The sequence below is a fragment of the Cetorhinus maximus genome, chromosome 15 (genome assembly GCF_964194155.1).
Source record: "Cetorhinus maximus chromosome 15, sCetMax3.hap1.1, whole genome shotgun sequence".
NCBI classification, from domain to species: Eukaryota; Metazoa; Chordata; class Chondrichthyes; order Lamniformes; family Cetorhinidae; genus Cetorhinus; species Cetorhinus maximus.
Genome location: NC_135893.1, coordinates 77,884,161 through 78,028,339, shown reverse-complemented (window position 1 = coordinate 78,028,339; position 144,179 = coordinate 77,884,161). Strand labels below are relative to the sequence as shown.

The following is a 144,179-nucleotide window of genomic DNA, read 5'->3' as shown; positions in this document are numbered from 1 at the left end:
CCTGCTCTTGTAACCACAGTATTTATTTGGCTAGTCGAGTTCAGTTTCTGGTCAATGGTAACACCCAGGATGTTGACAGTGTGGGATTCAGTGATGGTGATGCCATTGAATGTCAAGGGGCAATGGATAGAGACTCTCGTATTGGAGATGGTCACTGCCTGGCACTCGTGTGGCACAAATGTTACTTGTCACTTGCCAGCCCAAGCCTGAATATTGTCCAGGTCTTGCTGCATTTAGACAAGGACTGCTTCAGCATCTGAGGAGTTGTGAATGGTGCTGAACATTGTGCAATCATCAGCGAACATCCCCACGTCTGACCTTATGATGGAAGGAATGATGAAGGAATTGATGAAGCAGCTGAAGATGGTTGGGCTGAGGACACTATCCTGAGGAAGCCCTGCAGTGATGTCCTAGCACAAACATCTTCCTTTGTGCTAGGTATGACTCCAACCAGTAGAGAGTTTTCCCCCTGATTCCCATTGACTCCAGTTTTGCCATGGCTCCTTGATGCCACACTCAGTCAAATGCTAAAAGCAAAAAACTGCGGATGCTGGAAATCCAAAACAAAAACAAAAATAAAAATACCTGGAAAAACTCAGCAGGTCTGACAGCATCTGCGGAGAGGAACACAGTTAACTTTTTGAGTCTGAATGACTCTTCAACAGAACTAAGGAAAAATAGAAGAGAGGTGAAATATAAGCTGGTTTAAGGGGGTGTGGGACAGGTAGAGCTGGATAGAGGGCCAGTGATAGGTGGAGATAGCCAAAAGATGTCATAGACAAAAGGACAAAGAGGTGTTGACGGTGGTGATATTAGCTAAGAAATGTGCTAATAGGTGACATTAAGGGTAGAAAGCAGGACGAGCAAGGTATAGATAGCCTTAGTGGGGGTGGGGGGAAGGGATCGAGATAGGCTAAAAGGTAGAGATAAAACAATGGTTGGAAATACATTTAAAAATAATGGAAATAGGTGGGAAAAAAAAAATCTATATAAATTATTGGAAAAAAGGGGGATCGGAAAGGGGATGGGGATGGAGGAAAAAATTCATGATCTAAAGTTGTTGAACTCAATATTCAATCTGGAAGGTTGTGAAGTGCCTAGTCGGAAGATGAGGTGCTGTCCCTCCAGTTAGCGTTGAGCTTCACTGGAACATTGCAGCAGGCCAAGAGCGGACATGTGGGCATGAGAGCAGGGTGCTGTGCTGAAATGGCAAGCGACAGGGAGGTCTGGGTCATACTTGCAGACAGACTGAAGGTGTTCCGCAAAGCGGTCACTCAGTCTGCATTTGGTCTCTCCAATGTAGAGAAAACTGCATTGGGAGCAACGAATGCAGTAGACTAAACTGAGGGAAGTGCAAGTGAAATGCTGCTTCACTTGAAAGGAGTGTTTGGGCCCTTGGACGGTGAGGAGGGGGAAGTAAAGGGGCAGGTGTTGCACCTTCTGCGGTTGCATGGGAAGGTGCCGTGGAGGGTGTTGAGTTGTAGGGGGTGATTGAGGAGTGGACCAGGGTGTCCCGGAGGGAACAATCCCCGCGGAATGCCGCCGTGGGGGGTGAAGGGAAGATGTGTTTGGTGGTGGCATCATGCAGAAGTTGGCGGAAATGGCGGAGGATGATCCTTTGAATGCGGAGGCTGGTGGGGTGATAAGTGAGGACAAGGGGGGTCCTATCATGGTTCTGGGATGGAGAGGAAGGTGTGAGGGCAGATGCTGCCTTGATGTCAAGGGCAGCCAGTTTCACTTCACCTCTGATAAAAGCAAAATACTGTGGATGCTGGAAATCTGAAACAAAAACAAAAGTAGCTGGAAAAACTCAGCAGGTCCGACAGCATCTGCGGAGAGGAACACAGTTAACATTTCGAGTCATATGGACTTGAAACGTTAACTGTATTCTTCTCCGCAGATACTGTTGGACCTGCTGAGTTTTTCCAGCTATTTTTGTTTTTGTTTCACCTCACCTCTGGTGTTCAGCTCTTTTGTCCATGTTTGAACCGAGGCTGTAATGAGGTCAGGAGCTGAGTCGCCCTGGAGGTACCCAAATGGGCATCAGTGAGCAGGTTATTGCTAAGCAAGAGCCACTTGATAGCACTGTTGATAACCCCTTCCATCACTTTACTAATGATAGAGTCGACTGATGGGCGGTAATTGGCCGGGTTGGATTTGTCCTGCTTTTTGTGTACAGGACATACCTGGGCAATTTTCCACATAGCTGGGTAGATGCCAGTGTTGTAGCTGTACTGGAACAGCTTGGCTAGGGGCACGACAAGTTCTGGAGCACAAGTCTACTGTTGCTGGAATATTGTCAGGGCCCTTAGCCTTTGCGGTATCCAGTGCCTTCAGCGTTTCTTGGTTTCACATGGAGTGAATCGAATTGGCTGAAGACTAGCATCTGTGATGCTGGGGACCTCCAGAGGAGGCTGAGATGGATCATCTACTCAGCACTTCTGGCTGAAGATTGTAGCAAATTCTTGCACTGATGTGCTGGACTCCCCCATCATTGAGGATGGGGATATTTGTGGAGCCTCCACCTCCAGTGAGTTGTTTAATTGCTCACCACCATTCACAACTGGATGTGGCAGGACTGCAGAACTTAGATCTGATCCGTTGGTTGTGGGATCACCTAACTCTGTCAATCACTTGCTCCTTATGTGTTTGGCATGCAATAGCCCTGTGTTGTAGCTTCACCAGGCTGACACCTCATTTTTAAGTATGCCTGGTGCTGCTTCGTCTGGCTTGATGGTAATGGTAGAGTGGGGGATATGCCGGGCCATGAGGTTACAGATTGTGTTCGAGTACAATTCTGCTGTTACTGATGGCCCACAGCGCCTCATGGATGCCCAGTCTTGAGTTGCTAGACCTGTTCAAAACCTATCCCATTTAGCAGGGTGGTAGTGCTCCACAACATGATGGAGGATATCCTCAATGTGAAGGCGGGACTTCATCTCCACAACGACTGTGCAGTGGTCACCCCTACCGATACTGTCATGGACAGATGCATCTGCAGCAGGCAGGTTGGTGAGGGTGAGGTCAAGCATGTTTTTCCTTCTTGTTTGTTCCCTCACCACCTGCTGCAGGCCCAGTGTAGCAGCTATGTACTTTAGGACTCAGCCAGCTCGGTCAGTAGTGGTGCTATCGAGCCACTTTCGGTGATGGACATTGAAGTCCACCACCCAGAGTACATTCTGTGCCCTTGCCACCCTCAGTGCTTCCTCCAAGTGGTGTTCAACATGGAGGAGCACTGATTCATCAGCTGAGGGAGGGTGGCATGTGGTAATCAGCAGGACATTTCCTTGCCCATATTTGACCTAGTGACATGAGACCTCATGGGGTCTGGAGTCGATGTTGAGGACTCCCAGGGCAACTCCCTCCCGACTTATATCACTTAAGACATCAGGGGCGTGTGGGGGTGATGGCATCAGAGGGGTGTGGGGTGGGTCTTACATCGGGTTTGTGGTGGGGGGCTTTTAATTCTTCCAACTTTTCCAGGATAACCATTGGTGTAATACGTCTAGAACAATCTGAAGTTTGCGATTTAAACCGCGTTTCCAGATGGTTCTCAGTGCAGGGCAATTGCCCAGAAGAAGTTTATGCTTCTGGGCAATTGCTGTGCAAACCCTTACCTCTGAAGTTCTGAGAGGGGTTCCACAGCGCATCTTTAGGGCACCCCCCCAATCTGACACTGGGGAGCTCAGAGGTTCCAGCCCAGAAAGATGCTTCTTTTGTGAGAAAAATCGTTCACAATGGCTTTACTAATCTGTTACAAAACTGTAAAAGATTCTTGAGATTGGAGTGACTTCATAAACTTCTCTTTTTGTGACTTTCCATGTGCTGTAATAAAGGGCCTCCCAATTATAGTTTTGTGACAGCAGTGTTGGTCTTAAATAGTATTACATTGTATTGATAGATTGTGGGGCAAGTCTCAAAAAAATACTTCTCCATAGTCCCCTCCATGGAAGTGCTTCAAATTTGCACCATTATTAGTTTAGAGATTTATCACAAAAATCAATGTTCCCAGATGGGGACAACAGAACTGAAAATCTACACAAGAAAACAGGCTTCATCCCATGGCCTATTGTCACACAGAAACAGGCCACTCAGCCCAACAGTTCTATGATAGTGTCAATGCTCCACATGAGCTTCCTCTATTTCTTCTCATCTATCAACACACTCTTCCATTCCTGTCTCTTACATGCGCTTACAACAACAGCCAGCATTTAGATAGCACCTTTAACATAATAAAATGCCCAAGTGCTTTCGAGGAACATTATGGCCAGGATTTCCCGGTCGGCGAGTGGGGGGCGGGGCCCGCTCGCCGACGTGTAAAATGACGTGGGATGATGTCGGACGGAACTCCTGACGTCACCCCGCCTCATTTCAATTTTCAGGTCGGCGGGGGCTCAGCAGAATCAGCTGTGCGCCCGCCGACCTGTCAATGGCCAATTGAGGACATTGACGAAGTCGTTAAAGTAATTAACGGACCTGCCCGTCCAACCTTAAGGTTGGGGGGCAGGCCGGGAGCCCTGGCGGGCGAAAGAGAAAGCATGAAACCCCATACACGGGCGGGATGAGGGTTCATGTAGGTTTTAAAATTTTTAATAAAATTGTCAATGAAAATGATGAACATGTCCCAACTTATGTGACAGTGTCACATGAGGGGACATGTCAGGGAAATTTATTTCTTCTGTTTTTAAAATGTTTTCAGACAGGAGCCGATCGCCCTGAGGCAGCACCTTGCCTCAGGGAGATCAATGCGCTCTTCTGTATGCATGTGTGAAAGAGCGCACTCTCGGCTCAGGGAATCCCCCCCCCACCCGTACAGGAAGCGCCTATGGGACAAAAGTTGACTCTGAATCACATCAGGAGGTATTAGATCAGATGACCAAAAGCTTAGTCTGAGAAGTAGATTTTAAAGAATGTCTTAAAGGAGGAAAGATTGGCAGAGAGATTTGATGGAGGGTGGGAATTTCACAGCTTAGGGCCCAGGCAACTGACAGCACAGCTGTCAATGGGTAAAAGCGATTAAAATCAGGATGCACAAGAGGCCAACACTGGCAGAGTGCAGATATCGTGTGGGCTGTGTGGCTAGAGGAGATTACAGAGATGGGGGAGGGGGAGGGACAAAGCCATGGAGGTATTTAAAAACAAGGCTGAGAATTTTAAAATGGAAGCATTGCCTAACTGGGAGTCAGTATATCAGCGAACACGGCTGATGGTTGAACGGGAGTTACAAAGCTGGAAACAGGCAGTCTTAAGTGATATCTAATTTCTGCATTTATTTGTTTCAGATTTCCAGCATCCGCAGTATTTTGCTTTCATCTTTCTGTCTATTTAGTCCAGTCATTGTCCATAATGGAACTGTATGTTGTAGGATAATGTAATAATAACTTTAGTGCTATCCATAAACATTGTCATTAGTTGCTAGGTTATTTAGAATTTACAGCGATGGTTTGCCCATAACTTTTAAAACAGAAGACTGGAAAGGAAAAGTCATCATAAACATTCCAAAAGGCAAATTGGCTTTATATTTAGGCTGCTGATGCTAATCATTAAACCAGATAAATACATTGCAACTGAAATCATTCTACTCACAGGGTAGGGATGAGGGTTTGGTTACAGGGTTATGTACAACAGATTCCACAGAAAGTGTAAAGCTGGTAGGCGGCTTGTACAACTGCAGTTTTGCAACCAGCTAAAATCACTGCTTGTGTGGTTAGAATTCCGTGGTACTTGTGTACTCCAGTAGATGCTTGAGATTTGGCCTGCCAGAGGGAAACATTACTGATCCTTCTGTCAGTTCCAATTCTCACCCACTTGATTCCCTGTTAAAGATACCACACTCCTACTATTTCATTAGAAACAGGCATAGCTCTGCATTGCATTTGTCTTCCTATGTAGGAAAACTGAGCTGTGATCCCAGTGCTCCACTAAGTGCACTCGGGTGTGAGATTTATGAATTGTTACAGTTTATACATTACGTGAGAAAAATTGTCAGAAGTGCAGAGGAAGGCAATGCTCTCAGTCAGCGGGCTGGGACAGCGGGCAGATTGGAGAGGGGTGGGGCGGCAGCTTTCTCTGTTGACCACTCCTCGCACAATCCAAAACATGGTAAACGGGTTATTTCTTCCTCTGTGTTTAACCTGGCTGGGAATGGACGATTGGCACAGTGACATGGATATTGGAGCACTGACAGACTGTGTTGCAAGATCACAAGAGAATTGCAGATCATCTTGCTTCAGTCAGCCAATGAGATTCTAACAGCCCCTATGTCTGTATCCCATCGATCACTACAATGGTCAGGCTCAAAAAATAAGCAAAAAAGTTAATGGATTGTTAGCCTTTACAGCTAGAGGGTCAGAATATAGAGAGGATGAAGTTTTGCTACAGCAATAAAAAGCCCTGGTTAGATCACATCTGGAGGACTGTGTACAGCACTGGGCACCACACACTTAGAAAGACTATGAGTTTGGAAGGAGTGTAGCACAGATTCACTAGCATGTTTCCAAGGTTTAGAGGTTTAGATTATGAGGAGAGATTACATAAACTAAACTTTCATTCCTTGGAATATGGAAAGTTTACAGCAACAACTTATATTTATATAACCATTTAAAAATAATTAAACATCCCTAGGTGCCTCACAGGAGCATTATAAAATAAAGTATGACACCGAGGCATAGGGAGAAGTTAGGTTAGATGACCAAAAGCTTGGTCAAAGAGGAGTGACTTAAAGGAGAAAAGCAGGGCGGAGAAGCAGAGAGGTGTAAGGGGGGAATTCCAGAGCTCAGGGCCTAGGCAGCTAAAGGCACTGCCACCAAGACAATTAAAGCTGGGAATGCTCAAGAGGCCAGAATTAGATGGGTGCAGAGAGTTTGAAGAGTAATGAAGCTGGAGGAGATTAAATTGATAGGGAGGGGAGAGACCATGGAGGAATTTGAAAACAAAGTTGAGAGTTTCAAAATCGAGATGTCGCTTGACCAATGAAGGCCAATGAGCGCAGGGATGATAGGTGAACAGGACTTGGTGTGTTATGACACAGGAAACAGAGTGGATGAGTTGAGATACATGGTGGGTGGAATGATGGAGACCAGCCAGGAGTGTGTTGGAATAGAGAGCTAAGGAGAAATCTGATTAAAGATTTTAGGATATTGAAAGGAATTGATAGGGTAGATAGAGAGAAACATTTTCCACTGGTGGGAGAGACTGGACCAAGCGGACATAACCTTCAAATTACAGCCAGGCCATTCAGGAGAGAAACTCATAAACAATTTTTCACCCAAAGGATGGAGGAAGTATAGAACTTTTGCCAATAAAAAGCAGTAGATCCTAACTCAACTAACAGTTTTCATTCTGAGATGATTATTTTTTTGCTGGCCAAGGTTTTTGAGATATATGGAGCCAAGGCAGCTTAATGGAGTTAGGATACAGATCAGCCATGATCTCATTGAACAGGAGATAGCATTTAGAAGGCACAGTAGAATTGGCGGTAGAAAGGCAAGGGTAGGGACACAGGGGAAGCACAGAACTGTATCAGGAAACAGTAGCATAATTGTGTGAACATACAAACACATGAGGGGCCATTCAGCCCCTCGAGCCTGCTCCGCCATTCATGGCTGATCTGATTGTGGCCTCAACACCGCATGCTGCTTACCCCCATGTACCTGTGCCTTAAAAATACTCATTGACCCTGCCCCTACCGTTCTGGAGAAGCGAGTTCCAAAGATTCTCAATCCTCTGAGAGAAAAAAATTTATTTTCATCTCTATCTTAAATGGGAGATCCTTTATTTTTAAACTGTCCCTAGTTCTAGTCTCTCCAACAAGGGGAAACATCCTCTCAGCATCCACCCTGTCAAGTCCCCTCAAGATCTTATGTGTTTCAATAAGATCACCTCACAATCTTCTAAACTCCAATGGATACAGGTCCAGCCTGTCCAACCTTTCCTCATAAGATAACACCCCACCATCCCGCATTCCAGGTATCAGCCCACTGAACTTTCTCTGAACTGCTTCTAATGCTTTTATATCCTTTCTTAAATAAGGAGACCAAAACTGCACACAGTACTCTCGATATAGGCCTGGATTTTACAGTCCCTCCTGCCCAGTGGGATATTACGGTTCCGCCAAACTAAATGGAGATTTAAATGGCTTGCCGCATCTACTGGGGGGAGACACACCACAGGGGGGCCGTAAAACCCTGGTTATGGTCTTACCAACGCCCTGTAAAACTGTAGCAAAACATCCCTACTTTTATATTCTATTCCCCTTGCAATAAATATCAACATTGCATCTGCCTTCCTAATCACTTGCTGCACCTGCATACTAACTTTTTGTACAAGGACACCCAGATCCCTCTGTTCCTCAGAGTTCTGCAATCTCTCTCCATTTAAATAATATGCTGCTTTTTTATTCTTCCTGGCAAAGTGGACAAGTTCACATTTTCCCACATTATACTCCATCTGCCAAATTTTTGCCCACTCACTTAACCTAGCCACGTCCCTTTGCAGACTCCTTATGTCCTCTTCGCAACTTACTTTCTTACCTGTATTTGGGTCATCAGCAAATTCAGCAACCATACATTTGGCCCCTTCATCCAAGTCATTGATATAGATTGTAAATAGTTGAGGCCCCAACACTGAGCCCTGTGGCTCTCCACTTGTCACATCTTGGCAACCCGAAAATGATCCATTTATGTCTACTCTCTGCTTCATTTTAGCTAACCAATCCTCTACCCATGCTAATATGTACCCTCTGACTTGATGAGCTCTTATTTTGCATAGTAGCCTTTGATGTGGCACCTTGTCAAATGCCTTCTGAAAATCTAAGTACACCACATCTAAAAGTTCCCCTTTATCCATGTTGCTTGCTACTTCCTCAAAGAACTCTAATAAATTAGTCAAACATGATTTCCCTTTCTCGAAACCATATTGACTCTGCCTGATTGCACTGAGATTTTCTAAGTGCCCAGCTATAACCAGTTTTCCTTTGTTAGTCTGGCCTACATATGACCCTAGACCCACAGCAATGTGGTTGACTCTTAACTGCCCTCTGAATAAGGGCAATTAGGGATGGGCAATAAATGCCGGCCTAGCTAGCAATACCCACATCCCATGAACAATTTTTAAAAAAATTCCCTACGGCATGTGTTAAACTAACTGGCCTGTAGTTTACTGCCTTCTGTCTCCCTCCTTTCTTGCATAGAGGAGACATTCTTGCCACTTGCCAATCTGATGGGATCTTTCCAGAATCTAGGGAATTTTGGAACATTAAAACCAATGCATCTATTATCTCAGCAGCTGCTTCTTTTACAACTCTAGGATGAAGTGAATCAGGACCTGGGGACTTGTCAGCTTTTAGTTCTAATTTCGCCTTTCCCTGGTGATTGTAATTGTTTTAAGTTCCTCCCTCCCTTTCACCTCCTGATTCACAATTATTTCTGGGATGTTATTTGTATCCTCTACAGTGAAGACGGGCACAAAATATCTACCATTCATCATGTATTCCTGTGCCTTGTTTGTCCTGCCCAAGTGCATCACCTCACACTTATCCGGATTAAATTCAATTTGCCACTGATCAGCCCATGTGACCAGCCCATTTATATCCTCCTGTAATCTAAGGCTATCCTCCTCACTATTTACTAACCCACCAATTTTCGTGTCATCCGCAAAGTTACTGATCAACCCTCCTACATTCAAGTCTAAATCATTTATATATACCACAAATAGCAAGGAACCCAACACCAATCCCTGTGGGACCCCACTGGACACAGGCATCCAGTCACAAAAACACCCCTCGACCATCACCCTCTGCTTCCTGCCATTCAGCCAATTCTGGATCCAATTTGCCAAACTGTCTTGGATCCCATGGGCTCTTACCTTCATTATCAGTCTCCCATGTGGGACCTTATCAAAAGCCTTGCTGAAGTCCAAGTAGACTACGTCAAATGCATTGCCCTCATCTACACACCTGGTCACCTCTTGGAAAAATTCAATCAAATTGGTCAGATATGACCTCCCTTAACAAAACCATGCTGACTGTCCTTGATTAATCCCTGCCTCTCCAAGTATAGATAAATTCTGTCCCTCAGAATTGCTTCCAATTGTTTCCCCACCACTGAGTTTAGGCTGACTGGCCTGTAGTTCCCTGATTTATCCCTTCCTCCCTTCTTGGATAACGGTACCACATTGGCTGTCCTCCAATCTTCTGGCACCTCTCCTGTGGCCAGAGAGGGATTGAAAATTATTGCCAGTGCCCCTGCTATCTCCTCCCTTGCCTCACTCAACAGCCTGGGATACATTTCATCCGGGCCTGGAGAGTTATGTACTTTTAAGCCTGCCAGACCACTTAGAACCTCCTCCCTTTCTATACTAATTTCTTTAATTATATCACAGTCCTTCTGCCTGACTTCCATACCTATGTCATCCCTCACTTGTGAACACCAACACAAAGGGCAAAATTTTGCCCTTGATGGGCGGGTGGGCCCGACCGAGTCGGCGACGGGTGGGCAGCCAATCACCGCCGCCGAAACGGGCCCCGCCGCCATTTTAAGTGGGCGGGCCAATTAAGGCCCGCCCAGCGTGTCGCCCAATGGGAAGCGCTATTCTTTTATATGTTTTTCATTATCAGGGCTACCATCTCAGCAGCTCATGCCTGGTTAACTAGCACTACTCATATAAACATTGGTGCAATACAGATGTTAGTCTGTGATGCCAACACAACCAAAGCAGAAGCAGCAGAATCTTCCTCCCATCCCTCTTCATCAAATGACCATTTTAACCATAAGTTTATGCTTCAGCCCTTTTAAAAATAAAATGTGAGCACAATCCTTACTCATAACTCTTTTTCTAAAGCCTTTCTGTGTTTTAAAAAATACTGAAATGTGACAGTCAGTTTATATCTAATTGTACAACAATTGAAAAGACAAATTATTGTTGTGTAAATTTAATTCAAAATTTTCTTCTCATTTTGATATCGTTTGCTAGTAATCATTCAACACTCTCAGATCCACTAAACTACAAAAGGAACAATTGCATCGCTCTGTATAAGCAGTGATTATGGACACAGTAGGCAGTATGCTTAGAACCAAAACTGAAAATGCTGGAAAAACTCAGCAAAGAACAAAGAACAAAGAAAAGTACAGCACAGGAACAGGCCCTTTGGCCCTCCAAGCCTGCGCCGATCATATTGCCTGTCAAAACATTTTGCACTTCCGGGGTCCGTATCCCGCTATTCCAATCCTATTCATGTATTTGTCAAACTGCCTCTTAAACACCACAATCGTACCTGCTCCCACCATCTCCTCTGGCAGCGAATTCCAGGCACTCACTACCCGCTGCGTAAAAAACTTGCCCTGCACATCTCCTTTATAGTTTTCTCCTCTTACCTTAAATCTATGTCCCCTAGTGATTGACTCTTCCACCCTGGGAAAAAGCTTCTGACTATCTACTCTGTCCATGCTACTCATAATTTTGTAAACTTCTATCAAGTCGCCCCTCAATCTCCGTCGCTCTAGTGAGAACAATCCGAGTTTCTCCAACCTCTCCTCATAGCTAATAACCTCCAGACCAGGCAGCATCCTGGTAAATCTCCTCTGCACCCTCTCCAACACCTCCATATCCTTCTGGTAATGTGGCAACCAGAATTGCATGCAATATTCCAAGTGTGGCCTAACCAAGGTTCTATACAGCTGCAGCATGACTTCCCAGCTTTTATACTCAATACCCCTGCCAATGAAGGCAAGCATGCCATATGCCTTCCTGACTACCTTATCCACCTGCGTTGCCATTTTCAGTGACCTGTGGACCTGTACACCCAGATCCCTCTGCCCATTGATGCACTTAAGGGTTCTGCCACTTACTGTATAATTCCTATCTGTATTAGACCTTCCAAAATGCAATACCTCGCATTTGTCCGGATTAAACTCCATCTGCCATTTTTCCACCCAAGTCTCCAACCGATCTATATCCTGTTGTATCCTTTGACAATCCTCTTCACTATCTGCACTCCTCCAACCTTAGTGTCGTCTGCAAACTTACTAATTAGCCCAGTTACATTTTCCTCCAAATCATTTACGTATACTACAAACAGCAAAGGTCCCAGCACTGATCTCTGCGGAACACCACTAGTAACAGCTCTCCATTCAGAAAAGCACCATTCCACTGCTACCCTCTGTCTTCTATGACCAAGCCAATTCTGTATCCATCTTGCCAGCTCACCTCTGATCCCGTGCGACTTTACCTTCTGTACCAGTCTGCCATGAGGGACCTTGTCAAAGGCCTTACTGAAATCCATGTAACTAACATCTACTGCCCTTCCATCGTCGATCATCTTTGTCACTTCCTCAAAAAACTCAATCAAGTTAGTGAAACACGACCTCCCCTTCACAAAACCATGCCTCTCACTAATATGCCCATTTGCTCCCAAATGGTAGTAAATCCTGTCACCAAGAATCTTCTCCAATAATTTCCCTACCACTGACGTAAGGCTCACCGGCCTGCAATTTCCTGGGTTATCCCTGCTACCCTTCTTAAACAATGGAACAACATTGGCCATTCTTCAGTCCTCTGGGACCTCACCCGTAGCCAGTGAGGATACAAAGATTTCTATCAAGGCCCCAGCAATCTCCTCCCTTGCCTCCCTCAGTACTCTGGGATAGATCCCATCTGGCCCTGGGGACTTATCCACCTTAATATTCTTCAAGATGCCTAACACCTCTTTTTTGATCTCAACATAATCCAGGCTATCTACACACTCTCCCCTAGACAAATTGACCGTTAAGTCCTTCTCTTTGGTGAATACTGATGAGAAGTATTCATTTAGTATCTCTCCCATTTCTTCTGGCTCCACACACAGATTCCCACTTCTGTCCCTGAGTGGGCCTACCCTTTCCCTGGCTACCCTTTTGCTTTTTACATATGTATAAAAGGCCTTGGGATTTTCCTTAATCCTGGTTGCCAATGACATTTCATAACCCCTTTTAGCCCTCCTGACTCCTTGCTTAAGTTTCTACCTACTTTCTTTATATTCTCCACGAGCTTCATCTGTTCCCAGCCTTCTAGCCCTTATGAACAGGTTTGATAGTATCTGTGGAGAGAGAATCAGAGTTGACGTTTTGAGTCCTAATGATGGGCTCGAAACATCAACTCTGTTTCTCTCTCCACAGATGCTGTCAGGCCTGCTGAGTTTTTCCAGCATTTTCTGTTTTTGTTTCAGATTTCCAGCATCGGCAGTATTTAGCCTTTATCACAGTATATTTAGAGCCTCTTCATAGATGCAATTTGTTACCTCTTGATCCTTCAATGTCTTTAAATGATACCAGCCATACGCAAAATATTTAATTCAATGGATCAGCATATAACTGTCAACAATGTGACTTGCTCTTTACCTGCATCTAGTGCGATCAATGTTCAGCTTTCCTGTAACAAAAACAGTGAACACTGACCATGCCAATAATTTAAGGGCCATCTCCAATTCTACAATCACCCAGTCCATTTGCTGAATTCCTTCTGTTTGGGCTGAATTAAAAAGGATGAATGTTCACTTTGATAGTGTAATAAATTGAGAAACAGTTGGCAACAGGACTACAAATCATTTTCTGAGGCACTGGGGAATGCAGTGAGGTGTTTAATACTGTCAGTATTATAATTGTATAATCAAACCACTATTAAAGCGATTTAATGTGTTAATGTTCAGCACATTGCAGCAGGATGTTCATTCATAAGATGGCTGGTCAGTCTTCCGGATTGCCTGGAGAAGTCTCCCACGGTAAAGAAACTGCCCACTTTCTCACCTCTACAGCTGTCATTTTGTCTCCAAAATGATGTCTGTGGCATGTGCGTATGCTTCTGGTGTTGGCTGCCATGACAATGAATTTTTATGCATCAGGCTCCCAATTCCTGGCTGGAGCAGGTAATATTTGTAACATCTTTCAGCTCACTGTCCACTGTTGTCTTCTTTTAGGCTGTTGACTTGCTCCCACTCCGATTCGAGGAGTTCTGAGGTGGCTGATAAGTCCAATGTACGATCTGTAGATGCTGCCACCTGCAGTGAAGGTGGTGCTTGGAGGGTTGGGTAGATGAGTTGTTTTTGTGCTGTCTCTGAGCCCTTGACTTCACCTCTGCATTTTCCTGACAAAGTTTCTTGATGTGTCCGGTGCCTTCCAGAATGTATCTTCCCCATTTGGTCGGTCACAAGCCAGGGACTCCCATGAGTTGCTGGGAATGTTTGTCCTCTTTGGGTTTGCTTTGATGACATCCCTAAAGCGTTTCCACTGTTGCTTAAGGGAGGTCACTGAATTTCAAGAGAGCTGAACAGATTTCATTCCCTCTTGCCAGAGAAAAACAAGGGGAGCAAATACACAGCTTTGTGAGGGCAGGCTTCTCCATGGTGCAGGGTGCCCTCCGCTGCATGGAACTTGCTTTGAGGGTGCCACATGTAAATTCTGATCTGTTCTGCATCAGAAGGGCTTCCACTCGCTCAGCATCCAGCTAGTGTGCAACTATACACAATGTATCATGCACGTCAGTACCTGCTGGCCTGGCAGCAGTCATGCTGCCCTCTTTCCACAGCAGTCCACTGTACCATTTGCATTTGAGCCACCATGAGAAACCAGAGAGTGGCTACTGGGTGACATGGGCTGTTCGCTGACTACAGCATCCTCATCATCACAATGCTCCAAGCCAATAGCTGTCCAGCACCACACGTTACAAGAAGTTTCAGACATACTGGCCTCACTCCCAGAATTTAACGCAAGGAACAAAGCATGCTCTGTCTTAGCTGAACATCTGCATGTGACCTATTATTCACGCATGTACATTTGATGCAAATTGCCAGTTTCTTACAGCAAGTATTTGTCACTATGCAAGCATAAAAACCAATGAAACTGGTGGGGAGTCACTTGAATATTAATATAAGGATTGCATTGTCAGAGATCCACAGGAAAAATTTTGGAAACATAGTAAGCATGTTACAATTATCAAAATAATAGATGAGTTGTTGCCTTTCAATTTAAATAACATAATCTAGATACGATTGCTCCATAAGCTGTCGTGGTAGGGTCTGGTACATACAGGGTTAATGTGGGACTGAGTACAGTACCGCCCACACTGTGATGTAAGAAGGCACATGACCCAGAGCCAGGATCAGTCTAGAGATGGACAGAGATGTGTAAAGACCTAGGATGGACTCAGCTCCATACCTGTACCCTCCACTGTATATATGTATATAGTTAAGAATTGCTCATAAAGACTTGCTGTTAATATACTCAAGACTACAAAACCCATTTCCTGGTGTCCAAAGCAGGATTCTTCGCAAACCAGTTCCAGACCAACGTGAGAAAGGGGGAGACTGCAGGGGGTAAAAACCCTCTCCAAGTCTCCTTTACTCTGCAGTTGAACAGTGCAGACTTCACAGAAATAAAACGCATTTCATGCAGTAGATGTTTGCTGCTGATGTGTAAATTTGTATTCAAACAATAAAAATGTTAGAGAAAATATTTTAATCCTTATTCATCTGAAAATTAAAGTAAAGATACATATTTATCTAGTTTGAGTTGAGTCCCTAGGATTATATAATTGGATATGTGATGTTCAATGACCTTCATCAGCAAAGGGATTTCAGAATTGTCACAATCACAGTACGTGCAGTAGCTGTATTCTGGCAGATCTACACAGAGGTTTTCTCTTTTCATTTATTGGGAGGGGGCCTCTACAATAATAGGGTTAACTCTAAATCCATTCAACAAGCAACAGCACTATCAGGAAATACAAGAAATGATTACAGATGATGAGCTTAGTTTAGACATAAACCACGATCGCCTAGACTTTCCCTTTGTTTGCGTAACAACTTTGTGTAATGCATTGCAAAGGCTTCAAATTAAAAATGCTGTGACCATGAATCCCTCGGCAGAGGCATGTGATCCTGCATGCTAATTCCAAGCTTTAGCACGTGTTATGTAATCTTATTGGAACCACTGGAAGAAAACAAAGTCACATTTAAAAAAAAATTCTGTTCAGAACTGCAAATGTAGTCATTTTCCTTCGAAACTGTGTGGTAAGGGAGAAAAGTTTAAGAGGTATTTGATCCCTCATAAAACACCATGGAATGAACAGAACTATAATCCCATTTTAGCCACCCAGTTGCTCACATTAAGAATGATCAGCCGGGTCTGCAATCCTCTGATTTTGACTACTTCTTTTAGATCCTGATGATAGATTAAGTCATGGGATCTGGAGCAAAAATTGAAAACACAAAGTAAAAGCAGCTGTTACGTCAATCACCTTTTTCAACATAATTACGACCCCATTTTTTTTTTAGTAGTGAAATTCTAACCCCATTTTCTTTCCCCAGGATGAAAGCAGCAGGCACGGGACACTGACATGAAGAAAAGTCTCAAAGAATGCAGAAATGCGAAGGAATTTGTCGTAGAAGCAATAGACACAGCTTGCTGGCTCCTCTGGAGAGTTGTTAGGTCAGAATTTTTCTGACTATCTTGTAAGCTCATGTCAGGATTATGACATCCATGCTGTAGCTTTTTTGGGAGAGGTTTTTGCCTATGATGCCTGGGCAGCAATCCTGTGGAGCGGGCTCTCCACTTCTTCTTCTGAAGAAGAGTCATACAGACTCGAAATATTAACTCTGTCTTTCTCTCCATAGATACTGTTAGACCTGCTGAGTTTTTCCAGCATTTTTTGTTTTTGTTTCAGATTTCCAGCATCCGCAGTATTTTGCCTTTAGCCTGTGTATAAGTCTGATGTAGACTAAATGACGAACTGCTACCATACAACTACCAGGATGATGGAAACTCTTTCGAGTTATCAACAGTCACAGATTGCAACTCTTTCGAGTACAATCACAGTTCTTGGTTTCCAGGAGTGGGACATGAACCCATAACCCTCTGATTCAAAGGCGAGGGTGCTATGAACTGAGCCACAGCTGACACCTCTTACCAGGATGATGGAAACTCTTTCGAGTTATCAACAGTCACAGATTGCAACTTTTTCGAGTACAATCACAGTTTTTGGTTTCCAGGAGTGGGACATGAACCCACAACCCTCTGATTCAAAGGCGAGGGTGCTATGAACTGAGCCACAGCTGACACCTCTTACCAGGATGATGGAAACTCTTTCGAGTTATCAGCAGTCACAGATTGCAACTCTTTCGAGTACAATCACAGTTCTTGGTTTCCAGGAGTGGGACATGAACCCACAACCCTCTGATTCAAAGGTGAGGGTGCTATGAACTGAGCCACAGCTGACACCTCTTACCAGGAATGATGGAAGGTGAACTAGATGACCAGGGACCTTTTGTTAATGAAATGGTATGTTAATTGTATTATCAAGCTTAAGGATACACAGGTGAAGGGCATTGATTGATTAAGTACCTTGAGCACATATAAAGAAAAACTGCTGAGGCACTGGGTTAGTAGGTAGGAGGCAGGAACATATAATGCTACATTCTGTATATAAGCCAACTATCAAGACAAGGATTTATGTCTCGTTCCATACTTCACCATCTAGCTTAGGATCTAATTATCATCCTTGCTCCTCTATCAGTTTCTACACTCATATGAGTGGATCATCCAAATGAGAATGGGACAACTGCTACAGCCAACAAAGACTAACAGGTTAAGAGTGGTCACTTGTCTGAGATATTGGGACTTTACCCAAGATGAGGTCCGCATCTTCAGGAACAGAAGGAAGAAAAGAGACAGGAAAGTGCTGGCACAAACTTTTCCATCCCATAAACTAATTTCAAAACATGATTAACATTGAAATAACCTGTGTTGGTTATTCTAAATAACCCTTCCTGGATGAAACCAGATAAAAGAGCATGTCTCTGATTGTAACAAAGACAAAAATAGCTGGAAAAACTCAGCAGGTCTGACAGCATCTGTGGAAAGGAAGACAGAGTTAACGTTTCGAGTCCGTATGTCTCTTCATCAGAACTGAAGAGAAATAGAAATGAGGTGAAATATAAGCTGTTTAAGGGGGGTGGGACAGGTGGAGTGGATAGAGGGCCAGTGATAGGTGGAGGCAAAGGAGAGATTGCCAAAGATGTCATAGACAAAAGGTCAAAGGGGTGTTGACAGTGGTGATATTAGCTAAAGCAGGGTGAGCAAGTAACAGGTGGCCCTAGTGCAGGTGGGGTGGGGGGAAGGGATCGAAACAATGGATGGAAATAAATTTAAAAATAATAATAGAAATAGGTGGGAAAAGAAAAATATAATAATTACTAGAGAAAAGGGGATCGGAAAGGAGGTGGGGATGGAGGAGAGAGTTCATGATCTGAAGTTGTTGAACTCAATATTAAGTCTGGAAGGCTGTAAAGTGCCTAGTCGGAAGGTGAGGTGCTGTTCCTCCAGTTTGCGTTGAGCTGCACTGGAACATTGCAGCAGGCCAAGGACGGACATGTGGGCATGAGAGCAGGGTGGTGTATTGAAATGGCAACCCAGGAAGACCCGGGCAGACTTCGGACAGACCGAAGGCGTTCTGCAAAGCGGTCACCCAGTCTGCGTTTGGTCTCTCCAATGTAGAGGAAACCGCATTGGGAGCAGCGAATGCAGTAGACAAAATTGAGGGAAATGCAAGTGAAGTGCTGCTTCACTTGAAAGGAGTGTTTGGGCCCTTGGACGGTGAGGAGGGGGGGAAGTAAAGGGGCAGGTGTTGCACCTTCTGCGGTTGCATGGGAAGGTACCGTGGGAGGGGTTGAGGTATAGGCGGTGATGGAGGAGTGGACCAGGGTGTCCCGGAGGGAACGGTCCCTACGGAATGCCGCCTGGGTGGAGGTGGGAGGGGGAGGGGGGGTGAAGGGAAGATGTGTTTGGTGGCATCATGCTGGAGTTGGCGGAAATGGCGCAGGATGGTCCTATGAATGCGGAGGCTAGTGGGGTGATAAGTGAGGACAAGGGGGACCCTATCGTGGTTCTGGGAGGGAGAGGAAGGTGTGAGGGTGGATGCATGGGAGATGGGCCAGACACGGTTGAGGGCCCTGTCAACCACTGTGTGTGGAAAACCTCGGTTACAGAAGAAGGAAGACATTTCAGAAGAACTGTTTTGGAAAGTGGCATCATCGGAACAGATGCGACGGAGGCGAAGGAACTGAGAGAATGGGATGGAGTCCTTTCAGGAAGCGGGGTGTGAGGAGCTGTAGTCGAGGTAGCTGTGGGAGTCGGTGGGCTTGTAATGAATATTGATGGACGGTCTATCACCAGAAATTGAAACTGAGAGGTCAAGGAAGGGGAGGGAAGTGTCAGTGATGGACCATGTGAAAATGATGGAGAGGTGGAAATTGGAAGCAAAATTACTAAGTTTTTCCAGGTCCAGACGAGAGCATGAAGTGGCACCGAAGTAATCATCGATGTACCGGAGAAAGAATTGTGGAAGGGGCCCTGAGTAGGACTGGAACAAGGAATGTTCCACATACCCCATAAAGAGACAGGCATAACTGGGGCCCATGTGGGTACCCATGGCTTTACCTTTTATTTGGAGGAAGTGAGACAAGTTTAAGGAGAAATTGTCTCTGATTGTGTTGTACAGAGCACAACAAGTAGAATGTCCTTGCTGTTTTTCAAGAAATGACTATTCTGACAATGCAAACGATCTACTCGATAAAATTCACATTTAACAGATACTATAAGAATCTGCACTCCATTTGGTATTTCGTACTGATCTAAGCCATATTTTTCATTGCATTCTATGAAATTATTTATTCTGTATTTGAAATCTCACAGTGGATTCTAGTTGCTTTACAGAAGGCCAACAAAATATTTATTCTTTGGAATTCTTGTAACACACTTCAGTAAGTTTATACTTACACAGCTCAACAGAGCAGCTTTCACTGTTTTATTGCCGTCTCACCCACAGTGCTTGGGTTAATTCAAAACGCTAAAAAATAATATACGAGACAGAATTTCCCATAAAATGTTACTACAGACAGCCCCTTGTGTAGAAATATATAGTCTGCTAATAGTCCCCTAAGTTTGCCAGAAATTAATGAAAATTTGCTGATAAATGTTTAGATCTTTGATAGTGATCTCCACTTTAAACTTCCCGTGTACAGGAAAATGGTAGGCTGGAATAAGATAAAATACAGGGCCACCCAAAGGCTGGATTTTTACTGTGGGGCCAGGAAATGGAAGATGGGGCCATTTCGCAAGCTGGGATCGCCCCAGGGGGGAAACAGTCATCAACCCTGAGCATCATGGGGGCACCCCCTTAATCGACATGGAAATAGGTGTGGTGGACAATTTGAGGCCATGTGGGCAGGAACTGAGGTGGGACAACTCAAGCACTAGCCCGATTTAAACAGGGCACGACACTCTTACTGTGGCTGCCATTTTAGTGCTGTAACATCAGATTGGAGTGCACAGCAGTTTTGAATTCAGGAATGTCGCAGGCAGTTCAAGAGACCTGGGACCTGGGGCAGGTCAGCCCCTCGATTTCCTGATGTGAACCTGGAGGTTCTCCTCGAGGCCATAAGGGAAGGAGGCCGTGGTTCACTTTCACAAGGGTGGCAGGAGGAGATCACCCAACAAACTATTAAGCCGGCATGGATGGATATCACTCACACTGCCAGCAGAAGAAGAGTGGTCCACAGAAGTTAGATCCAGTGCCGGAAGAGGTTCAATAACCTGATACACTCTGGCAAGCTGAGTGCAACCTCCAACCCTCAGGATAGGCCACTGGGAATTCGCCCTCCAGCAGACTCAGCCGCTGAGGAGCCTCAGGGTGCACGGTGCTCCGGAATATGGGAGGGGTGTGTGCCCAGGGTACATACTGACCCCACAGAATGGCTCAGAGCCATAGTACTGCTGAGGATCAGCAGCACTGATACACAATCCCTCCAATGAGTTGGAGCAGCTGACATAGAGGACAGCAGTGCCTTGCCTTGCCCCTTTTTGGCCTTGCAGGAGAAATGGGTTTATCCTGCCCGGGAGAGGGCCCAGGGAGGAGGGGGGTTCTATAGTTTCAGTGATCATAGTCAAGCAGAAGGGAGCCATGGAAAAAATGAGGATTGTGAATCATGAGGAAGTTGGCCATGGTGAGATGGGTACTCATGGTGATTAGAGAGGGCAATGCACTCATTAAGGTGAACCCTTGCACTCTGCCTCATCCTACAGCATAAGGAAGACTGAGCTGCATTGGGAAGCCTCAGCACTGGAGCTCTTAAATATAAATGGAAAATTCTGGAAATACCTAACAGGTCAAGAAGCATCTGTGAATAGAGAAACAGAGTTAATGTTTCAGGTCAATGATCTTTCATCAGAACTAGGATAATTTGAAGGTGTAATAGGTTTTGAGCAAGGGGTGGGTGGGACAAGGACAAAAGAAGGTCTGTGATAAGATGGAAGACAGGAGAGATGGAATGACAGAAGAGTGAGTCTTCCAGGGCCAAAGAGAATGGTGAGGGGGCAAAAAATAGAAACAAAAAGATGTGCCTAGAGCAGGTGTGCCACTGGCTGAAAGCGAAAATAAGAGAAAAACCAAAATATGCAAAGAAAAGGAAACAAAATAGGGGACAGAGTTTACAGTTTGAAATTGTTGAGTTCAATGTTGAGTCCGGAAGGCTGTAAAGTGCTAATCAAAAGAAGAAGTGCTGTTCCTCAAGCTTATGTTGAGCTTCAGTGGAACAGTACAGCAGGCCAAGGATAGAGATGTCAGCGTGAGAGCAGGGTGAAGAATTAAAATGACAAGCCACTGGAAACTCAGGGCTATGCTTGCGGACTGAACAGAGAAAGCAGTCACCCGATCTCTGTTTTAGTCTCCTCAATATAGAGGAGACCACATTGCGAGCAGCAAATATAGTGGATGAGGTTGAAAGAAGTACATGCATCACCTGGAAGGAGCACTTGGGCTTTAGATGGTGAGGGGAGGGAAGGTAAAAAGGCAGGTGATACATCTTCTGTGTTTTCATGGAGAGGTGCATTCCTCAATAACCCCACCACATCAACAAATATTCATTCCCTCCGCCATCAACGCACAGTAGCAGCAGTGTGTACCATCTACAAGATTCACTGCAGGAACTCACCAAGGCTCCTTTGACAGCACCCTCCAAACCCACAGCCACTACCATCCGGAAGGCCAAGGGCAGCAGGTAGATGGGAACACCATCACCTGGAAGTTCCCCTTCAAGTCACTCACCATCCAGACTTGGAAATACATCGCCGTTCCTTCACTGTCACTGGGTCAAAATCCTGGAACTCCCTTCCTGACAGCACAGTGGGTGTACCTACACCACATGGACAGCAGCGGTTCAAGGAGACAGCTCACCACCACCTTCTCAAAGGCAACTAGGGATAGCAATAAATGCTGGCCCAGCCAGCGACACCTACATCCTGTGAATGAATTTAGAATAAAATTAGCTCCCAAAACGACATTGTGATTTAGTTTGTTAAGTTTCCTTTAAACCTTGATCCTTTTGTAACAGTGTGCCTTTAAGGGGCTGTTTTCCATGGTTATTAGTTTATTTTAGTTTCCATTTGCTTTAAAAGAGTGATACTGGTTTGGGAGGAAAGCTGTGAGACTGAACAAGTCAATACACTCTCTCTATAAAGAAAAGCTCTTCATCTTGGTTTCGACTTCACCAACTGGCGTGGGTCCTGTTAACATCTTGTATCTCCTCTTCCTCTGCTGTGTCCTTCCAGGGCCTCACCCTCTTCAGAGTCCAGATTCTCTGGAGGGCCATGTTATGAAGAGTGCAGGAGACCACCACAGTGAGTGAGACCCTTGCAGGAGGGTGTTACAGGATAGCACCTGGCCAGGCCAGGCACTGGGACCTGCATCTTCAGAAGCCCAATGGCCAGCTCAATGGTGTTCCTAGTGAATGGAAAACCCCTGGTGTATTGCTTCTGTGCCTCTGTCTCGAGTTCTTGTAGAGGAGTGAACAGCCATCTCGTCAAGAGATACCCCCTATCCCCTAGGATCACCGACTTCAGAGATTGGATTGGCAGAGGATGAAGGAGCAATGGCAGCTGCCATGAAAGTGAGTGTACACATGGTGTTGTGGTTGCTGACCTGAACATTGAGAGTGTGGGAGGTTGATAGATGCCACTGTCGGGTCACTGGGTGCCTTGATGGCCACATGAGTGCAGTCAATGATGCTCTACGCCTGGGGGAATCCCGCAGGAATCCAGCAATGGAGGTGAATCCCATTGTCTTTCGCCCCTGAGGCTGCGTCTATCTGCCCAATGCTGGCGAGGGCCTGAGTGACCGGCTGATCAGTGACCTGCGAGATGCAGTGACGCGCGGCCATTTGTGAGATGCCACCAAGATCTGCAGCTGATCTTTGAAGGGAGCCAAAAGTGAAGAAGTTTAAGACCTTAGGGATTTTGATGGCTAGGGGCTGAGCATGGTGACCAATGCTGCAAGGTGCGAAGTCTTGAGGGCATAGACGTCTGTGACCATCTGTTTGAAGAGTCACAGTCTCCAGTGGCACTGACTCCCCGTCATCTCCAGGTAGCTCCTCTGTTTGTTGAGTTCTTCTCTTTAGCGCAAATGTCCCAATCATTCAACAAGGATTGGTAAAACAATAAGGTGGGTTCTTTATTTGAAGGTAAGACTATATACAGACTATAGTAACTGGGAGGCCATGTAGACACATCTGGTCTGTAGGCCTGCTGCTCTGCTCTGTCTACAGAGTGCATGGGATTATACATCACATCCTGTCTCACAGTGGATAATAATAGGCAGCAGTTTAAGATACGTTCCTTAAAGATCACAACAATGCCAAGGGGCTCATCCATGTCCTAGTTGCCCCTCGTCCCTCTCCTCTGCCCTCCTGATGCCCCGGGCTCTGCACTTCCTGTCAAGGGTGTTGTTTCTCATTGGCTCTGTGCCTAAAATCTGAGAGTCCTGTCCCCATCGCCAGCTGCTCCCACCCTTGCACCCAGGTGACCCACCCCCCCACAATTGTGTCTGGCAGCTTTGCCCCCTCATTTTATGAATGCCTGTTGCCAGGACAATGACAACCCCCTTCACTCTCCAAGCACTCACTGCCCACTCTCCCCACAGCCTGGGCTGAGCTGATGGCACCTGTCTCCTGATGACTAAGTCCCCCTTTGCATCCTCCACGCTTTCATGGGGCCTGGGGTGCCCATGAGGCTCTCCCTACTCTTTGTCCTTCTTCATTGAGCTGGTCTGCCCCAGACAGCACTTGCAGACCGTGGAAACCTAGGATAAGCAGAACATCACTGAGTGATTACAGCACAAAAGTGGTCATTCGGCCCATCATGTTGGTGCTGGCTCTCCAAAGGAGCAATCTACCAATGCCCAATCCTCGGCCTTCTCCCCGTAACCCTGCACATTCTTCTTTTTCAGATAATAATCTCTTAAATGCCTCAAATGAAGTTGCCTCCATCACACTCTTAGGCAGTGCATTCTAGATCCTAACCACTCGCTGCTTGAAGATGTTTTTCCTCATGTTGCCATAGCTTCTTTTGCCAATTACCTTGAGTCTGTACCCTCTGATTCTCGATCCTGCTACCAATGGGAACAATTTTTCTCTATCGACTCTGTCCAGAGCCATCATGATTTTGAATACCTCTGTCAAATCTCCTCTCAATCTTCTCCAAGGAAAACAGTCCCAATTTCTCCAACCTATCTACGTAATTGAAGTTCCTCAAGCCTGGAACTATTTTGTGAATCTGTTCTGTGCTCTCTCTAACACCTTCACAACACTCAGGTTGGAGCTGAACCAGTGTTTCGTACAGGTTTATTATAACCTCCTTGCTCTTGCACTCTATACCCCTATTCCTAAAGCTTAGGATGCTGCATGCTTTCTGAACCATTTCATCAACCTGCCCTGCCACCTTCAATGACTTACGCACATATACACCCAGGTCCCTCTGCTCCTGCACCTGCTTTAAAGTTGTACCCTTTATTTGATATTGTCGCCCTGTATGCCCCTTAACAAGCTCTCTGTGAGCTCTTAGCGATCTTAGTTGTCCGATATAATGGATCGGACGGGATCTCGTGGCAATCCCCCTCCTGTCTTGGTGAAACCCAGTGCTGGAAACAGTGACAGGAAACCAGCACACCGGCTAGCGCTGGTATTTTTGACCCCCGCCCGCCTCTATTCCCCTCCCCAGCGTCAGAACCAAAAGTTCACCCCAAGTGTCCGCACACAGCCTGAGGACAGTGTGAATAATACTCTACATAACAGCAGATTCTACCATCTTACCCAACTTCAATTTACTCTTGATACTTTTGAACCAATTCAAGTCCCATTTGTTTTATAATTCCAAGTTTTGGTCCGATTGGATGGCACAGCAGATTGGGATACAATGATACTTGTTTGAACAGGTGTCTCCCCAGACTGGCTCAAACATTTGGGCTGGGCGTGACCGAGGGAGAGATTTCAACTCATTCCAAGCTCATTCACCTACGCAAGAGTTAAAATTGGACTCCTAATCTCTGAATTGATCCATGTCAACATTTGTCAATGGCAGTACACTGGAAGTCTCCAGCAGAGATCACCTAAGGATGGATTGTAAAAAAAATGAAGGAAAAGTTACAGGATGTTGTCCATTTCTGGTGATCATGGCCTATTATTGAGATAGTGTAAAACACTGAATTTAGCCTATACTATATTTGAGCAGGAAAGCTTAACTTTGTCACTGGATTATTCAGCACTGACGTCATGAAAAATAAATCTTTCATCCTTTCTCCCAAAGAATTAGTCCCCCAAGTTGTACCTTTAAAAAAACATCGTGCAGAATTCTCCATTTCTGAGTTTATGTGTGGTGGTGGGTGATTTCGGCAGTGCCCACCCTGCCACTCAGAATAGTGGGAACTTGCGCCTGATTCCGCTCTTGGAAGCTTATTAATTATGCACAGGTGAGTACTGGGCCGAATCGCCTGGCGGGTCGGGAGCTGATTCGTCTGCCCCGTCATCAGTTGGCAGGGTCAAAGGTGCAGGCCCCATATTTAAAAGCCAGTCGACCACACAATCACACTCTGTGCAGCCCACCTGTCTCCAGGAGACTGTTCCAGATGTCTTCCATGCACAAGAAGAAGGCTGCACCTGGCTTCAGACAGGACGCCCTCCAGGCCTTGATCAGAGGAGTGCGCGGGCACATACAGATGTGCTCTATCCCAGGGACAGTTCCAGGAAGTAAACCAGCCTCACCTCCCGGGCCTGGGAGCCCATCACCAATAAGGTCAGCACAGCTTCCAGCCATGCTCAGAACAAGATGCAGTGCAGGAAGAGGATGAATGATCTCATCCGCTCCACCAGGGTAAGTCATCCTTCAACTCCCTCCAATATCGAACTCTCATCTTGGCATCATGCACTCAAATGGTTAATCTCTTCAGCGATCTCACACAGCCATTACCAAGGGACACCTATCAGCACTGATAGACAAAAGAAACCTTTGACATCACCACCATCCCATCTATCATGCTGTGCACTCTCTATCCTCAGGCCTGCTAGGGACAGCTTACCACACACAGGGGGCATGAACCTTTGCTAACCTATGCTCTATCCCTTCTCATCATGTGCCTTTCCTGTGTCTTCATCCAGGCCAAGCTTGCCCACAACAGGTGGGAAAGTTCCAGACCGGGGTGGGGGGGGTGGTGGGGGCGCATGCATGACATCATTGACCCCACAGAGTTCGAGGAGGCTGCAGCCCAGATCACTGAGCAGGACAGGGATTGCTCCTGTGGAGAAGAGAAGATCAGATTGTCTCAGCAACCCAGTACGGATCACTCCTCCGTGAGTTTATCACATCCTGACAATCACAGGGAAAGACATGCAGTCTTATATTCCTCATGCTCATCCACTAAAACTCCGTCTCCACTTATAGGCACCTGTAGATCGAGGCCCACAAAGGACACCACCAGAACTTCTAGACCCCAGACCACAACACGAGGAGGAAGATGCTGAAGAACTGTGTTACGACTGGGATGGGAGGAGTGCGCATATGATCCAGCTCCACTACTCCGCAGGCCGTACCATTAATTTAAAAGTTCAATTTTCACATCAAAATAGCCAATAGTCTATTTCCCCCACTGCTGCCCAGAATAAAAGAATCTTCAGCCAGGCTTCTTTCAATAAACCCAGAACGATTGTTGATTATAAAACGGAACTTCTTTTAACAAGTTGCAAGTACTGGTTAACACGCAGTTGTAATTGGGAAGTATAACTATATATCTCTTCCTAAAGAATTTCCCCAGCACACACACACACACACACACACATAGACACACACACACACACATAGACACACACACGCACGCACACACATAGACACACACACACACACATAGACACACACACGCACGCACACACATAGACACACACACACACACACATATAGACACACACACGCACAGACACACACGCACACACACACATAGACACACACACACACATAGACACACACACGCACGCACACACATAGACACACACACACACACATATAGACACACACACGCACGCACACACATAGACACACACACACACAGACACACACGCACACACACACATAGACACACACACACATAGACACACACACGCACACACATAGACACACACACGCACACACACACACATAGACACACACACACATAGACACACACACGCACGCACATAGACCCACACACACACACAGACACAGACACACACACACACACACACAGACACACACACACATACACACACACACATAGGCAAAGGACAAACAGGTAGAGTCTCTCTGCAGAGATGGGCTTTGGAGGATGTGCATTATAAAATAAGGAATAAAGTTTGCAGGGTCTCAATGCTGTTGACCTGGAGTTCTCTCGTTTGAAGACTGGTCCTGGTGGACGTTCTCAGCAACTGGTCTCAGCTTTGCAGGTCCAAATGCAGACTAGTTACACTCAGATGTGGGTTCTCTGGCTACAGATTGATAGCCACACACAAGTTCAGGCAAGATGGAGGGAGAGAGAGAACCAGTTAGGGTAGCCTTCCTTCCCCAATTGTTCCCCAACAAGAGTGCCTTCAAAACCAGCTGGTTCACAGTTTAAGTTTTTTTCTCTCTCCCACGCGATTTCCAGTAAGTTACAAATCTTTGTCTTTTTCAGTTTTTTCCCGCATCAGTTAAAGTGGTTGCAGTTCAAAACAAACAGCCAGTTCTTCCTCAGGCACCATAAAGGTCAGATGATTTCTTGGAAGGGACCTGCTTGCTGACAGTTCCAAGGTGAACTTCTGACCTTTTTTAAAAATTCCCAGGTTAGCATCCAGATCATGCCAATTCCTTCCATTTCATAAAAGAAAAATTCAGTCTTGAGAGGTATGATTCTAACAACCATCACACTGCTCACCTTATCTCACTGGTCCCTAGCATATGCAATAATGCCAGCTGTGGTTCCCTTTCTGTTGTCCAGCTGAGATGACCTGCATCTCTGCGTCTCTGCCCATGCACTGACACAACTCCCATGCAGCACCTGTGCCCCTCCAACACGAGGCTTCACTCACTTTTGAATTGAGAGCTATGGTTGTAGTGACTTTCTTCATGATCTTCCCCACCATTGCCCTCTCCCCCCCATTCATCCATGTCCTCTCCCCTATCACCATTGACCACCACCACCCCCCAATGCCGCCCCAGGCATAGCCTTCGACCTCCCTACCCTCACCCTCCAGCCCAAACCCTTCTCCTTCCAGGATGTCCAGGTGAACAGGCTTCTTTCCAGGTTCACATTGACCTCCATGATGCCCTCCTTCCCACCACCCCCCCGTGTCCGTGTCTATCTCCTTGTCCCAACTAACAACCTTTGCCACCCTTTCATCCAACACCATCGAACCCTCAGCTTCCCACCCTACCGACTGCTCCCTGTAACCTTAACCATCCCCTCCTATGACACTCATCCTGAGTTCGCACCCTAGGAGACAGAAGCTGACTCCAACGACCCCTCCCCTGGACATGTTCGCCTAGACATCCAGCCCCCACCCCATGCTTCAGACCTAGATATTCCCCCCATCCCCCTCCTTTGCTGCCTATCAGTAGCTCCTGCTGCTTTCCGTCATGGAGCCCGAGGCTCCCATCCCCCACCCCCATGCCGAAGTCCCTGGAAGATGGTCCAAATCCTCAGCGAAATTGAAGCTGCAGAGTGGAGACCTCCCACCTTCCGAAAGCTGCTCTCTGGAGAAGCCATATAGATGAGGTCCCACCCACCATATGATGCACGTGTTCCTCCAGGGTCCCGTAGCTGTAGGCTTCCATCATCTTCCCCTCCGCAAGCTGAGCAAGGCCCTGAAGCTAAGTCCAGTCTTGTACACGTCACTCATTTCCAAACGGGTTTCCTGGCGGAACTTCCCGCTTTGGAAGGTATGAGGAGATTCTGGCGAGCAGCTGTTTTAATGATCATTCATGAGGTGTTAATGAACGCTCATAGCATAGACGCCACTGGTCAGCAGGATAACTGACCCGCCATTAACCCATCATCGGAAGAATCCCAAACTGTTTTTATGTCAGTGGGTTTCCGACTTTTTGGCTCCTGTTGGATTATCTGCTTGGCCAGCCTCGAAACCTGCTCCAGGAGGGATGGGAAAATTCTGCTCATTAAATGAACATATTCAAGGTGTGCATACAAATGTATAAATTAGGAGCAGGAGTAGGCCACTCGGCCCCTCAAACCTGCTCCGCTGTTCAATAAGATCATGGTTGATCTGGTTGTAGCCTGAACCCCACATTCCTGCCTACCCCCGATAACCTTTCACCTCCTTGTTACTCAAGATTCTATCTAGCTTTGCCCTAAAAATAATCAAAGGCTCAGCTTCCACCGCCTTTTCAGGAAGAGAGTTCCAAAGACTCACGACCCTCAGAGAAAACATTTCTCCTCTTCTCTGTTATAAATGAGCAACCCCTTATTTTTAAACAGTGACCCCTAGTTCTAGATTCTCCCACAAGAGGAAACATCCTCTCCACATCCACCCTGTCAAGACCCCTCAGGATCTTAAAGGTTTCAATTAGGTTGACTTTTGCTCTTCTAAAGTAGAGTGTAGAGGGGGGAAGAGTCATACGGACTCGAAACCTTAACTCTGTTTCTCACTCCATGGGCGCTGCAAGACCTGCTGAGTTTTTCTGTTTTTATTTCTAATTCCAAGTCTTGCTTGATGTTTCTTTACTTCACCCTGATCTTTTTGGTTTTTTTTAGTGGGAAGCTCCCCATGCAGCTGGTAACATGCCAAATGTAAATTTGTTGGAGTTGTAATAAGAGCAAATCTTTCCAGTCTCCAGCCCTAGAAAATCCATAAGTTTACTATCGAGTTGTCTTGCTGTGTGAATAACCCTGTGCTAGGAATTTGCAGCACCAACACCCTACTGAGTGCAAAACACGCACTCATCTGTTCTTTCAATAGATGTTGTTGTACCTGCAGTGTGCATCGCGATATTTAGCTGGGCGGGCGCGCGATGAAGTGCGATGCATGTTTACCATTAATTAAAGGGCTTGTTAAGGTCCTTAACTCGGCAATTGACGCTGATTTTGAGGTGCCTGTGCGATCTTTGGCTCGGCGCATGGGCGCAACGGGCAGGCGGGTAAGTGACTTTTTAAAAAAACTCATCCACGGGCGGGACATGTGGGCTCAGTGGGGTTGTCAATGTTTTATGTGAAGTATTTATTGCAGCAAGTATTTTAAACTTGCCTGTGTGATCTGTAGCAGTTCAGAACGAATTCCAGCAGCTTTCTCTGTACTTTAAAGTTTCAGCTCAGCAGTCTGCAGACAGTAATCTTTATCAGGCCTGCAGCTTTCCAGAGGCCTCCATTTAGCCTGGGTATGGGTTCTGACATCTCCACTGGAGGCAGCTCCTCTGAGGAGGAAGGGAAGGCTAGAATAAGGAGGAGGCCAGGATTGGACAATTAGCCTCCAGGGGAGCCACCTTTGGGAGGACAGGCGCAGGCACAAGGGGCACAGGGCCAAGAGGTTGTCCAAGGTGGAAGGGGCCGCAGAAGATGCCACTATCCTGCTGCCAGGGTTTACAGGCGGAGAAGCAGCTACCTCAATATGACTGAGGTGCAGTGCCGAAGGAGGCTCCGACTCTCAAGGGAAACAGTCAACTATATCTGTCAGATGATTGGCCCTAAGATCTCCCCTAACTCTGTGGGTGGACACCCCATGCCAGCGGTTCTGAAGCTCACAGCTGCCCTCCATTTCTATGCATCTGGCTCCTCCCAGGGCTCAGTGGGTGATCTCAGCGGTGTCTCCCAATCAGCTGTCCACACTTGTGTCAAGCAGGTTACAGACGCTCTGTTCAGGCATGCATTAACCTTCATCCACTTCCGCTGCGACCAGGCAAAGTCAGGCACAGTGAGCCAGAGGCTTCGCGGCCAATGCTGGCTTCCCCCGTGTCCAGGGTGCAATAGACTGTACACATGTGGCCATCAAGACGCCAGCAGGTGAGCCCGGTGCCTTCGTCAACAGGAAGGGCTTCCACTCCATGAACGTGCAGATAGTGTGTGATCACAGGATGCAGATTCTGCAAGTCTGTGCAAGGTACCCAGGCAGCTCCCACGATGCCTACATCCTCAGACACTCCCAGGTGCCGGGGCTCTTCAGTGCTCCGGCTCGGCTGGATGGTTGGCTGCTGGGTGACAAGGGCTATCCCCTCAGAAGGTGGGTCATGACGCCTCTCCGCCATCCAAGAACAGAAGCTGAGCAGTGGTACAATAGGAGCCACAGCACCACAAGGGCTGTGGCGGAGAGAACCATCGGTCTTCTCAAGATGCGCTTCCGATGCCTGAACCGCTCAGGGGGCGCACTCCAGTACCCCCAGATCGTGTCTCTGTGATAGTGGTAGCATGCTGCACTCTCCACAATCTTCCACTGAAAAGGGGGGACGCAGTGGACGATGAAGACCTTGACGCAGTGGATGCGGCTGCACACGATGACTCCAGCAGTGGCTCAGAGGATGAGGAAGCACAGGGCGATGATGAGGGGCAGCACGCTGACCCGCTACTACACCAAGGAGGCAGGGACGCCCGGGACAATTTAATCCAACGAACCTTCAGCTAGCTCCACACACATGGATCTGCAGGGCCAGCATTGCCTGGCACTTCCACACGTGGCATTTAGGTGCTACATCTTCTACCTCATCAGCTGCAACTAAGGGCTTAGTACATAAACATCAATGTCCACTCAAACACTCGTGAGATGTCTGTGAAACATACAAATGCAGCACAAAGGAAACACCCTCAGCCATGTTAACAAATGTGGACTTTATTCCCATCCATCAGATGGTGTCACAAAAAACAAACCAAAGCATTGCTCCAAAGTTGACAAATGTAAATTCCCTAATCTAGGGCCAACAGAAAATCACCAGTGACATACCCGTGGAGTGCCTAACGTACCTTATGCTTTCGTTTGCGGGTGCTACGTCTTGGTGCCGCCCCATCGCTCGGAGTGGCTTGTGAGACAGCCTGCTAACTCTGCTGTCCTGTTGGCATCGATGACCTTGGCGGGCGTCCTCTGGCCCGTGGAGCCTGTGATGGCCCCGCCTGGGAGGGAGTGGCCAGTTCCTGAACTGGCACCTCCCCAGTTGTCACAGCCTCAACGGATGCAACGGTCACTGGCAGAGGGGCGGAAGAGCTGCTGCCCTCATCCGGAACGCCCTGAGAGGAGCTCGTAAAGATGACAGGCAGCTGCTGCGCCGATGTGAGGTCACTTTGGACCTCCCTGATCACCGCAGATGGATGGGCACCTAGCGGTGACACTTGATGCCCAGAACATCCCCCACATTGCCAATGACCACCCGTGGCCATTACCGCTGTGAGGGCTTGCAGGTCAGAGCGTAACCCCATCAGAAGCTGATCAATCTGTTGGAAGCCCCTCTCCATGAGAGTCGCCAATCGCTCCATGGAGGAAGCCTGACGCTCTGACATGAGATTCATGCCTTTACTGACACTCTACCTGGGTTGCTCCACCACAGAGACCAAGTGAAGCACACCCTCATGCAACACTGCCAGATGCTCCCGCGCATCCTGCCTCTTGTCCTGCAGCTGCTGCATGGCTGACATCTCCAGAGGCACATCATCACTGCCTGACTCAGCATGTGCCTGGTCCCCTGCAGACCTTCAGCTGCTGGCGCCATCGGCACTCTCTGTCCATGCCATCTCCTCCAGCGATTGTGAAGTGCCCTCTCCACTGTGCCCTGGGACACTAGCCAACGTTACATTCCCCACCGATGTGGTAGTCGCTGCGCTGGTGCCTGGCTCACTGAAATGATGTGACGCTCGTGCCAATTGACACCCCTCAGGTGTGGAAGAGGGACTCTGGACATCCTCCTGGCGGCCATGCTATTGTGATGCTGAAATTAACAACAAGGACAGTGGATCAGTTAGCGTTCAGTCAGTAACACAATTCATCCCTTTCCCCCCAGGCTCATAATGCGCTCACCCTTCATGAACCTAAGGAGACGAACATTGGTGGGGTGGTAAACAGTCAAGAGGAGGCCCAAACATTACATGTGCATACAGACAGGCTGGTCAGATGGCCTAAGGAATGCCACATGGAATGTTATGTGGATAAGTGTGAGGTTATGCACTTGGGCAAGACAAGCAAGGTACGGGAATACAGGAGAAATGGTAGGACCATGGGAAGTAAGGACGATTTCAGGGACCTTGCTGGGCAGACCCGTTAAGGTAGCAGAACAGGAACATAAGGCGTTTAACAAGGTAAAAGCCAGACTTGCCTTTATTAGACAAGGAATAGAATGTAAGAAAAGGGAGGTCATGATGCAAATGCAGAAAATGCTGTCAAGGCCACAGCTACACTTCTGCGTTCAGTTGTGACCTGCGCTTCATGGGAGGGATGGCATTGGAGTGGGGAGAGTGCAGAGGTACCTGACCAGGATGCATGCTGGCCTGGAGAGTTGCAGTTATGAGGAAACATTTCATACACTTGCGACATTTACCGTGGAGCACAGGAGATTGACAGGTCACATTATTGACCTTCATACCGTTATGAAGAGCATAGAACGGGTGGACAGAAGGCAACATTTCCCCTTGGCGCAGGGATGACTAACGTGGTGGCATTTATTTAAGTTGAGTGCCATGAGGTTGACAGGTGAGGTGCTGAGCACCTTTTGGACAGAGTAATGTGGGACGCACTGGCTGAAAGGGTGGTGGAAACAAACAAACAAACCCTCCTAAGGTGCAATGAGTATTTGGATGTGCAGCAGCGATGCCATGGCATGTTAGGCCATGGGGATAGTGGTTAGAAATGGGATAAAGCGACTTTGGAAGGTGCTAGAGATACGCATCGTTAAGGGGATGAGGGAGCTTTGTGTATGACCCACACGTCTGACTGTATCAGTCTGTGAATGAGCAGTGTTGTTGCATTAATGATTGCAGCAACCATCAGTGCTTTGGATGGTGGGGAGACAGAGTGGATGCACCCCAGCCTCACCGACACCTCCCGACCTGGCCGCCTGCCTCCTCCCCAGCTCCATGGCCTGTTCTTCGAAGTGGGTCAGTGTGTACAGCATGGCCTGGCCACCACCAGTGCGCATATGCTCAGGGATGTTATGTGCAGTTTTCACCTGCAGAACAGAAAACACCTTTTATTGGGTCTGATCACTCATGTACTCTGCACGCGCACACCGCACCCCAACCACAGTGGCCCATCTGAGGCCTCCAGCAGCTCCTGTCCACACTACTGGTGATCAGTCCCCAGAACATAGTATGGCTGCTCCCAACCCCCTCCCCCAACGGCCACCTTGGACACATTCGGCGTCCATCACTTTGAATAACGCACGGGTCTTAGCGCCCATGGCAAGGGGGCACAACTAGGTGCGGCACCTAGGCCAGCAGATGGCTCTTGGCCACGAGACCTTGAGGCTCCCCTTCCACCATCTCATCACCGTCAATATGACATGTGTTGGAGTTCTGAGTATGTGTCTAGCTGCCTCTCCTGCAGGTTGCTCCCAGACTACTCAAATGTGACAAACACCAACATATGCTGCAGGGAGGACCCATCTTCTCCTCAACCACTAAGGCTGATGTAAGCATGGTCACTATCTGTTTGCCCACCCAGCATGCGCCAAATGCCCAATGCAGTAACAACACTAAGACGTGGGGGGGAGGAGGGCCTCAAAGGCTAAGGCTACCTGCTGGGTTAAATGGCTAAGACCAACATGGTACTCACCCTTCCAGAGCGCAACAAATCATTGAAGCGCTTTTGGCACAGCGTCCAGGATCGCCGCACAGCATCCATGGAGCTGACTACCTCCGCTACCTCCTGCCAGGCCCGCTTCGTAACGTGGGGGGCCCTCCTCCCCCCATCCTGGGGAAACACCTCCTCAACAGGGGCAGCAAGGCAGGCATTAGAGAAGTGAGGGGCACATAGGCCCCCCTCTGGCCTACCCTGCAGCCTGCCCTCCTCCTCTGGCCTTTCCTCTACCAGACCCTGCTGCGCAGGCCCCCTGCACCTGGAGCTGGCCATGGTGATCAGCCTAAAGGAGGCTTTCTTTACACAGACTGCTGGTTCCCCATTGGAACCGGTGGTCTGTACACGTCCGCCGCAATTTTAAAAGTCCCTCTCTCCACGGGAGTGTGAAATGCGCTCGGCGGGCCTTAATTGGCCCGCCTGCGCAAAATGCCCATGATTGGGTCAGCTCCGCCCGCCTGACGAATGGAAAATTCAGCCCTATGTTTCCATTTCCAATATTAAGGAGAAACTAGACAAACAAATGAGGGAGAAGGGTATAGAGTGTTAGAACGGTAGATTTAGATGAGGAATTGATGGGAGGAGGCATGAATGGAGCATAAATGCTGGCATGGGCCGGTTGGGCAGCTTATTTTGAATAACACTACCCACTTTGCTCAACATTTGAAAAACCCTACACCATGACTTTTATTCTAGCAGCTTGAAGGTACAGCAGTTGCACCTGTATTTAGAGCACGGCCACATTTATCGAGGCACTGAGACTCAGCAACTACATATGGCTTAGCCATTGGTATCATGACTCAATCTGCATCAGGATCTAGGTATACAATCCTAATACTGAGCAAAGGCAGACAGGATATCAGTACTGATTCTTACATGCTGCACAGTCTCAACATTGAACATACTGATTTGAAAGTCAGGCTGAGTGATCATTTCTCATCTCCATTGTAATAAAGGCTCCATCAAATTAACAATAGGAGTTGGGTGCAGACTTTCTCCTACCTCTGTCTGCATTCTCACCCAACCACAGCATTATTCAAGAGTACCCTGGGATCCTGCCGATTACTGACTTATCCTCTGCTTGTTATTTTTTGTTGCTGTTGCCTGATTTAATTTGCATCATTTAATTTGTGTTTCCTCCTTGATGAACACATTGAAAAGTCTGTAGCAGAGAAGTATTGTGATGTTTGAACCCTCCATTATTTCATTCCTTCATTTCGAGCTGTTTACATCTCCAGGAGTTGCTCATTGGTCTTCGAGGCATCCTGTAAGTTTTCAGTATTCAGCCTGGGTGATGTTATGAGCATTCTCTGGTCCTCAAAGAGCCAGGCATGAATTAAGATCGCACTCTTTTCTTGGCACACCACAATCAGGTTGTTTGGAAGGATTAATTTTTCTGATTTTAAGACCTTAATGTTGAAGGATACTGGGTGGAATATTATTTGGGAAGCCTGGATACCTGGGAAGGGACCTGATCTTGGTTGGGTTCAAACCCGGTGAGGGGAGAGAGTTGATACCCAATCCTGGGGAAGGGTTGGCCCCAGGGCTGGGGGTCTGATTCCCAATCCCAGGGGGGCAGAGCATCTGACCCCAATCAAAGGGAAGTCTAATACTGAGGAGGGGTCCAATTCCTGATCCCGCAGCCCATGTTGTGTGCCCGATTGTAGGGTGTGGGGTCTTGGGATATGAGTTGGTGGTGGGTCTGCTGGTCAGCGGTGGGGGGGTCTATAGGTGTCCAGGGAAGAAGGTAAGCTTAATGAGCTGGATAGAAGGACTCCTAATCCTCCTGGCCCACAAGCAGCGCTGTAAAGGCACTTACGTTTTTCCAGGTAGCAGTCCTCATCTCCCCTTAGCTGCTGGGCTTCCCAAGATCCAGGAAACTTAGTTGGCTAGGAAGACAGATTAAGGGTAGAATTTTTTGTCCTAATGTTGGGATGAGAACGGAAGAGGATGGGTGTAAAATTTTATGCCGACTGCCAACATGGCAGTTTGCCAGAATCATCCTGCCTGTGAACCCTTTGCTGGAGGCTGGTTCTGGAGTAAACAGGCTACCTGCACACACGAGGTGCGTAACTTTTGAGATAATTTGAAGACCAATTTAGACCAATGGCCAGAGGCTGGCTGGAATTTTTCAGTCAGTTCACAAGACCCCCATGGTGCAAGTGTATAGCAGATGCCAGGAGATGACCTCTCAGTGGCAGATCAGGGAGCTTGCACTCTACAATGCCTTTCAGGTACCCCCCAATTCTGCCTGCCCTGGCCGCAGCTGTGGCTGCAGACTCTCCTGTGAAGGGGAACAATGGTGGCCCAGCAGCTGAGGCCATTTTCCAAGCTGGGAAGGTTCCCCAAGGTGGAGGCGCCCTCTCTCGCCCTAACCTGCAACTGCAGGCTGCAGCTCCTTCCCTCCTATAGGCCCTCCAGCTTTAAGAGCCTGCCCACCATCCATAGCTTATTGTCACTATTTGGCCAATTCAGGCACAATTACTGCTGGGTAACCGTTCCTGACATAGTGCGGGATCAAGACCTGCATTTAATCCCAGTGTCAGGGTCCCAACCCAAGACGCAAAATCCTGTAGTGAATTAGAGGCTGCCTGTTCTATCCCCGTTGTCTCTCCTTTGTTAAAATCAGAAGTGGGCAGGTTGGATGTGGGTTGAGTTCAGGTTTGAGAAATTTTAATATCCCACCTGACCTCAATCCACCATTTTTGATTTGAATGGAATAACTTGCATTGCTGTTTAGCCAAGGTTCAGCATTAAAGCTAAGGATACCCTACATTTTAAATGATGGAAGTGGAACAATGGCTGAGTAAATTAAAGAGCTGATTGAAATAACCAGCAGGTTAACTTCACTTCTAATTAAATCATACAACAACAAATAGCAAGAAAATTAACATTTCCATCGATCTCATGGTTTCCTTTGGTAACATATGACTTTGGGTGGTGATGATGGGAGAGGGGGAAGAGAAGATGGAGAGGGGTTGGACTGCTCCACTACTCACAGTGTAGTTCAAATATGCAAGTTCAATTGATTTATGCCACAGTGCCATAAACTGTTGGCAAAGTAGGATTCCGAACACGCAGGCAGGGTTTTTGTGTTGTGCTGGGGAGTTGCGAGTCAAGTCACTTCACAAGTTCAGATCCCGCGCCCATCACCTCTGCCCATATTCGCCATATTTTTATCCCCAGTGGACATGGGCGGGCGGGGTTCGGGTTTTCCGGCTCCTGAGGTAGCATCGGAGGAGTGCAAGTGCCGGGATGGGCTGGTTTGAAGGCCTGTGTCGGTTCACAGGGACATCAGCCCACCTCTCCAACATCATTCTTATGCCCCCAACCCTCACCCCCTTCATCCCCCTACCCACCCCCATGCCACCTCATATATCTCCCATGCCGTTGGTCCACCACTACTTTCAGCAATCCAGTTTGATCTACTAGTTGAGACAACAGTTTGCCCTTCTCCTCCCCAATGAGCAACAACTCTGCGGTGACTGTTGATCTTATTGGAAGAGGAAAAGCAGCTCTGGCCAAATAGAAGACCTTGGCCAAATCTTTGATCCTGGGAAAAATCCATGCCCCCTCTATGTCCCCTCATATCATCCAAGTCATTTTATGCCCCTCATAACGCCCTCATAATACCCATGCCCCTTCCATGCCACTTCAAATCCTCCATGCCACCCTCTGCCTCCTCATACCCCAATGCCCCTCTATGATTTCCCTGTATCCTCCATAGCCAATCACCCAGTACCTACTATGAGCAGACCTCAGGATATCTTTGAAATAGACATTAAAAGATCTAACTTTCTAACAATTTAATAGAACTGCCAAATTTGAAGAAATTACATACTGAAGAAAACTTCTCCTCCATTGTCCATTCAAAAAATTTGTAAATCCACTCAAGTGGTCAATCTGTTGTAAAACAAATACTTATGAACTTACAACTTCAAAGACTGATAACCCTTTAGTACCCTCATAAAACTGTAAATCAAAATGGGAACACTACTACCCTGCTGAGATAAGAGATTCTAATCATTTGAAATTCAGCCAAGTATTCATAATATCCCCAGCTATCAAAACAAACTCTGGGAAATGTCAACAATGTAGCCCATTGAAAGTGAAACACCAGATGGCCTTTATTAAGCTGCAGATGTTGTTCATCTCCATTTCAAAGCAGATTTCATGTTAATCAATTGAGTGAAGCAGGTGCTTAAATTGTTTTTACGTACAGCAGCATAGCCAATTTCTTTTTCAAAGATAAAGATCATTGGATATCTAAGTCTCAGTCTAAAACACGACAGGAGAGTTTCTCAGCACATCAGTTTGCAGTTTGAATGCATTATGGCATTTCTTCCATTACGGAAAGTGCTGTAACGCATGTTGACACTTACACAATGTTGGTCAATGTCCAGTCTCTTCCCACCTACATCCGTGATTCTTCTAACAGCCTACATCATATCAACAATTTCCAGTTCCCTGGCCCCAACCACCTCTTCTTCACCATGGATGTCCAATCCCTCTACACCTCCATCCCCCACCGGGATGGTCTGATGGCTCTCTGCTTCTTCCTCAAACAGAGGCCCGAACATTCCCCATCCACCACCACTCTCCTCCGTCTGGCTGAACTTGTTCTCTCACTGAACAATTTCTCCTTAAACTCGTCTCCCTTCCTCCAAACAAAAGGTGTGGCTATGGGTACCCGCATAGGCCCAAGTTATGCCTGTTTCTTTATGCGGTATGTGGAACATTCCTTGTTCCAGTCCTACTCCGGCCCCCTCCCACAACTCTTTCTCCAGTACATCGATGATTACTTTGGTGCTGCTTCATGCTCTCGTCTGGACGTGGAAAAATTTAATAATTTTGCTTCCAATTTCCACCCCTCTATCATTTTATCATGGTCCATCTCTGACACTTCCCTTCCCTTCCTTGACCTCTCTGTCTCAATTTCTGGTGATAGACTGTCCACCAATACTCATTACAAGCCTACTGACTCCCACAGCTACCTCGACTACAGCTCCTCACATCCCGCTTCCTGTAAAGACTCCATCCCATTCTCTCAGTTCCTTCACCTCCGTTGCATCTGTTCTGATGATGCCACTTTCAAAAACAGTTCTTCTGACATGTCCTCCTTCTTCTTTAACTGAGGTTTTCCACCCACGGTGGTTGACAGGGCCCTCAACCGTGTCCGGCCCATCTCCCGCGCATCCGCCCTCACACGTTCCTCTCCCTCCCAGAACCATGAAAGAGTCCCCCTTGTCCTCATTTATCATCCCACCAGCCTCCGCATTCAAAGGATCATCCTCTGCCATTTCCGCCAACTCCAGCATGATGCCACCACAAAACACATCTTCCCTTCACCCCCCCCGCTGGCATTCCGCAGGGATCGTTCCCTCCGGGACACCCTGGTCCACTCCTCCATCCCTCCCACGGCACCTTCCCATGCAACCACAGAAGATGCATCACCTGCCCCTTTACTTCCCCTATCCTAACCATTCAAGGGCCCAAACACTCCTTTCAAGTGAAGCAGCATTTCACTTGCACTTCCCTCAATTTAGTCTACTGCATTCGTTGCTCCCAATGCGGTCTCCTCTACATTGGAGAGACCAAACGCCGACTGGGTGACCGCTTTGCGGAACACCTTCAGTCTGTCCGCAAGCATGACCCAGACCTCCCTGTCGCTTGCCATTTCAACACACCACCCTGCTCTCATGCCCACATGTCCGTCCTTGGCCTGCTGCAATGTTCCAGTGAAGCTCAATGCAAACTGGAGGAACAGCACCTCATCTTCCGACTATGCACTTTACAGCCTTCCGGACTTAATATTGAGTTCAACAACTTTAGATCATGAACTCTCTCCTCCATCCTCACCCCCTTTCCGATCCGCCTTTTTCCAATAATTTATAATTTTTAAAATATATATTTTTCTTTTCCCACCTATTTCCATTGTTTTTAAATGTATTTCCATCCATTGTTTTATCTCTACCTTTCAGCCTATTTCGATCCCATCCCCCAACCCACCCCCACTAGTGCTATCTTGCTCATCCTGCTTTCTACCCTTAATGTCATCATTAGCACATTCCTCAGCTAATATCACCACCGTCAACACCCCTTTGTCCTTTTGTCTATGATATCTTTGGCAGTCTCTTCTTGGCCTCCACCTATCACTGGCCCTCTATCGAGCTCTACCTGTCCCACCCAACCCCCTCTACCAGCTTATATTTCATCTCATTTCTATATGTCTTAGTTCTGATGAAGAGTCATTCGGACTCAAAACGTTAACTGTATTCCTGTCCGCAGATGCTGTCAGACCTGCTGAGTTTTTCCAAGTATTTTTGTTTTTGTTTAGGTCAATGTAATGGTCAATTTACCTTCGCAGGATAGAGTCCTATAATCAATCACTGCATTGAAAGTACGTTTATATTACAATACAGTATCTAACAGTGACATTTAATACTTGCCTGGCAGAATGATCCAGACACCTCAGCTGCTTCCCCCAGAGTTCTCAAACCTGGTAGAAATTTTTAAGACTTCCAAAACCCTCAGGAAAATAGCATGGTGAAGGAGCATCAAGTTTCCTATGGTCTTCACAACGGTGACCCCGACCTCAGTAGAGGTACATGAGTCGCCCTCAAGGTCTTCCCAACTCACAAAAAGACCAGACAAAAATAGCACAGTGTCAGGAAGGCACTGCAAAATGCAATTTGCAATCAAAAAACCTATTTCTTTCACTTTCCCGACTCAAACCCCACCTCCATGGGAGACAAAAATCTGATCTACAGACTACAGTCACACAGTTACTGGATCCCATTGTTAGTAAAAAAGAAAGATTTGTGTTTATACAGCATTTTTCACAATCTCAAGATTTTTCAAAGCATTTTATAACCAATGAAGTAATTTTTATGTGTAGAATTAGCTTTGAAGTGTAGTAACTGTGGCAATATAGAAAAGACAGCCGTGAATTTTATGCATGTATATAATGTCACTTGAGAAAGTTGATGACTTGAAATTAAAATACAGATGTGGCAGATGTCAGTTGTAGATGTACACATGTTCCAAATGACTGGTGGGATAATACAAGAACCTTTAAAACTGGTGGCTGGAGATGGGAGAAGTGTTTTGGACCCTAGATATGATCATCTCAGGCAGAAACTGTGATAATGTGAAATTCAGAATGAATCCAAGATTCACAGCTGCCCTGTAAGGGGCCCATTAGTCACGGCTGAGGAGTGGGTGGATAATTTGTGAACAAATTGGTATACTGTGCTATTAAATACACAACAGAGATGAAAGAAGGGTCAGGTTTACATAAAACAACAGAGTGCAGATGTTGGAAATCTGACACAGAAACCGAAAAGGCTGGAAACACTCAGTGGATCAGGCAGCAACTGTGCAGTGAACAGGTGTGTTCATGGCCCTGATTTTAACTGCCCCAGCCTGATAGAAACTGGCAAGGGGGAAGCAGTCAAAGTAAGGTCACTTACACCATCTGACCCTGCTACCTTCTCACCATGTCCTGAATAGGCAAGAGGGACACCCACAGGAAGGAAATGGCATCCTTCCTTAAATCCACCAATGTCACTGGGACTTGATCTGTAACTTAATCAGAGGGGATGGGGGGAAACCACTGACAGGATCTGAACTGGTGGCCAGAAGAGGTAGATTTATGGCCTGTATTCTTCTGCCACAATCATCACAGTCTCATGTGTTTTTTTTTTATAGGATGTGGGCATCACTGGCAAGGTCAGCACTTGTTTCCCATCCCTAATTGCCCATGGACAGAGTGGCTTGCTAGGCTATTTCAAAGGTCAGTTACAAGTCAATCACATTACTGTGGGCCTAGAGTCACATGTAGGCCAGCAGATTTCCTTCCTTAAAGGGCATTAGTGAACCAGATGGGTTTTTATGACAATCAGTTATAGTCACCATTACTGAGGCTAGCTTTGAATTCCAGGTTTTATTAATTGAATTTAAATTCCACCAGCTGCTATGGTGGGATTTGTACCCACATTCCCCAGGGGCCTCTGAATTACTAGCTGAGTAATACTACCACTACCCCACCACCTCCCCCTACCAGTTCAGAGACTGAAACCTAAAGAGTAGACATAAGAGTGACACCCAAGATAAGCATGATGTGAGGAGAGATTAGGATGGTGTATAATAATTTTTGAGTTGATGGTAATAAAGGAGTACATGCTCAGATCATTCGTGGAGATTATAGTGAAGCAGGAAAGAGTGCGATTATTTTGTACTGACTTACTAAATCAGGTTATTGTAACCTGCATGGGAGATGAGATGCTGAGTAAATTGGGTCTGTATTCTCTGGAGTTTAGAAAAATGCGAAGCAATCTCATTGAAACACATGAGGCTCTGAATGGGTTAGATAGGGGAGTCACTGAAAGGTTGTTTCCCCCTGGCTGGGGAATTTAGAACACAGTGGTACAGGCTTAGGATATGATGAGAAATACCTTCGCTCACAGGGTTGGGAACCTTTGGAATTCTCTACCCCAGAGGATGGTGGATGCTCCATTGTTGACTATATTTAAGGCTGAAACAGGCAGATTTTGGTCTTGGGGACAGGCAGGAAAGTGCAGTTAAGGTGGAAGATCAGCCATAATTGTATTGAATGGCAGAGCAAGAGGTGCTATGTGGTCTACTCCTTCTCCTATTTCTTATGTTCTTATGTAAGATCAGAAGAAGTTTGATGTGTCATTATGTTGTATTATGTGGTACTAAGTGGAATGATTCATTAATTATTTGAAAGTAGGGGAGAGGGAGTTATGGGAATAGTGACAAATGTACAGATGAGAAGACTTCATTACTATGTTATGTTCTGATGCTCCTTACCAAGTTTAACTGGGTGGGAGCGTGTGAGTTGGAGACTCCATCATCCCTCTGATCAAGTACTGGGTCAGAAGGCTGGAGGACGATCTTTCCACCTGGAAAGAAATTGAGGTCCTTAAGCACACTTAAGGACTGCATGCTACCACTGTTGGTGGTGGCAGAGGACACACCATGTGGGCCTAGTTGGGAGGAGAGGGGGAGGTCCCTCAAAATTAGGCAGCACATGCCCAATGGAGAGCTCCGCTGGAGGTTGGGCTGTCTGTGTGAAGACCCCTGCTGCCCTTAGAACCAATCCCACTACCCACACCCCCAACAAGCATGCTCCACCACCACCGCCCCCACCACCCCCAACCCCGGAACTTGCTGGGGCCTTCCCAACTGAACCTAGCCAGCCCACTTACCTTCATTCTAGGCTCCAGCGATGATCCTTCAGTTCGGGCCTCCTGCAGTACTGCCAATGGCCACTAATCCCAGTGGCACTGCCAGTTCTGGAGAGCTGCCAACCTCTGATTAGAAGTGTGAAATCTGCCCTGAACAAGATGAAGACTCTGTCACCAACCAGGTAACTACCTGATTGGCACAAAATCAGATTGAAAGCCGTGGTATGGTCACGGCTGATATTTCAACCAGCTCTCCAGCCAGTGGTTGGGCCCACTGCTGTGAGCATTAAATTCTGCCCCTTAGCACTGGGTGAATCAGCCTCAGCAGGGCCTGCAGTGATGTCAAGCTCTTCTGAAAACTGTCAGCCACTCAACTAAACCATGCCTGCATCGGAACCCTGACTGAGATCCCCCACAGCTACCTGAAATAAATTGGTAACTTGAAATTGAGCCTGAGTGTTTGTAGCCATGGGAAGAGCTGTCTGAATAGAGAACATTGGCTACAGGTCCTCATGTTACAGTTGGCTCAACTCTCCTGTTTCATCTTTGATAAAGCATACTGGTCTAGCACGGAGCTACTCACTAAAGGAAGAAGAAAGACTCATAGTTACATAGTACCATTCACAACCTCAAGATGACCCAAAGTGCTTTATGTCATGTTTCTATAATGATATAAAAGCACCAATCACTGATAAGGAATGTGATAAACATGTTGTGGGTTAATTTATTAAGACTAGGCACACGAGAACAGATATACATGGATATGCATGAAAGTTTGAAAACATCAGAGCTGCGCGTGAGCTCTGCTGAAAGTGGCTCTAAAACTGGATCACATGACACACTTCCTTTCCAGTGATGCCATGCTGTGATTTCTTAAAAGCATATTACAACACCCCCTTTCTTTTTAAAGATATTTCCCCCCTTCCAAAGAAGTTTGACTATTTACAATACATGTTCATGTTTAGTTATCATTACATAAGTGTATAGGACAGATGAACATATGTGCCTTTAAAACGTAGAGGTGATCTTCAAGTACGCCCAAATCTTGCGATGGTGACATTGTTTGGAGGTTTCTTTAATTGATCCCAGTGATCTGTGAGATTTCATTCTTGAATGTTGTTCCTGGTTGCATTTTAAACCTTGTCCTAGATGCAGTTGGACTGTACAATCGTTGAGGATCTGGAGTGGATCTGGTTTGTCCTCCGGTATGCTTCACTGTTGCGCCTTTGTGTGTAATGACTTCATAGGACCTTGGTTCTGAACAAATCCTTGTCACCTCGACTGGCTGCCATGTGACTTCTGTGGGATCCAGGATGTGAACTTGTTGTCCCAGCTGTAAACTTGGCAATTCTGTGCCTGCATTTTTATTGTGCACATTGGCCATCTTCTCTTGCACTTTTAAAAGTTGCTTTCTAGTTTCTGAGTGAGTAGAATGGGTAAAAGTAGGAAAATTGGTATGCGCTGGTCTGCCTAACATGAGCTCTGTCAGTGATGGAATATTGTATTAAAGGTGTTGCTCTCTGATGTAATGGGCAACATTTTCCCCTGGTCGGTGGGGGGGGAAGTGCGGGAGCAGGCGGGCAGGCTTCCAATCGGCACCCCCGGTCGGGGGTGCGCTGCCATTTTAAATGGGCGGGCCAATTAAGGCGTGACATCCACCAGGAAGTGTTATGCGCTCCCTGTGCAGGTGGGAGGGGATTCCCTCAGCCGGGAGTGCACTCTTTCACGCATACGCACGGAAGAGCGCACAGATCTCCCTGAGGCTAAGTGATGCCTCAGGGAGATCGGCTCACATTTTAAACTTTAAATAAAGTTGAGAAAAAAATTTCCCTGCCATGTTCCCCTCATGCGACACTGTCACATGAGTTGGGACATGCCCATAACTTTTATTTTAAAATGTTGAGATTTTTAAATCCTCATGAAACCTCACCCTGCCTGTGAATGAGGTTTCATGCTTTTTCAGAAGCCTGCCAGGACTCCCGGCCTGCCCGCCAACCTTAAGGTTGGATGGGCAGGTCCACTAATTACTTCAACTACTTTGTTAATGGCCTTAACAGGCTGTTGACAGGTCGGCGGGCGTGCAGCCAACTTGGGTGTGCGCCCGCTGAACTGAAAGTCTGAATGATGTGCCATGACGTCGGGACGCATACCCGATGTCACCCCGCGTCATTTCACGCCTCGGCTAGTGGGCCCCGCCCCCGCTCACCGACCGGAAGATACAGCCTAATATTGCAACGTGTAGATTTTGCTTGGTCTGTTTACATTTGAGAATTAGGGATTTAACTGTGTGAATCATTCATTCAGCTAGGCCTTTAGATTTAGGGGAATGAGGAGAAGTAGTGAGATCAATATTCCACTTCTCACACACATCTTGAAATGTCTTACCAATAAATTGCAGGCTGTTATCTGTAATGATCTCTCCAGGTGCACCAAATAAACTGAAAATTTGTCATGACAGTTGTGCTTGATGTATTATGCAATTGTCAAATAATAAGGTACTTGGTAAAGTAGTCAATGATGACAATGAAGTCAGTACCATGGACATGAAAGAGGCCGAATGCAATTTGGACCATGGATGGGTAGGAATTTCATGTGGAATCATTCATTCTTTGTGCTGACTTGACTTATGCTCTTGACATGCCTCGTACTTCTTGCTGATGACTTCAATGTCATTGTTCATACCCTGCCAATAGACTGTTTCTCTGGTGAGTCTTCGCATCTGATCTATGCCCATGTGTGAGTGATGAAGTTGTTGAAAAATATCAGGTCGAAAAGATTCTGGCATGATGACCTGCCTGCCTTTAAAAATGACACCCTGGGAGATGCCCAGCTCACCCCAAATAAGGCTAAGATAGTCTCACATGTTCATGGATGTGCTGAATTAATCAGGCCGTCCTTCAATGATAGTTTTCCACAGTTCCTGTAGTTTAGAATCTTTCGCTGTTTCTTCTTGTAGCTGCTAGCATTTGTGTTGCACAAGATGTACCAGATCAGTTGAAAGATGTGAATTTTCCTGCAAACATAACATTGCAGCTCCCTTGAAACCACCAATTTTGTCGAAACATTCTGGATATTTTGATGTTAGGTCATGAACTGAGGTCATGATCTTCTGCATGAGGTCTGAGTGATTCCATGGACTGTCACTAGTATGAGGCCACAGCATTCCAGTATACCTGCGATTGCTGGGCCTTTGGTCTCCATGATGTAGAACATCTGTGATACCCAGGAGGGTTGATTGTACTTGCGCTCCAGGACAATGGAACCTGCACATGGAGTTAGTGAACTGTTGTATGTCGAAGGTGGTACAGTAGTAGGTTTTGTCATGGCCTTCCATGTCTGTGGATACATGTCTTTTAGAATTCACAGGGGTAGTGTGTTGGCACTTGCCCCATGTCAATCTTGGACAATAACAAATAACTACCTTAGGACATGTAATTTGAACCTTGGCAAACATTTCAGGCAGTGTTACAACATCTATGTTTTCCATGAGATTGATGGTGTGAAACATGTGTTCAAGGGCTCTTCATCTCATCGTGCACATCATCGTCATTTCCAATAGTTTGTCAATTGCCTCATGTATATGTTTCTGACAGGATACCGGATGGTCATTGTTATTGCTTGAAGGTACCCGTGGTGTACGGTCTGTTTGGATCAGTGTAAGGCTCTTTGGAGCTCCATCAGCCTTTGCTCTACTGCACTGCTGCTGCCAATGGCCCTTTCTGCCAAATGCCTTGCAGAATTGGTGAAAAGCTGGGTGTTTCCTTGGTGCATACAGAAGGTGACACCTTCCACATGGCTTGCTAGGTTTAGGTGTTTTAATAAGTGCGTCAACAACTGATGTTGTACTTAGGACCTGTAAGCTTCGTCAACCTGTGAGGATCACTTCGTACTTACATCCATCCTAAAGTAGGTCTTCAGTGCTATACGTTTTGGGTTTGCCTAGCAGACCTTGCTGGAATTCTTCCATGGGAGTGGTCGCAATCACCAACTCAATAATTCTGTCTGTTAGCTCTGCATTTGAAAGATCACAGTACGTATCCTTCTCTCTGCATCTGCTGATGAAGTGGTCTATGGCTTCTACAGGCTGTTGTCGAAATGAGATGAACTCTAGTCGATAAAAAGTTTAACTTGATTCTGAACCAGTTTTTCGTACATACGCCATATCTGTTGGAGATCCTTTAGCTCTTCTTCTATTAACCCTGACATGTTCAGCATGTTTAGACCTTCGTTCCTAATTGCTGGGCAAATTTATATGGCTTGTTTTTCAGAATCAGACAGACCTGAACCAAGAAACCATATCTCTATACGCTCTTTAAGCATTTTGAATTCAGATGGTAGCTGCATCCCAGTTCAACCTGGGCAATTTTGTGAACATTCTGACAATATCCCTTTGAACTTCCTTCTCCCATATTACCTGGGATGAATGTGGTTGTAGCCGCTTTCACACACTTTTCCGAAGCTCTGCCCATTATAATCGTAGCCTTCTCTGGCCCGATTTTAATGATGGTTTTTTGTTTGACTCTCCCTCGCTTGTTATCAATCCGGCCCACACCCTGGTCACTTGTCTTTCCTGACTGAGCTAACCCAGTGCTGGTCCGCTTGACGCACTGTCCCACATACGGCACTGACAGGCCGTGCGCCGCAATCTCACCATGAGGGATCCATCTGCTTACCAGCTTTTTACTTGAGCTCTGTCCCAGCGCTGCAACTTCCAAGCTTTTCTGTGCAGTCTCCATGCTGCAGCTTCAACACTTTCCGATGCTGTGGCTGCGTTACAGTCTGACCAGTACGCCAAGGGTTGCCTCATGCCATGTGGCATGATCTGAGACTGCTCACCATGTTGTACCTGCCACTTTGCTACCAGGCTGAGCATCATGTCTCTTAGAAGGAACCATTGCTGCCTACCATATCATCCCTCTATACTGCTATAAAAACACCAGTTACTCATCAGGGATTGGGTAAATATGTTGAGGATTTATTTATTCATTCTAGGCACATGTGAATAGATATACTTGGACAGAAAACTTGAAGACATTAGAGCTGCAGAGCTGTGTGTGTGTGTGCTCTGCTGAAAGCAAAAGCGAAGCTAAAACTGGATCGCATGACACACTTTCTTTCCAGTGATGTCATGCTACAATCCCTTAAAGGCATATTACAACACTTGACAGCCAATGAAGCACAGTTGAGGTGTACTCACTGTTGTAATATAGGAAATGGGACAGACAATTGCAAATAGCAAACTCCCACAAACTGCAATGTGATAATCGTTTTTAGTGATATTGATTGAGGGATAAATACTGGGCAGTACAATGGGGAAAACACTTCTCTTCTTCTAAATAATGCCATAGTATTTTTAATGCCCACCTGGGAGGGACAGACAGACAGGTAATTTAATTTTTCTTTTGAGAGATGATACTTTCGACAATGTAGCACTCCCTCAGAACTGCACCGGAGGCTTAGCCAAGATTAAGTGATTAAGATTAAGTGAACCCACAACCTTCAGACTAAGGTCTACAAAGGAGCTGGACAGCCTGTAAATTCCATTGGGATGCATCCTGAAGTCCATATTCACCTCATTTACTACTTCATCCCTTATTCCATCTTCTATTCCTCCTCCTCCACTATAATGGCAGAGAAAGAAACTCCCTATGGGAATCTCATACCTGCCCCTCAATAACTCAAAAATACCCTGAGAGTCTCAATCTCACAGTCAGTCATAGGTGAGTCCTGCACTATCTATGTAAAGGGTACAAAAAGGCTCTCCAGACTGTATTCGAGTTCCAGTACTCTTCAGATTCAAACTCTTAAGACTCTTTCCATCTATGTCATTGGTACCAATATGGATCGCAACCATTGGCTGTTCATCCTCCCCTCTCAGCATGCTGTACAGTCACTCAGTGGCATCCTTGGCCCTGGCCCCAGAGAGACAACATTCCATTCTGGATTCAAGTCTGCAGCCACAGAAACGCCTGTTCCCTTAACCATTGAATCCCTTACCACTATTGGTTTTCCAATCTTTCTCCCACCCCTCTGTACAGACCCGTCAGTTTAAACTCAGTGGTGGGGCAGCTTATAGAAATGATAATTCAGGACAAAATTAGGAGTCGCTCGGGAACAATTGCAGATTAGTTAAGGAAGTTTGTTCAAGCAAAACATGTTTAACTAACTAATTTGAGTTTTTTGATGAGTAACAGAAAGGGTTGATGAGAGTAATGCAGTTGATGTGCTGTACATGAACTTCCAAAAGACATTTGATAAAATACCACATAACATCTAACGAACAAATTTAGAGCAATGGATAAAAGGACAGTAGCAACATGGATATGAAATTGGCTGGGTGACAGGAAACAGAGATTAGATGTGAACGATTGTTTTTCAGACTGTAAGAAGGTTTATAGTGGAGCTCCCCGTACAGGAGTCGGTGTTAAGACCGCTGTTCTCCCTGATATGTCTAAATCATCTAGACTTCCATGGGTGTGCAGGACACGATTTCAAAATTTGTGGATGACACAAAACTCGGGAGTATTATGGACTGAGAGGAGGATAGTGTTAAACTTCAAATGGACATAGACAGGTTGGTGGAATGAACGAATAATAGGCCGATAAAATTTAATGCTGAGATAAATGAAGGCCTGGATCTTCTGAGCAGTGGCGATTATCATTGGATTGCCACCTCGCTCGTGAATTCCCCTGACTCGACGCTGCAGTGTATTTCTCCCAAGGTCTTCTGACACCGGTTGTCAAAGAAATGCAAAGCGCAGTGTCCATCAGGGAACTCGGTCGGAGCAGACCAGAGCTGGGGGAAGACAGGACATGCCACCTTTTACTGGCACTAGCTGTCGTACGGTAAGTTTAAGTGTCCAGTGTGAATGTTAGTGAATTGATGAGTGAATAGGTGAGTGGATGAGTGAGTGAATGGGTAGGTGGGTGGGATGGGTAAGGGAGGTAAGCGTGGAGGAGTGGGTTGAGGTTTCCAACAGTAATTTAAAAAAAAATAAACACTTTCAAACATAATTTTCAATATGCCCCTGTTCATGTGACTGAGTCACATGTGGGGACATGTTTCCCTCATTTTTAAAATCAATATTTTTGATTGTCAAATTCTTCAGCTCCCTGAGGCAGCTCTGTGCCTTCAGGGAGCTTTCAGGGCACGCTCCCCCACGCATGCGCAGACTTTAGCGCTCACCCTCCTCCCACCCCCACCCAAGCAGCGCTGAGCTCCTCAGCACGCACTTTACGCTGGCTGGCTGTTAATTGGCCAGCCAGCATGACATCACGGTCGGGGCTTGACCGTGGGGGACAGACCGTTTTGCGGCCACTCCCGGGTCTGCCCGCTGCACCCGCCCGACGAAGGGAAAATCCTGCCCCAGGAAATGGAAGGGAGGGAGGAACTCAAGAAGATTAGAATCAGTGGGGAACTGGTAGTGAGCAAATTGTTGTCGCTGTGGGTTGACAAGTCCTCAAGTCCTGATAGGCTTCATCCTAGGGTCTTAAAAGAAGTGGTTAGGGAGATAGTCGATGAATTGGTTTTAATTTTCCAAAATTCCATAGATTCAAGGAAGGTTCCATTAGATTGGAAAGTAGCAAATGTAACTCCTTTATTCAAAAAGGAAGGGAGACAGAAAGCAGGAAACTGCAGGCCAGTTAGCCTAACATCTGTCATAGGGAAAATGTTAGAAGCTATTATTAAAGAAGTCATATTAGGGCACTTGGAAAAATTCAAGGCAATCATGCACAGCCAACATGACAGAGATGAGGAGGATTTTTTCTCTCAGAGGGCTGTGAGTCTTTGGAACTCTCTTCCCCAAAAGGCAATGGAAGCAGAGTTTTTGAATATTTTTAAGGCGGAGCTAGATAGATTCTTGATAAGCAAGGGGGTGAAAGGTTATTGGGGTAGCCAGGAATGTGAAGTTGAGGTGCCAATCAGATCAACCATGATTTTATTGAATGGCGGAACAGGCTCGAGGGACCCAGTACCCTATACCTGTTCCTAATTTGTATGTTCATATGTTCCTTGTGGAATCATCTCTGTTCTAGAGTGACAACTGCTAAATGTCAATTTGTCCAACCTTTTGGATAATGGCGTATTGTGATGTAATGTCCATTGGGAACCAGGCGGCCTGGTTGAGTATAAGCTCAAGCTATTGAGGTATCAAGGCGATTTCTGAAAATGCTACCCTGTTATTAAACAAACGTATTTGTATTCTAGCATTGAATGTTAATGCCATTAATAGCACATAATAATTTAAATCTCTACATCAAAGCAGTTACAATTTCACCCTTCAATTGCAAGCTGTTAGTCTCTTGCTGCAATCACTGGAAAATTACAATAAAAATGAAATAGTGAAATAATCAATTAAAAGTGTTTTGTGTTTTCAGATGGATGTTTTTCTGCAGACAATGATGTTTCCTTTTGTCAGTGTTTGACTTGTTCCCTGGCCAGTGTCAATGGTTAATGTGTTTTAATGCTTTCACTGGAACACTCTGAAAGAAAATAACTATTATTGTCTCCTTAAAATCCTCAAGGTGGGGAAAGAAATAAAATAGACACTACTGTCCAATATTTTTCATAAACAATGTTAAATTACTGGACTTTAATTTGATTTGATAGAGCTGATTTCGACCACTGTACTGGACTGAGATTATATAGGTCACAGAGTGTTTAATACAACTGAGCAGCCCTTATCAGTCCATTCCTGCCAACCTCTGGTATGCTTTTTTTTATTCATTCAGGGGATGTGGGCTTCACTGGCTGGGCCAGCATTTATTGCCCATCCCTAGTTGCCCTTAAGAAGGTGGTGCTGAGCTGCCTTCTTGAACCGCTGTAGTTCCTGTGGTTTAGGTACAGTGCTATTAGGGAGGGAGTTCCAGGATTTTGACCCAGCAACAGTGAAGGAACGGCGATATATTTCCAAGTCAGGATGGTGAGTAACTTGGAGGGGAAGTTCCAGATGGTGGTGTTCCCATCTATCTGCTGCCCATGTCCTTCTAGATGGCAGTGGTCGTGGGTTTGGAAGGTGCTGTCGAAGGAGCCTTGGTGCAGTGCATCTTGTAGCTGGTACACACTGCTACCACTGTGCGTCGATGGTGGAGGGAGTGAATATTTGTGGATGTGGTGACAATCAGGCGGGCTGCTTTGTCCTGGATGGTGTCAAGCTTCTTGAGTGTTGTGGAAGCTGCACTCATCCAGGCAAGTGGGGAGTATTCCAGCACACTCCCGACTTGTGCCTTGTAGATGGTGGACAGGATTTGGGGAGTCAGGAGGTGGCTTACTCATCGCACTCTACCTAGCCTCGGACCTGTTCTTGTAGCCACTGTATTTATATGGCTAGTCCAGTTCAGTTTCTGGTCAATGATAGCCTCCAGGATGTTGATAATGGGGGATTCAGTGATCGTAATTCCAATGACCATCAAAGGGCGATGGTTGGATTCTCTCTTGTTGGAGATGGTCATTGCCTGACACTTGTGTGGCACGAATGTTACTTGCCACTTGTCAGTCCAAGCTTGGATAATGTCCAGGTCTTGCTGCATTTGGGCATGGGCTGCTTCAGTACCTGAGGAGTTGGGAATAATGCTGAACATTGTGCAATCATCAGTCAACATCCCCACTTCATTGATGAAGCAGCTGAAGATGGTTGGGCCGAGGACACTTCCCTGAGGAACTCTTGCACTGATGTCCTGGAGCTGAGATGACTGACCTCCAACAATGACAACCATGTTCCTTTGTGCTAGGTATGACTCCAACCAGCAGAGAGTTCTCCCCCTGATTCCCACTCACTCCAATTTTGCTAGCCTCCTTGATGCCACACTCTGTCAAATGCTGCCTTGATGTCAAGGGCAGTCACTCTCACTTCACCTCGGGATTTCAGCTCTTTTGTCCATGTTTGAACCAAGGCTGTAATGAGGTCAGGAGCTGAGTGGCCCTGACGGAACTCAAACTGGGCATCAGTGAGCAGGTTATTGCTAAGCAAGTGCTGCTTGATAGCACTGTTGATGATCCCTTCCATTACCTTTCTGATGATCGAGAGTAGACTGATGGGGCGGTACCTGGCCGAGTTGGATTTGTCCCGCTTTTTGTGTACAGGACATACCTGGGCAATTTTCCACATAGCCGGGTAGATGCCAATGTTGTAGCTGTATTGGAACAGCTTGGCTAGGGTTGTGACAAGTTCTGGAGCACAAATCTTTAGTACTATTGCTGGAATATTGTCAGGGCCCACAGCCTTTGCACTATCCAGTGCCTTCAACTGTTTCTTGATATCACGTGGAGTGAATCGAATTGGCTGAAGACTGGCATCTATGCTGCTGGGGACCTCCGGGGAGGCCGAGATGGATCATCCACTCAGCACTTCTGGATGAAGATGGTAGCAAATGCTTCACCCTTATCTTTTGCACTGATGTGCTGGGCTCCTCCATCATCGAGGATGGGGATATTTGTGGAGACTCCTCCTCCAGTGAGTTGTTTAATTGTCCACCACCATTCACGACTGGATGTGGCAGGACTGAAGAGCTTTGATCTGATCCGTTGGTTGTGAGATTGCTTAGCTCTGTCTATCACTTGCTGCTTATGCTGTTTGGAACGCAAGTAATCCTGTGTTATAGCTTCACCAGGTTGACCCCTCATTTTTAGATATGCCTGGTGCTGCTCCTGGTATGCCCTCCTGCACTCTTCATTGAACCCGGGTTGATCCCCTGGCTTGATGGTAATGGTGGAGTGGTGGATATGCCGGGCCATGGGGCTACAGATTGTGTTTGAGTACAATTCTGCTGCTGCTTATGGTCCAGCGCCTCATGGTTGCCCAGTCTTGAGTTGCTTGATCTGTTCGAAATCTATCCCATTTAGCACGGTGGTAGTGCCACACAACGTGATGGAGGGTATCCTCAATGTGAAGGCGGGATTTCATCTCCACAACGGCTGTGCAGTGGTCACCCCTACCGATATTGTCATGGACAGATGCATCTGCGGCATGTAGATTGGTGAGGATGAGGTCAAGTATGTTTTTCCCTCTTATTGGTTCCCTCCACCTGCCGCAGACCCAGTGTAGCAACTATGTCCTTTAGGACTCGGCCAGCTCGGTCAGTGATCAGCCTTACTTAATGGTCCCCAAAGGGAATGCTACAGGCTGCACAGAAAATTGGAGGAAGCAAAGATTTGTAAATGATTTTTATGGGGTCAGGAGCAGCATTAACTCCATCGTCGCTGAAAATCAAATCCAAACTCAGCTCTATCCTGGGATTGCCTCATCCCCCAGCCTGGCTCCTCCTACCTGTAAATTACCCAGACTCCCCAGGCTCTGCTAATTTCCCAGCCCCCTACCTTCAAAGGGATGTAAAACAGACGACTGACTCACTGCCCCTGAAGGTGAATTTGATGTTTCACTGGTGCAGATGCTCAGTCAGATTTAATCAAGTGTACTGTGTTATTTTTCAGCACTAAACCCCAGGAAAGATATATTGGCCTGGGGGATGGGGGGTAGGGGGAGGGGTTGATGGGTGCAGAATGATATCAAGCTTAAAGGATTACTTTAGGGAGATTGGTTACAATTCCCTTGATTTGAGTAATTTGGCATGAAAATAAAGGCTTACATTGACATAGCACCTTTCACAGCCTTAGGACATCCCAAAGGACTTTGCTACCAATGAAGTTCTTTTAAAGTGTAATCACTGTTGCGATATAGTAGACATATGCACAGCAAGATCCCACAAATACAAATGAGATAATGAGAGGGTACCCTGTTTTCACATGTTTGTTAATTATTGGCCAGGACACTGCGGAGAATTCTTCTTCAAATGACTGCCATGGAATATTTTAAATTCAGCCAGAGAGAGCAGATGGGGCTTCCATTTAACACCTCATCCAAAAGGCACCCACCTCTGACAGTGCAGCACTCCTTCAGTACTGCACTGGAGTGCCATGCTAGGTTTTTGTGCCTAAATCCCTGGATTGGAACTTTAACCCTCAGCCTTCTGGCTAATCTCTAATCAAAGTCTTTAAAGTGTTAAAGGGATTCAATGGGCAGAAGCAGAGAAAGCACTTTCCCTGGTGGGGGAAACCCAGAATTTGGGGACGTAATCTTAAAATTTTAGTTCGGCCATTTAGAAATGAAAGTAGCAGGCACTTTTTCTCAAGAAGTGTAGTGGAAATCGGAAATTCACTTTCCAAAGGCTGTGGTTGCTGGGTCAAATCACATTTTAAAGACTGAGATTTATAGATTATTGTAAGTCAATGGTATCAAGCGATATGGAGCAAAGGTGAATAAATAGAGTTGAGATACAGATCCAATATGATCTAATTGTTAGAGGCCCTTGGGCTGAATGGCCCACTCCTGCTCCTGTGTTCCTATGTCCCAACATCAGTAAGCACTGATTCAAGCTGCTTCAGTGAATTAACTTGAGAGTCTACCAGTCTTACACTATAGCTACTGGGCCACCTATCAGGGTAGTTGTTATGTTCAGTATTTCCTCTTTATTTCAGCTACATACACAAGACACATTAAATGCAGAAAATAAAAGCCTCTTCTACCGAAACCACATTACTCTGTGTGACCTTGTAAATGATTATGATAAACTAGGTCAGCACAATGTCAATTCATTTTACCTCCACCACCAACTCCCCCCCATCCCCATTTTTAATCTAGAATGACGCACGAGTGCGATTGTGACAGTGAGTTATGTGGAAGTGATGAGTGACAGGAACTCCAAACATGCAACAATTGGCAATTATGGTTCTTCCTCTGCCAAAGCAAATCATTTCGAAGTTTGACATTTCAATTGAATGCTATAAAGTCCTGTAGCAAAATTATATTTGGTTTGCAATTCATCCGGAGCATGTTTTGAAACTTTATAGTAATTTGCAGATTTCTTGGTACAAGTTATTTCTTGGAGACACTTTAGCTCATAAGCTGATGAAAAAGGTATGTTAGTTCCAAATACAATGACGTATATGTAAGGTTGTGCTTTGTCATTGGACCTGCATGACATTGCACAAGTGAAATGAATAAAAAACAGATGCAGCTCTCCAAGTTTGAAACATTTATTTTAAAATGCATTGAATAATAAGAGCAGATTTCAAAAAGGACATGAGCATCAGAACTAGAACTTGATGCTGCAATGCAAACTCCGACTAAAACACATTCAACAGAAAATTAGTTATCCCTTGTCCATTTCTCAACCTCCATAAGGGAGACAGCTGTCACCCAGTATAGAAATAATTGGCACTGATCGCTTACTTACTCTATGTATGTTGCAAGATCTGATCATTCTGTTATATTACCCTCACTGCTGCCTACTCTTATGTGGGAGGTGTGAATAAAGTTAGTTCAATAATGGCTGCCTGCAGTTGAGCATGAGTTAGTCTTATACTCAACAGAAAGATGCTGACAAGGATGGGATGGAATTTTCTTTTAAGCTTCAATTGAGAAATTAAGGATTGAAGAATATTGCGTCACATTTCTGGAACTGCTAAAGTTGATTTTGAGGAAGTTTGAGCGGTTTGAAAGATTGTTTCATGTACACATCGTGTTCAGGTACACAGTGAGTCAGCATGTTGCATAATTGAAAAAATGGCGCTGAAGACATACCTGGGGACAATGGCGGAATTTAACTCTAACAAAGAGGTGTAATTATGAACAAAAGTTGCGCATTTGGCTCCAAGCGAATAAAGTAGGAGATGAGGATAAAGTGAACGTTTCCCTCACCATGATGGGGCTCGATGCGTTTGAGGTGTTGTCTAACAAATGTTGTTCCCGAGACCCCAGTAATATGGGCTGTTCTGAAATTCATGAGGCCCTGGACTCACATTCTGGCTTGTCTAAGAATGAGATCACACTGAGAATTGCATTCCATGAAAGGAAGCAGCTGGCAGGTGAGGTTGTTGCAGATTACATCCTCAAATTAAAGAAACACTCTTGTCACTGTGGTTATGGTACAAACTTAGAAATGGACCTTAGAGATAAGTTCGTAGCAGGCCTAAAGAAAATAAAATTCAGACCAAGCTTTTGAGTAATGGCACTAAGCTGATGTGGAAGGAAGCATGCGATGAGGTTACAGCCATGGAAATGGCAGAAAAATTTAGTTGTAAGTTGTAAGACAAGTCTTTCCCCTGAGCTGGTGGGGAGGTCCACTGAATTTCAGCAGGATCCAGGCCACAGTTACCAAGTTCACAGTTTCAGGGTCAGAAATTTAGATGCTACTGTTGCCATAGTAGCCATCAAGCATTTATATGCCCCCATTTCCAGCCAAAATGCCTTGGCTATGGGAAAGTTGGTTATATCCAGACGGCATGCAGGAGTGAAGGAAACAGTAATGTTCCAGGTTATGGTAAAGCTCCAGGTTACATCTATATGGTAGATCTAAACCCAACACAGGAAAATGTTGAGGGATTTTGAAAACAAAGAGACTGGAGAAAAAAGAACATAGAACATTCACAGGAGTTGTTGTGTATCATTCCAAGTCCATCTCTGATTTAGCTAACACATTCGCCCCGCTGTATCAACTTCTCCAAGATGAAATAGCTTGTGAGCGGGCTGTGGAGTGCCAGAAGGCATTTGAAGAAATGAAGGTGGTACCAACTAAAGATGCTGTTTTGACTCACTATGGTACCAAGAGGCAATTGGTTTTAGCCTATAATGCCTCACCAAAGGTGTTAAGTGTGATGTTATCTCACATAAAGGGAGACAGTGTAAAGAAGCCTGTAATGTATTCTTCAAGTATCTTAACGAAGTCAGGGCAAAATTATTCACAAGTTGAGAAAAAAGCATTAGCGATCTTGTATGGTGCTACCAAGTTCCACAAATTCTTGTACAGTAGGAAGTTTGCTTTGTTAACAGGCCACCAATCTCTTATCAAATTTAGGTCAAAGAAGGAAGTACTATCCCTAATGGAGCCCAGAGATGGGGATTGATTTTGTTGGCAAATCAGTATGAGATTAAATATCATATGTCAGCAGATCATGCAAATGCAGACATTTTTTGAGATTTTTCATGAAGACTGATCTACTTCTAGCCACTGTGTTACCTGTGAATTACTTTACATACACAAATGACATGCCAGTGTACACCAGAGAACTAGTGAAGAAACACAAAAGGATGTGGTATTCAGTAAAGTGCTCAATTATGTCATGAATGGCCTGCCTGAAGAGTGTGATGATGAGAAATTGCAGGAGTGTTTTACACATAGAAACAAATTGAGTGTGGCTCAAAGCTGTCTCCGATGGGGTTTAAGAGTCTTTAAGAGATTGTTAGAGATGCTTCACCAAGAGTACTTAGGAATAGCCCAAATGAACAGAGTAGCAAGAAGCAATTTTTGGTATCCAAAGGTTGATAGAGATATTGAAGAGTTGGTGAAAAGTTGTAAAATGTGTCTCAGATGAGAATTGATCCAAGGTTCCTTTCAATCCATGGGAAAACACAAGAAAACTGTAAGAATGAGTATATGTTGATTTCTTTCAAGTGGAAGGGAAAGACAGCCTTGTTTTGGTCGATATCTATAGCAAGTGGATAAATGTTGAGTCTACGCCCAACACCATAAGTGCCAAAACTATTAAGATCTTGAGAAGCTGGTTTGCAATTTATGGGTGTTATGGCACAGCCGGTGGTAAGTGCTCAGTTGTTCAAATCCCAAAGGGAAACTTGAAACAACTTTTTTAAAAAATCATTCATGGGATGTGGGCTTTGTGGGCTGGCACAGCCCATTCCTAATTGCCTTTAAGAAGGTGGTGGTGAGCTGCCTTCTTGAACTGCTGCAGTCCATGTGGTGTAGGTACACCTGCAGTGTTGTTAGGAAGAGGGTTCCAGGATTTTGACCCTGCGACAGTGAACAGCGATATATTTCCAAGTCAGGATGGTGATTGACCTGGAGGGGAACTTCCAGGTGGTGGTGTTCCCACCTATCTGCTACCCTTGCCCTTCTAGATGGTAGTGGTCATGGGTTTGGAAGGTGCTGTCTAAGGAGCCTTGGTGAATTCCTGCAGTGCATCTTGCAGATGGTACACACTGCTGCCACTGTGTGTCGATGGTGGAGGGAGTGAATGTTTGTGGAAGGCATGCCAATCAAGTGGGCGGCTTTGTCCTGGACAGTGTCAAGCTTCTTGAGTGTTGTGGGAGCGGCACTCATCCAGGCAAGAGGGAAATATTCCATCACTCCTGACTTGTGCCTTGTAGGTGGTGGACAAGCTTTGGGGAGTCAGGAGGTTGAGTTACTCGCCGCACGATTCCTAACCTTTGACCTGCTCTTGTAGCCACAGTATTTATGTGGTTAGTCCAGTTCAATTTCTGGCCAATGGTAACCCCCAGGATGTTGATAGTGGGGGATTCAGTGATGGTAATGCCATTGAACATCAAGGGATGATGGTTGGATTCTCTCTTGTTGGAGATGGTCATTGCCTGACACTTGCACAGCGTGAATGTTACTTGCCACTTGTCAGCCCAAGCCTGGATATTGTCCATGTATTGCTGCAGTTGGACATGGAGTGCTTCAGTATCTGAGGAGTTGCAAATGGTGCTAAAAATTGTGTAATCATCAACAAACATCCCCACTTCTGACCTTATGATGGAAGGAAGGTCATTGGTGAAGCAGCTGAAGATGGTTGGACCGAGGACACTACCCTGAGGATCTCCTACGGTGATGTCCTGGAGCTGAGGTGATTGACCTCCAACAACCACAAACATCTTCCTTTGTGCTAAGTATGACTCCAACCAGCAGAGAGTTTTCCTCCTAATTCCCATTGACTTCAGTTTTGCTAGGGCTCCTTGATGCCACACTCGGTCAAATGCGGCCTTGATGTCAAGGGCAGTCACTCTCACCTCACCTTGGGAGTTCAGCTCTTTTGTCCATCACAGAATCACAGAATCACAGAGTGCAGAAGAGGCCCTTCAGCCCATCGAGTCTGCACCGACACGTGAGAAACACCTGACCTACCTACCTAATCCCATTTACCAGCACTTGGCCCGTAGCCTTGAATGTTATGACGTGCCAAGTGCTCATCCAGGTACTTTTTAAAGGATGTGAGGCAACCCGCCTCCACCACCCTCCCAGGCAGTGCATTCCAGACCGTTACCACCCTCTGGGTAAAAAAGTTTTTCCTCACATTCCCCCCTAAACCTCCTGCCCCTCACCTTGAACTTATGTCCCCTTGTGACTGACCCTTCAACTAAGGGGAACAGCTGCTCCCTATCCACCCTGTCCATGCCCCTTATAATCTTGTACACCTCGATCAGGTCGCCCCTCAGTCTTCTCTGCTCCAATGAAAACTACCCGAGTCTATCCAACCTGTCTTCATGGCTTAAATGTTTCATCCCGAGCAACATCCTGGTGAATCTCCTCTGCACCCCCTCCAGTGCAATCACATCCTTTCTATAATGTGGTGACCAGAACTGCACACAGTACTCCAGCTGTGGCCTCACCAAGGTTCCATACAACTCCAACATGACCTCCCTACTTTTATAATCTATGCCTCGACTGATAAAGGCAAGTGTCTCATATGCCTTTTTCACCAACCCACTAACATGCCACTCTGCCTTCAGAGATCTATGGACACACACGCCAAGGTCCCTTTGTTTCCCAGAACTTCCTAGTGTCGTGCCGTTCATTGAATACTTCCTTGTCAAATTACTCATTCCAAAGTGTATCACCTCACACTTTTCAGGGTTAAATTCCATCTGCCACTTATCTGTCCATTTGACCATCCCGTCTCTATCTTTCTGTGGCCCAAGACACTCAACCTCACTATTAATCACCCGGCCAATCTTTGTGTCATCCGCAAACTTACTAATCCTACCCCCCACATAGTCATCTATGGCGTTTATATAAATGACAAATAATAGGGGACGGAGCACAGATCCCTGTGGTACGCCACTGGACACTGGCTTCCAGTCACTAAAGCATCCTCCTGTCATCATCTTCTGTCTCCTACAACAAAGCCAATTTTGAATCCAGCTTATCAAATTACCCTGTATCCCATGTGCCTTTGCCTTCTTTATAAGTCTCCCATGTGGGACCTTGTCAAAGGCTTTGCTGAAATCCATATAAACCACATCAATACACTACCCTCATCTACACACCTGGTCACCTCCTCAAAAAATTCAGTCAAATTTGTTAAGCATGACCTCCCTCTGACAAAGCCATGCTGACTATCCCTGATCAAACCTTGCCTCTCCAAGTGGAGATAGATTCCCTCCTTCAGAATTTTCTCCAATAGTTTACCTACCACTTTTTAAAACAAATTTTATTTTATTTTTTCTTCAGAGTTTTCTCATATCCCCTCTTTGCTCTCCTAATTGCTTTCTTAAGCTCCACCCTGCACTTTCTGTACTCCACTAATACCTCCGCTGATTTGCTTCCCTTGTACCTGCTAAAAGCCTCTCTTTTCCTTCTCATCGTATCCTGAATATCTCTGGTCATCCCTGGTTCTCTGGGCTTGTTACTCCTTCCTATCATCCTGGAGGGAACATGTTGAGCCTGTACCCTCCTCATATCCTTTTTGAATGCCCCCCACTGCTCCTCTGTAGATTTCCCAACAAGTAGCTGGTCCCAGTCTACCTTGGCCAGATCCTGCCTTATTTTACTAAAATCCACTCTCCCCCAATCCAAAACATTCTTTTGCAACTTGTCTATATCTTTGCCCATAACAAGCTTAAATTGTACCATGTTGTGGTTGCTATCACTAAAATGCTCCCCAACACCACCTCAGCCACCTATCCAGCTTCATTCCCCAGAATTAGGTCCAGCACTGCGCCGTCCCTTGTTGGACCCTCTACATATTGCTGAGGGAGGGAAGTACGTGGTAACCAGCAGGCGGTTTCCTTGTCCATGTTTGACCTGATGCCATGAGACTTCTTGGGGTCCGGAATTGATGTTGAGGACTCCTAGGGCAACTCCCTCCTGACTGTATACCACTGTGCGCCACCTCTGCTGAGCCTGTCCTGCTGGTGGGACAGGACACACCCAGGGATGGTGATTGTGGTGTCTGGGATATTATTTGTAAGATATGATTCCGTGAGGATGACTAGTCTGTGAGTCAGCTCTCCCAATTTTGGCACGAGCCCCCAGATGTTAGTAAGGAGGACTTTGCTGAGGACTGGGCTGAGATTGCCGTTGTCATTTCCTAGGTCGATGCCAGGTGGTCTGTTCAGTTTCATCCCTTTTTTGTGACTTTGATACAACTGAATGGCTTGCTCGGCAATTTCAGAGTCAACAACATTGCTGTGGGTCTGGAGTCACGTGTAAGTCAGACCAGGTAGGAATGACAGATTTCCTTCCTTAAAGGACATTAATGAACCAGGTGGGTTTTTGCAACAATCGACAATGGATTTTTATTGAATTCAAATTCCACCATTTGCCATGGCGGGATTCAAACTCAGGTCCTCAGGGTATTATCCTGGCTTTCTGGATTACTAGTCCAACAACAATACAGCTACGCCATCACCTCCCCACAAACTGCCACAACTTGTTTTGCAATTTGTATAAATTTTGAGATGCGTGCCTTGAATTCAGTAGTAATAAGGCCACCAAGTCTTATAGGTTTTTACAAATCTATATTAGCATTTATTAATAAGAGAAATGGTTTTAAACACATGCATAGATCTACAAATTGCTATTAGGATAACTTCTAAATCCCCTACTTAATCTGACTCCCAGTTACACTTTCGTTCATGCAACAGTAAGACACATCAATTTTAAAAGGCCCAGGCAAGGTGACGCACAATACCCAGAACCAGTCGAATTCAAAGTGAGTTTTCTTAACTTCAGTTCTTTGAAAACAGCAGCTTGAGGCATAGATGCTGAAGGCTTTTCACGCTTCTTAGATCTTAAAACTGCCTACCCTTACACACAGTCTTCACTCCTTTGCACATATTTTCCTCTTTAAATGCAAATTCCCATTGTTTTACTATGTCTTTGGACTTCATCTTTCTGACAATAAAAAGCTCTCATAGCACTAAGTTTTACCAGCAATCTCTGAGAAAAATAAACACAGTTTCTAAACTTCACCTGGCTCGGTGACACATTTCACCCCCTCCTTTGGAAACAATCTAGTCTGGTTTATTTAAAAATGCAAATGTACTTTTACACTTTACACTCTAAACTTCCCCCATGTTTACCATGTTTACATCAAAGCCTTCAGACCAGCTGCCTTTAATCCAATTAAGTCACACACACAAACACACATGCACATACAGACTCAGATACCACAATTTTACAATAAATTCCAATAACATTATGTGAATTATTATATCTTCCTGACAATGGGTTGCCAGAGATATTGATGTCATTTAATAGTCCACAGTTTACGTCAGAAGAGTTTGAAATATTTTTGAGTGAGAATGGAGTGGAACACACACTAATACCATACCACCCAGCATTGAATGGTGCTGCAGAAAGAAGTGAAGAGGTCTTTGCAGAAATATTTGCTTGGTGACAAGCTAGGCAGTAATTTCCATGTTTTCCTTTGACCCAGACTAGACAATTTTCTATTCTGCTACTGAATAACCCTACAGTCTACAACAGGTTGCTCATCTTACGGCTATGTTTTAACACTCTCCTAGGACAAGGTTCAGTTTGCTTAAGCCAGGCGTCAATAGCAAAGTAAGAGCAAAAGCAAGACTAAGTGAAGATAAGTCATGATACTGAGGTATAAGACTTAGAAAGTTCAGTGTCAATCAGAACTGGGCTATGGTGAAAAGCTGCTGAGGTGATAAGGAGAAGTATGTGTTTGCAGTTGTTGGAAAGAGACTAGAAACATTCACATTTCTAGTGAAGGTTGAAGGGAGGATATGTCATTCGCTTGAAAAAGGAAATCTAATAAAAGGAGAGTCTCCTATAGTCCAAATACCTCGTAAAGCCCAAAGTGAAGGTTAGAAAGGAAGTAGCAGTCATAATGAAACTGAACTTTTGTTAGTGTCATAGAATCCACTAGTAGAGCAAAGTAAATCAGCGATTAAGACAAATCAATCAATGTCACAGTCGTCACCATTAAGTTGAGTTGGTAATCAAAGTTAAAGCTCATGTATGACATAGTGAGAGGTGTTGAAAGAGCAGGGTGCTAATAAAAATAAGAGATACCCTATTGGGGCCTACTGCAGTACTGGCAGTGGCCACCGCTCCAGGTGGTGCTGCTGGTACTGTTGAGTTGCTGACATCTGATTGGCCAGCAGTTCTTGGAGGTGGTACACCTGCCCTGCAGGACCCGGGAATGCTGATGGCAAGCAGCATGCTGCCTGATTGGCACTTAATCCCATCAGACATCCCAGAAATGGCTGTGGTGGGGTTGCTACTGGTTCTACAGCCAGTGGGCGGTCTACCTCCTGCGTGCATCCCACCAATACAAATCATTCCCACAGTCAATAATCTAACCATTACATTCACACAGTTTCCTTATCTTCCAACCTGGTCGTACCATTCACCTGAAAGCTACAGTTCATTTGGAATTCAGGACGCAGAGAAACAGATGGCGGGAGAATGAAGATTTCAAATAAAGTGCTCGATTCATTGAAATGAATATATACATAATACCATTAACATTATTATACATATGCAAGTAAATCCCCTTGTGCAACTAAAAAGTCCATCTTATCTGCTTCTTAGTACTCCTACATGGTGGGGGGGGCGGGTGGGGGGTGGGCAGCTTTCCAAGATCTCCTTTCTATTCCTGCACTTACCCAGGAATCAACGTACAATTCAGTCACTTTGACCCTTACCAGGCTCCCTTTCACTAAAAATCCTTCCTTTGACAGGCGTAGGTTGTCATCAAGCCCTCACTCTGTGATTGGCCAGGAAGCCTGGAAGTGGGATGCTAGCGTTGGGGTTGATTTAAGGAGTGTCGGCAAAGCCCATTTCTCTGACAAACAGGTTCCCGGCCCACTACCGACCTCCCCACTGCGAGCGAGTCTGCTTAAAGAAAGTTCTACCCAATGGGCCAAATGGCCTCATTTTGTGCTGTAAACATTTATGTTTCTATGGTTCAATGGAGTTTAGTCACAATCCTAATCTAATGAAATCCAACTATTGTTAATGATGTTTTCAAATGTCTATAGCTATAAATTAATCTGTCACCTCAAATGGTAACATATCAGTCAACATGTAATAAAAACATTTCCTAAGACAATGCAGTCTGACCTGGTCTCTGTATTGTATATTGAAAAACTTAGGAATATGTTCACTGTTTGAAAAAACATGATAACAGTGGATGACAGATTAATGGCATTAGCTAGAAGCTGGAAAGGAAGGTGTAGATACAACTAGACAGCCTACTACAAACTGATAGACATTAAACTGCAGAAACACGAAATGAAATCAATCCTCATTTAGTTGAACCTGCACAGGAAGGTCGATATAAATCAAGCAGCTAGTTACACTGATCCAGCCAGGGAGGGAATGTCTGCCACAGAGTCCTGTTTCTACCGTCTACCAGGGTTTCCTGTACTGATGCATGTCTCTGATTGTGGTCAATTTAGTGCTACTCCCAGACACAGAGAGATAAAAGAGTTAACTCTGACATCCAACCTACATAAGCGGTTGGCGCTCATATAATAGTCACGTCAACAAGTATTAATCATCCCATTCCATTGAATCAGGCTAATTCCAGATAGCTAGATCCAAATACTAAACATAGCCATGCTATAACTCATTCTAAGCCACAAGAGACCCTTGACACATAACCAGTCCCTATGGTTTATCAGCATTTAGGATAAATTTTATTAACTTAGGACAATTCTTGTAGCTGATGTAAAGGCTGTTCAACTGTTTTCCTAGTTTTTTTCCCCTGAACTAGTTTAGCTTATTGGGTGAGAACCTCTGTCATAACATTTTTTTGTGTGGTGCTACAGGGGCATGAAACTGAAACCTATGATTAAGTTCAACCATGTATGAAGTCACGGAGACTGACCATGCTCTATGGGGCACTGACTGCTGCCCATTTCTCACCTGAAAAATGAGAGATTTTGGGACACGGAGGGAGTACCTCAGATTGGATACCCAATGCCTGCTCAATGCCATTTTCAGGCAGACATGCAAATGGGTGAAAAGCAGACCTTCGCAAATCAAGAGAGTTTGTTTAAAGACGCAGGTTGGAGTCTTAAGCCGGTGCAGTACCTTAATGCAATTTTGAAGTATCATTGGGTGGAGAGTGACTCAGAGTCTGCCCATTTAAGGGGCAGACTAATCAGTGATCATTAAAGGTGCCCACATTTTTTCTTCTGTCACTTTTGTAGGACCAGGAGAATGGCACAAGAATATCCCGGTGTGCTGCCATTGGTCACCAGCTGGCTGAGTTGGGGGGTGGGGGGAGAGGGTGGTGAGAAGGTGGAGACACAGTAACACAGAGTGAAAAACAGTGCCATACACAGTGAAACACAGTAACACACAGTTATACACAAAATCACACAGTAACATACACAGTGAGACACAATATCACACAGTTATACACAAAATCACACAGTAACACACACAGTGAGACACAGTAACACACAGTTATACACACAATATCACACAGTAACACACACAGTGACACACAGTAACAGGCAGTTATACACAAAATCACACAGTAACGCACACAGTGACACACAATATCACACAGTTATATACAATATCACACAGTAACACACACAAAATCACACAGTAACGCGCACAGTGACGCACAGTAACACACAGTTATACACAAAATCACACAGTAACGCACACAGTGAGACACAGTAACACACAGTAACACACACAAAATCACACAGTAACGCACACAGTGACACACAATATCACACAGTTATACACAAAATCACACAGTAACGCACACAGTGAGACACAGTAACACACAGTGACACACACAATATCACACAGTAACACACACAGTGACACACAGTAACAGGCAGTTATACACAAAATCACACAGTAACGCACACAGTGAGACACAGTAACACACAGTAACACACACAAAATCACACAGTAACGCACACAGTGACACACAGTAACAGGCAGTTATACACAAAATCACACAGTAACGCACACAGTGACACACAATATCACACAGTTATATACAATATCACACAGTAACACACACAAAATCACACAGTAACGCACACAGTGACACACAATATCACACAGTTATACACAAAATCACACAGTAATGCACACAGTGAGACACACAATATCACACAGTGACACACACAATATCACACAGTAACACATACAGTGAGACACAGTAACACACAGTTATACACACAATATCACACAGTAACACACACAGTGAGACACAGTAACACACATTTATACACAAAATCACACAGTAACGCACACAGTGAGACACAGTAACACACACAATATCACACAGTAACACACACAGTGAGACACAGTAACACACACAATATCACACAGTAACACACACAATATCACACAGTAACACACACAGTGAGACACAGTAACACACAGTTATTCACAAAATCACACAGTAACACACACAGTGACACACAATATCACACAGTAACACACACAATATCACACAGTAACGCACACAGTGACACACAGTATCACACAGTAACACACACAATATCACACAATAACACACACAATATCACACAGTAACGCACACAGTGAGACACAGTAACACACAGTGAGACACAATATCACACAGTAACACACACACTGATATAATATCACACAGTAGCACACACAGTGAGACACAGTAAGGCCCATAACGGTACAACTGTCTGTCATTTTACGTAGCCTGTCCAACCTTATGGTTGGCGGACGGGTGAATCGGCCAGGTGGCCTTTACATTTTTCATGACACCTCATCCAAGAGCAGGATGAGGTTTCCATTATTATATAAAATAAAAATAGAAATCTGTGGACAGCAGTTTTTTGTAATCTATATGTTCAAGTGCCTGTTGCAATGCTTGCACATTTTTCCCCTGATTTTGAAAACATTATTTCCTGGATTTTGGGTCTTCAGTTGTCTGAGGCAGCTCTCTGCCTTCAGGGAGCTTCCTGTCAGCGCTTGCCCGCGCCCACGTTGACATCATCGCTCACCCTCCTCCCGCCCCCACCCCGGCAGCGCTGAGCTTTTCAGCACACGTTTCACATTGGCTGGCCATTAATTGGCCATCCAGCGTGGGATTGTGGTCGGGAGCCGATCACGGTCGGTGGGCGGTCTGTTTCCCACTGCTCCTGGTGGCGCCGATTGTGCCCGCCCGCCCGCCGAGCTGAAATTTCAGGCCGCAGTGCCACACACAGGGCAGAGTTTTTCATTGAGCGGACGAGCGCGTGCCCGACCCGCTTGATCATAAAATGAGGCGCGATGACATCAGGCGAGCATCCCGATGTCATTGTGCAATATTTCGCTCAGCACGCGCGGGTAGGGGTCAGAGCCATGCCCGCCATTAATTAACAGGCCAGTTAAGGCCCTTGACAACCCAGCTAACGGCAATTTAACATTGCCCGTGTGATTTATCACTCGTCGCATGGGAAAAACAGGCAGGCGGGCAAGCCGCAATTTGCATAACCTCATCCGTGGGTGGGAGAAGAAGGGTCAGCAGCATTGTCAATGTGAGTAATGAGGAGTTTTTGAGACCACTTGCTGCTGGTGGCTTATTGGTACTTGTCAGCTTAATCTCTGATTGTGGCTTCCTTCTTGGGATTTCCAGGCTTCATTTCCGGACTCATTGGTGTCTCCAAGGTCCCCGGTGGATTCAGGCTGTGTGGACCCTTGTAGGTATCAGACAGTCTTCCGTTACCCCGGTAATGGGGATTGTGGTCTCAGCTGGAGGCACCTCCTCTGAGGAGGAAGAGAGGGGCAGAAGGGAGAGGAGGCCAGGTGTCCCAATGCAGCTTCCAGGGGAGCGACCTGTGGGAGGAGAGGCGCAGGCACAAGGGGCACAGGGCCAGCAGGTAGTCCAAGGCAGAAAGGGCCACAGAAGATGCAACTATCCTGCTGCCAGGGTTTACAGGTGGTGATGCAGCTATCTCAATATGTCTGAGGTGCAATGCCAAAGGAGGCTCTGATTCTCAAGGGAGACAGTGACCTCCATTTGTCAGATGATTGGGCCTGAGATCAGCTCCAACTGTGTGAGCAGACACCCCATGCCAGTGGCTCTGAAGGTCACAGTGACCCTCAACTTCTATGTCTCCGGCTCTTTCCAGGGGCTAGTGGGGGATCTGCATGGAGTGTCTGAATCAGCTGTTCACAGTTGCATCAAGCTGGTGACAGAAGATCTGTTCAGGCGGGTATTGACTTTCCTTCATTTCCGTATGGACGAGGTCAGCCAGGCACAGCGAGCCAGAGGCTTCGTAGTGATTTCTGGGATCCCCCGTGTCCAGGGTGCAATAGACTGTACACATGTGGCCATCAAGGCGCCAGCAGGTGAGCCCGGTGCCTTCATCAACAGGAAGGGCTTCCACTCCATGAACGTGCAGATAGTGTGTGATCACAGGATGCAGATTCTACAAGTCTGTGCAAGATATCCTGGTAGCTCCCATGATGCCTACATCCTCAGACACTCCCAGGTGCTGAGGCTCTTCAGTGCTCCAGCCTGACTGGAATAATGGCTGCTGGGTGACAAGGGCTATCCATTGAAGAGGTGGCTCCCGACGCCTCTCCGCCACCCAAGAACAGAGGCCGAGCAGCATTACAGCAGGAGCCACACCTCCACAGGGGCGGTGGTAGAAAAAACCATAGGTCTTCTCAAGATGCGCTTCCATTGCCTAGACCGTTTAGGGGGAGCACTACAATACCGTCCAGAGCGGGTGTCACTGATAGTGGTTGCATGCTGCGCTCTCCACAATCTGGCACTGGCGAGGGGGGATCCACTGGAGGAAGAGGATCTTGTCACAGCTGCACAGGCCACAGAGGATGTGTCCAGTAGTGAGTCAGAAGAGGAGCACGGTGAGGAGAATGCTGAGGGCATGGAGGCAGACCTCAGTAACCTCCAGGAGGCAGGGACACCAGGGACACCTTGATCCAACGCCCCTTCAGCTAGGCTGCCAATAAGAACCACCACCTCATGCCAGGGCTGCCGCCTCCATCCTGGATCACAGAAATGACCCTTTCCTTGGCCCCCAAGATACACTCAGTGCCTGTGCAATAAAGTTTCAAGCCACCTACATCCAGCATTACATATTGGCGTACCCTGCACCTACAAAGTAAATGAAGCATACTTAGCCAATAACACAAAAGCAAATGTAATTTTATGTTGGAACTCACATAGTATTGAATGGAAACCAAATTGGTGTTGGTAGTCACACCTTTAAAATTGATTGGATGGCCAGAGTTCAATGCGTTGCACGGTTGCCCAAAACCCCATCTTCCTCCTCCTCACTTCACCTGACCGATTGGCAGCAGCTTTGCCCACTGGGCTGCATGCTGTGTTCTCAGCTCAGGTGCAGGCATTCTGCTCACCCACACTGCAAGGCTGCACTGTTAGCTTGAACTATGGGGGAGACTGGTCCAAACCGGGACGATGACATTGCAAGGGGCTGTGAGCACCTCCACCAGTAACTGCTCCATGGCCATCTTTAGTAAGGAGATTGTACAATGTGCACAGTCGTCCAACTGTCCTGCAGTCCACTAAAACACTCATTAGTTTGCAGTCTGTGCTCAAGGGGTGAAAAACTCTGGAGCGCTTGGTGGCACTTTGATACCTCTGCGTTGCTTGAGTGGGCAGATAAGCTAGAGGCCCGACTCCAATCATATCAATGTGGCTGTGCCTGAACTGTCTCAGCTGCAGAGGAATGGTCACTTTATACAGGGTGTCCCTAATGCGTGACTGCTTCCTTGCCCATCCGCACCCAACCCCCCTTCCCCCCACCCAGCACACGCTTGTGTGCAACCTTCAAATGCAGGGCAGCCTTTGCTCCCCCCACCCCCCAATGTCGTCTCAACCACAGGACAGTCTTTGCTGCACTTCTCCATAGTTAGCATCTCCTAACACTCATAACAAGAGTAATGCTAGCCAGTTCCTTGTAGGAGGCTTTTATATGTCCAGTGAGCAGTTGGAGTTGACACAAAACTAGTTCGACTGGGAATGTGAGGCCAGTCATGTTTCCAGTGAGCTCATGACGGACTGTCCAAAATGGCTGGATATCAGACCATGACCAAAGCACTGTCGAATTTCTTTATGTACGTGGGCAATTTGTTTCAGTCTGCGAACACTTTACATTTTCTTGTGAGGCTGTGCATTTGCAGCAACGTAAAGGGGTTGACTTGTGTATGACCTCTGAGGGAACTTTCGCGTTGCCATTTGACCACAGAGCTTAGAAGAAACATTGGCCATGACCAGAAGGTGTTATTCTGGCTGAAGACTTTGCAAGTGTTTTCTCATGTGGAGGAGTGAAAGTTATGAAGGGCATGCAGGATGTGCAAGAAATGATTTCAAACTGACCTTGATGTACTTTGGTTCTGGTATTTAAGGTCTAAATCCACATTTTTTGTCCTTCTTTCGCTTTTAACACTTAGCCTGGGTTACATTCCCCGGTAACTTTCAATCTTTCTGTTTCATCGTTGGCGAGAATGATTAAAATAACGGCTTGCAACTATTTAGTGCCTTTCATGATCTCAGGACATCCATAGCTCTCTTGAATTGTTGTTACTGTTGTAAGGTTGAATTTGTGCACAAGTTGCCATGAACATTCTTTATTAGTGATGTTGGTTGAGGACTAATTATTGGCTAGGACACCGGGGGGCGGATCTCCCGCCACCCCGTACTTCTTCAAGTATAGCACTACCATGGGATCTTTCACATCCACCTAATAAGACAGTCAGGGTCTTGGTTTAACATCTCAGCCAAAAGATAACACCTCCGGCAGTGCAGCACTCCATCAGCACAGTGCTGATTGGAGGTAAGGATGGTCCCAGTGTGTAGGTGACTCTGAAAGGGGCTGCTGGTGAGTGTAGTTCTATGGGTAGGGGGGATTATAGTGAATCTTGTAAAATAGTGCAGGGCTCTTGAGGTAGATTGGCCAAGCTGGGTAAGGTGATATTTACCTGTTGTCATCATCACTTAGAGAAGCTGGTCTAATCTATAGATCACCTTCTCATATCAGGCTCTATATCTAGTTGAGGTGAATCTTACTTGGAGCTTACTATTACACCATGCTGGGGAGAAGGCTGCTGCACCTGATAGGGTCCTGACAAACAAACAGAGCTGATACCAGAGTTAGAATGGTATGGTGTACTTCTGATTTGCTACTAAATGCAGAAAAGATTTATGAGAATGGGCCTGGGATTGAGCGACTTCAGCTACAAGGATAGATTGGAGAAGTCGGGGTTGATGGAGAAGATTGAGAGGAGATTTGATAGAGGTGTTCAAAATCATGAAGAATCTGGACAGAATAGATAGAGAGAAACTGTTCTCATCGGCAGAAGGGTTGAAATCCAGACTTAAGGTGATTGGCAAAAGGAGCAATGGCGACATGAGGAAAATCTTTTTCACGCAGCGAGTGGTTAGGAGCTGGAATGCACTGCCCTGAGAGTGTAGTTGAGGCAGGATCAAACAGGAACTTCAACTGGAAATTAGATAATGATCTGAAGAGAAAAGAATTGCAGTGCTATGGGCAGGTGAGTGGGACCAACTGAATAACTCTTACAGACAACTGGTATAGACAAGACTTGCTGAATGGTCTCCTTCTGTGCTGTAACCTTTCTATAATTCCATGATTCTTTTAATCTCTTCTGAGGCTGTATGAATAGCAGGCTGCCTAAGAGGGTCAGGAGGAAAGTCTTGACTTCCATTCAAAAGCTATGGGTTAAGGACGAAGAAACAACTCTTTGGGACTGAGCAGTATGTCTGAGAACTGGCAGAATGAGTCCTCCCTCTTGTTTTGGGAACGGGGAGAGGGGGTTGATTCATGATTTGCTTGCAGCCTTTTACCCATCGCCCAGAAGAAGTTGGAGATATGACCACCTGAATCACAGATTAAACAAGATGATACCTGGACAACTAACACCTGAAATAGGTAGAGAATGGTAGTAAACTGATGTATAATATACCTTTAAGACAAATGTAATGTAAGATCACATGATCTGGGTACCCAATAACAGAGTAGCGCGGGCTATCTCTGAAGTCAGTAGTATTGAGTTAGAGTCTAAAGAGTAAAGATAGAGCTTTGAGTTGTAAGCACACAAGTATAGCGGCTGAGTTCCTTTTGTAAATAAACAGCATGTGTTTATTCCTACAACAATCTACTGATCTTTTTGATCCCATTTTATCAAATATTTATTTTTTGATTTTTGTATATATATATTTTTTTTCCCACCTATTTCTATTATTATTATTTTTTTTCCTTAAATTTATTTCCATTCATTATTTTACCCCCATCTTTTAGTCTATTTCGATCTTTTTTCCCACACGGTCCCCTCGCCCCACCCCCGCAAGGGCCATCTGTTATTTGCTCATCCTGTTCTTAATGTCACCATTAGCACCTCCTTTAGCCAGTATCACCACCATCAACACCCCTTCGACCTTTTGTTTATGACATCTTTTGCAATCTCTCCTTTGCCTCCACCTATCACTGGCCTTCTATCGAGCTTCTTCTGTCCCACCCCCTCCCCCTTAAACAGTATATATTTCACCACATTTTTAACTCTCTTTAGTTCTGAAGAAGAGTCATACAGACTCAAAACGTTAACTCTGTCTTTCTCTCCACAGATGCTGTCAGACCTGCTGAGCTTTCCAGCAATTTTTATTTTTGTTTCAGATTTCCAGCAGCTGCAGTATTTTGCTTTTATCTTAGTGTTTAATTGACTGCCACCTCTCTTCCAGGGATGCCTACCTTGAAGAAGTATTGCTCTGCTCTCTGACAGGATTTCCACTTGTCTCTTTTGCCCTGTTCATCTTCATTGCTTTCCATTTCCCTCCTGGTGTTTGGCAAGGTGGTTACTAAAACTCACTTTCACAGCCATATTTCCTTCCTTAGTGACTGTCTCTGTCTCTGACTTACCCCACGTGGATTCCAACTGAAGTTCCATCCCTCATGTTTCGAATCCACCCAGGATTACAGGTATCTCCGGGACATACAACGCTCCTCAGACTGCTGTTATCGTCACATCCTGAGATCCACACTCAGTGCCATACGCTGCCATATGAACACACTCGATCTCTCCCTCCAGCAGCACCGACTCACCTTATCTCTAAGCTGCCCATGCCCCCAGTTTCATTTGATTTTTCATCTCATCCGACGCATAAACAAGAAACTTTGTCTCTTCCTTTCAGGTGCTAAGGAATGCAAGCTCCAACAACTCATTGATACCAACGCCCGTCCAGGACCCTCCACCCCTTCCCATCCCTCTGACCCCATCCCATCTTCCAATTCCAGCCCTTGCGTGTATTCACCACATCCGCTGACCTTCCCCTCTCCGATGCTGAATGTTCAGTATTCAGCAAAGAACTCAGTTTCATACCCTTACACCCTCATCTCAATGAATTCTGGGCTCGGCACATTGCTGAACACTTCTTCCGCCGTCTTCGTCTCCGTGCTCACTTCTTTGGGCAGGAGTCCTCTCCCCGTTCAACGGATCCTTTTACCCGCCTCCAATATTCTCCCTCCACCTGGACCCCTCCCTCTGGATTCTTACCTGCCCTTTATCTTTTCATTGGGAACTGTCAGCATGACATCGGCCATCTCAATTTCTCTGCTCCTCTCAGCCACTCTCGCCTGTCTCCTTTTGAACTTGCTGCACTCCGTTCTCTTAGGTCCAACCCTGACTTTGTTATCAAACCTGCCAACAAGGGTGGTGCTGTTGTTGTCTGGCATACTGACCTCTACCCTGCAGAGGCTGAGCACCAACTCACAAACACTTCTACCTATCTCCCCCTGGACCATGAGCCCGCCACCAAACATCAAGCCATTGTTTCCAGGACTGTCACCGACCTCATCTCCTCTGGAGATCTTCCCTCCACAGCTTCCAACCTCATGGTCTCCCAACCTCGGACAGTCCGCTTCTAACTCCTCCCCAAAATCCACAAACAGGACTGTCCCGGTAGACCGATCGTGTCAGCCTGTTCCTGCCCTGCGGAACTAATTCCTTCCTATCTTGACTCTGTTCTCTCTCCCCTTGTCCAGTCTCTCCCCACTTACATCTGTGATTCATCTGATGCCCTACATCATATCAACAATTTCCAGTTCCCTAGCCCCAACTGCCTCCTCTTCACCATGGACGTCCAATCCCTCTACACCTCCATCCCCCACCGGGATGGTCTGAGGGCTCTCTGCTTCTTCCTTGAACAGAGGCCCAAACAATCCCCATCCACCACCACTCTCCTCCGTCTGGCTGAACTTGTTCTCGCACTGAACAATTTCTCCTTGAACTCATCTCACTTCCTCCAAATAAAAGGTGTGGCTATGGGTACCTGCATGGGCCCCAGTTATGCCTGTCTCTTTATGGGGTATGTGGAACATTCCTTGTTCCAGTCCTACTCAGGCCCCCTCCCACAACTCTTTCTCTGGTACATTGATGATTGCTTCGGTGCTGCTTCATGCTCTCGTCTGGACCTGGAAAAATTTATTAATTTTGCTTCCAATTTCCACCCCTCCATCATTTTCACATGGTCCATCTCTGATACTTCCCTTCCCTTCCTTGACCTCTCAGTCTCAATTTCTGGTGATAGTCTGTCCACCAATATTCATTCCAAGCCCACCGACTCCCACAGCTACCTCGACTACAGCTCCTCACACCCCGCTTCCTGTAAGGACTCCATCCCATTCTCTTAGTTCCTTCACCTCCGTCGCATCTGTTCTGATGATGCCACTTTCCAAAACAGTGCTTCTGACATGTCTTCCTTCTTCCTTAACTGAGGTTTTCCACCCACGATGGTTGTCAGGGCCCTCAACCGTGTCCGGCCCATCTCCTGCGCATCCACCCTTACACCTTCCTCTACCTCCCAAAACCATGATAGAGTCCCCCTTGTCCTCACTTATCACCCCACCAGCCTCCGCATTCAAAGGATCATCCTCCGACATTTCCGCCAACTCCAGCATGATGCCACCACCAAACACATCTTCCCTTCACCCCCCCCGGTGGCATTTCACAGGGATCGTTCCCTCCGGGACACCCTGGTCCACTCCTCCATCACACCCTACACCTCAACTCCCTCCCACGACACCTTCCCATGCAATTTCAGAAGGTGCAACACCTACCCCTTTACTTCCCCCCTCCTTACCGTCCAAGGGCCCAAACACTCCTTTCAAGTCAAGCAGCATTTCACTTGCACTTCCCTGAATTTAGTCTACTGCATTCGCTGCTCCCAATGCGGTCTCCTCTACATTGGAGAGACCAAACGCAGACTGGGTCACCGCTTTGCGGAACACCTTCAGTCTGTCTGCAAGCATTACCCAGACCTCCCTGTCGCTTGCCATTTCAACACACCACCCTGCTCATTCCCACATGTCCGTCCTTGGCCTGCTGCAATGTTCCAGTGAAGCTCAACGCAAACTGGAGGAACAGCACCTCATCTTCCAACTAGGCACTTTACAGCCTTCTGGACTGAACATTGAGTTCAACAGTTTCAGATCATGAACTCTCTCCTCCATCCTCACCCCTTTTTGATCCCCTTTTTTCAAATATGTATTTTTTAATTTTTATATATATCTTTTCTCCCACCCATTTCTATTTTTTTTTTCTTTAAATTTATTTGCATTCATTGTTTTATCCCCGCCTTTAAGCCTATTTCAATCTTTTTTCCCACACCGTCCCCTCCCCTCACCCCCACTAGGGCCATCTGTCATTTGTTCATCCTGCTTTCTACTTTTAATGTCACCATTTAGCACGTCCTTTAGCCAATATCACCACCATCAACACCCCTTCGACCTTTTGTTTATGACATCTTTTGCAATCCCCTCTTTGCCTCCACCTATCACTGGCCTTCTTTCCAACTCCACCTGTCCCACCCACCTTAAACAGTATATATTTCACCACATTTTTAATTCTCTTTAGATCTGAAGATGAGTCATACAGACTCAAAACGTTAACTCTGTCTTTCTCTCCACAGATGCTGTCAGACCTGCTGAGCTTTTCCAGCAATTTATGTTTTTGTTTCAGATTTCCAGCATCTGCAGTATTTTGCTTTTATATTAACGATCTACTGATGTTCTCTATCTTGGTACCAACTCTGTCACCCCGAAACAAGCGTGCAGCCCGAACCCTTTAGACCCACAAACCAATGGCACTGGATCCAACAAACTGGTAACGAGAGTAAAAAGCAAGAAAAGACACAAATGAATGAGGTAAAAAGCAAAAAAGAACGAAGGAAATCAAAAGAACTGAAATTGGGCCTTACCTCGCATGGTAGTTATAAGTAAAGAAAAATGGTCGCCCTAATCGTCAAAGCAATCTCTTCAGACCATTCTGCAATTTGGAAGAGTGGAGCCTTTCGAAGCAATCTCAGATGACTGGTCTCACTATGTTGAATGCCTCACATTCTTCTTCCAGGTGATCGACATTGCTGGGGAAGAGAAGAAGCATGCGGCCCTCTTATCCACATGTGGGAATACGACATATGGATTAATTCGGAATCTGTTGGCCCCCAGTGCCCCAGACTCGAAACGTTTCGATGACTTCGTGAACTTCGTAAAGAATCATGACCAGTCCAAGCCTTCGGTGACATTGCAACAATCCAAATTTAACTCAAGAAATAGAGCTGCGGAGCAGACAGTTGCTTGTTATGTGGCAAGTCTGAAACAATTAACTGAATATGACATAATAAAATAACCAAATATATAGGTGATGACGTAGTGGTATTGTCACTGGTCTAGTAATCCAGAGACCCAGGGTGATGCTCTGGGGACCCGGGTTCGAATCCCACCATGACAGATGGTGGAATTTTAGTTCAATAAAAGTCCAATGATGACCATGAAACCATTGCTGATTGTTGTAAAAACCCATCTGGTTCACTAATGCCCTTTAGGGGGAGAAATCTGTTGTCCTTACCTGGTCTGTCCTACATGTGACTCCAGACACTTAAATGCCCTCTGAAATAGCCTAGCAAGCCACTCACTTGTAACAAACCACTACAAAGACACAAAAAAGGAATGAAACCGGACGGACCATCCGTCATCAAGCCAGGCACCGGAAACGACACCAGCGATCGCAGCCCTGTCGACCCTGCCTGCAAAGTCCTCCTTACTAACATTTGGGGGCTAGTGCCAAAATTGGGAGAGCTGTCTCACAGACTAGTCAAGCAACAGCCTGACATCATCATCCACACGGGGATTATCATTACCGATAATGACCCAGACTCCGCCATCACCATCCCCGGATATGTCTTGTCCCACCAGCAGGGCAGAGATGGCAGCACAGTGGTAGCTGCCCTGAGAGTCCTCAACATCAACTCTGGACCCCATGTAGTCTCATGGCATCAGGCCAAACATGGGCAAGGAAACCTCCTGCTGATTACCATGTACCGCCCTCCCTCAGCTGATGAATCAGTGCTCCTCCATGTTGAACGTCGCTTGGAGGAAGCACTGAGTGTAGCAAGGGTGCAGAATGTTCTCTGGGTGGGGGACTTCAATGTCCGTCACCGAGAGTGGCTCGGTAGCACCACAGCTGGCCTGAGTCCTAAATGACATAGCTGCTACACTGGGTCTGCGGCAGATGGTAAGGGAACCAACATACTTGACCTCATCCTCACCAACCTGCCTGCCACAGATGCATCTGTCCATGGTAGGAGTGACCACCACACTGTCATTGTGGAGACGAAGTCCCGCCTTCACATTGAAGACACCGTCCATCGTGTTGTGTGGAACTACCACCATGCCAAATGGAATAGATTTCGAGCAGATCTAGCAACTCAAGACTGGACATCCATGAGGCACTGTGGGCCATCAGCAGCAGCAGAATTGTACTCGAACACAATCTGTAACCTCATGGCCTGGCATATCCCCCACTTTACCATTACCATCAAGCCAATGGATCAACCCTGGTTCAATGAAGAGTGCAGGAGGGGATGCCAGCAGCAGCACAAAAATGAGGTGTCAACCTGGTGAAGCTATAAAGCTGAACTACTTGCATGCCAAACAGGATAAGTAGCAAGTGATTGACAGGGCTAAGCGATTCCATAACCAACGGATCAGATCTAAGCTCTGCAGTCCTGCCACATTCAGTTGTGAATGGTGGTAGACAATTAAATAATTCACTGGAGGAGGTGGCTCCACAAATATCCCCATCCTCAATGATGGAGGAGCCCAGCACAGCAGTACAAAAGTTAAGGCAGAAGCATTCGCAACAAACTTCAGCCAGAAGTGCTGAGTGGATGATCCATCTTGGCCTCCTCCGGAGGTCCCCAGCAACACAGATGCCAGTCTTCAGCCAATTCGATTCACTCCACGTGATATCAAGAAACGGCTGAAGGCACTGGATACTTCAAAGGCTATTGGCCCTGACAACATTCTGGCAATAGTACTAAAGACTTGTGCTCCAGAACTTGCCGTTCCCCTAGCCAAGCTGTTCCAGTACAGCTACAACATTGGCATCTACCTGGCTATGTGGAAAATTGCCCAGGTGTGTCCTATACACAAAAAGCAGGACAAATCCAATCCGGCCAATTATCGCCCCATCAGTCTACTCTCGATCATCAGAAAGGTAATGGAAGGGATCATCAACAGTGCTATCAAGCAGCACTTGCTTAGCAATAACCTGCTCACTGATGCCCAGTTTGGGTTCCATCAGGGCCACACAGCTCCTGACCTCATTTCAGCCTTGGTTCAAACATGGACAAAAGAGCTGAACTCCCAAGGTGAAGTGAGAGTGACTGCCCTTGACATTAAGGCAGCATTTGACCGAGTGTGGCATCAAGGAGCCCTAGCAAAATTGGAGTCAATGGGAATCAGGGAGAAAACTCTCCCCTGGTTGGAGTCACACCTAGCACAAAGGAAGACGGTTGTGGTTGTTGGAGGTCAGTCATCTCGGCTCCAGGACATCACTGCAGGAGTTCCTCAGGGTAGTGTCCCAGGCCCAACCATCTTCAGCTGCTTCATCAATGACCTTCCTTCCATCATAAGGTCAGAAGTGGGGGTGTTCGCTGATGATTGAACAATGTTCAGCACCATTTGCGACTCCTTAGGCACTAAAACAGCCATTGTCCAAATGTAGCAAGACCTGGACCATATCTAGGCTTGGTTTGACAAGCGGCAAGTAACATTTGTGCCACACAAGTGCCAGGCAATGACCATCTCCAAAAAGAGAGAATCTAACCATCGCCCCTTGACATTCAATGGCATTACCATCACTGAATCCCCTACTATCAACATCCTGGGGTCTGCCATTGACCAGAAACTGAACTGGATTAGCCTTATAAATACTATGGCTACAAGGGCAGGTCAGAGGCTAGGAATCATGCGATGAGTAATTCACCTCCTGACTCCCCAAAGCCTGTCCACCATCTACATGGCAGAAGTCAGGAGTGTGATGGAATTCTCCCCACTTGCCTGGATGAGTGCAGCTCCTACAACATTGAAGAAGCTTGACACCATCCAGGACAAAGCAGTCCACTTGATTGGCACCACATCCACAAACATTCACTCCCTTCACCACCAACGCACAGCAGCAGCAGTGTGTACCATCTACAAGATGCACTGCAGCAACTCACCAAGGCTCCTTAGACAGTACCTTCCAAACCCATGACCACTACCAACTAGAAGGACAAGGGCAGCAGATAGATGGGAACACCACTACCTGGAAGTTCCCCTCCAAGTCACTCACCATCCTGACTTGGAAATATTTCACGGTTCCTTCACTGTCGCTGGGTCAAAATCCTGGAACTCCCTTCCTAACAGCACTGTGGGTGTACCTACATGACATGTACTGCAGCGGTTCAAGAAGGCAACTCGCCACCACTTTCTCAAGGGCAACTAGGGATGGGCCGCGAAGCCCATGAATGAATTTTTTTAAATATTGCAAGTTTGGTACATCTAACAGTGATATGCTTAGAGATTGTTTGGTGTACGATATAGATGAAGATGCGATTCAGAAGAGATTACTGTCTGAAACAAACTTGGATTTTCGGAAGGCACTGGAAATTGCTCTGGCAATGGAAGGTGCAGTGCAAGACTCAAAAGCCATACAGGGAGCGCAAAACGGTGCCTTCCTCCACTTTGGGTGGGGAGCCTCAGTCAAAAAGAACGTGAAAGTACAAAGCTTTACTCAGAAGCAGGAAGCAGCCACTGCTAGCAGACAAATAAAAAGAGATAAATTAGCAGCAAAAACATGGCATAATGGTAACAGAGGTGGACGCAGACAACCTTGTAATGAATCACAGGGCAGAATTTTCTGCCTACCGGGCGGGCGGGCCCGACCCAATCTCCGGCGGGCGGGGAGCCGATCCCCGCCAGAGAAGTGGGCCCCGCTGCCATTTTAAGTGGGCGGGCCAATTAAGGCCGGTGGGAAGCGCTATGCGCTTCCTGTGTGGGCGGGGGGGATTCCCCAAAAGCAAGAGTGCGCTCTTTCGTGCATGCGCACGATAGAGTGCACATCTGCCTGAGGCTAAGTACTGCCTCAGGGAGATCACTGACAGTTTTAAAAACATTAAAAATAGAAAGAAAAAATCTTTAACACGTTCCCCTCCTGTGACAATCTCACACGAGATGGGACATGTTAATAAATTTCACTAAAACTATTAAAGTTTTTTAAACCCTACATGAAACCTCATCCCGCCAGTGGATGAGGTTTCATGTTTTTTCAGAAGCCCGCTGGGGTTCCTGGCCTGCCCACCAATCTTAAGGGTGGACGGGCAGGGCCTTTAATTGTTTTAATTATCCTGTCAATGGCCATTGACAGGTCGACGGCCCACAGCTGATTTGGCTGCGCCCCCACCTTCCTGAAGATTGAAATGGGGCAGGATGATGTCAGGGGTTCCTCCTGACATCATCCCGCATCATTTTATGCGTTGGCGAGTGGGCCCCACCCCCTGCTCACCAACGGCAAAATTCAGCCCAATGTTTAAAAAGATAGAATGTTTTTCTGTCATCGAGATGGACACCTCATGAGACGTTGTAAAGATAGTATCAGGCAGACTTTCAGACAAAAGAAAAAACCCAATGAGATCAACAGTGTTGAAAAGCTCAAAGTAATAGATACTGATATCTATTTGTTATATAATTTAAAGGTAGGGAGAATGAAACCTATCTATGTAACCATGCGAGTGAATGAGGAGCTTCTCAGAGTGGAGGTGGACACCAGTGCAGCCATTATGGTGATTGTTAAGCAAACCTTAATATACCTGAATCATAGGGAACATAAGCTGAATTTAGAAGAAACTGGTGCCAAATTCAAAACTTACACGGGAGAAGGCATACAAGTCAGGGCATATGTAAAATCACAGTACACGATGGAGGTCAAACAGTGAAATTACCCTTGATGGTGGTAGCAGGTGAGGGACCTAGTCTCCATGGGTGAAACTGGCTGAAAGAAATTGAGTTGGAATGGACCAAAATCTTCTAACTGAGAACTAATGGGCTGTCAGAGCTACTACCAAAATATGTCTCAGTTTTCAAGTACGGACTTTGGAAAATTGAGGGGCTACAAGCAAAAATTCACGTAGATCCAGAGGTAACACCAAGGTTCATGAAGGCCAGACCAGCACCTTATGCAATGCGGGATAAGGTAGATGCTGAGCTGGACAGATTAGAGAAACTGGGAGTGATACAACCCGTGCAGTTTTCAGAATGGGCAGCTCCAATTGTACCTGTTCTCAAACCTGACTGAAGTATACACATTTGTGGAGACTGCAAATTAACAGTCAATAAAGTGGCAAAATTGGATAGACACCCCATACCTAAAATTGGAGATTTAAACACTAAACTGACAGACAGAACTGCTTACATGAAGCTTGATATGAGTCATGCTTATTAACAATTGGTATTAGGGAAGGCCTCCCTGAAGTTTATCACCATAAATACGCACAAGGGATTGTATCCATTTACCTTTTGGCGTAGCTTCAGCTTGCGCTATATTCCAGAGAACCATGGGAAATTTATTACAGGGACTGCTCCACATTGTAGTTTATTTGGATGACATTCTCGTGACTGGACTCACTGAAAAAGAACATTTGATGAATTTGGAAGAAGTTTTGAAACGTTTCTCGCAGGTTGAAGTGAGGTTGAAAAAAGAAAAGTGCACATTCCAGGCAAAAGAGGAACTTATTTAGGTCGCAAGGTAGATTCACAAGGCCTACATCCAGTTGAAGAAAAAGTGAAAGCCATTAGAGAGGCACCAGCGCCAAAGAATACATCTGAACTGAAACCATTCTTGGGGATAATCAATGACTATGGGCGTTTCTTGCCTAATTTGCCAACAGAACTGACCCCTGTGTTACTTACTCAAGAAAAACTAATGATGGTCTTGGTAAACAGCATAGGTAGAAGCTTTCACAAAAGTGAAACAGTTGTTACAATCATCTCCACTTCTAGCACATTTTAACCCAAAGAAAGAGTTGATATTAACGTGTGACACATCTCCCTATGGAGTGGGAGCAGTGCTTTCCCATTGAATGGATGATAGATCATAACGACCTATAGGATATGTGTCGAGAACACTCAGTACTGCAGAAAAAAAGTACTCACAGATAGAAAATAAGGCCTGTCAATCATCTTTGGTGTTAAGAAGTTTCACCAATATGTACACAGTCATCATTTTACTGTCATATCGGACCACAACCCATTATTGGGATTCTTTAGCAAAGACAAGGTTATACCACCAATAGTCTCAGCAAGAATACAAAGATGGGTGCTGATCTTGGCGGTGTATGAGTATACTTTCATTCATAGATTCGGAAGTCAAATTGCAAATGCAGGTGAACTCAGTCATTTGCCCATGCAAGTAAAAGATGAGGACGTTCCAGTTCCTCAATAATTCATTTTGTTGTTGAACTTCCTGGACTCATCACCAATATGTACTACACAGATTAGAGATTGAAAACTGAGACCCAGTCTTATCCAAAGTGAGAAATCAAGTTCTTCATGGGTGGTCACAAAAACAAGAACCTGATGAAATGAAGCCATATTTCCAGAGAACAGCCAAGAAGGTATTTTATTGTTGGGAGTACAAGTGATTGTTCTTCCAAAAGGACGAAAGCCATTGTTGTCTGAACTTCACAATGCACATCCTGGAATTTCCAAAATGAAGGCAATAGCAAGCAGCTATCTACAGTGGCCTGGGGTGGATGGAGAAATAGAAAACTTAGAGAAATTTGTATGCAGTGTCAGCAAGTACAAAAATTACCTTCAATAGCTCTGTTACACCCTTGGGAGTGGCCAGGAAGGCCGTGGGTACGTTTACACATCAACTATGTGGGACCTTTTATGGGAATAATGTTTCTACTTACCGTCGATGCACACTCAAACTGGATGGACATATATGAAGTGAAGTCACCAACACCTTCTGCTACAATTGACAAGCTACATCAAAGTTTCGCAATCAACGGATTACCTGAAGTGGTCGTATCAGACAATGGAACGGTATTTATGAGTGCTGAGTTTCACCAGCCTCAATGGTATTACTCATGTGAAAACGTCACCATACCACCCTTCTTCAAATGGACTGGCCGAGTGAGTGGGTCAGACGTTCAAATCCGGTATGAGGAAATTGTGCGGAGATTCTATAATGACTAAATTAGCACGTTTTCTTTTCCATTATAGAACCATCCCTCATTCAACAACGGGTGTCACACCTGTGGAATTAGTAATGAAACACTGTCTCCAATAGAGATTGAGTCTAATTATGCCAAACTTTTGGGGTGAAGGTGGAAAGAAGTTAGGGAAGTCAGAAAACTGGACATGACTGTCACAGTCGTGACAGGATGTTTAACGTAGGAGAGAAAGTATTTGTGAAGAATTTTAGAGAAGGACCAATATGGTTGTTCGGCGAAATAAGTGCAGTAATAGGACCTCTTTCCTACCACGTGAAAGTGGAAGATTGAGTCATACGGAGACATCAGATATTAGAAGAGGAGAAACAAAATACCCAGAACTGATTCCACCAGCATTCAAGATTGAATCGATATCTCCTGTTGAAAGAACTGAACTGAGTACAGATGTGTCTGAAGGGCTGACTGTACCTACAAGAAACAAATTTGCAGGTACCTACCGCAGAACCAAATGCTCAGACGACTACAGTGAAGGAGGTTCCGAATGAAACACCAGAAGCTGTAGAGATGAGACGTTCTAAGACTGGCTTTGTAAGTTATTTATCTGTGTGAATAATTTGATATTCTGAGAAAAATTGTAAAATGTATTTCTGAGTAAAAGGAGAGGGATGTAATAATCTGATGTGTGATACACCTTTAAGATAAATGTTGTAATGTAAGATCACGTGACCTGGGTACCTATAAACAGAGTAGTGCGGGCTAGCTCTGAAGTCAGTAGTCCTGAGTTACAGTCTGAAGAGTAAAGACAGAGCTTTGAGTTGTAAACACACAAGTGTAGCTGCTGGGTTCTTCTGTAAATAAACAGCATGGGCAAAATTTTTACCTTGGCAGGCGGGCGTGTACCCGACCCGCTCGAGCGTAAATGACGCACGTTGAAGTCCGGCACGCGTTCCGAGTCAACACGCAGTCGTGTGATGTTTCGGTCGGCGTGCACGCACTGGAGATGGCAACGCGCCCGCCGACAATTAAAAGGCCTTTTAAAGATTAACTTACATTTTCCGTTGCCCGTTGAGCCTTACGGTTGGGGGAAGCGGGTGAAAAGGCCAAACGGCCTTTGCATTTTTTAGGAAACCTCATCCAGGGGCAGGATGAGGTTTCCAAAAGCAAATAAAAAGAAAATAAAACGTTTAAAATTTAATTAATAACATGTCCTTGCTCATGTGACGGAGTCACACGAGGGGACATGTTTTATATATTTCTCCTTTCTCCTAACTATGCTTCAGTTCTGCCGAAGGGTCGTGAAGGCTCGAAACGTTAACTGATTTCTTCTCCACCGATGCTGCCAGACCTGCTGAGTTTTTCCAGGTAATTCTGTTTTTGTTTTATAACATTTGTCTAATCTATTTTTTTTTGAAAACTCTTCGTCTTCCTGAGGCAGTTCTGTGTCTCAGGGAGATTCTGAAGCACGCACTCGCGCGCAAGAGCAAAGTTCGCACTAGCCCCTGCCAATACTTCCCTCCCCCGCCTGCACAGACAGCGCTCAGCGCTGCGCTTATGTTTCACGCTGGGCCGGCCTTCATTGGCCTGCCAGTGTGAAATCGCCATCCGGCCTTGATCGTGGGCAGCGGGCGGCTTCCCGACCACCCTCGCTGAGCCCGCCCGACAAGGACTAAATTCTGCCCTATGTGTTTATTCTAACAACGATCTACTGATGTCCTCTGTCTCTGTACCAACTCAGTCACCCTGAAACAAGCATGTAGCCCCGATCCTTTAGCCCCAAAGGGCACTGGATCCAACAAGGATACAGGGGAAGGTTCATTAATATTGTGTTTACCTTCCCCAAAGAGTGATATGGGCAGGTTGTTCTATTTGGTTAGGTTGTTGTATGTGCTGAAGGGGTGAAGGGGCTGTGGGGGGTGAAGGGGGTTTGTGGGGGGCGGGTGTGTGGGGCGGTGGGGTGAGGTGTGAGCGGAGAGTTCCTTTTTAAGCAGGTGGCAAGTTTTGGGTGACATGTCCACTAAGGTATCTGAAACCAACACCTGACTATGCAAGATGTTGGGATTCCCATATTTGTGTGGGAGCAATTTGGGGATAGGAGTGTAAAACTGGCCCTACAGTGAATCACTCGGCCCATTAAAGCTATTATCGGCAAAATTAATTTCACCCCCCACCCCACACCACCCCACATGTCACCCACATACATTCTTGCAAATGTTGTGAGCAGGAATTTCCAATGGACTTAAATGAGTGCATTTTCCACACCCAGGGAGTGCAGCAAGATAGGTGCACTGATGGTATTGCAGTGGTGCACCGCACCCCTGAATAGTCACTTGGTGTCGGCCCTCTCTCCTGGTTTCCATGACTCAGTTCCAAAGTGGAATGCCTTTGGAGGGAAGCTGCCTGGAGATGTAAGTTTTGAATGAAATCGCACTCAGTGCCATCTTACACTTAAATTGGGCATGTTCACAGCAATCCAAAGGATTGGCCAGGCAACCATGCTCACCTGTCACAGGGCCAGGATTCTGTCAACAAGGCCACAAGTAGCCATGCAAGCAAATGTCTTAACACGTCAGGGAGCAAAACCTTACCAATACTCCGTGCTGGCCAGCTGAATGCTGTTAGTCGGTTCAATTCCATTGTTGCCCCTACACAGAATTGAGATCCTATGTGTGTACTCTATATTGAATAAGCAGAAGCTTTACCTGTGTGGAATTCTATGTAACTTGGTCAGAGATTGTGATGGGTTTTGATGCATATCAGATATTGAGGTGGTGAAACGTGTTTGAGTGCTGTAGTCACCATTTCAATCTCTTCTATTTTACAGCCCTGCATTAGTCTCTGTAGGGTTCCTGTGCACAAAGTGGGAGAGCATGCATCTCTTGCCTATGATTTGTGGGAGTTTTTTACCCTTTAACACAGGGGTGGGAAACCTTCTTCTTATCGAGGATCACTCACACATGGATAAAATCAGCTGCAAGCCACACACACATAAAAACCAACTTAATTTACTTTTTTTTAGAGAAAATACAGAAATGTTCAACTCACCCACTGCTTTAATGCGATGGCTGAGTTTGCTTTTCCTTATTGAGTAGCACAGCTTTGGTGTCTCAATCATAGCGCTCCTGAAATTCAGCTCAACTTTTTGCTTGCTTTCCTTTCCCATTCTCTCTCTCTTCTCTCTCTCTCTCTTCTCTCTCTCTCTATTCTTTCCCACTCTGTCTCAGCCCCAAACCAGCCTAGGGCAGTCACTCAATAACCCAAGGCTCTGGCTAACTCCCAGTCTGAGGCTGCGCCTGGGCCTGGAGCCTCAGTCTGCAGGGGCTGAGCCCCTGTCCTGGGACACCAGTGGAGCTGGGAAGCGGTGGGGAGCCGCCAATGGAGCCGGGCGCCTTGCTCCATTTCTACCCTCCCCCGGGTTACTCACGCTTCACCACCCGATTGGCAGCTGGCAGCTTCTCATCCCTGCCCTGCGCTCCTGCCCCCAGATCTCGGGTCTCATTCCCCGCCCACAGCCTGGGCCTCTGGTGACTGTGGCCGAGGCTCAGGCATCAGAACATGTTGGCGGCTGGTCCAGAGTGCAGCTCGTGGGGGTGGTGGTGGGTGGGGGGGGGGGGGGGAGTGGAGGGGGAAGGGGGAAGGGGGTGGGGGTGCGCGGCCGGTGGGCTGGTGATGGAGGGGCCGGATTTTCAAATCTCACTACGAGCCAGACATCACAGGCCGGGAATGTGCATATTCCCAATATCCACCACTGAGGTTGAGCGTGGGAGTGGAAAATCTCCTCTTATGAAACCAGTTCAATGGTCTGCATTAAATTATTTATGTCAAGGGAGCTCTCATACTCCTAAATAGCCTCTGTGTCAGCAGAATTTAGCAACACATCCATTGTGTTAACTAGAAAATTTCCAGATATCATTTTTAATCTGGATGACCTGCGGCTTTATTTAAATTTCACTTTTGTTACAGATTCATTGGCGTGACAATTGGCATGATTCACAAATAACAGAACAGCCAAACCCAACCTGTTTACCACAAGGCATGCTGCCTAAATCCTATTATAAATTGGTTACATCATCAAAGGGTTTTGAACATAATTACTCCTCATACAAAAGGCAATGGAATGTGGATAAACTTGTAACAGATGATTCCCCAACAGGTTTGTATGCTATGAAATGTTTAATAGTTTCATTATCCAGTGTCTGATGTTCTAATAGGTGTACCTGCCAGTGATAGTACATGTAATGTAAACATATTTTCCTAATGACAGGTATATTTGTTATGATAAGGTAGAACAGAGTAATTGGGAGCAATTAATCTATTCCTGAGTTCTATTGCATTTGAAGTGATGGGGCCGACAGAAAGGATTTTCTTGCTAATTTTCTCCCTTCCCCGTTCTGTCTGAAGTCATCAACTCCCTGCTGAAGTATGTTTCCATCGGCTCTGCTCGGAATCTCAGATACCTCCTGCAAGTGGCTATATACATATCAGGCTTGATGGTGAGTGTTGACCTGGCATTCTGTGCTGCCATCAGTAGCATGGGGATTGTCCTTAGCCAATTACACTCATTTACTTCCAGACCATTGGTCTCCTCAAAATGAAACTCCGATGCTTGGATCATTCTGGCAGGAAACTTCATTCTATCCCAGCGAGGGTTTCCCAGATTCTGGTAGTTTACTGCACTCCATGCAACCTGGCATTCAGAGGGGCGAAGGCCATAGCTAATGAAGACATGGTGGAGCGTGAGACATCTCAGAGGAGGAGGAAGATGAGGAAGTCGATGAGGAGTTGCAGCATCCGGGGAGGCGGGAAAGGCCGGAAATGCGCAGGTCTGCACTCCATCGCCTTGTCCAGGAGCTCTATCCAGCAAGCCTAGAGGGGGAAATGAGGCACCTGGAATCTTCACCAGGTCCTCATTCTTCTCATGGCTCCAGGAGCCTCCTCTGTCATTGAGGTTACTTGAGACGCTGGTGTCACTGGCCGATGGACTGTGGAGCCGCTGTCCACATCAGGAATACCCTGAGAGGAGCCACCGAAAGCAGAAACAGCTTGTCCTCCTCCCTCGCAGGGCACACCCCCTGCTGACCTGGGAAGGATGAGGACTTGGTCGATATTGTAATATGCCTTTAAGGGACATGACATCACTGGAAGGAAAATGTATCATGTGACCCAGTCTTAGGGCAGGATTTTCCGGTCCTGCCAGCGACAATGCCCGCCATTGGTGGGACTGGAAAATCCCGCCCTTAGTTTCACTTTTGCTTTGAGCAGAGCCCACACTCACAGCTCTGATGTCTTCAAGCTTTATAGCTATGTATAGCTGTTCTCATGTGCCTAGTCTTAATAAATGAACACACAACGTGTTTACCCAACCTCTTGTGAGTGATTGGGGCCCTGTGTGTAAATAAGCCCAATGTATTATATCATTATAATAACACAACAGTGGAGCCTCCTGGCGCTTTGTTGCCCTCTCACCCTGTCACTCCTCCATGATGCTCAGTGTGCAGGTCTGCACACATCCCTGGCATCCACTGAGTGGTCTGCTCGATCTGGTTCTCCATGACAGTCGCCAACCTCTCCATGGAGGAGGCCACACATGCGGGTGAGTGGGAGATCACAGCACTCATCGCCTGGATGGGCTCCTCCACTGTCCAAACCAGGGCCCACATACCCTGTGGAAACAGTGAGATCTTCATGTACCTCACACTGAACTTCCAGCATCTGCCACATCGCAGATAACTCCAGATGCTTATCATCAGCCTGGGGGTCCGCATGGGCCTCCCACAATCCTCTGGGTATCAGTGGCCTTGGCTGTCACAGCGTCCACTAGCTGGTCAGGCGTGTACATAGTGCTTGTACCAGGTTGTGAGCCTGGATCTATTCCCGAGCACATACCCACTGAGGTGAAAGTGTCTGAGCTGGGGGAGGATGTGGGGGAATGATGTGGCGATCTACCTCCTGAAGCACACTTCTCCTCAGCATGGACCTGGAGGTGACAACTCTTTGGTCTTGTGGTTGACCTGCGAGATAGAACAGAATGATCCAGACAGGAACCTACAGAGTCTGCTGCATCTCACCTTGATATCTGTACATTGGAAGAAACATGAACACAAAATCTCTCATGCTCGCCTAAGGTGTTTTTTTATTCTTTCATGGGATGTGGGCTTCGCTAGCTGGGCCAGCATTTATTGTCCATCCGAATTTGTCCTTGAGAAGGTGGTGGTGAGCTGCCTTTTTGAACCGCTGCAGTCCATGTGGTGTAGGTACACCCACAGTGCTGGTAGGGAGGGAGATCCAGGATTTTGACCCAGCGGCATTGAGGGAACATGCCCAATGATGAGGTAACCCAGCTTCTGTGACTGGCCTCGCCGTCTGCAATGGAGTGGCTGTCCTGATGCTCTGTCAGCCTCTAGAGCTTCCTCCTCCATGGGCATGGTGAGGATCATGAATCTGCCACCAGCCCAGGCCTTCTCCCTGGTTTTCTGGGCCCTCCCCTCCTATGGGAACAGGGAATAATAATGTCAGTATCCGCACTGGAGCAAACATAATGCCTAATCATGCTTGCTGCTGTGTGCATGGCCAATGGCACACTTGTGGCACTGAGCACTCTGGAGCAACCTTGGGAGAGTTGGCAGTGCCAGGCTTGTGTCCCTCAACAAAGCTGCAGTAATTCCTTTCCTAGGAGATGCTGCAGCCTCACCCCAATGTCACTGACACTACCCTCCCTCCCTACCAACCTCACAATCACATTTATCCAGCTGCTGAACCCCAAAAGAACTGGGATATTGGGTACTCACCTTCACGGAGTGGAGAAGTCATTGACCCACTTGCGGCACTGCTCCCAGGTTCTCTGGGCAACCCCACAGCTGTTGATCTCCTCTGGGGCCTGAGCCCAGACTTGCTTGGTTGGGAGGGGAGGCCTCCTCCTCAGTCTCTGGAGAAAAGCTACTTACCCAAGTAGCCTGGAGGGGAACCTGCAGGTATTCGACAATGAACCATGGGATGGACCACCCAGGATCTTGGCTCTGCCATGTCGACACGCAGTTTTCTATTGCACTTTTCTTGTGAGGCTGCTGGGGGCTTGCTGGCTCCTGGATATTGGTGGGGGGAGAGGGGTCACAGGCTCCTGGATATTAGGAGTGGGGGGGTCAAAGGCTCCTGGATGGTGGGGGCTGAGTGGGGGCTCAAACGTTCCTGGATGCTGGTCTGGGGGTTGCTGGCTCCTGGGTTTTGGCAGGCCTTAGTCCTCTCATTTGCCGAGGCAAAGACCATTCAGATCAGGGCTCAGGTGCTGGTGGCCCTTTAAACATGGGGCTTGCACTTCCAGCCAAGTCAGGTGACAACACAGTTGCTGCCTCAAAGCCCGGCTCTGACCACTGCTCGGTGACGCCACCTGCTGGCTGCTAATTGGCCAATCAGCACCAGAATTCTACGGGAATGGGAGTCGGGGTGAGAGGGCCTTTGCCACCCACTTCTGGTTCCACCTTCCCTTTCTCGTCAGGTCCCAAAAAATCGCGGTCCATGTTTCTAAAAGATTCCCCACCATCAACATTAAACTGACAGGCCTGTAATTGCCAGGTAAATCCTTTCCCTCTTCTTAGAAATATGGGGCAGAATTTTACATCCCGCAGGTGGGCATGCACCCAATCCGATTGGGCATAAAATAGCGCGCGATGACATCGGGTCAGTGTCCCAACATCATCACACACTTGCACAATGTTTCAGTCGACAGATGCGCACCAAGAGTCGGCAGCATGTCTGACGACAATTAAGAGGCCTATTAAGGCCATTAAAGTATTGATTGAGAGAGATTTTTCGCTGCCCGTCCAACCTTACGGTTGGCAGGCGGGCAAATTGGCCCGGCAGCCTTTGCATTTTCGAGGAAGCTTCATCCACAGGCGGGATGAGGTTTCTGACATTAATTTTAAAAAATTAAAATGTTTTGACATCATTTTTACTCTGCTAATGTTTGTATGAGCGAGTCCTATGTGGGGACATTTTTTTCAGATTTTTAAAATCTTTATTTTTGATTATAAAATTCTTCAGCTTCCTGAGGCAGCTCTCTGCCTTCAGGGGGCTTTCATTGTGCGCTCCCCATCGCCTGCGCAGACTTCAGCACTCGCACTCCCCCCGTCCCCACCCCGGCAGCGCTGAGCATTTCAGCGCTTGTTTCAGGCTAGCCAAAATAGTTCCAAGTCAGGATGGTGTGTGGTTTGGTGGGGAACTTACCAGTGATGATGCTCCCATGTGTCATCTGCTCTTGTCCTAGCCGATAGCGGATATGACTTTGGAAGGTTCTGTCGGTGAAACCTTGGTGAGTCGCTGCACTGCACCTTGTATCTGGTACAGACTGCTGCTACTGTGCGCAGTGAAACATATTTTCAGCCAATGGGAATGACTATGAAGCAACCATCAAGGTTTCTCAGAGGATTTCTGGAGTTCCTTCTCTGTATTAGTGTAGAATATAACTTACTTATAAGCACCCAGAAACAAATAAGAACATGAACTTTTAACTAAATCACTTGTACGACTGCTCCATAATCTTTAGTCCTACATTTCAGTTTTTGTGCCCCATCCCAGGCTTGGTGTGTACAATTCTTCTAAATTCTTAACCCTGGCTCAATCAATATCCTAATGCTTCTCTATAGTTTGCCTATATACCAACGGGGAAGAACGGGTGTATAAAATTGGCAAGCTTCAATGTGAGAGCAGAGATTAGAAGACTCCTTTGCTCCAAGTTTAAGCAGAGAAGATCAAAACATGTGTGTTTTTTGGGTAAGTGGATGGTGTAGCACCGGGGGAAAGAGACAGTTGTTTGTGGCGGGAACCCAGCCAGTCTTGGAATGGTCGTTACGTGAGGATAGAGGAACATTCTAGAATTCTGTCTGATAATCAGAATATTTATGCCGAACTTCCCTTCAGAGAATTCCATGATTGGTTAGATTGTGCTATGTTTTCTCAATTCATGCTCATGTATGCTCTTATTAATATTGAGTGATACAACACCGGCTCTGAATTTCTTCAGAATTGCTCCTGCTTCACTGCTGTAACATTGCAGTAAATGTGATGAAAATTTATACATGATTGGGAGCAGCTCAAAGGAAACCTCTCTGCATTGATTTACTCCCTTGAAAGGGAACTGAGAGCACATCTGAATATAAAATGGGTCGAAGGGTTTAGAAACAGACAAAGATGATCAAAGATTTCACTACCACTTATTGCAGATCCAGCCTGGTTCTAGTCATACCTATGTCACCAGTGGAATGCAACAGTTCAAGGTTGGATAATGTTAAAAAAAAATCTTTTGAGTTTTCTGATTGGGTGCCTTTGGGGGACCAGGGAAGGATTTGACAACTTTCTGTTCTTGGAAGTGCTATCAGTGGTTAGGAGTTAAATGAGAATGAGCACATGACAGCACAGTTTACGTATAGCCCACAGAGAAGATTAGCAGTGGATTTTAGCTGACTGATGTTGATTTAATCTCAGTAGCATCACATGAACACAGTATTAGTTATATTGGGTTACTGCAATAAGGCCAAAAACATCTTGAAAGAATAATGAGAACCATTTTACAATCCCATTGCCACTGCGCCCAGGTATACATGGGATGAGACTTTCGTGCTAGTTTACACTTTGCAAATTACCTGTAAAATAAATTTCACAATAGTGAGGTGTAGATGATCAAAGTAATATTCAGTCTTCCTGTGATTTATTTCAATATGTTTTATCTTATGTACATAGATACATTTCAGCAGAAGATGAACGCACCTCTTAGTTTCTGATACTTAATTCCACTGTTTAATTTCCTTTGCTCTTTATGTATTGCAAAAGTCACGCTCAGACAATCAATTTTCCAGGCATAAAACAACATCTATTGCATCCTCAAACCTAAAACATTGAATTTCTAAAATCCTAATTAATGCAGTCACAAACATCTTTGTTAGCCAGGAAAAAAATTGCGTATTCCCCATGCCCAAGTATAGAATTTCATAGAGTTTAGATAGGATAGGCATAATGAGAGAGGATGTACTGGAAGGACTGACATCCTTGAAGGTGGATAAATCACCAGGGCCGGATGGATTGTATCCCAAGCTGCTAAAGGAAGCCAATGAGGAAATAGTGGATGCTCTGAGGGTCATTTTACAACCATCTCGAGATACAGGCAAGGTACCAGAGGCTAGGAGTTCTGCAAACATTGTACCAATATTTAAAAAGGGTGTGAGGGATAGGCCAGAAAATTATAGGCTGGTCAGTCTGACTTCAGTGGTGGGCAAATTAGTGGAAACAGTTCTGAGAGACAGGATCAACTGTCACATGTAAAGGCACGGATTGATCAGGAATAGTCAGCATGGTTTTGTGAGGTGAAGGTCGTGTCTCTTTCTAACTTAATAGAATTTTTTGAGGAAGTAACAAGGAGGATTGATGAGGGTAGTGTAGTGGATGTTGTCTCTGTGGCTTTTAGTAAGGAATTTGACAACGTCCCACATGGCAGACTGGTCAGAAAAGTAAGAGCCCATGGGATACAGGGGAAGGTGGCGAGTTGGATTCAAAATTGGCTCAACGACAGGAAACAAAGGGTAATGGCTGGTCGATGTTTTTGTGAATGGAAAACAGTTTCCAATGGTGTTCCATAGGGCTCAGGTGTTGGGTCCCTTGCTGTTTGTCGTATATATTAATGATTTGGAGTTAAATGTGGGAGGTATGACAGGGAAATTTGCAGAAGACACAAAAATTGGCCACGTAGATGATGGTGAAGAGGATAGCCATTATCTCCAGAATTCTATCCATGGTTTGGTTGAGTGGGCAGAAAAGTGGCAAATGGAATTCAATGCAGAGAAGTGTGAGATGATGCATTTGAGAAGGGCAAACAAAGCAAGGGAATACTCAATAAATTGGAGGATATTGAGAGAGGTTGAGGAAGTGAGAGACCTTGGAGTGAATGTGCACAGATACCTGAAGGTGGCTGGACAGGCAGATAAGGTGGTAAAGAAAGCATATAGAATGCTTTCCTTTATTGGACAAGGTATTTAATGCAGAAGCAGGGATATAATGATGGAACTGTAAAATAATGCTGGTTAGGCCACAGTTGGAATTTTGTGTACAGTTCTGGTCACTACCTTACAGGAAGGACATAATCGCTCTGCAGAGAGTGCAGAGGAGATTTACGACAATGTTGCCAGGGCTTGAAAACTGCAGCTATTAAGAAAGATTGGATAGGCTAAGGTTGTTTCCCTTATAACAGGGGAGGCTGAATGGTGGCCTAATTGAAGTGTACAAAATTATGAGGGGCCTAGATAGGGTTTTTTGTTTTTTTATTCATTTATGGGATGTGGGCTTCGCTGGCTGGGCCAGCATTTATTGCCCATCGCTAGTTGCCCTTGAGAAGGTGGTGGTGAGCTGCTTTCTTGAACAGCTGCAGTCCATGTGGTGTAAGTGCACCCACAGTGCTGTGAGGGAGGGAGTTCCAGGATTTTGACCCAGCGATAGTGAAGGAATGACGATATATTTCCAAGTCAGGATAGTGAGTGACTTGGAGGGGAAATTCCAGGTGGTGGTGTTCCCATCTATCTGCTGCCCTTGTCCTTCTAGGTGGTAATGGTCATGGGTTTGGAAGATGCTGTCTAAGGGCCCTTGGCAATTGCCTGCAGTGCATCTTGTAGATGGTACACACTGCTGCCACTGTGCATTGGTGGTGGAGGGAGTGAATGTTTGTGGATGTGGTGCCAATCAAGTGGACTGCTTTGTCCTGGACAGTGTCAAGCTTCTTCAGTGTTGTGGGAGCTGCACTCATCCAGGCAAGTGGGGAGTATTCCATCACACTCATGACTTGTGCCTTGTAGATGGTGGACAGGCTTTGGAGAGTCAGGAGGTGAGTTACTCGTCGTACAAATCCTAGCCTCTGACATGCTCTTGTAGCCACAGTATTTATTTGGCTAGTCTAGTTCAGTTACTGGTCAATGGTAACCCCCAGGATGTTGATAGTGGAGGAATCAGTGATAGTAATGCCTTTGAATGTCAAGGGATGATGGTTAGATTCTCTCTTGTTGGAGATGATCATTGCCTGGCACTTGTGCGGCGCGAATGTTACTTGCCACTTGTCAGTCCAAGCCTGGATATTGTCCAGGGGCAGAATTTTCTGTTTGACGTGCTGGGGGGTGGGGGCGGGCCCCACACATTTGTACGTAAAATATTGCGCGGTGACATCGGGCGAGCATCCTGATGTCACCGCGCACCATCGCGATATTTCGCTGGGCGGCCGTGTGATGAAGTCCGACGCACACCCACCATTAATTAACCGACCATTTAAGGTCCTTTAGTATTCAATCGACGCAAATTTTTCGGTGCCCGTGTGATCTTCGGGTCGGCGCATGGACACAACGGGCAGGCGGGTTGGAGACATTTGTATTAACCTCATCCACGGGCGGGATAAGAGGGGTCATTGGGGTCGCAAGTGTACACAGTCAAGCATTTATTTCTGAAAGTTTTTGATACTTGGTCTGTGTGATCTGCAGTACTTCAGAACGCATCCCAGCTGCTTTCTCTGGACTCTTAACCTTCAGGTCAGCATTCTGCAGTGAGGAATCTTTTCTGGGCCTGCAGGTTTTAGGAAGCCTTCCCTTAGCCTGGATATGGGAGTTGATCTGTCCACTGGAGGCAGTTCCTCTGAGGAGAAAGGAAGGGCTAGAAGGGAGAGGAGGCCAAGAGTGCACATTCAGCCTCCAGGGGAGCCACCTTTGGGAGGACAGGCGCAGGCACAAGGGGTGCAGGGCCAAGAGATTGTCCAAGGCGGAAGGGGCCGCAGAAGACACCACTATCCTGCTGCCAGGGTATACAGGCGGCGAAGCAGCTACCTCAATATGTCTGAGGTGCAGTGCTGAAGGAGGGTCCGACTGTCAAGGGAGACAGTCAACTATATCTGTCAGATGATTGGCCCTGAGATCTCCATGAGCTGTGTGGGTGGACACCCCATGCCAGTGGCTTTGAAAGTCACAGCTACCCTCAACTTCTATGCCTCTGGCTCCTTCCAGGGCTCGGTGGGTGATCTTTGCCGTGTGTCCCAATCAGCTGTCCACACTTGTGTCAAGCAGGTCAAAGACGCTCTGTTCAGGCGTGCATTGACCTTCATCCACTTCACCTGGGATCAGGCCAGCCAGACAGAGCAAGCCAGAGGTTTCACGGTCATTGCTGGCTTCCCCGGTGTCCAGGGTGCTATAGACTGTACACGTGTGGCCATCAAGGTGCCAGCAGGTGAGCCCGGTGCCTTCATCAACAGGAAGGGCTTCCACTCCATGAACGTGCAGATAGTGTGTGATCACAGGATGCAGATTCTATAAGTCTGTGCAAGGTACCCAGGCAGCTCCCACGACGCCTACATCCTCAGACACTCTCAGAGCACTCCCAGTGCTCCAGCCCGGCTTGATGGAAGGCTGCTGGGTGACAAGGTCTATCCCCTCAGGAGGTGGCTCATGACACCTCTCCACCATCCAAGAACAGAAGCTGAGCAGCGGTACAATAGGAGCCACACCTCCACAAGGGCTGTGGTGGAGAGAGCCATCGGTCTTCTCAAGATGTGCCTCTGATGCCTGGACCGCTAAGGGGGCGCACTCCAGTACCCCCCAGATCGTGTCTCGGTGATAGTGGTTGCATGCTGCGCTCTCCACAATCTTGCTCTGGAAAGGGGGGGACGCAGTGGATAATGAAGACGACGCAGTGGCTGCGGCTGCACACGATGTGTCCAGCAGTGATTCCAAGGATGAGCAGACACAGTGAATGCTGAGGGGGTAGACACTGACCCGGGACTACTCCAGGGAGGCAAGGACACCCGGGATGCTTTAATCCAATGAACCTTCAGCTAGCACAACACAAATGGATCACCAGGACAAGCCTGGGCTGCCGCCTCGATACTCGACACCTAAGTGCTAAATCTGCCAGGTCAGCAGCACTAACTAAGGGCCTTGTAAATAAAGCTGAATGTCCAACAAATCATTCATTACACTTTTGTCAACCATACACATGCAGAGGAAACGAGGCACCTTCAGCCATGGTCACACATCTGGCATTTAATGTGTGAAGCAAAAAAACTTATCACAAGGAGAAAACAATAGTGTTAACAATCAAAAAGAAATCATAAGGACCTCATCTCGGGTCAACACAAAAGCGCCAGTGAAAAACCCATGGTGTGCCTAAGGCACCTTATGTTTTCATTTCCGGGTGCTACATCTTGGTGTTGCCCCATCGCTCGGAGTGGCACCTGAGCCAGCCTGCTGACTCTGCTGTTCTGTTGGCCTTGATGAGCTTGGCGATCGTCCTCTGGCCCACGGAGCCTGTGCTGGCCCCGCCTGGGAGGGAGCTGCCAGTTCCACAGCTGGCATCTCCCCAGTCATCGCAGCCTCACTGGATGACACGGTCACTGAGAGAGGCGGAGGAGCTGCTGCCCTCACCTGGAGGGCCCTGAGAGGAGCCCGCGGAGATGACAGGCAGCTGCTGCACCAACATAAGGTTGCTTCGGACCTCCCTGCTCACCGTGGATGGTGGGCAACGAGCTGGGAAGCTTGATGCCCAGACCATCTCCCACACTGGCACTGATCAGCTGAGATCATTGCCGATGTGAGGGCTTGCTGGTCAGTGTGCATCCCCAGGAAGCCCTGGTGGGTCTCCTGGAGAAGCCTCTCCACGAGAGTTGTCACTCTCTCCATGGAGGACGCTTGGTGCTCAGACATGTGGCTCATTGCTTCAGCGATCGTCCACGTGGACTCCTCCAGCACGGAGACCAAGCCAAGCGTAGCCTCATGTATCTCGCCCAGATGCTCTCGCACACCCGGCTGCATTTCCTGCCCCTGCTGCGTCGCAGACGACTCCAGAGGCACATCATCAGGCACCGACTGAGTATGTGCCTGGTCCCCTGCAGTCCTCTGACTGCTGGCGCCATGGGCACTCTCTGTCTCTGCCAGCTCCTCCAGCGAGTGTGAAGTGCCCTCACCACTGTGCCCCAGGACACTAGCCATTGTTCTAATTCCCACTGAGGTGCTAGTATCTGCGCTGGTGCCTGCCTCGCAGAAATGGTGTGACACTGGTGAGACTTCAGGTGTGAGAGGGGGCATCTGCTGCTCCTCCTGCCGGCCGTGCTATGATGATGCTGAAAAAGGACAGTGGATCAGTTAGCTTCCAGATAATGACAATGTTCATCCCTGTCCCTCTGGCTCATTATGCACTCAATCTTCCATAAGCAATGGTCCAGCAATGTTGCAACAATAACTAATTTAACAATCATCAATGCTATGGCTGTTGGTAGGGCAATGCTGACCTCACTGTTGGGCGTAAATCCCTGGCTGTGGCACCCCAGCCTCACCAACACCAGTATATCTGGGCGCATGGCACCTCTCCAGTTCAAGGGCCTCCTGCTCGAAGCAACTTAGTATGGAGAGCTGTGCCTGGTCACCTCCAGTCCTCACACGCTCGGCCGTGTTCTGCACATTCTTCTCCTGAAAAAGAGAGAAGAGCATTGATCAGGGCAAATTTCACATGGACTCTGTTCCCACACAGCACACCCCAACCAGAGTGGGACATATCCAGAGCCTCCTCACCCCGCTGCAGCCAATCACTCACACAAAGATGCTAGGCCTGCTCCCCACCGCCCCCTTGGACACATGCTGCCTACATCACATTAGGAACCACACGTTATATCCTTCCATAGCAAGGAGGCGCAAGCACGTGGAGCGCAGAGGACAGCAGATGGTTCGTTGCCACACCACCTTGAGGCTCCCCTTCCACCATCTCGTCCCCCTGACTAGGACATGACCTGGAGTTCTGAGTCTGCGCCTAGGTGCAGCTCCTCCAGGTTGCTCCCAAACCAGTCATATGGGACTCAGATCAACATATACTGCGGGGGCAACTCATCTCCTCATGACCCACCCAGGCTGACCTCAGCATGGGCAATATCTGCTTGCCCACCCAGCAAAGGAAAAATTTACTAAATGATTCAATGCAGCCATGACACTGAGACTTGGGAGGGGGGTGTGGGTGCAGAGGGTAAGTCTACCTGCTGGGTTAAGTGACCAATGCCAACATGGTACTCACCCTGCCAGTGCAACAAATTATTGAAGCGCTTGCGGCACTGGATCCAGGTGCACCGCACCACATCGCGGGAGCTCACCACCTCCGCCACCTCCTCCCAGGCACGTTTTGTCATGTAGGGGGGCCTCCTCCTCCCATCCTGGGGGACCAACACCTCCCGCCATGCTGCCACCTCCGCGAGGAGGGCAGCAAGGAAGTCACCAGAAAAGTTAGGGGCGCACTGGCCCCCCGCTGGCCTACCCTCCAGCCTGGCCTGCTCACCCGAACCCCTCTGCTGCGGCCTAGCACTGGCCATTGTGAGCAGCCTACAAAAAGCTGTAGGCCTTCTTTTAAACAGACTGCCGGGACATCCACCCACTGCCGCCCGCACAGTCCCACTATCCACGGGAGTTGAGAAATACGCTGAGCGGGCCTTAATTGGCCCACCCGTGTAAAATGGTGGCGTGGACCCGATCGCGGGTGGTGATCAGGTCCTACCCACGCTCCCGCTCTGCCCCCCCATCAAATGGAAAATTCTGGCCCAGGTTTTGCTGCATTTGGACATGGACTGCTTCAATACCTGAGGGGTCACAAATGGTGCTGAACATTGTGCAATCATCAGCAAACATCCCCACTTCTGATCTAATGATGGAAGGAAGGTCATTGATGAAGCAGCTGAAGATGGTTGGGCCGAGGACACTACCCTGAGGAACTCCTGCAGTGATGTCCTGGAGCTGAGATAACTGACCTCCAACAACCACAACTATCTTCCTTTGTGCTAGGTATGACTCCAACCAGCAGAGTGTTTTCCCCCTGATTCCCATTGACTCCAGTTTTGTTGGGGTTCCTTGATGCCACACTCGGTCAAATGCAGCCTTGATGTCAAGGGCAGTCACTCTCACCTCACCTCGGGAGTTCAGCTCTTTTGTCCATGTTTGAACCAAGGCTGTAATGAGGTCAGGAGCTGAGTGGCCCTGGCGGAACCCAAACTGGGCATCAGTGAGCAGGTTATTGCTAAGAAAGTGTCACTTGATATCACTGTTGATGACCCCTTCCATTACTTTACTGATGATCGAGAGTAGATTGATAGGATGGTAATTGGCCGGATTGGATTTGTCCTGCTTTTTGAGTACAGGACATACCTGGACAAGTTTCCACATTTCTGGGTAAATGCCAGTGTTGTCGCTGTATTGGAAAAGCTTGGCTAGGAGTACGGCAAGTTTTGAAGCACAAGTCTTCAGTGCTATTGTCAAAATATTGTCAGGGTCCATAGACTTTGTAGTATCCGGTGCCTTCATCCGTTTCTTGAGATCACATGGAGTGAATCGAATTGGCTGAAGACTGGCAATTGTGATGCTGGGAACCACTAGAGGAGGCCGAGATGGATCACCCACTTGGAACTTCTGGCTTTAGATTTTTGCAAATTCTTCAGCCTTATCTTTTGCACTGATGTGCTGAGCTCCCCCATCATTGAGGATGGAGATATTTGTGGAGCCTCCTCCTCCAGTGAGTTGTTTAATTGTCCACCACCATTCACGACTGGATGTGGCAGGACTGCAGAGCTTAGATTGGATCTGTTGGTTGTGGGATCGCTTAGCCCTGTCTATCACTTGTTGCTTATGCTGTTTGGCACGCAAGTAGTCTTGTGTTATAGCTTCACCAGGTTGACACCTCATTTTAGGTATGCCTGGTGCTGCTCCTGGCATGCCCTCCTGCACTCTTCATTGAAACAGGGTTGATTCCCTGGCTTGATGGTAATGGTAGAGTGGGGGATATGCCGGGCTATGAGGTTACAGATAGTATTTGAGTATAATTCTGCTGCTGATGATGGCCAACAGCACCTCACAGATGTCCAGTCTTGATCTGTTCGAAACCTATCCCGTTTAGCACAGTGGCAGTGCCGCACAACACGATGTCCTCAATGTGAAGGCGGGACTTCGTCTCCACAATGACTGTGCGGTGGTCACTCTTACTGATACTGTCATGGACAGATGCACCTGTGGCAGGCAGGTTGGTGAGGATGAGGTTCAAGTATGTTTTTCCCTCTTGTTGGTTCCCTTACCACCTGCCGCAGACCCAGTCTAACAGCTATGTCCTTTAGGACTCGGCCAGCTCGGTCAGTAGTGGCGTTACCGAGCCACTCTTGGTGATGGACATTGAAGTCCCCCACCCAGAGAACATTCTACACCCTTGCCACCCTCAGTGCTTCCTCCAAGTGATGTTCAACATGGAGAAGCACTGATTCATCAGCTGAGGGAGCATGTTATGTGGCATGTTATGTGGTAATCAGCAAGAGGTATCCTTGCCCGTGTTTGACCTGATGCCATGAGACTTCATGGGGTCCAGAGTCAATGTTGAGGACTCCCAGGGCAACTCACTCCCAACTGTATACCCACTGTGCCGCCACCTCTGCTGGGTCTGTCCTGCTGGTGGGACAGGACATACCCAGGGTTGGCGATGGTGGTCTCTGGGACATTATCTGTAAGGTATGATTTTGGGAGGATGACTATGTCAGGCTGTTGCTTGACTAGTCTGTGAGACAGCTCTCCCAATTTTAGCACTAGCCCCCAGCTGTTAGTTATGAGGACTTTGCAGGGTTGACACTTGCTGGTGTCTTTTCTAATGCCTTGGTCGATCCATCTGGTTTCATTTCTTTTTTGTGACTTTGTCGCGGTTTGATACAACTCAGCAGCTTGCTAGGCCAGTTCAGAGGGCATTTAAGAGTCAACCACATTGCAATAGGCCAGACCAGGTAAAGCCAACAGATTTCCTTCCCTAATGTGGAGGAAAGAGAGACACTTAAGAGCATTAGTGAACCAGATGGGTCTTTACAACAATCAACTTTTAATTAGACTTTTATTGAATTCTCATTCCACCAACTGTCATGGCTGGATTTAAACCCAAGTGCCCCAGAGCATTACCCTGGGTCTCTGGATTACTAGACCAGCAACAATACCACTACGCCATCACCTCCCGCTGTGGCATGGTAGACAGGAAAGACCTGCTTCCCCTAGCTGAGGGGTCAATTACCAGGGGGGTACAGATTTAAGGTGATTGGTAGAAGAATTAGAGGGGACATGAGGAAAAACTTTTTCACCCAGAGGGTGGTGGGTGTCTGGAACTCACTGCCTAAATTGGTGGTCGAGGCTGAAACGCTCAACTCATGATCTCAGGATCCGCACCTGAAGTGTTGTAACCTGCAAGGCTACGAACCAAGTGCTGGAAAGTGAGATTAAAAATGAGTGGCTAACTTCTTTTTTCTCTTACTATGGCTGGTGCAGATGCGATGGGCTGAATGGCCTCTTTCTGCGCTGTAACTTTTCTATGGCTCTATATGTGCATATTTGTAGCACAATCTTTTATCAACTGGAGGAAACATGGTAAGGGAAATGCAGCAGTGTTGTACATGAAGTATTGCGTAGGCTGCAACAGAGGTGAGAATGGGGAGAGATGGACAGCAGGCAGCTGAATCACCAGTGCCCAATGTCTCAATTACCCCAAACCTCATTGAAATGGTTGCTAAGCCAACATTACAGGTTGCCAGAAAAATTGCTGAGAGAATTTATAGTATTTACCACTCTCAGAATTTGATTTGTTTTTAAAAGTATTAGGAGCCTTTTCATGCAAGGATGCAGGTGATGGGGTTAAAGTGCCTAACAGAATGGATTCTGTCTGTGATTAATTACTGCCTTAATATCATTTTGGAACATATTCTTCTTTCGTGTTCAAGATATAATACAGAAGTACTGTTCCTTTATGTTCTTTGGGAACTGAACAAAGTAAGTGCTGTGAAGGGGATAATTTACGTGAGATTTTGACATTAATAACAAAGCCACAAAAAATACATGTTGAATTTGATGGTGTATTGCAGTCAAACTTGGCTAATCTGTATTCATTCGGAAAAAATGATTTTGGCACAGTTAAAATTCTATGGATCATACTGATAATGTAAGCTTACAGCAAGGTCAATTAAGGTGTTTAAACCCCTTGTTATTTAAATGTTGCTGCACCTTTATTTTCCTGAGGGTCTATTCTTGTTTCAAAACTGGTCAGGCTAGTCCCTCTTTTGGCAGGAATTTCCATACCCCTGGCTCTTGTTTGCTGCGATCATGTAATGGACTAGAAGTACAGAACATCCAGTCTCAGCCACAAGCAGCCTTCAGACTCTCATTAGCTGAGCTGGCATCACCCTGATTAGGATCAAGATGCTAAACGTGAGTTCTAATAAAGCAGAAATGATTTTAAGTTAGTACCCAAGGTCAAATTGTAAAGCAGAGAACACGTTTTGAATATAAAGACATCTGGTCGCAGTGAAGAGATCTGACTGTGCACCAGGTAACGTTGCAGGAGAAAGAGGCCTATCATCCTGTGGAAGCACTGGGTGGAATTCTACCAGAATAAAACAAAGAGCGGTGGAGGGCGGCTTTGGCAGTGCCCAGCCCACCATCCGTAATAACAGCAACTCTTGCCCGATTCTGCGCCTGGCGCCTCGTTAATTATGCAGAGCTGCGTTTCGCTCCGAATCACTTGGAGGGTCGGGAGCTGGTTCGTCTGCCCGCCGTCAGCTGGCAGATTCGAAGGTCCGGCCGCCATATTTAAACACCAGCCCAACACCCAATCTCAACCTCTCCAGCCCACCAGAGATGTCTGCAATCCATAAGAGAACGACCGAGAGCCTCAGGACCAAGTCTGCACCCTGCTTCACCCACCAGGCCCTCCAGGCCTTGGTCAGAGGGGTGCAGGAACAACAGCATGCGCTCTACTCCACGGATGGCTGCAGGAGGGGCACAGCTGTAGATGCGGCTCGGGCTCACTTTCTGGGGAACACCTCACTGACACGTTCCCACAGCAGTCGGAGGCAGGGACAGCCCAGGTCTCCGACACTCGGAGGGCTGCTGGAGACCAGCCACCCGCTCGGTCCATGTCAGAGGATGAGCCTCTGGAAGCGGCTGCCAAATCTATGCTGGAGATGCAACAACAGGCGGGCGGAACATCAGTCAGAGATTCAACAGTCACTCAGCAGGCTAGAGTGAAAGATGAAGGAGCCTGCCTGCGTCCTGTCTGATGTCGTGGCTCCGACATGCGAGTACCTCGAGGTCACCATGGGAAGGCAAGGTCTCCACTACGGAGACCTTGGTCCAGCAGGTCTTGCTGGATTTGTGCTCGGCCCTGCGCCCCATGGCCACACACCCTGGTGGGCACCGTCAGGATGTAGGTGACACGGGGACGAGACAACTTGACCTCCCTCCGGGTGTACCATCTCCTGCAGGAGTCAGGGCGGGGCCCTCAGACACCCACTGGGAGAATCAGCGTCTGCTGGACACCCCGGGGGCCTCCTCTCATGACACTCCAAGGGTGTGCAGCCGCTCATAGCCCCCTCTGCCTGTGACCCCATCCACTCCAGCTTCTCAGGCCACCGAGGGAGCTTCTGCCCCTGAGCAGGTGACTCTTATCAGGCTGTGCCCTCCAGGCCTCAGGCCACCTGAGGACGTCTGCCAAGGTCATTACAGACATCAGGACGTAGCAGTCAGCAGGCTGCCTCCACCTCTGCTGCGGATGTCGGGGCTGCACCCCTCTCTCACCCTCTTTCTCAAGGAACATCATTGAGTGAGGGCAGCTCATCAGCATTGATAATCTAGCGGTATTTGTGTCTCCTCCGTGGTAGTGGCTGAAGAAAAGACATGCACGGGAGGAGGAGATCCCTAGGCATGTACGCATCTTAGTCGCTGCAGTGTTAGCATCATTCGATGGCAACGAAGGCTTCAAGTCTTCTCTCGCATCGCTCTTGTTCCTAAGCGGACTCAGTTCTCAGAGTGAGCTCACTCACAGGGCCCCACAGACCAGAGCAAAGATCGTGGCCTGGTGATTCACGAGGCAAGTGTGAATGCGAGACTCGTTCTTACTGCAAGTGGTTCGAGCTGGATATCATTGGCAGGAATTTCCTCGGGAGTTTTCCCAGCCCTCTGCAGTACCTTCAGTGGATAACCAGCGGAAAGGCTGTTCACATGTCAATCCGGAGCTTGCCTCAATCTTGCATTGAAGCTCAGCTGGCCAACTAGGAAAGCCACTGAGGAAACTCATGGTGTAAATCACAATCTCATTCAGCTAACAAGGGAAAACATACCAAGAACAATGAAAATAATAAGAGCATCTCACACTAACCCTATTCTTTCAGGGGATGTGGGTGTCACTGGCAAGGCCAACAGTTGTTGCCCGTTGACAACTGACCTTAAAGTGGCCTTGCTCAGCCATTTCAGAGAGAAGTTAAGAGCCAACCACATTGCCATGGGTCTGGAGTTACATGTAGGCCAGACCAGGTAAGGACAGTAGATTTCCAGATAGGTTTTTACCAACAAACAATGATGGTTTCATGGTCACCTTTACTGGGACTAGCTTTATATTCCAGATTTGTTTTTAATTAATAGCTGCCATGGTGAAATTTGAATCCATCTTCCCAGAGCATTAACCTGGGTTACTAGGGTAATGACATTACCATTATGCCACCATCATCCCTTATAGGGAGCATGCTTACTTTTTCCCAGCAGCCTTCTGGTCCTGACTGGCGCTGGGCTAGGGATTAGCAATTGTTCCCTCTCCAGCTCTACCTGGATAATGGACACCCCATGGTTCTGTTTTTCCCTATCCCTCTGCATTCACAGAAAGTGTAAACTTGTCCCTCTGACGAGTTCACCCTTCAGTGATCTGCCAGTAGGCTTGTCGATAAAAGCAGCTCCTCTGTTGGGGGCGTGGGTCTGCAGATACCAATTACTGCTATTCAAAATGACTGGGATGGATCAACTGACTCTGATTGCCTCAATTTGAGATAAGGTGGAATCGTGTTGAGGTGTTGGGAGTCTTGCCTACCGACTGGAGAGCCGGTGAGAGACCCACACTGCCTCTTTTCGAGAAGGCGTGCCGAACCACAAGCCAATCAGGCAGTGGTAAGGCCAGCAGTGGGTCTTCCCCTGGAATGAAGACCCCAGAGGGGTGGAAGTCTTGCCTTGCGAGACCTGCTGGCCAATCAGAGGCCGGCAGCCCTTGTGTTCAGCAGCACCACTGTAGATGCCATGACCGCTGCAGGAAGGACAGGCACCGGAGTCCCAGGACCACCGAGCGACCCAGGCGCCAGGTAAATAATGTACAGGGCACTTTGTGGTGTTGGGAACAGTGGGCGAGGGGTGCATGTGGGTTGACAGCAAGGGCAGGGGAGCTGGCTCTCAGCGGGCCCCCCCCAACTTCCCAATGATCGAGTCCAGGTACTGAGTGCCTTTGACCGAAGGACCCTTCCCTTCCGCCCCCAGGAGGTGACAAGCTGGCCACACGGTTTTAGCTGCCATGCATACCACGTGGTGACAGGCCCACCTGCAACTGGGTTAATCCCGTGGTAGTGGGATAAGGCCCTTAGGTGGTCATTCACTGGGGATCAATTGGCAGTGGGGTGGGAAGGTTGACCATGGGCCTTCCCACTCAGAACTTAATTCTGGCAGAGGCGAGAAGGCAGCGGGGTTCCAGTACACCACCATCACACCTAATTAAATGCCCTTCCCGCCTCCAAGTTCGCCACCAGCGAGAGCAGGGGATTCCGCCTGTAAAACATTCTACTAAATTTCTCACCTCCCATACCTGCAAGCTGTGGGGGATTTTTAACCATGTGTACAAATTAACATAAAACGCAATACTTGAACACAACTCATTGACTAATTTTTTCCGTTGAGAAAATAAATCATGATGAAAACCTGTCTTGAGACAATGAGAGGAATGAAAGCTTTCTATTCATAAGCCTTGTCTCAAACAATGAAAACATTTCACGTGAAACTGTGGCACATTACAATAAACAATGGCTCACAGTTTATAATGCATCTAGCCAGCAATTTTTCAGTAGATAAACTGTACTTACATTGGCTCTGATTCGTCAGGTAAAGAGCAATTCTGCACTATCGCAACATTGAGGTGAATTAATTTTTGATAAGATTTGTTGAGGATGGAATTTTGCCAGAAAACTAAAATTCTCTGCTTCTCTTCAAATTTACTACACAATTTCAGTTTGGCATTTTATCCTGAGTATTGCATTACTGTGAGCCCAGACCATGAGTTCAACTCTGGGATAAAGCAAGGATCACTCGCAATTCAACATAAGGAAAATATTTAATCAGTGCAGTTCAATAATTCATTCATTACAAAATAAAGGTATGCTATATAAGTGTGAAAGACATTGCCAAGGAGTGCACATAAATGAGCTGCAGAATTAAATCAAAATGAAGCAAGGAATTCTCGATCATTATAGAAAGGTACTATTGAAGTCTTATATGTGAAACGTTTGATTGGAATGAAGTGCTTTAATGAAACATTTTTGATAAGATGGGATAACATGCAGATGCTTTGAATTTTCCATGGTGTTTGAGAAACCCTCAAAGTATTTCTTCTAGAAGTATTGAAGTGCTTTGTGCGAACGGCAATGAGGAATGTGCAAGTTTGTTCTATTTTCTCTTGTAATGGCAGTAATGAGTGCATTCAGAGTAGCAAGACAATGGAAGAAAACTGAGGACATATTTCCCGCCAAATGTGTTCCTCTTGACAGAGATGAAAGAATTTCTGAATTACTTGGGGAGGCTGGGTGGGGAAGTAGAATCAGCAAGACAAAAGATCCCAGCATACAGTCCATATTCAGAGCTTGTTACGGCGAGCATTAAAAAAAAGGTTCAGCATAGCTTAGAGAAAGGTCTGTGGCAAAGCAGATGATCTCATCGTGCTTCGATTGTGTTGCTACATTGATTGAGACTATGCTAAATCTTGTCAAGTGACTGCCACCCAGACTGTAGCTCCATTTAAAATCTGCTGCTGTTATTCAAGCCATGTTATGCAAGTGATAATAGAAAGGGGCATGGAGACAGGGAAGTATATGGGGAAAGAATGTCTTCAAAGAGATGCAGTGAATAAAGACTTCATGGATAAGTATGGGAGCCAGGGTGATGAGGACAGCTGGAGAAGGACAATATGAGCACTGAACGGATGTGTGTCTGACATTGAATCTTTAGCTGAAGAGGAATTTACAGTCTAAAGTTTAAAAGCCTTCACAAGATGTTAAAATAACAGAGGGAACTGGCAGTTGCTTTCTATCTGAACAGTATAATTAGACAATTTGTGTATGTCGGGGAAGATGTGCAGTGAGACATATTCAGACTGGTTAAGCCAGTTTAGTAATATTTTAAAACCCGTAATCAAGGTGAATAAAAGATTGTTAATAGAAGACAAATGAATGTGATCATATTTGGCTGAACAATATCACGTGTATTGCACAGATAGTTGGAAGACTCTGTTCCAGGTTTTTTGATTAACAAAATAAATAACCAAGTGACCATCCCTGAAAGGTTTCACCACAACCTGATAAAATTCACCTCAAATTCTGACAAATTTCACCTCAAACTCTGACAAAATTCACCATGATCAGCACAAAATAAATCATTCGCTAAAGAAAATTATTTGATTGGAAAATTAAGGAAGTTCTCCTACTTTCCCATTGTAACTTCAGTGGGAAGCTGGACTGGAGAAATGGTGAACATGGGCGTTATCAACCATTTACTCCATGGGCAGAATTTTCTGCCTGTCGGGCGGGCAGAGCTGGAGCGGGCGGGCGCAGACCCGATCAGCGCCCACAATCGGGTCCTCGCCGCCATTTTACACGGGTGGGCCAATTAAGGCCCGCCCAGTGCATTTCCCGATTCCCGTGGATAGTGGGAGTGTGCGGGCGGCGGCGGACGTGCACAGGCCGCTGGTTCCAATCGCAATCCGCAGTCTGTTTAAAGGAAGGCCTGGCAGCCTCCTGTAGGCTGCTCACAATGGCCGCTTCCAGGTCACACGCTGCAGGGGGTCGGCTGAGCAGGGCACACTGGAGGGAAGGGCAGAGGAGCAGGCCAGGCTGCAGGGTCTGTCACAGGAGCAGGACCAGACTGCAGGGTCTGTCACAGGAGCAGGGCAGGCTGCAGGGTCTGTCACAGGAGCAGGCCCAGGCTGCAGGGTCTGTCACAGGAGCAGGCCAGGCTGCAGGGTGGGCCACAGGAGCAGGGCCAGGCTGCAGGGTCTGTCACAGGAGCAGGGCAGGCTGCAGGGTCTGTCACAGGAGCAGGGCAGGCTGCAGGGCAGGCCAGCAGGGTGTCATTGCGCCCCTCGTTTTCCAGATGACTGCCTTACTGCCCTCCTCGAGGAGGTGGCATCACGATGGGAGGTGTTGGTCCCCCAGGACGGGAGGAGGAGGCCCCTCCACATGACCAAACGTGCCTGGGAGGAGGTGGCGGAGGTGGTGAGCTCCCGTGATGTGGTGCGGTGCACCTGGATCCAGTGTCGTAAGCACTTCAATGATTTGTTGCGCTCTGGAAGGGTGAGAACCATGTTGGCATTGGGCATTTAACCAGCAGGTAGCCTTAGCCTTTGAGGCCAATACCCCCCCCCAAGTCTTACTGTCGTAAATGCATTGAATCACGTTGGGATTTTTCCTTCACTGGGTGGGCAAGCAGATAGTGCCCATGCTTACATCAGCCTGAGTGTTTCATGAGGAGATGAATTCTCCCCGCACCATGTGTTGCTCTTAGTCACACATGACTAGTCTGGGGGCAACCTGCAAGAGATGCAGCTAGGCGCATACTCAGAACTCCAACACATGTCCTATTCATGGTGATGAGATTGTGGAAGGGGAGCCTCAAGGTGTTGTGGCCAAGAACCATCTGCTGCCCTCGACGCTGCACGTAGTTGCGCCTCCTTGCTATGGGATTAAAAACCGTGTGTTTCCTAAAGTGATATACGCAGAATGTTTTCAAGGTGGCCGTTGGGTGGGGTTTGGGAGCAGGCGTACTATCTTTGTGTGACTGATCAGCAGTAGCGGGGAGAGGGGGTACTGGAGGCCTGATATGGGCCACTGTAATTGGGGTGCAGCGTGCGCGTGCAGAGTCCATGTGTAAATTGCCTCAATGAATGGTCTTCTCTGCTTTTCAGGAGAAGAATGCTCACAGTGCGTCTGAGCGTTCGAGGACTGGAGGCGGCCAGGTCCAGCTGCTGATGTTAAGCCGCTTCGAACAGGAGGCCCTGGAGCTTGAGAGACACCATGCACCCAGGTCAACTGGTGTCACTGAGGCTGGGGTGGAACGGCCAGGTATTTGAGGCCAACAGTGAGATCCGCAATGTCCTCCCAACATCTGTAGCACTGCTGACTGTTTGATTTGTTATTGTTGCAACGTTGCTCGGTCACAGAGTGATAGAGGCAGAGGTGTGGATCATAGAAAAAGGCCCTTTGGCCCTTCTCGGATGCACACATCAAACACCTCCCAAAGTCACCTCATCCCGTTTCCCAGCACTATGCACATGGCCTTGTATGCCATGGCATCGCAACTGCACATCCAAATACTTATTACACATTAGGAGGGTTTCTGCATCCACCACCCTTTTAGGCAGCGCGTTCCACATTCCCAACACACTCTGTGTGCAAAAGTTGCTCATCACATCACCTGTCAACCTTATGCCCATTACCTTAAATCTATGCCACCAGGTTACACATCCCTCCGCCAAGGGGAAAGTTCCTTTCTGTTGACCCTATCTATGCTCCTCATAATGTTATAAACCTCAATAATGTCACCCCTCAATCTCCTCTGCTCCAGGGGAAATAACCCCAGTCTATGCTATGTCTCCTCATAAGTCAAACTCTCCAGCCCAGCCAGCATCCTGATCAACGACCTCTGCACTCTCTCCACTCCAGTTACATCCCTCCCGTGAAGCGCATTTCACAACTGCACACAGAACTATAGCTGTGGCCTAGGCAGCATTTTCTGCACTTGGAACATGACCTCCCTGTTCCTATATTCTATTCCTCGGCTAAAAAAGGCAGGTATGGCATTTACCTTCTTAAACACCTTCTGTACCTGTCCTGCTACCTTACCGGGCCTGTCAACATGCACAGCAAGGTCCCTCTGATCCTCCTTACTTTCTACGGTCCTACCATTCATCGTGTATTCCCGTGCCTTGTTTGTCCTAACCAAGTGCATGACCTCACACTTAGCCACATTACATTCCATCTGGCATTCATCAGCCCATCTGACCAGCCCGTCTATATCTGCCTGTAACGTAAGGGTATCCTCCTCACTACTTACCACCCCACCAATGTTCGTCTCCATAGGGTCTGGGAGGTTGAGTGCATAATGAGCCAGGGGAAAGGGATGAAGTGTGTCACTGTGTGCACGCTAACTGATCCACTGTCCTTGCTGTTCATTTCAGCATCATCAGAGCCTGGCCACCAGGAGGAATTGCAGATGCCCCCTCTCACACCTAAGGGCCCTCAACTGTCACTTGCATCACACCATTTCTGCGAGGCAGGCACCAGCACAGATACTAGCATCTCGGTGGGCGTTGCAACATCGGCTAGTGTCCTGGGGCACAGTGGAGAGGGCACTTCACAATTGCTGGAGAACCTGGCAGGAACAGAGAGTGCCGATGGCGCCAGTGGTCAAAATACTGCAGGGGTCCAGGCACATGCTCAGTCGGTGCCTGATGATGTGCCTCTGGAGTCGCCCGCGATGCAGCAGCTGCAGGAAATGCGGCCGGGTGTGCGGGAGCATCTGGGAATGATACATGAGGCTATGCTTGGCTTGGTGTCCGTGGTGGAGGAGTCCACACGGAGCATGACTGATGCAATGAGCTTCATGGCAGAGCATCATGCTTCCTCCATGGAGAGAGTGGCGATTCTTGTGGAGAGGCACCTCCAGGAGAACAAGCAGGTCCTCCTGGGGTTACGCTTGGACCTGCAAGCCCTCACAGCGCCAGTGGCCACAGCTGGTCATTGCCAATGTGGGAGATGGTGTGGGCTTCAAGCTTCCCAACTCGTTGCCCATCCATTGATGGTGAGCTGGGAGGTCCGAGGCGACCTCACATCGGCGCAGCAGCTGCCTGTCTCACCTGTGGGCTCCTCTCAGGGCGCTCTGGATGAGGGCATTAGCTGCTTCACCCCTCTCCCAGTGACCGCTACATCGGGTGAGGCTGCGAAGACTGTGGAGATGCCAACCGTGGAACTGGCAGATCCCTCCCAGGTGGGGCCAGAACAGGCTCCAAGGGCCAGAGGATGACCACTAAAGTCATCGAGGCCAACAGGATGGCAGAGTCAGCAGGCTGTCTCAGATGCCAGTCCCAGCGAGGGGGCAGCACCAAGATGTAGCACCCGAAAACGTAAACATAAGACACGTTAGGCACACCACGGGTTTCTCACTGGTGCTTTTGTATTTGGCCTGAGATTAGGTTCTTATAATTTTTTTCTGCTTCATTAATGTTTTGTTTTGAATTTGTGAGAACATCTGATGTGTAAAATAAAAATCAGATGTGTTACCATGGCTGAGGGTGGCTCCTTTGTTCTGCATTTGTATGTTTAAGATAAATGTCATAAGTATTTGTTTGGACATTGAAGTTTATGTCCAAAGCCCTTAGTTGCAGCTGATGACTTGGCAGATTTAGCACTTAGGTGCCAAGTATGGAAGTGCCAGGCAAGGCTGGTCCTCCTGATCCATTTGTGTGGAGCTAGCTGAAGGTTCGTTGGATTAAAGCCTCCCGGGTGTCCCTGCCTCCTTGGTGTAGTCCCGGGTCAGCGTCTAGCCCCTCAGCATTCCCCTGTGCTTCCTCATCCTCAGAATCACTGCTGGACTCAGCGTGTGCAGCCGTATCCACTGCATCGATGTCTTCATCGTCCACTGCGTCCCCCCTTTCCAGTGCAAGATTGTGGAGAGTGCAGCATGCAATCACTATCACCGACACACGACCTGGAGGGTACTGGAGTGCGCCCCCTGAGCGATCCAGCCACCGGAAGCACATCTTGAGAAGACCAATGGTTCTCTCCACCACAGCCCTTGTGGAGGCGTGGCTCCTATTGTAGCGCTGCTCAGCTTCTGTTCTTGGATGGCGGAGAGGCATCATGAGCCACCTTCTGAGGGGATAGCCCTTGTCACCCAGCAGCCTTCCATCAAGCCGGGCTGGAGCACTGAAGAGCCCCGGCACCTGGGAGTGTCTCAGGATGTAAGCGTTGTGGGAGCCGTCTGGGTACCTTGCACAGACTTGTAGAATCAGCATCCTGTGATCACACACTATCTGTACGTTCATGGAATGGAAGCCCTTCCTGTTGACGAAGGCACCGGGCTCACCTGCTGGCGCCTTGATGGCCACATGTGTACAGTCTATTGCACCCTGAACGCGGGGGAAGCCAGCAATGGCCGCGAAGCCTCTGGCTTGTTGTGTCTGGCTTGCCTGGTCCCAATGGTAGTGGATGAAGGTCAATGCACGCCTGAACAGAGTGTCTGTAACCTGCTTGACACAAGTGTGGACAGCTGATTGGGAGACACTGTAAAGATCACCCACCGAGCCCTGGGAGGAGCCAGAGGCATAGAAGTTGAGGGAAACTGTGACCTTCAGAGCTGCTGGCATGGGGTGCCCACCCACACAGTTAGGGGAGATCTCAGGGCCAATCAGCTGACAGGTGTAGTTGACTATCTCCCTTGAGAGTCGGAGCCTCCTTTGGCACTGCACCTCAGTCATATTGAGGTAGTTGCTTCTCCGCCTGTAAACCCTGGCAGCAGGATAGTGGCGTCTTCTGAGGCCACTTCCACCTTGGACAACCTCTTGGCCCTGCACCCCTTGTGCCTGCTCCTGTCCTCCCAAAGGTGTCTCCCCTGGCAGCTGAATGTGCACTCCTGGCCTCCTCCTCATTCTAGAATTCCCTTCCTCCTCGGAGGAGCTGCCGCCAGTGGACATGTCAGAACCCATACCCAGGCTAAGGGGAAGCCTCCCGAAAGCTGCAGGCCCGGAAAAGATTACTGACTGCAGACTGCTGACCTGAAGGCTCAAAGTACACAGAAAGCCGCTGGAATTCGTTCTGAACTGCTACAGATCACACAGGCAAGTTTAAAATACTTTCTCCAATAAATACTCCACAAAGCAGATTGACGATCCCACTGAGTCCTCATATCCTGCCCATGGATGAGGTTCATAGAAAAGTCTCTTACCTGCCTGCCCGTTGTGCCCATGCGCTGACCCGAAGATCGCACGGGCGCCTGAAAATCACCATTGATTGACGATGTAAGGGCCTTAACTGACCCGTTAATTAATGGCGGGTGTGTGTCAAACTCCATCGCGTGCGTGCCCAGCGAAATATTGCGATGGCGCGGGGTGACATCAGGACGCTCACACCACGTCAGCGCCCGTCGTTTTACGCGCTGACCGTGCGAGACCCGCCCCCCCCCGCACGTCAAACAGAAAATTCTGCCCCATTTCCCTCGGATTTCTATTGGTTTCTTGCTGCAGTTATGATAGGAGCCGGGAGAACCTTTCAGGAATTTGGTGTGGTCAGAATTAACTTTGTGGCTTTTGTGCTACTTTGTAGCTTATGGGGAAAGGACGCCTGAAGGAATGGCAGCTTGCACCTGTTTAATATGAAAATAATTAGTATGTTTACTGTTACTCCTGAGAGTTCACAACATGGCTACTTAATTTAACGGATAAAACTATGCAAAAACCCTCAACGTGTAATTGCATTCGCCAGAAAGCACTATGGAGCAAAACTGTAACTATCTCACAAAAGGTTTATAAGGATTTTTTTTTTTGAATAAAGGTGTTTTTAAAAGGATTGAAGTTTAATGGGGGTTGGGTAAGGTAAAAAGATAGAAGTTATTTCTACTGGTTGGGAGGCTAGGGCTGAGATTTTCCGGCCCCGTTGTGGCGGGACCCACCCCAGGAGACTCGCCGGCCCAGCCAAAAGTTCATTGACTTTTTGTGGGACCGGATGATCCAGGCGGCGAGCAGGGGTGGAAAACATCACCCAAGCTCTAAGGGGCAGAGTTTAAAAATTAGAGCCAGGCCTTTCGGGTGCAAATTTAGGGAACACTAAACACTCAAACACCCTAATACTACACCTCCCCCTAAGTCTTCACCCAAATACTTACAATAACATTTACATCTTACCCCTTCTGCCCAAGTCTCTAACTTTACAGATTCAGATGGTCTGGAGTCTTTACAACTCTTCCAGGTCTTGTTCTTTTCACATTTGGAGGAGTGGCAGTCTCAATTGCTTTGGGCTGACTTTGTTGGTCTGGAGTTGAACTTGTGGTGCTTGGTGTTTCAAATATTCGGGTGTTAACGTATGATCGCTTCTTGCGCTCCTTAGTGTTGTATTTTTCTTTGTCAACAATCTGTCTTCCTTGGTCGGATGCCAGGGGCTTATCCCTCTCCTTCTGGAGGGAATGTTTGCTCAGTTCATTCATAGAGCGGACTCAGGTTTTCTTCCTCAATGGAGTCCGCCATGTTCTTCCTGGAGGTTGAAGGTTTACCTCCTTTACGTTTGTATGTTCCTCATCCTTGAGCTCAACCTGCAGTCTGCCTCCTAATGCTGCACTCTGTTTCTTCATGTGCACGTGTGCCTCCCTGAGTTTTATCTTGGTGAGTTGGTGGTCGCTTCTCTCCTTCTCCAGAATTGACCTCATGTTGAGCAGCGAGTTTGAAGCTCCACCTGCGTTGCTGTAGTTTTTCCTGGTTCTATGACAACAACTATTTGACTCTGAAGTTCGGGCTCAACCTTCTGTTGTTGCCCCTTCTCCTCTGTATCTTCTATTTTCAGTATGTTGGTACTTATCTAGAGGTTTTGCTGGTCTGAGCGAAGAAAAGTATTTTCTGCCATCTACAAAGGAGATGGAATAACTGCTTCTGCAAAGAGTGAGGTCAGTTTGGAACTGAAGTCCCAGTCAAGATCACCAGTACTGGTGGACCTTTCAGGAATATCCAAATCAGTGTAGTTCATTATAGTGGTTGTTTTGACATCTTCTGCCATTTTGGGGAGATTGAGGGCAACTCTGCTCAGGAAAAGTGATGGTTGCGGATGACATACAGAATTTCGATTATTTGCTTGTGCCATACTGGAGCAGTGCTTGAATCATGCCTACGACCAGTAGTTGGATTCCTCCAAGTCCATGCAGTGGTGTGTCTGTTGCTTGTAGCCAGAGGTCTTTTAGCCACGGTTCCTGATCCAACAGGGCCATCACACTGGCTCCTGTGTCTAATTTGACATTTGTGAGGTGGCCATTTACAGATATGTCAACATCCAAAATGTGAATCTGGCATCCTAATTTCTCTCAAGAAGCATTTTTGGAATTCTTCTTGGTGTGGCTCATCTACCTCATGGACTCATGTGGGATCCTTCGCACGTCTCAAGGTTTTGGACTTACACATCTTTTTAAAGTGTCCCAGGCAGTTGCAGTGAAGTCATTGCAGTGATTGCTGGACACTGCTTGTGCCTGCGAGATCTTTTGACACCACAGGGGTGACATGGTTTGCCACTATCTTGTGTTTTGCTTGGGTACTGCTTTCCCTGCCCTGGAGTCTCCTTGCCACTTTGTAGCTTTATGAGCTGGACTGTTGGGGTTGCTCTGTAATACAGTTTAACTTCACCTCACAAAATGGATCAATTTTGCTGGTGGACTTCTGGTTGTCTGATGATTTGGATGGCTTTTTCCAAAGTCAGACCTTCCTTAGATTGGATTACATCCAAAAAAACTACTGTCAACTGCTCCCACTACTATTTCATCTCTTATGAGCTCTGGCTTGAGGTCACCATAGTCATAACCTTCAGCCAATCTGTATAACTCAGTTACAAAATATTCTATGGGTTCCCTGGACTTTTGGAAACTGTTGTTAAATTTTTCTCACTTCAAAATATTATTGCTTCTTAGGTCAAAGTAGGTGTCAAAGGACTTGATGATCTCTTCAAAGTTATCAGAAGATTTATTCATTCCTTGACTGGCAATTTTGTCATTGGCTATTGGACCGACTGAGTACATTAGCGTATTCACTTGTTCAACATCTGTTTTCTCATTCAAGCCTGATGCTATCATATATCTAAAAATCTTCTCCATAATGCCCAATTTAGTGTCTGGTCTGACCCTTCCATCTTCCTTAATTGGTCTGGCAGTATTGATTTACCGTCCATGGCTGTTTTCAGCAAAGTGGAGTACAACTTTAATTTTAAATTTTTCTTGTTTAAATGGTGCTGCAGTAATTGTGTTTCTTTTTTCTTCCCCTGCTTTTTGGGATTTGGTGGGCTCCTGTTGCAGTTACAGAACCATTTTAAACTTCAGCGATTTTGCAGAAAATCTTTTGAATGAATCGTTTTGGCCAGGTAGTTATTTCCCTGAGCTTGAAGAATCAAAGTGAAGTGTATTTTTTGCTCCCAATTCTCTTTAACTTTTTTTTTCCATTTGTGCATGGCCGCCACATGTTATGGCACTGACTCTGGATCTGGGCTGCAACGTTCTTTAAGCTGGGATGATTATTGCGCTGAATGTAAAAGCTTATTTCAGCCTTTTTTTGGGAGTTTGCTTGCCCTTTTGCAATCTGGCTAAGTTCTTTGACTCTGCTTTTGATCGGGTCTTGTGACAGACCTCCACATGCTCAGATGGAGTCTTTTTATGCTGCACAGTGGTTCTTTCTTCTGCCTTTCAGCTTCTTAGATGATCTTCAGCAGTGTATTCCAGATCTTCAAGTTAGGCACACTTCTCTCAGGTCAGACTGCAGTTTCATTATTTCTTCATCCTTAGGGATTTTGGGGTCCTTCACCTGCTGCCACCATGTTGTGAAGTTTTATGTTGTCTCACGAAGAGGTCTAGAGGCTTTGTATGGTCGAACAAAAACTGTTTATTCATAACACAGAATTATACACATATATACATGATACAGTCCTGATTAGGTACTACCTTCATGCTGACTTCTACCAGACTCACTCATCCACTCTACTACTCCGGTGTGACTCTCTGCATCATAATATGGGCGGTAATGTTTGCCCAGTCACACATTAACCCTTACAGTCCAGAACACCCTAATACTACAAAGACAAGGATTTGTTTTTACCACAGAAAATTGTTATTATCAGGAACACCCTGCCTGAGAGGGTGATGGGGGCAGATTCAATAGTAACTTTCAAAAGGGCATTGCCCTAAATACATAAAAAGGGGAATTTTGCAAGGCTTTGGGGAAAGAATAGAGGAGCGGACCTACCAGTAATTGATTAGCTCTTTCAAAGAGACAGCATGGGCACAAAAATCATAGAATTGATTTTCAAATTGGCTGCATAAAATCTAATTGTTTGAACACAGTTTGAATGTTACAAAATTAAAGAGAGAAAAGAAAATTGCAATAAAAACTAGCTTAATGCAGTGCCTTAACAACAAAAGGCACATTATACAGGATACCTTCCAATTACTTGGCCTTCAGGGTACAGTACATTTTTAAGCACTGTTGGGAGTAAGAGTAATTGTGTTTATTCTACAGTACTTGTCTGCTTACACTTTTAGACCGCTGTCAGTACTTAGCTGACCTCATACCGTACATTACGAGGCACTTGTGAGGAATACCTCCTGGTTAGTATCAATTAGCGTGCTTTCTGTTCACCATGTAGACAAAACATCTTTCTTTCATCAAGTGATCAGCTGAAGGTTAGGCGTTCGCGCCAATCACATGATCTTAAAACAGACGTAAAAGCAACGTTTTTTCATAACAGCTTCTTTATTGCAATAGAGTCTGAAACTTAACATTACTTTGAATAACAGAAAACAGTCAAAGAATTGATCTTAACTGAGTTGCTTTTTGAGAAACAGCATTCCAGTGTTAATTTAACAAAGTTCAGATTTCCTAAATCTATTTGAATTTCCTTAAAGCTTCTTGCAAGCCATCAGCAGGACTTCAGCAGAAACCCTGCTTTGAGCTAGTGACTGCCTTCAGTCAGCAGAGCCTCATTTTGCAGAGGGATCCTTCATCAGGCCCCTCATTACCATATTCAAAGGCCTAAAGCCTATTTTTGCCATCTGCCCATGATGTCTAAAAACTGGGCAGCGTGGATTTAGCAAGAGATCAAAGCCTGTGTAGATTGGGCACATACCATCCCACCACTAAATCGAATGTTCTGCACCCATTTTACACCTGAGAAGGGGATCCTGTGTATACCAATTTCTTCCACCTCCACCCTCTTCTGTGTCAAACTCTTGTTTTCTGTGCTGAGCAGCTGATCACAACAGCAATCCTGCCCCACCAATCTCCGTGCGCAACTTACCTCAGGTGCAGCAGTGGTCCAACTTCAGGAAATACAGTACAGTAAAATCTTGATGAGTTGAATCCCAGGAGATCCGCCTCCAAATTCATGTTAAGTGAAGCTTTGTGGTAGCTGAGGAGGCCTCGTCCCCACATTAATGCAACTCTATGGGGAGGGTCTTCCAATCAGCGAGCAGGGGCGGGGCCCACTCGCCAACGCATAAAATGATGTGGGATGACGTCGGACAGAACGCCCGACGTCATCCCGGGTCATTTCCATTTTCAGGTTAGCGGGGGCACAGCCAAATCCCGCTGACCTGTCAACGGCCTATTGAGGCCACTTAAAAAGTAATTAAAATTATTAATGGACCTGCCTGTCCAACCTTAGGGTTGGAGGGCAGGCCGGGAGCCCTGGCGAGCTTCAGAAAAAGCATGAAACCTCATCCATGGGCGGGATGAGGGTTCATGAAGGTTTTAAAATATTTAATAAAGGTTTCAGTAAACGTGACGGACATGTCCAAACTCATGTGATGGTGTCACATCAGGGGACATGTCAGGGAAATCTTGCTATCATTTATTTAACTTTTTTTAATTTGGAGCCAATCTCCCTGAGGCAGCACTTAGCCTCAGGGAGATCAGTGCGCTCTTTCGCGCGCATGTCCTCTGAACAAGGAGCAATCAGGGTATGGGCAATATATGCTGGCCTAGCCAGCGATGACCACATCCCATGAACAAATAAAAAATAGTAAATGTGTGAAAAAGTCTTCATTCAATTTGTTCACACCTTACAACGACCTGACCTTGCAAAAGACAGGAAAAACTCCGTAACTTTTTCTGCCTTGCGTGCGTACGATACAGTCTGCCATGTGTCAATACAGGAAAACATGGTTTCGGGTTTTCTCATGTAGTGTGAAATCCCAGAGCATCTCTACAGCCTTTGTAGCATTGGCGAAGGAAACAGGCAGGCGAGCGGGCAGGCACCATCAGACTTGTACAGATGTCCTTCCGTGAGGCTTCTTCAGATGAACAACAAACTTTATTTGCAGAGAACAAAAACAAAAACAGAATTACCTGGAAAAACTCAGCAGGTCTGGCAGCATCAGTGGAGAAGAAAAGAGTTGACATTTCGAGTCCAATGACCCTTCAACAGAACTGAGTGTAGTTAGGAGAGGGGTGAAATATAAGCTGGTTTAAGGTGGGGGGCGGGGGGAGAGAAGTTGAGGGTGGGGTGGTTGTTGGGACAACCAAGCAGTGATAGGAGCAGATAATCAAAAGATGTCACAGACAAAAGGATCAAAGAGGTGTTGAAGGTGGTGATATTATCTAAGAGAATATGCTAATTAAGAATGGATGGCAGGACACTCAAGGTACAGCTCTAGTGGGGGTGGGGTGGAAAGATTGACAAGGTATTAGTTGTAGATTTAAAAATAATGGAAATAGGTAGGAAAAGAAAAATCTATATAAATTATTGAAAAAAACAAAAGGGAGGGGGAAGAAACGGGGTGGGGATGGGGGGAGGGAGTTTAAGATCTAAAGTTGTTGAATTCAATATTCAGCCCGGAAGGTTGTAAAGTGCCTAGTCGGAAGATGAGGTGCTGTTCCTCCAGTTTGCGTTGGGCTTCACTGGAACAATGCAGCAAGCCAAGGACAGACATGTGGGCAAGAGAGCAGGGTGGAGTGTTAAAATGGCAAGCGACAGGGAGGTTTGGGTCTTTCTTGCGGACAGACCGCAAGTGTTCTGCAAAGCGGTCGCCCAGTTTGCGTTTGGTCTCTCCAATGTAGAGGAGACCGCATTGGGAGCAACGAATGCAGTAGACTAAGTTAGGGGAAATGCAAGTGAAATGCTGCTTCACTTGAAAGGAGTGTTTGGGCCCTTGGATGGTGAGGAGAGAGGAAGTGAAGGGGCAGGTGTTGCATCTTCTGCGTGGGCATGGGGAGGTGCCATAGGTGGGGGTTGAGGAGTAGGGGATGATGGAGGAGTGGACCAGGGTGTCCCGGAGGGAACGATCCCTACGGAATGCCACCAGGGGGGGTGAAGGGAAGATGTGTTTGGTGGTGGCATCATGCTGGAGTTGGCGGAAATGGCGGAGGATGATCCTTTGAATGCGGAGGCTGGTGGGGTGATAAGTGAGGACAAGGGGGACCCTATCATGTTTCTGGGAGGGAGGAGAAGGCGTGAGGGAGGATGCGCGGGATATGGGCCGGACACGGTTGAGGGCCCTGTCAACGACCGTGGGTGGAAAACCTCGGTTAAAAAAGGAGGACATGTCAGAGGAACTGTTTTTGAAGGTAGCGTCATCAGAACAGATGCGACGGAGGTGAAGGAACTGAGAGAATGGGATGGAGTCCTTACAGGAAGCGGGGTGTGAGGAGCTGTAGTTGAGGTAGCTGTGGGAGTCGGTAGGCTTGTAATGGATATTGGTGGACAGTCTATCATCAGAAATTGAGACAGAGAGGTCAAGGAAGGGAAGAGAAGTGTCAGAGATGGACCATGTGAAAATGATGGAGGGGTGGAGATTGGAAGCAAAATTAATAAATTTTTCCAGGTCCAGACGAGGTGCTGCTTCATGCTCTCGTCGGGACCTGGAAAAATTGATTAATTTTGCTTCCAATTTCCACCCCTCCATCATTTTCACATGGTCCATCTCTGACACTTCCCTGCCCTTCCTTGACCTCTCTGTCTCAATTTCTGATGATAGACTGTCCACCAATATCCATTACAAGCCTACCGACTCCCACAGCACCTCGACTACAGCTCCTCACACCCCGCTTCCTGTAAGGACTCCATCCCATTCTCTCAGTTCCTTCGCCTCCGTCGCATCTGTTCTGATGACGCTACCTTCAAAAACAGTTCCACTGACATGTCCTCCTTCTTCTTTAACCGAGGTTTTCCACCCACGGTCGTTGACAGGGCCCTCAACCGTGTCCGGCCCATCTCCCGCGCATCCGCCCTCACGCCTTCTCCTCCCTCCCAGAAACATGATAGGGTCCCCCTTGTCCTCACTTATCATCCCACCAGCCTCCGCATTCAAAGGATCATCCTCCGCCATTTCCGCCAACTCCAGCATGATGCCACCACCAAACACATCTTCCCTTCACCCTCCCTGGCGGCATTCCGTAGGGATCGTTCCCTCCGGGACACCCTGGTCCACTCTTCCATCATCCCCTACTCCTCAACCCCCACCTATGGCACCTCCCCATGCCCACACAGAAGATGCAACACCTGCCCCTTCACTTCTTCTCTCCTCACCGTCCAAGGGCCCAAACACTCCTTTCAAGTGAAGCAGCATTTCACTTGCATTTCCCCTAACTTAGTCTACTGCATTCGTTGCTCCCAATGCGGTCTCCACTACATTGGAGAGACTAAACGCAAACTGGGCGACCGCTTTGCAGAACACCTGCGGTCTGTCCGCAAGAAAGACCCAAACCTCCCTGTCGCTTGCCATTTTAACACTCCACCCTGCTCTCTTGCCCACATGTCTGTCCTTGGCTTGCTGCATTGTTCCAGTGAAGCCCAACGCAAACTGGAGGAACAGCACCTCATCTTCCAACTAGGCACTTTACAGCCTTCCGGGCTGAATATTGAATTCAACAACTTTAGATCTTAAACTCCCTCCCCCCATCCCCACCCCGTTTCTTCCCCCTCCCTTTTGTTTTTTTCAATAATTTATATAGATTTTTCTTTTCCTACCTATTTCTATTATTTTTAAATCTACAACTAATACCTTGTCAATCTTTCCACCCTACCCCCACTAGAGCTGTACCTTGAGTGTCCTGCCATCCATTCTTAATTAGCACATTCTCTTAGATAATATCACCACCTTCAACACCTCTTTGATCCTTTTGTCTGTGACATCTTTTGATTATCTGCTCCTATCACTGCTTGGTTGTCCCAACAACCACCCCACCCTCAACTTCTCTCCCCCCGCCCCCCACCTTAAACCGGCTTATATTTCACCCCTCTCCTAACTACACTCAGTTCTGTTGAAGGGTCATTGGACTCGAAATGTCAACTCTTTTCTTCTCCACCGATGCTGCCAGACCTGTTGAGTTTTTCCAGGTAATTCAGTTTTTGTTTTTGTTTTGGTTTTCCAGCATCTGCAGTAGTTTTTTGTTTTTATTTATTTGCAGAGATGCTGGATTAGCTGCAGGCTTCTAGCAAGGCTACAATGGACTCTGTAGACTAGGAAAACTCCGCCCCTTATAAGCTTCCTTGTGCTTGGTGCTGATTGGCTGTTCTGCCCATATGCCTCTTACTCAGTAAGGTTGGCCTTAAAGCAACAATCACCACAGGACACTTCAGGGTCATTGCACCTGAGATGGGAACATTCTCTGCTTGGGCTGCCTTGAACCACATTAGCAAAGCTTCTTCAATGTTGGGATATGCACTTGTTCTCATCCTCTTCCTTGCTGGAGAGAATGTTTGTTTGTCGAACTGTTCTAAGATGTTCGCCTCGTGTTTCATAATGGCGGACAAACTTGAAGGTAGAATCTCCCACTTCTTTGTGACGTCTGCTTTCCACTTCATACCATGGTTTTCCACTTGCTGTATCAACTTCACCTTTTCTCTGATTGACAACACTTTGAACTTTCTCACAGGTTTAGCCATACTCACAGGTTTTGCACGCCCCTTCACGGGGAGATCTCAGTGTCAAATGGTGGCTGGCACAGCACTCCATGATTTCACGCTCTTGTGGGTTAACTCTGCTCTGATTGGTCGGCATGGTCATATGACAAACTTTGACAAATTCGTCTAATCCAGAGTTACTCGTGCAGAATTTTGGCTTATCATGAGCATCGTTCTATGGGATTTGCTACTCTCCGGCAGCAATCGTTGACGACTTTGGCGTAACTGGAATTTCGTGTTACCTGAGTTTGACTCATTGCAATTTCACTGTTTTCAAATAAAGCCAGTGGCAGACAGCAGGCGGACCAGGGAAATGCAAAGAAATTCAGGGAAGAGCCATTTAAATCTGGAGGTCAGATAGAAATGGCTTTTACACAAATGTTCTCAAAGAGTAAGTGCACTGTAAACAGGCCAAGATGCTGAAATAATTCTATTTCCTTGGTGACTCAGCAACCAATCTAGTGAACCTTCACTGTATCACCTCCAATGCAAACCCATTCTTCCTTAAATATGGAGACCAAAATGGCACACAGTATTCCAGGTGTGGTCTCAGCAAAGCCCTGTACAATAATAGCAAGACTTCTTTATTCTTGTGCTTCAGTCCCCATGTAATAAAGGCCAACATGCCATTTGTCTTCATAATTTCTTGCCAGCTGCATGTTAAGGTAAGGGGAAGGAGGTTTAGAGGGGATGTGAGGAAGAATTTTTTCACCCAGAGGGTGGTGGGAATCTGAAACTCACTGCCTGAAAGGGTGGTAGAGGCAGAAACCCTCATAATATTTAAGAAGTATTTGGATGTGCACTCGCGATGCCATGGCATACAAGGCTATGGGCCTAGTGCTGGAAAATGGAATTAGAATAGTTAGGTACTTGTTTGACTGGCGCAGACTCGATGGGCCGATGGGCCTTTTTCTGTGCTGTAGACCTCTATGACTAGTTGTAGCTGAATGACCATCGTATTACTTTTTAAAAATTCGTTCATGGGATGTGGGTGTCGCTGGCTGGGCCAGCATTTATTGCCCATCCCTAATTGCCCTTGTTCAGAGGGCATTTTGAGAATCAACCACATTGCTGTGGATCTGGAGTCATGTGTAGGTCAGACCAGGTAAAGAGAGCAGCTTTCCTTCCCTAAAGGACATTAGTGAACCAGATGGGTTTTTACGACAATTGGCAATGGTTTCATGTTCGCCATTAGATTTTTAATTCCAGATACTTATTGAATTCAAATTCCACCATCTGCTGTGGTGGGATTCAAATCCAGGTCCCAGAGCATTACCCTGGGCCTCTGGATTACCAGTCCAGTGACAATGCCACTATGCCACCATTAGAGAAATGTCGACATAATTTCAGATGCTGCTCACAATTACCAAACCTAATACAAAACTATTCACCGGAAAAAAAAAACTGTTTTCTGAGTTAATGAAAGATCTGTTTTTCTAACTGGTCGTATCAAAATATTATGGTTTGGCAAGCTGTGTCCTGTTTTCAGTACTTCACACAATTGTTAAGAAATATTTGGGAATGCATTCAAACTTTAAAATAGAGATGTCAGTATGTCTCCTATGTTGCATGTTTGAGGTTACTTCTGCACCCAGAAAAACATCAGAATTTGGAAAACGCTCTTGATCCACAGTTTTTTTTTGGTGCCTTAATTTGGAAGCTAATCAGATTGCTTGTTCCAAAGCCAGTAGATTTAATGTTTTCACTTCAGGAGGGAATGACAGACATTCCTGGGGGAAAGCGTAAATCAAGATTTGGGCTCGCATTGAAATTTCGGGGTGGATCCAAGATCTGCGATGTTTCCGCCCTAAAAGCCCAACATTGTTGTCCAAAGGTTTGAGGGTGGTTTTCTCTGCCTAGCATGCTGCTTTCAGATGTGTATGGTACAGTCTGCCATGTTGTCAATGCAGTCAAACATGGTTTCGAGTGCTCTTGTGCTGCAGTGTGAAATCCCAGAGCATCTCTACAGCTTTCGCAGCATCAGCTAAAGAAACAGGAGGGCGAGCAGGCAGGCATTCATCAGAGTCTTGAAGAAGCACAGATCCTCTGAGTTTCTGATAAATGTAACTGTTGGAATTAAAATATGATGACATTATCAATCTGTCATTTCCGCCCTCTATGCATCTTCTCATTGTACACTACATAACTGGCGCAGTTACTTATCACAGTGAAAGTACTTTTCTCAAGGGAAGCTGATAAAGTTAAGATTATTTTATAGAGTGGTATAAGATCATAGGATGGTTACAGCACAGGAGGAGGCTATTCAGTCCATCATGCTTGTGCAGGCTCTCCATAAAAGCTACACAGCTGGTCCTACTCACCTGCCTTTTCCCTGTAGCCCTGCAATTTTAAAAAAAAAATCTTCAAATAATCATCCAGCTCCCTTTTGAATGCCTCAGTTGAACCCGCCTCCACCATACTTGCAGGCAGTACATTCTAGATCTGTAAAAAAAACTTTTCCTTGTGTCTGATTTTTGTTTGATAATTTTTGCCTTTTCTTGGGGTTGGCTGGAGGTATCGGAAAGTTAAAAGGATTTATAGACATCCACTAACAGTCACCTCCTTCCACGTGTTCCTTGCTGCTACATTTGAGGGCCTTTGGATGTGCCAGCTGTGACTCAGTTGCTAACACTCTTGCATTACAAGTTTCGGGGTTCAAGTCCTACTCCAGGGCTTGAATGCAAAAATCAAATACTCCAGTGCTACACTGTTGAAGGTACTGACTGTCAGAAGAGACATTAAGCTGAGGCCCCTTCTGCCTGCTCAGGTGGATGTAAAGGATCCCATGGGACTATTTCAAAGAAGAGCAGGGGAGTTATCTCCGATGTCCTGCTCAATATTTATCCCTCAATCAACATCAGAAAAATACAGATTACCTGGTCATTATCACATGGGAGTTTGCTGTGTGTAAATTGGCTGCTGTTTTTCCTACATTGTAATAGTGACTGCACTACATCACTTTGTGATGTTTGGTGGTTGTGAAAGCCATTACAAAAGTGCAAGTCTTTCTTTTCTTTTTCCAATGGTGCAAACATTGCAATCCCTCCTTTCCCTAATTTCTGATAAGAAAACTTCCAACAGCAATCCCAGGAAAACTCAGTGCTGATGTATTTCCTCCCCCTGGAGCTACCATTGCAGCACCAGCCCCCTTCTCACCTCCACCCCTTAGAGAACCCTGCTCACCATTTAAAATGATTCAGCCCTGCGAATGAGAGGGTTGTATTCTGCCATGTTCTGCCAGACTCCAAATATCTAACCTACTGTCGTAGGACCCACGATACACAGCTCACCCTCGGATTTTTACACACTTAGATTCCTTGGATTTTGATACATGGGGTATCATCTTGGAGGTGGGAACCGAGAGTCGTCAGATTTCCTGGCCGGTAGTACCCAAGCAAGGCCGGGAGCTGGGGGCTGGCTGGAGTTACACTGTCACCTCCCACAAGATGGACACAGAGGCAGTCCTGGTTAAAAGGCCAACCTCTGTTCCCTGAGATATCAGCTCAGTTCTGGGGATGAGGGTGAGGCCTCCTAGCCCTCACCCCTTACACCCCACCCCCTCATACCTTCCCTCAGTTCCCATGCCTCCAATCATCTCCCATACTCCCCTCAAACCCCCCAATACTCCTCTCAAGCCCTCTTAGACCCTTTACTACCCATACTCACATACCCCTCACACCTCCATATCTCCCTTTCAGCCCCTACCCCAGGTCCCCTCACAGCTAGATCCCCTCACACCCCCATCACATCCCCATACCCCTCATAACCCTCAGCTTCATACACTCTTATCCCATACCCCAATAACCTAATCACCCTCCTGTACCCCACTCAGCCTACATACCCCACTAACCCTACCTCATACCATACAGTCCCCACCCCACACCCAGTAACCACTATAAACAGAACTCACAAGCCCTATCATAACATTGGAAGGTCTTTAAAAAACTCACAAATTTGTCAAAATAAATAAATATCACTTGAACATCCTATTAGAAAAAAAAAACCCTAATAGCTCAGAAATCTGTCAAAATAACCAAGCTCAAATCAACCTTGACAGCTGTGTCAACAACCCCCGCTGAGTAGAATCCATTAGTTGATTTGGAACTCAGCCAGGCATTCATAATTAAATTCCACTGATCAAATCTCTTGAGCTGAACATATTAAAGCCTTTGAAGACAGCCAGAAGCTCAGCTATCTGTCAAAGCTTTGAAACAGTCAAACAGATGGCTGGGTGGAACATCAATGAAAAAACAAATCAAAGTTCTGGGTACATTTGACACCATCATCTCCGGATTTCACTTATGTACAATACATAATAGCACTTTATGCCATTGCTAATGTACTCTACTACATCTGAAGATTTTTCCACTTTCACAATGCCATTGATTGCCCTGACAGCTTTCCAGATGTCAGAAGTGACAACCTGGCAAACACATTATTTAATGATCACACATCTTTTCAAAACAAAGCCCTAGCATCACTTGCTGTATTTAAGACATAAATAACATATGATACAGCTTTTAATTATGATATGTAAAGTTGGCAACAAAGTTTGCAACACCTTTTGAACTTGCCTTTCATATGGCTCCCGACTCCAAACAATGGGTCCCCCATGGTTCACAACACTCCAGTGTTGGTGCTAAACAGGTCACCTTCTGAAACTGGCCTGACTCCTTGAAGATTGTGGAGGGTCTAAAATGCCTATTTCTGCAATGGTGCCAGTGATATCAGGACATCAGCATGTGGATTTGTGACCAGGCCCCTTATCCTGCACCACTGAAAAAGACCTCTGTTGGGAAATGGGTCAGGAATCCTCGATTCAATTACTGCCCAGCATATTTAAAGCCCTCACAACTCAATTTGACCCTGAGTTGGGATGAGAAAATCCACCCTGTGGAATCCAATCCCACCACAGATCAACAATAACTTGCACTTTTATGGCACCTTTAATGCAATAAAATGTTCCAAGGTGCTTCACAGGAGAATTAGTAAACATAACTTGACATTAAGACACATAAAGAGATATTTTGAGAGAAGTCTAAGCCTCAGATTTTGATGGAGACAGGCCCAATCAGGAGGCCATTAAAAGTAGTGGAATGTGATTCCAGGATTCCTGCTTCATTCAACAGAAGGAATTTGATCAGATGGCCAGGTAGCTGATTTTTCAAATAGCCTCATTATGAATGCTTGGCTGATCTCCAAGATTGGATAATGCACTCAGATCAACAGGCAATGTTGACACAATGTGCCATGGAGTGCTAGTTTTCCTTGATTAACATCTTTATTATCATGTAATGGCCTGATATTTATTTGAGAGGTTTCTTTCAATACCTTTGCGTTTATTTACACAAGATTAAAAAGTGTAAAGTTGAGTAGCTTTTTGTCATTGACATTGTGATGGCTGTAGTTGATTGGCATTTTTATCAGCTTCTAAGATGAGCAGTTTTTTTTTCAAAGAAGATTTTCAAAATGTGCTTTCCTATGTTGTCAGTTTCAGGAGTATTTGAAAGAATTGCCAGATCTGCCAATAGCTTATTGATTTTGCACTTAGTGGATGCTGGAAGAGTGGGTATGGATGATGTGTTGGAGGCTTGGAAATGGCATGGAGGTAATAGAAGGAGAATGGAGGGGCGGGGGTTGGAGGGGGCATGAGGGTATGGAAGGTGTATGAGGGAGTATGGAGGGGAAATGGGGGATGGATGGGGCTGAGTGGGTATGAGGAGTGAGGGCTAGAGGGCCTAACAGTCCTTAATACAAATAGGACAAAGTCCCATTAAATAGAGGCAGGCCTTCTAGCCTGCTGGCCTCACCATCTGCCCACCTCTGGCCTGCCACCAGAGGTGGCGGACCCGTCTCCAGCCCATTCCCGCCTTCCTGACATGAAAATAGGTCAGATGGGGCCTTCATGAATGGAGACGGGATTGTGGGTGGGGCGGTTGGCGGTGGTCGGGAAAATCCCGACTTCCGATACTGGTCTCCTTGACAAATATCCGGCCCTATAAAGCTCGGCCGTAGTAGCGGGTTTGAAAGAGGATTAAAGAAATGGAGAGGCTTCGGGAGGGAATCCAGAGCTTAGGGCTGAGACAACTGAAAACATGGCCATCAATGTTGGAGCAAGGAAATAAGGGCTGTGCAAGAGGCCTTTGGGAAGCCACAATTTCAGGGTCAGATATTTTAGTAAAGCATGAATTAAATTACGTACTGCAAAAATTAGTGTCATTGTACAAGATGTTTGACAACATTAGGCCATAATACAGCACAGTAAACAGGGGCGGTCTGGTGAAGGAGTCAAGATTTTGGACTCATGCTGTTGGAATCTACAGAGTGGGGATGCCACTATCCTGTCCGGCCTGCTGTAACCCTGATTCAGCTTTTAACGCGGAGTAAATTTTTCATGCGGTGTAGCCTCCAGCCGGGATTTCCACCAACAAGTGACCGCCTACCACTGGCATTAAGGGAATTCCTAGTGGTTCTGGTGGGAGGCCGGATTACCAGAGCAGAAAAGCCCTGAAGATGTGGAGCTCGGAGGGTAGAGGTGACAGCACACCTCATTACCTCATTTTGCCTCCCTTTTTGCCACTGTCCTGCCCAAATGCAGCCCAATGTTTCCAATCCATTTAAAATTGTGCCTACTAAGCTTATCTATCCTGTGTCTGTCACACATTACATTCTGTGCGCAAATCAATCTTTTTCAGACCAGCAGCCTGAAATTTATAACAAATAACAATGACTTTCTAATTGGTTCATCAGTTGATTTAACTACCTGGTTTTCCTCATTTAGAGCTGCTAAACATCAAGAAGAGGGGATATTACTCCAGAGATTACACTGTCCTTCCATTGAATGACAGAAGGCTGGGCCAAATCATGCAGAAACTCTGGGCATACAGCTAAGCCACAGACCCATGTCCATGTGTGGGCAGTGCCATGGAAAATCTACTTGTCCTGTTTCAAAATCTATCCAAAAGAAACAGTTAAATCCTGTTAGATAGGATTCCTAATAATTGTTTAACTTGGAAAGGGATTTCTGTAGACTTCAGATAAAAGCAGCCAAATTGCCAAAGTGATATGTGCTCATGAATCATGTCATTATTCGTCATTATTCAGAGCGAACGAGAGAGAGGCTGCCTGCAGCTTCAGGGGTGACTAGTTGGTCTGCTTCATGATGTCACAAACGCAGCACACCAGCACGCCAGTACACTAGCACACACTGCACTGCTTTACAGTTAGCTTTTTAACTCATTTTCTGTGTGCATTCCTCTAAGGGATAAAAAAAATCATGTCTTGCGCCCAGAGTCTGTTTGATTTCCAACCATTTTACACATTCTGAGATATGAATCAACAGGAAATGGATTTGTGGTAATCAGTCTTTTGTCTTCACAACCACAGGAGATTAAAGTTCAGTCTTTTGCAATTTTCCTATCTCCCTTTTAAGTGTCTCTGCTTGAAGAAGGCCATGACATCTTTTTCAGGTGCGACATTCCATGTTCTCTAAGGACAGGTCTGTCAGTATAATCCACATTGAAATTTTCCAGAAAGTGGTCGTTTTACATTATCAGCCATCTTTTGCTCAGTGTCCTTGCTTGTATTCCTTTAAAAACACACACATCTTCCTTAAAAAGTTCAATATGCCTATAAGTAATTTATGGCTGTAACTAGCATTTCCTGATAATGGAAAATAAAAAACTCTCAGTGAGCAACTGTGGTCACTCAGAACAGACCTATGGAACATATAACAACACAATGGCCAACTTACAAAGGTGAAGGCAGCATCACAACAAGGAGGTCTGCTACAATTATCTGGCTTAACAATTTGGATATAAAATTATAATTGTTGCTCTACATGTTGGTCACCAGAGGTGGAGGCACAGTGGTATACAGTGGCGAGGGAATGACCCTGGGAGTCCTCAGCATTGACTCTGGATCACATGGACTCTTTCAGCGGAGGCAGCCCTTGCCACTGAGGGTACCTGGCAATATCCCCATGTGGTGAAATACCCAGCAGTGAAGGTGGGAAAAGGCATTTAAGTGGCCATTAATTGGTTACTTCAGAGTCTCAGTTTTCGTAAGGTTGGGAGAGCCGTATCTTCCTGGCTGCTAGTAAAATGCCAGTGACAAGTTAAAGATGATGGGCACAGCACGCCCCCACCATCCCACTCAATTTTATGCCACTAACCACCCCCAGCCTCCCAGCCTGCTCCCTGGGGCCCTGTAGAATCCCAAACAGTGATTCTTCTCAGCTGCCTCCTGAGATTTCTTGTATCATGGATGCTCACCCTTAGCCAATTTGATTCTGTTCTGAGACAAATAATGGCTTACTGCACTAAAAACAAAGGACCCCTTTAAGGGGTTGGTCATTAATTAAGTACTTCATTAGTTCATTTGTTTTAAATGGCTGCTCAAAAGAGTATAAAGAGAGTCAGCTGAAACATTGGGGTAGTAGTTAGGAGGCAGTGATATATAGAGGCTGCATCCTGTGAATAGTAAGGAGGTGTTGTGGGATAGGTCTTGTAACTCTGACTTGTGGAATTCAACCAACTGGGTTAAGTTAACTTTTAACAAAAAAAACAAAAACTGCAAAGGAGTGGTTTATTATAATCCTAATTTCTAGGTTCCAGGAATATCTTTTTTCCACCTGGAGCCCCTCTGGCTGATGTTGTGACAGCTGCTGAGCCTACAGCCTCAGGCCTGAGGCCTGAGGCCTGAGGCCTGCAGAGGAAAGAGAGAGAGAGAGAGTGTGTACAAGGTGAAAAGAGAAAAAAAAACAAAGGCTATGGGACCTGACAACATCCCAGTTACGGTGCTGAAGATTTATACTCCTGAACTAGTTGCAGCCCTAGCCAAGCTGTTCCAGTACAATTACTACACCAGCATCTAGCTAACCAGATGGAAGATTACCTCAGTATATCCTGTTTACAAAAATCAGGACAGTCTGGCTAATTTCCACCTTGACAGTCTACACTACCTCAATCATCAGCAAAGTTCTGGTCTCTGTATTGTTTAAAGGATGGAGAGGCACTGGAGGAGGAGGTGGTGAAACAATTTTCAAGGATGATAACATGAATAATGGGATATGCTTATCAGGGTAGGTTGAACAGACTGGTGCTCTTTATTTTTGGAAAGAGAAGGCTAACCTAATAGTTGTCCTTTTTTTCCCTCTTTCATGGGATGTGGGCATGACCAGCAAGGCCAGCACCACTGCCTTGCTATTCTGTTTATGTGGGAACATCTCAATGATCACACTTCTGTGTAGTGATTCTGATGGAAAATGTCTATTCCCATTAATGGAAGAATTTTTCTCTTTCCCACATGCAGTATTTATCTGAAGCATCATGACAGGCCTCACAGGGCAATAACTGCCTGTGAACCCATGAATGCAGATACTGCACAATGACCAGGGCCCCCAGGAGCCTGTCCAGTGGATATGGGATGCCTCCTGGAGGCAGGTTCCAAGAATGGGAATGGGAAAGGAAGTTGGATGTAAGTACAACTCATTTAGCAAGCAAAAGCGTATCTAGTTTTTCATGTCCCATCGTGTTCTTCCAGTAACGCATTCCCATCGCCATGCCATCAGATACTTACATGAATTTCTGATCTTTCAGAATTGTGGCCAAGAGAAGGTGGAACTTGTCACAGCACCCAATGTCGTCTTCACACCTCAACAATTTCAGACCCTGGTGAATATTGGAAAGCCAAACCTGGTTCTCAGTCACCTGGTCCATGCATTCTTCCCTCGCTGCATCCTGGTGAACTCATCCTGCAGGGATACAGCTTCTACAGCAGATGGGAGGAGGTTGTTGCCCCTAAAGGCCATTCAGGCTGTTGAGGGTAAGTGCATACATTAACCAGTAACCATAAAGCAAGTACATGTTTTTTTTTGTAATTCTCAGGGGAGGCTAGGTGGTGATGTGAAGCCTTAGCTCTGGGATCAGCTGTTTTATTCAAAGACTTGTTCGATTCTACTAAGCATGTGTGTTATCTTCCAGGGTTGATGAGACAGCACCATCAAAAGAATGCAGTGCCAATGTCGGAGACTGAGCTGAACCGGGTCATTAACAGCTGCTGCACAAATGCCAGGCGACCGGCCATTGGAGCCTGACAGTGGGTGTACTCTCTGACACTGCAGGGAGTGATCTCTCTTGCAATAATTAAAACAAATCCATACTGTTCAAATAAATAGTGTTCTTTTTCAAGAGAATTAGTAGCTGCTCATTTAATGTAGTAATTGCTTTCCTTGAATTAATAAATGCACCTTTAATTTAAGTAATTGCTTTCCTTGTTTTATTGAATTCATTGGGTTGGTGGTTAAAATATAACAGGAAAACTAAATCTCAAATTGGGGGAAAGTTGTTACATTGCCAAAATTGCATAAAAGCAGACAAATAGAATTGTTGGCATTTTCTTAGTCTCCTAATTCTCCCAGACTTTCAGTTACTTGAAAATTGGCACGGAATTCATATTTTCTCTCCAGTTGTATGCATTAGCGTGCAATCGATGTGGGGGTGCAATTCCCTTGAACCTTGACAAGCCACAATCACTTTTGAGTATTTTTGAGTGCTTTTAATGAATCCTGTAGAGTGGGTTCATTTTCGAGCGCTTCAATGATCTGCGATCTACACTCTTTAAAGGGAATTTTTTCTCCCATTTTCAATGATCTGCATCAATAGTTGTTCCAAATGACGGCATTTGAAATCAGATTAGCAACAATTGCTTCCGAGCTTTTATAAATGTTGAATCGATGTCCGGTCTTTTCAGGTCGGGTTGTTGCTGTTGTCCATCCTTAATTGCCCTTGAACTGTGTGGCTCACTAGGCAATTTCAGAGATCAGTTAAGATTCAACCACATTATTGTGGGTCACATAGACCAGACCAGGTAAGGATTGCAGATTTCCTTTCCTAAAGTACGTTTAGTGAACCAGATGAGGGTTTTTAATGACAATTGATAATTTAATGATCACCATTACTGAGACTAGCTTTCAATTCCAAGATTATTAATTGAATTTAAATTCCACCAGCTACTGTGGCAGAATGAGCCCATGTTCCTGGGACATTAGCTTGGGCCTCTGGATTACTAGTCCAGGCATATTACCATGATGTCATCATTCCCCAAACCCCCTGCCCCCCCACCTAAAGGGGAGAAGGGTTTGAGAGGGTAGAGGTAGAGAGGATGTTTCTGCTTGTGGAAGGGGCCAAAATTAGGGACCATAAAGGAAAGATAATTACCAATAATTCAAGATATATGAACAAGGAGCAGGAGTAGGCCATTCGGCCCCTCAAGCCTGCTCCGCCATTCAATAAGATCATGGCTGATATGATAGTAATCTCAAATCTGCATCCCATCTACCCCTGATAACTTAAGACCCTCTTGCTTAACAAGAAAATATCCACCTTTGCCTTAAAAATATTCAAAGGCACTGCTTCCACTGCATTTTCAGGAAGAGAGTTCCAAAGACTTACGACACTCTGAGGAAAAAATTTTGTCTCATCTCTGTTTTAAATGAGTGACCCCTTATTGTTAAACAATAACCCCTGAGTTCTCGATTCTCCCACAAGAGGAAAGTCCTCTCCAAATCCACCCTGTCAAGACCCTTCAGGATCTTATATGTTTCAATTAAGTCGCCCCTTACTCTTCTAAATTCCAGTGGATACAAGCCTAACCTGTCCAACCTTTCCTTATAAAACAACCCATCAAGTCCAGGTATTAGTCTGGTAAAACCTTCTCTGAACTGCTTCTAACACATTTACATCGTTCCTTAAGTAAGGAGACCAGTACTGTACACAACACTCCAGATGTGGTCTCACTGGTGCCCTGTACAACTGAAGCATAACCTCCCTACTTTTATATTTAATTCCCCTCGCAATAAGTTTCTTTATTCAAAAAGTGTGGAACTTGCTAGCATGAAAAGGGGTTGAGGCAAATATCATAGATGCATCTAAGGGGAAGCAAGGTAAGCAGACGAGGGAGAAAGGAATGGGAGGATATGTTGATAGGTTTAGATGAAGCGGCTGGGAGGAAGCTGGTGTGACGCATTAAAACTGACAGTTTGGATTGAATGGCCTATTTCTGTGATTCTATGTGAAAAACGATAGGAAGCAATTTTCCCATCCCGCCCATGGCGATTTTCATGCGGGTGGGAGCGACGAATCCAACGGCAGGCAAAAAGTCGGAAATCCAAAGGGCATCCACTCATTGACCATGAGAAACTGACTGGCCATTAATATGCCACATCAGAGATTGGATCACAGAGCTAGGTTGGGTCACTCATCTCAATTAAACCTTAACATCCCACCCACAGCTCAAGATGTTACATATCTGCGATGCCATCCTGGTCACCTCGATGTGTGCGCGAGTGTCTCAGAGACAAGGTGGCCACAATGCAAGTAGGGCGGGAAAAACTATGGACCCGTACAGTTTCCGAACCTTTCATCTTCTGAGTTTCACTTTCTTTCCCATTGAGTCATTAATGTCTTTAATGTTTCCTTTCAGAGAGAAGACAAAACTACATATGGATCCAGGCATAAAAACAGTTTGCAATCCTCCCAATGGTGGGTTAAGGGCTGCTCAGAACTCAGTGGCTTCACATTACAGTCACTGCATCTCAAGAGCAACACATAGTAAAGTAGAATTTAGGAATGCAGGCAATAGTGAAGCTGGATCATATATGGCATTCCATCAATGAAGGCCTGTCAGGCGTTTATCAGATGTGACACTCCTAATGGACCAAAGGGCATCCACTCATTGACCATGAGCAACTGGTTGTTCATTAATATGCCACACCAGTGATTGGAGCCTGAAATCAAGGTCCTCATGGACTTTGAAAATGGAGTCATCCAGCTGGCCGGCGAGGATCTAAACCGATCCTGTGCTGACGGTGAGGTCGGCGGTTCTCTACCAATTGAGGAACCAGCAATGTAACATCCATCAGACAACCATGCTGTGAGGGACGTGTCCTGTTTCACAGGCCACTGCCATGCACTAGTTATCTCTCCTTGCTTCCGCAAGCACACCTGGGAAACAGCCGATGGAATCCATGACCCAGAGCCTCCAATCTGCTGAAACCTCAATTGAAGGACCATCACAGCGCTCACCCATACCCTCCACCAGCACAGAAACACACACTTCGGTGGATCCTAGCTTTAGCTAGCCTGGGGATCACAATCTGTTGAGCACATCGCACTGTCCGATCCACAGCCGGCGGCAGCAGGGCCTTCCCAGGTGTCCGGCACTCGGAGGTCTGCTGGAGGCCAGAAATTTGCTGAGACTGAGTCAGATGACAAGCTTCTGGACTCGGTCATATCACAGTTGTTGGAGCTGCAAAGACAAGCTCGGGAACATCAAGAAGGGATGGCCGCTATACTCCTGGGATCACAAGGCACGCTGGAGGAGTCCGTCTGCCTTCAGGCTGACGTGCTAGCACTGGCATGTCTATGCACTGAGGACAACACCAGCAGGATGGCAGCCGCCATGGAGACCTTGGTCCAGGACGTCGCTCCTGCGCTGCTGCACGGGCTGAATTCCATCGCTGATGCCATAGTTGGTCTCCAACAGTGTGTGCGCGAGAGGGGTGCGGGGCAGCTCGAACTCACTCCAGCTGCCCCTTCCACTCAAGGAGTCAGCCAAGGGCCCTTGGGCACCCATAGGGAGGAGGATCATCAGGTACACACTCCAGGCCCATCCATCCAGATGACCCCAGGAGTGTCTGGCCCACCCAAATCCTGTCTTCCTGTGACCCCAGCAGCTCCATTTCCACAGGCCGAGGAAGGTGCCACTGCCACACAGCAGATCCCCAAAAGCAGGCCGGGGCCTTCCAGGTCTCGGCCCTCCAGAGGTCACCTGGCAAGGTTATCACAGACAGGGCGTCGCAGTCAGCAGGCTGCCTACACCTCCGCTGTGGACATCTGGGGAGCAGCAAGACATAGAGGCAGGGTTAGGACAGTTAACCCTTTTGAGTACAAATAAACTAAATTAACATAAGGGGACTAAACTAAAATAAGGGGACAAAGTAAAAAGCAGCCCCTTAAAGGGAAATTGCAAAAACAAAAGGCAAAATGCAAAGGAAACTTACCAACATTAAATTATAATGTGATTAAAGGGGTCGATAAAGCACCCCAATCCCCACGGTGCCCACCGAGCACGGAAGGCCTCGATGGTACCGGAAAACATCGCGTGCTCCCTCTCCAGGGACACCCGGCTGCGAACCTAGCCATGGAAGAGGGGCAGGCATTCAGGTCGGATGGCCCCCTCAATCGCCCGCTGATCGACCTGTTAATGGCCAACTTGGCCAAGCCCAGGAGCAGGTTCACGAGGAGGTCCTAATCCCTCCCGGCCCCCTGCACCGGGTGAAAGAAGATGTAATTGCACAGCCTGGACACGGGCATTAATCACTTGTACATGATGTTCACTATTGTAACTAAACTCCCAAGAATGTCTTCTTTCCTATGGCTCCTTGTTCTGATGAGCAGTGTTTGTGTCACTCAGATGTGAAACCTTTCTGCACAAGATAAAGGCAGGTGTCTCAGTCCAGGGCCTCTTCCCTGTGCTTTGTGCAGCCTTCAGACCAAAGTGATGGTCCGGCCTCACACTCCCTGGACACATTACTGATGCCTGCACCTCGATGGCGCTTGTCGTTGCTGCCAGAATGTGGTGGGCAGGCGTCACAGAGTTCCCTCATTCTCTCTGTGTGCTCTCAGCACCTTTAAGGTGGGGCTGGCCCCCATCTCTTCAGCACCTGTGACCAGTGACACTGCTCCTGAAGGTCTCAGGTGCTGAAGGCTGACAAAGGATCAGGTGCTTTTAAAGTTTCATGGCTGCATCTCCATTATATGATCCTGATCACAAAGCGCAAGCGAGCTGTCCTCAGCCAGACAGCAGTCAGACATTCTCAGAGGCTATGTGAAGATCTATGGAGTGTCCTCACTGCATGTTGTCATCGCCCTCCTGGAATCGAGCGACTATGAGACACTGCGTCTCCCTGAAGGAGCATTCTCACAAAGGGTATGTGTGCTGCCATAAGCCAGACTGGAGTCTAACATTCATAGGTGCAATGTGAGGGCCTGTGGTGTCTCCTCACTGCATGTCATCATCATTCTCTACAATATAGCAGCTATGAAGGCCTTCCAAGCATGTCTGCCTCATCTGGCCAGTATGATGGCCTCATTGCCTTCATTGTCACCTACGAGGACCTCCTCACTCTCATCCCCATTGACGTCCTCCTCATCAGAGGGGATGTCCAGCTCCTCCATCTCCTCCTCAGCCAGCTCCTCCCCCTGTTTCAGTGCCAGATTGTAAAAGGCACAGCAGACAACGACGCTGTGTGACACCCTCTGCAGACTGTATTGCAGGGCTCCACCAGACCGATCCAGGCACCGGAACCTCATCTTCAGCATCCCGATGGTTTGTTCCACCAAGTTGTGAGCTGCCACATAAGCCTCATTATAGCGTCGCTCTGCTGCAGTCTGAGGCTGCCACTAGGATGTCATCAGCCACATCCTCTGTGGATAGCCCTTGTCCCTGAGGAGTGAACCCTACAGCCTCTGTGGACCCTGGAAGACATCAGGGACCTGAGATCTGCTAAGGATGTAGGAGTCATGCACACTTCCTGGGAACCATGTGCAGACCTGCAGAATGCGTTTCTGGTGGTCCCACACCAGCTGCACATTCAGCAAATGGAACCCCTTGCGGTTGACATAGTTGACTGCTTGTTGCGACAGAGATCTGAGCTCCACTTGAGTGCAGTCAATGGCACCCTGCACCTGTGGGAAACCTGAGACCTGGGAGAATCCAATCGCTCTTGCATCCTGGCTCTCCAGGTTCCGGGCGAAATGCACAAAGTTGAGTGCCCTCGTAAAGTTGGCATCCGTGACCTCATGGATGCATTTGTGGGTGAAGGCTTCTGATGCTCCACAGAGGTCACGTGTGGAACCCTGAAAGGAGTCACAGGCGTAGAAATTGAGCACTGTGGTCACTTCCACGACCACAGACCATGGATGGCCTCCATGTCCCCTTGCTGCCAAATCCTGCAGTAGCTGGCAGATGTGACCGACCAGTTCCCTAGACATGCGCAGTCTTTGGCGACACTGGCTCCCGGTCATCTGCAGGAATGAAAGGCGGCGTCTATAGACCCTGGGTCTAGCTAGGCACCGACCAGTGATGACTCTCTGTGAATCTTCAGCAGTGTGTGCGGGAGTCCCAGCTGCCCCTTCTACCAGAGGGTGCTGCTCTTCCCTCTGCACAGCCAGGCACCTCAGTCGCTCTCTTGTCCTTCATCTCCACTCTCTGTACGCCACGAGGCATACAACTAGTTCACCATGCTCCATATGTACTCCTCCTGCAGGATGAAAGAGAAAGTCGCATGGGTTAGCATGGGTGTACTAAAAACATCTCTTGGTTAAGTCTGAAGGCCCCTTAACACATCCCTGAGAGTGCTGGCAACCACTTAGATGGCCAGAGATTAGTGCGCTGCATGGCTGCCTGAAACCCCACCTTCCCCCCCCTCCACTCCACCTGACCAATCAGTGGCAGCTTTGCCCATTGGACTGCATGCTGTGCTCTCAGCTCAGGCACAGGCATTCTCCTAACCTGCACTGCAAGGCTGCACTGTTAGCTTGAACCATGGGAGAGACTGGTCTAAACCGGGATGCTAACATTACAAGGGGCTGTGAGCACCTCCACCAGTCACTGCTCCATGGCCAGCTTTAGCAAGAAGATTGTACAACGTGCCCAGTCGTCCAACTGTCCTGCAGTCCACTAAAACACTCATTAGTTTGCTGTCTGTGTCCAACAGGTGAAAAGCTCTGGAGCATTTGGTGGCACTTTGATATCTCTGCGTTGCTTGAGTGGGCAGATAAGCTAGAGGCCCGACTCCAGTCATATCAACGTGGTACGCCTGAACTGTCTCAGCTGCAGAGGAATGGTCAATTTATATAAGGTTTCCCTAATGCGTGGCCGCTTCCCTCACCCGCCGTCCACTACCCCGCACGTGCTTGTGCACTACCACCAACCGCAGTGCAGCCCTTGCCCCCCTACAGTCGCCTCAACCTTGAGGGTCAGCAGGCGACCCTCTGGTGAGCACTGCGCAACCTTATTGTGCACTCACCTCGAGTTCCCCTCAAAGTGCAGCTTGCCAAGTGCATGCCTTATACCTGCTGTTGTGAAACATGCCGATGTGCTTGGGTGATCCAGCATCGGGGGGGATGATTCCGGTGAGCTGGCCTTATAATGATATGCAGATGTATTACAATGAGGTTCCTGATGTCTGATGCTGAGAAACGCGGCCCACCATTGACGGGCAGAACAAACGATTGAAAACTGGTTTCACGATGTTGTGAAGCCAATTTTTGGCCTTCTCACCATAATATCTGCTCACGCAGCCAAAGACACCCAATACCAACGGGCACGGAAAATTCCACCCATGGTTTCAAATAATAATCTTCTCACTTGTTAACAGAAATAGATCATATCAATAAGTAATGTCCGGGAAATATTTTCAAATTCAATTTTCTATGTTTTATATGAAATTATATTTAAGGATTGTGC

General features: G+C 46.7%; 1 protein-coding gene across 3 annotated transcripts; it reads left to right on the top strand.

Moving 5' to 3' along the window:
• The first annotated feature begins 89,179 nt into the window (after positions 1 to 89,179).
• On the top strand, positions 89,180 to 136,901 carry LOC144691243 (uncharacterized). Of its 3 annotated transcripts, XR_013579073.1 has the most exons (4): positions 89,209 to 89,303; positions 120,440 to 120,499; positions 136,247 to 136,472; positions 136,631 to 136,901. XR_013579073.1 is itself a non-coding variant. In XM_078559287.1 (3 exons), the coding sequence occupies exons 1-3, from the start codon at positions 136,035 to 136,037 to the stop codon at positions 136,741 to 136,743; spliced, it is 429 nt and encodes a 142-aa protein (XP_078415413.1). In that variant the 5' UTR covers positions 135,967 to 136,034; the 3' UTR covers positions 136,744 to 136,901. The 3 variants fall into 3 exon arrangements, 1 of the variants encoding a protein (XP_078415413.1); XR_013579072.1 differs by lacking the exon at positions 120,440 to 120,499 and having other exon boundaries at positions 89,180 to 89,303; XM_078559287.1 differs by lacking the exons at positions 89,209 to 89,303; positions 120,440 to 120,499 and adding an exon at positions 135,967 to 136,124.
• The last annotated feature ends 7,278 nt before the right edge of the window (positions 136,902 to 144,179 follow it).

Excerpts from the sequence above, each read along its gene's own strand:
- LOC144691243 (XM_078559287.1), top strand. The coding sequence starts at position 136,035 with ATGACCAGGGCCCCCAGGAGCCTGTCCAGTGGATATGGGATGCCTCCT. Across the intron at positions 136,125-136,246 it reads AATGGGAAAGGAAGTTGGAT|AATTGTGGCCAAGAGAAGGT; the intron begins GTAAGTACAACT and ends CTGATCTTTCAG. Across the intron at positions 136,473-136,630 it reads GGCCATTCAGGCTGTTGAGG|GGTTGATGAGACAGCACCAT; the intron begins GTAAGTGCATAC and ends GTTATCTTCCAG.